Here is a 144179-nt window from a genome sequence, read left to right as displayed (position 1 = left end):
CTTCTCATTCCTCACCACTCACAAGCTTTACGTCAGTCAGTCAGCTCTTGCATGTTGTCAGGTCGTTCTGTGTCGTCCAACACCCGCCTTCACTATCTGCACGTGAATACTAATAATATCTTAATGTCTTTAGGTTTTAATTTGTGTTTCTAAATATTATTAGACAGAGTGGAGTTTTCTTTGGGTTTATTGTTATACCAGCATGACCTAAATAAAAAGATTTTTAAAAGTTATCAATGCTTTGTTAAAACAGGATTTCACTTTAATATTGTAACTGGATGTAGATAAACCATGGATTCATACACAAATGAAGCTCTCTTCATGAACCTTTCTCACACAGTTAACTTTTTTATTTTTACTGGTTTACTTTTTCTGTTGCTAAGAGATTGTTCAAATTTATTCCAAGTTATTTTGTCCTTTATTTCACAGGAAGTTCTTAGAGCAAAGATTAATTTGTGGAACGCCTCCAGACCTGTACTTGCAAAACTCTGCATGACTTTTCTATGTGCTTCAAAAACCAGCAGCTGCAGGGTGGAAGGGGTGAAGTGCTTGTCTGCTGTCACTTTATTGACATTTACTAGGATAATTAATGAGCTGAAGATGAACGGGGTTTCTTTTTCTGTTCAGGACAACAACAACACCAAGCAAGCCAAATATCCAGCTCCAGCGATGCTATAAAGTATCATGTTGTCATTAACACTGCCTCTAAATGGCTGCTTACATCTCCACTTCTGTTTTAGAAATTCAGATGGAGAAGCTGCTGCCTTGCCAGGCTACAGTCAACTGGACGGCAGGTGATCATCAGTGATGTTTCTATGTAGTGCAGTTGTTGTCATCATTTGAAAACCTCTAAAAAACTTGTAACTACTCGATTCTATAAAACGAAACTGATGTTTCTGCCTTTCCAGTTATTGATAAAAGATTAGAAATGACTCAGTGCTGGATCTGATTTTGAACAAAGTTCTTTTTAAACCCAACTTTAAGATAATAAAGCAATGTACTGCTTGGGAAAAGGGTAGAGGTTCAATATTCTGCTTATGGTCAGTTTGTCATTTTAAGATGTGTGTTGCTCTGAAGATGGTTCTGTTAGTTCTGCAGCAGGTGACAAATAAGACAGATAAGACTGAATGACAGCGTTATTATTATCTGTTCCTTCATGAAAAGGACTTGACAAAGCAAAAACTGTTTTCAGCTTCTGCCTGGAAAATAAACACAGTGGACTGGATTATTGTACCTAATAAATTGTTATCAGGAACATGTGAATAGCTGTCATTCACTCAGAGCTGGTATAATGGAACAAGTCACGCAAGACATGGAATCAAAAGTTAGTTTGAGCCATTTGATAAAAACAGCAGGATGAATTCTGACGTGCTTCAAAAGACCATTCAATCAATACAAAAGAATAAGAGCCAATCAGCTCCCAGTTATTAATTTGACTGCCGATTATGTAAACAGCATTAGCACAATTATACACAGAGGTGGATGTACGCAGCAAACACACTAATGCAGGGAAATGCACAGCCGGGTTCAAAAACGACAAAGTATAGAGAGAACTAATATTATAAAAGGACGTAAACCCCATGTTGACATGTTGGCAATGTCAGAATCAGGTTTCAGTTTGTGAATCATCTACACAATGAAATCTTTAAAAATAATTGAGCTCTGTTTGTTTGTGTTTGTTCTGTAATACATGATATATTAGGCTGAACAGGAGAGGACGTGGATCATGTTGGTGACATGTTCGAGCTCAAGACCTTCATCTTTCCTTAGCCCAGTGTCTCCCATCTGAGGGATCAAACATCAGAATTGCTCCATTCACAATCCTGATGTCGACAGGAGCACAGCAGCCCTACACAGACGCAATAAGTCTTTTTCTATTCTCCCCCCTCTATCCCAAGCTGCTCTTTCATTTCCATCTTGAAATGACTGGTCTCTCATCTGAGGGCTGCTAAGTAATTTAAAAGCTAATGAGAGAAAATTAAAATGACACAGTGTTTCGTTGGTAAGACATCGCTCTTTGACTGAGTGGCCCAATTAAAAGCAGGAAAGATAAAGAGACCCGAGGGGAGCCATTGTTCGCTTTTGTCAGGTGAATTAAGGTGCGGCTCAGATTGAGCTGAAGACCGAAACATCGTGCTGCCGTTCAGATTAGCTGCAGTTTTCAAATAAAAGGAAACACTAAGACCTGAAAGGGACGAGAACGCAAGCTGTTTGGTATCATGCAGCTGAAACTAAACATAGGGGCTTCTAAGTAAAGCATGTCTCTCTTTGTTTGTGCTATTTAAAGGTTTGATTTTTAGTATATTATACTTTATATGACCCCTTTAGCGTTAATAAATATTGATTTTTGGTGCACTCAGTTCAGGAATCTGGTGTAGTTTTATATTTGCTGTGAATAAATGTGTGCAGCCCTAAATAAATAATGAAGGTACTGTATATAGAGTGAAGACCAGATGGAGGGAGCAGGGACCTGAAAGCCTCTAGAAACACGTGAAGATTTCCAGGATCTCTTGCACCGTAGAGACCATAGGACCAGCCATTTACTTAAAAAGCACACAAAGACTTTCAGAGTAAATATGTTTTCAGTGCTTAATATAAACACAACTACTTATTCGACATTGGAGCTGTCACCAGTATCTGACTCTTGGGCTAAAACCTAATAAAACGGGGTCAAATGGACGGGGTTATATTGATTATACTGCTTTAGACTGTAGATGATCTAGTCCCTAACTAAATTGATCCAATGCATTTTGTATATACTTGTCACATTTTTATCCACAACAAACACTATCTGGCTCCCAATATTCTATAGTTTTCTCAGTCCTTTGTACAGAATCGGCATAAAGAAAGAGGTATTACACAGCATGAAGTGTGGAGTCAGCTCGTCTCCCCTGCCTTGACCAGTTTTTTCTAACACTAATGTCCTGACTAGAGTAGCTTGAATCTTACTGTGAGGGCATTTTTCCATCATGGTTATAAACAGTAGTGACATTTTCTACATTTTAAGGCCATGCTTGCAAACAGGGATCACAGTTAAGAAGCTTAACCACGGCCCAAGTATCATTCTGTAGAGTTTTATTAAGCAAACGGATCATCAGCTTATGGAGAGAAGACTTTACCAAATCTAGTGGAAAATAGTGCAGAGAGGGAGGCAGGGCTGGCATATATAGGATTAAACTCCCTGTGCCTGAGGAAATGTTGGCCCACTAAGTAAAATTATTAACTGGCTTGTCTGGGCTGAGAACGTTTGGGAAGCTTTGGGCACAGTCTGCTGCTAAATGTAAAAAACGTTGGTTCTTATCAACACCAAGAAGAAGGATATCGACTGAAACAGGCTGCACTGACTCAACCCCTGCACGCAAAGTTCCTAACTGCAAATGACTCTGATTAACAGCAATTAACAAATTAAGAAGTTTTACAAAATCTCATCAGCAACGAAAATGGATCGTTAACGTTACGACAGGAGGGAAATTTCAAATCGGATAAAAACTGACCTTCAAGATGAAGGTACAGTGGCGTGCTGCATTAAAGGCACTTCCACTTTAAACAGTGACTGGAGTTTGGTACAATGCATGTTGACAAGCCTCAGTGCTTCTGGGAGAATGTGCTTTGGACAGATGAAACTAAATTAGAGCTTTCTGGTAAATAAAGATCTCTGGCACAGAGAGAAACGTTTTGCTCCGTGTTGGAGAGCTGGGTCGTGGCTTTTCCAACAGTATAATGACCTCGAACCCACATGTAATGACGCTGAGAGTCGGGGAGAACAACACACTGGAGCATTCTGCCGTGGCTGCTGTGAGTTTTGATCTTAATCCAACTGAACATCTGTGGAAAGCCACAGTTATGTCCTTTATAATACTATATGGTGCATGTTTGTTATTTTCTTTAAAATTATACAACACTTAAAAACAAATGTTTTCCAAAAGTGGAATAGAACAAATAACAGTTTCCCTGTTTGGAGGTAGGAACATTTTTAGCTGCCTCTATAATGCACAACTTTACCTCATTGCAAAGCTTATTATAGCAGCTATTGATCTGCTAACTGGGGACAAAAGAGTTTAGTGATTAATAATTGAGTCGGATGCTCTCGTGTGTCTTGCTGTTTATCGATGTTAGCAGATCATTGACTGATCTGGAGGCAGGACGCTGCTGTAACCTTGGCGTCGTATCTCTAGACACACAAACACAAACACGTACTGTACTGTGCAGGCTCACATGAGTGATTGTGGCCTGTTGTAAAAAAGAACTATTTATTTCTTTACATTCACATTTCTTCTTTTGTCATATGTCAGAGTATGTTTATATTCGAGAACTGTTGGCCGTGCGTGATCTTTGCTCAGTCGGCCACACGTTGCTTGAGAAACCCTCATGGTGCCGTGATGAATACTTGATGAAAACCATTGTCGTGTAACACAGTCTGCATCCAGAAACTCTGTAACACAACAACATTGTTTCCCGTCGAGTCAGGGGATATTTCAGCGGGACAATGTCAGTGTGGCTTTGTAGACACAGAGTGTTTGCACTTGAATGTCCACATCGGCCTCCTATCAAGAATGTATGACGGGCTGTGAGGATGAAAATCCAACATTTGGAGACTGATCACTGTTGAGCAGCTGAAGTTAAGTTAAAGTGACACATTAGCTTAAATATTGTGCTCATAATAGAGTTTTAATTTATTACGAATATCAGCTAAGTTCTGTAGCAGAGAACATGTGACACACACTCAACACACATTTAGAAAAAGGGATCAACACTCATATGAGGGTCGTATGTTTATGAATCCATGTACTTTTGGGAATGCAGCCTTCATCACAAGGGATCTGTGCCTGCACCAAAACCAATCCCAGAAACAGTCTTGATTGTTCTAGGACTGTAACCCAGAAATGCCAAACAGCTAAACAGCACTGGAGTCTGGTGAGAAAAGACCACTTACATGTCGAGTACAGTACAGTGTGCTGATATTATTGGATGATAAAACACAGCAGAGTAATTGCTCCTAAAATTAGAACCTAGATTCAGTTCATCTTTTATCCTGTTAGATTCACATCCACTAAACACATCAAATAACAGCAATAGAACCCAGATTTGAGATTGGGGTTTTAATAAAAAAGTATTATCTCTGCCTTTTATATAGTGATATTAGGTTTAACAGGTGATGTTGATGCAAACTATTTGGTGACATTTGCATTAAATGCATGTTTTCACTTCACAACACTTCTAAAAACACACACACACACAAAGCACTCACATAATGGGACGTTAAATGAAGCTCCGCAAAGCCGTTGATCTTCCTCAGAGAATATCTGATGACCCGTGGTTTTTATTTAGACCACACAAGGACGAGGCTAAAAACAGCCGCGAACACACTAAATGTGGAGCGTCTATGAGAGGAGAGGAGGAAGAGGAGGCGAAACAACAACGGGATGAGTTTGATTAAAATGTGCGGTAACGATCTGAACCTCCAGCATCACGTTCAAGCAGCAGATTATTGGTTCTAATAACTGAAAATGTGATTGGTAACGTTTCTGGGATGAAAGAGGAAGCTGTGCGCAGAGTGAGTGTGTTCAGTGAGTCAAAATGCTGCTTTTGTTTACCTTGTTTACTGCAGCTTTAGATTGACAGCTCAGGCTGCGGGCGTCGGGGGAACAGTGCAGCAATTTCATAGCTCATTCAGCAAGACAAGCTGCAACACGGGAGGCGTTTCAAAAGTCCCATTCAACATCAAACCCATCAAAATGGTGCAACTATATTTTTACTGTTTGACATGGTTTGAAGACGGACACAGACTCCTTCCACTCATGTTTGGAGTGGTCGACATTTTCCAGAAAGGAGACAAAGCTCAGAATAAACAAGTTGAAAGATAATGTTGACTGAAATGTTTTTATAGATATTGCAATAAAACTAATGTTATTATCATATCATGAGTTATTTTGTCCATGATGATGTGCAGTGAAGATCTAATAGATTGACTGTATGCTGAAGAGTTTGTTGTTTACATCAACCCCCCAGGACCAGTGACGGACAGCGGCCACAGAAATGCTCCACTTTCTACTTTTTGTCTGAGCTCTAAGCTCATTTTTATTATATATTTTCATTAGAATTTAATTCAGCCAATCAAATTAAAGGTCTCAAATATTCATATTAGAAAGTTGTTTTCACACTAATCACATGGGTGAATGAGCAGGAGGCTGAAGGACTCTAACTATGCATGTGTTATATCAACTGGATATCTACACTCAGATATTATACTCTACACTCAGTACAGTAAAAATTCACAGAAGATTGATCTTGTTTGACCTTGTGTGACCTTGCATCTTGTCTTTATGTTTAATGGTCCAGTCTAAATGGTTGTTTACGGGGAAAGTGGAGAACTGCAGTTGTTGTTGTTTGTTTGTGCTGTAATATTACCGGTGGCTCCTGGGACACATTAAAAGAAGCTGGGTGGTGTCACCACATCCATCTCTCGAAATACAAGGATGCAAAAAGTTCATGCATGTTTCTAGAAGCTTGAATTCTGCTTTAATGCTACAACTTGCAGAGTTTACAGGAAATACACTGAAAAAACTCAGAGCATCAGAAATCTTTGAGACGAGGAGAAGGAACTTGGCAGACTGCTGCACGAGCTCTCGTGATTTTTGACACAGAAACATCTTTTGTGGCTTCGTTCTGTGAAAATGACAGATTTCACTGAGCAGCTGTGTCACTTCTGTGCTGCACAAGAAGACAAAAGAGCCGTTGGCTTTCAATTTGTTAGCTGCTTTTTCTTTTTGTCTCTGATCCACAATAGAGCAGGGCGAGCTGCTGCTGCTGCTGCAGCTGGCAGGCTGCGACGGTTTCGCTAGCATGATATAAGAATCACACACACACACGTGTGTGTGACTTCACATCAACAGTGACAGCATACAGGCATGCCTACAAAACACACACTGTGGCTTATGCACCCTAATCGTCTTTCTCATTCATTCTGTCACTAACTTGGAAAAAAATATGGAGGGGATTTGCTCAGTACTGGGCCAGATGTGATGATGCTGATCCTGGAGGGTTGGCTTCAGGGGAGTTTCTGTGTGTGCAGTCGGAGAGGAGGGAATATCACTGTGTGTAATTGTTTCCTCTTTGAAGCACAGGAGACAATCTGCTCCTCTTTGTGCGTTATTTCCTCTTTGTTGAGCATCCAGGAGAGTCACAGGGACATTAGCAGCAGCATCAGAAGTCAGTGTAACTCTGATCACTCAGTCGAGAGTGTAGAACAGTTACTTTCAACCTTTTTTGTTTGACATACCCACACAGCTCTATTGTCTTTTGTTAAAGGGTGTTTAAAATGTTTTCAGCTATAAAAACCTGTGCATGTATATGTGTGTGTGCATATGTAATAAAGTGTTTGTTTAGTGTGAGACGTCAAATATTCAATATCCTGTAATAATAACAAACATAGAATTATTTCTTAAATACAGTCATAAACACATGAGCAGAGGTTGAATTCCATCGCTTGCACAGATAATCTGACAAGCACATGCTAGAAACTCCTAAACAACATAAAACAAACATTTTTTTTTATATTCATAACAATAATGATTCATTTGAGCATCAGCTCTTTTCTGCTCATTTTAAACATCAGTAGACGGTAGATGAAGGTTTCAGCGACTTGTCCAAGGACACCTCAGCATGTGGCCAGAGAAAAAGCTTAAAGGATCAAAAAGGTCAACATGTTTAAACAATCAGCAGGAGGTGAAAACACAATGAAGCTTTAATGGATGAAATAAATGGACACATTGATGTTTACTGCACAAAGTCATTAGTGATTGATATTATAGAAAATGCTACAACTTCTAATGATCCTTTAACTCTCCGTTTTAACACAGCAGGAATCCTAATTGGATTGAAAGTAGCTTAAAAACATTTTACACCAAATGAAAGGCAGCAAAATCTCACACTTTTATTCAAGCCGTGCCAGGAAATACTTAACACTCTTTTTATATTTCACTCTCACTTAGGTTCTTGGATATGAATAGTCTTATTAATTATTGAGGCTTTGGTGAAGTCTGCAAGCAGAAGTGGGAGCTAAATGTGTAAAGTGTTCCCACCTGCTGTAAATGGTGGCACTTTTCAAATTAGCATCAGGTTCCCTCCAGCTAGTGGAAAGTGTGGGGAAGTCACGAGGTGTCAAAACAACCGTTGGACACCATATCACTGCAAAGACGATGAGTAGTACCCCGTCTGCATAATTTTAATTAGATGTAGAAATACACAATTCCTCCTTAAGAAGAGACAGCGTCTCTTCTTAAGGAGATGCATGCATGGAATGATCCATGCATTCAATCAGTGTTCATGTTAATAATCCAGATGGCATAAAACATAAGCGCCCTGCACAGACGAGCCGAACATCCAAAAACAACAACGTACATTGTTCAAAGATGCTTTGAAATAAAAGATTTGGGATTCAGCTGCTGAAGAGTCCTTTTTTTTACACATACAAAATAACGTTTTATCCTCTATATGCAATGTCCTGAACGTTTGATCAAATAAATAAAAGTACTGATCTCAAAGTGTGTTTCAATTCTGCAAGAAGTGTAGATGAAATGTTCAAATGCTTATCTAACCTCCCCACTGTTTTGATAAAAGTGAAGAATAAAGAATCCCTGATTTGCAAGTCAAAGAAATATAACACAGGAAATGTCCTTAAAGTAGCTGCAGTACTTTGTCCTTGTCCCTCCCAGCTGACTGCATGTGCTGTAGAATGGGTCGACAAATAGACTGTAAGATCAAATTCATGACTTTGCAGCGCTGCTCCTCAAACTCATTTCCCATGTATAGGATGGGTGATATGCCTTGAGGGATCTGCATTGTGCCGGGCTAATGGAGTGCATGTGCCACAAAACGGCGTCTCATCTTCAAAAGAGGGCAGACGTTCCCTTGTCAAAGGCCCTCAGAGCCTCTTATGTTCGTCTTTTTTCCCAACAAGCGGACGTCACAAAGTGCAATCAGTGGACCGATCTGTTTTAAATGGAGACTTCATGAGTCTGGGAGGCCGCCCAGCTCGTCCACACGTGCTACTGTGGCACAGATAAGGTCACAGAAAGCTGTAACTCTATCAGTTTATCTAATAATTCAGACACATTCTTATTCCTTTGTCTCTGCCAGTTTGTGTACAGGTGATTAACTCACCAGTCCTTCAGAGCCGGTCACAGGATTGATGCAGTTATTGCAAACAAAGGATTTGCAACTAAATATTGAGTCTTATTCACTGTAATATATTTAAGTCTACATGTTCCCAGACATCACACCCAGCTAAAAGCAAAAACTGGGGAGGTGCAGGGTTCGTACAAAGCCCATACAGGAGGAGAGGAGTCTGCAATCTGTGTCCACGTCTCATAGTCATGTGAATCTGCTGTCTACAAGACTGAGAGTGTGGATTGTTCCACAGGACGTCTAGTCTTAATGAAAGATTCCTTCACTCCGTGTGTGGATGTGTTGTTGAGCTTTTACTCTATGTCTGATTTTTGAATACACGTAGGCAACAAAGGCTTTGTGTCTATTTTGGTTTGGGAGCAACCAGAGCATCAGTCTAGAGACACTACTATTGTGATGAATTAACACACACAAACCACAAATCTGAAATAAACACAATACTACACGTACCTTTAATCTGACTATGGAGCCTCTCTGAAGTCAGCATGAAGGGAAGTGACATCTTAAAATGTTAGTGTGTGTAGGAAGAACATCTGGATCCATGTCCCTCCATCGCCTTTCAGATTAAAGTTCTCAAACTTGCCTGTCATATAACTTCATATCTGTCAAACCTTCACTTCACCTGTGCAGCTGTGATGGAAATTTGAGCGGACAAATTAAACACAATGAAGATGAAGAACATAAAAGGAGCAAGTGCTGTAGTTGTGAAATTCCCGGAGATTAGCATTTCTAAAGAAAGTGAACTCCGTGACACTGACAACGCTCACTGCACTTCCCTCATTTCAAAGCAATAACTCTTTAACATCTGCACATTAGCCATTCAAATTCATCACATACTGTTAACTGTTAGTATTCCTTAGCCGTGCTCTTTCTTTGTGTAATTACATGCCACAGTGAACAATCTATTGTCCTTCACTAAGGTTTATTCTCTGTCCAGTTATTCCAACCATGCATTTTAATATCACCCCTACTATTGTGTCGTGTCAGCCCGCGTATTGTGGCAGTTGTTATTTGTGTCACACTATGGTGAAACCTCTAATTAAACTCACTGCAAATAAAACCAGACATATCAGCAGAGATAAGACCGATTCAGAGACTGAGCTTTAGAACCCAGTCGCTGAAGATGCTGAGTTGGTTTTAGCGTCACCGATATGTGTGTGTAGTGTTAGTTAGGCTATGACGCACCAGTACTGTAATTAAGTACCTTACCTAACAGATGGCCTGTATTTCATCAGCTCTGCACACTGTCACAGGCTGATAATCAGATTGAGCTGCTATTCCATTTCACTTCATTATTCAGTCTGACATTACTGAAATTTCCATCCTAAAGTAATAATAATAATATTTGATATTTTATTAATCCCCCTTGGGAAATCCTTGTGGACATGGAGCTGCATCTAAGGCGCCAAAGGTTCAGGGCTTCAGTGGCTTGTTCGGAGACATTTTGGCTTTTTTGTGCTTTAACTGTGTGAATGCGTCAGGAGTCAACACATAAAGTCAAAAGTAAGTGAAATAAATAATGGAAAGACGTTTTTGTTTATGTGTTAACGTGAGGAAGGTTACAGTCTCCTCACTGCTCCGGGATTTGACGCTTTAGTGTCTTCACTTTAAAGCTTGATTGACATTTAGGTCACAGTTTCTCTGCTAAATCTGCTTCCTCTGCATTTTGTTTGCTTTTATCAGTTTGCTAATATAACAGTAAGAAAACCCATTTAGAGTTCTTTTCTGTAGGTTCCAGGTAATCCAGACAACTTTCAGAATTTAACACTGCACAGTGAGAGATAGTAAGATAGAGAGATAGATGAAGTTGTTACTATCCCAGAATGAAAGCTGACACACAGAAGAGCTTTTTGTACTTTAACTGTGTAACTGTCAAATCATTTTATTATATTTTACTTGCTTACTTGTATTCTTCCACCGAGTGTGTTTTGTGTCAAAGAGATTCTGTACAAACACGGCGTCATTGTGCACCTACACACAGGTACGTGCACCACAATGAGGCCAACGAGAGGCAACGTGACTGTGCAGCTGCTCGTGAAAAGGAGGAGATCCTGTGAGTCTCTGCTCCAGATGATGAGCTGAAATCACAGAGAGGAGAACAAACAGCCCTGGCGGCTGCCTCCAAAGCCACAATCTAAGCCTGGAGCAGGTTGGGCCTTCATCTGCATCTCAATGAGGAATTTGATCACAGCTCAGCATTCAAAGGCAACGGTACAATGTAGAGCGACTGGGGCCGCAGCTTTCAGATAGAAAAAAATACATCTGGGAAACAAATTAAAGCCTGTTCACTGTGTTTGATTTGTACTCTGCAGGTTTCTTTCTTTGTTGGTGTGTTTTTCTAAATGATAATGGTGCTATTTAAACCCTTTTTGGCTTGTGTTTCAGTGGGGGGAGTCCTGCAAGCTTCTAACGAGAAGCACGTGTCAAATTTTTTGAAATTCACTGTGAGCATGACTGTACAAAGAAAACACAATTATTTTTTTTATTAGAAATGATTATTCTAATATTTATTTGCATAAATAACGGTTACTCAGTTGGTCCTGCAGTCATCCATTAGACCTGGAGTCCTGTTCCCAGTTCCTCCTGGTAAAGTGGTGAATAAAATGTTCTCCCAAGAATCAATATGAACACATTTTTTAGAATGTAATGAATTTTGTCCATTATCATTTACAACGAAAGGCTCAAATGACCAGAACGTGACAGGAACTGTGTTCCATCTGAATCCAGTATCTAGTTCTCCCTTTTCCAACCAGAAAGAACCTCAGGATCTTCACTGCACATTTCCTGTTTGTGTTTCCACAGCAACCACCACGGTGTCTAATAATAAATGACGGCAGAATTCAAAATTCAATTTCCATCCGAATACAACACAGAGTCATCGCGTGAGTCTCTGGGCTCTGTACTGTGTTGTGTGACTGATGTTTGGGTAAGATGAGATGATTGAATGAACAGGAGCCAAGCAGACGGTCGTGCAGTGGAAACAGTAATTGTGTTACTTGAGACAGACACAAAAGTTTAGACAAGACACAAAAAGTATAAGAGATCAGATAGGAAACAGTGATTAGGTGAAATCAGTCTTTCAGACAGATGCACGTCACCTTTTAGCTCTGTTGCCACCACTGTAAGATGATAATTCTCTGTAGGTTTGTCACTGTGAGTTACCTGAGACCTTATTGTAGCAGCTTTACACTTGTGAACAAATCAAACAACCATAATTTATCATTTCTTCAGCTCTGTCTGTGTTTTTCACAGTGTTTTGACCTTGTTGTTCAGCACTATTGTCAACTTACTGTGGATTTAACTCTCAGATGACGCTGCTCACCTGACTTAGGTAACAGCTCCATCCGCTGGACAAGTGCTTGATAAGTGGTTGGTTACTGAGCAAAACCTTGGGACTCTACGAGCTTATTTAGGTGGGGGAGTGAGACATGAAAGAGGAGAAAGTGATGTGTTTCTTAAACAACGCACGGTCGCACACACTCTTTCTCACTGCGCCCTCCGTCACAGTGGGGAGTCGGTGAGTCAGCCGTGTAGCTTTTATACGGGCAGTGCATCAATCACCATCTCCTGATGGGAGCAGATGGCGTGTGACGGCTCAACCGGTGTGTAGAAGGATGGTGGTGTGTGTGTGTGTGTGTGTGTGAGCATTTGTTTGGGCGGGTTGGAGCTAGAAACATTGGATGAAGACAAAACGGCAGCATCAAGGCCACCGGAGAGGAGCCGCCCACAGAAAGGGGGTGTTCGATGTTCAAGAACCAGCTTCAGGTGCAACAACAGAAGAAAAAGAAGTAGAAGAAGAGGAAGAAGTGCTTTGATGGGATGAATGTGTGACTCATCAGTAAACCAAGAAAAAAGATGTTTATGGTGGGATTGTTAATGAGTCAGTTCACTGTCTCGTTTATTATCTACCTACTGTAGAAGGAAAACTTTTTTTAATATGGAAACACATTCCTGGTCATGTTCGGCGACGCCTGCTCACTGAAGAAATACTCCTGGAGACCAAACATCCAGTTGCACTGTTCAGTTCAAGAATACAGTAAATGATATTCACTATGTATAGTAATGAAAGACGTTATCATTCAGTGCACCTCATAGTTTAGAAACTCACTGGTTGATGATCCAAATAAAATACTTCAGGTTTTCAATATACAAACAACACTTTTTAGTAAGACACATTCATTTTATGTTGTTACAGTACAGTAAGTTTTATTCTTTACAATATTCTATTCCTTGGTAATAAACAAGCTGTTATTTATTTATATATTAGTATGTTTGCTGGTATTTCAGTGGTGATCCCTTATTCACTTATTTTGTCCATTATTTTTGTGAAAACTTATCTGATTCTTCTGTAATTTGATGTGATAATGAGCTGAATATCCCTTGAGGTTGGATTGTTGATGGGAGAAAACCAGACATTTGGTATTGTCACACATATCTTTAGAGTTTATGATTGGGAAACATTCATTTGTTTTCTCTTTATAACAAAAAAAACTAAAACTAAAAACTAAACAGGAAGTGGTTCCAGGTTGGAGCTGGCAGGGTGGATGTTGGTACTCGGAGTTTCACCAACTGATTTAAATTCTGGGAGGAGAAAAACTTTCACGAAGTAGCAGAGGAGTCTTTGCATTTTTGAGAGGCAGAACATGTACTGTGAAATGTTGGTTTGTTTTGCCCTGAGGGTAAACTGAGGGCAAAACTCTTCACTGTAATGCACTTTTGATATCAAAGAGATTATGTAACCACGCAACCATACCGCTGGGGCTAATGGGTTTTTTCCTCACATGTTCCTCTAGTGAACAGATAACGTCGGTGATGCTAAGGAGAGAGATACAGACGTACTTCCCAGTTTGAGAGAACACACTGCACAACACAGTCTTCTGCATTTTCTCACCAGGCTTTTTTGAAGTATGGACAAGAATCACTTCATAAAGCAAATATTTGTGTTTTGAAAGAATTAATTAAAGAAGACAAGACACGAGGTTTCTCTTCTTTAATTTTGCCTCATTCGCCAAATAAAAATGGAGACTTGTAACTACAACTATTGTAGTTCTATATCTCATAAGAATCTTCATGCTTTCTTTTTCACACCCATCTGTCAGTGTCATCATTCCTTTAGGTCATTAAGTCATTAATTCTGTCATCACCCTCTTCTCTGTTTCAGATTCTGTCTCACTCCATCTCCAAACCCACATTTACCTGCATCTGCAATCTGCCTCCTCACTCAAACCAGCAGCCTGCAAACACTTCTCATTGCCAGATTGTCCTCTAATTTCCCTCGTCTTGTGACTTTGCAGCGGTCCTGTTAACTCACCTGCTGGTTTCCAACCTGTTTTGCCCTCAGACTATGTCTGTGCTCACTCTCTGTGAGCTGTTTGACTTATTCGTGCATGGTCTCAGATCAGTGATCTGCTCCCCATCACTGCTGGACTATGATTAAAATATACTGCTACTAGCAACTGAAGCACTGAGTTGGCCTTTGTGCATTCCTGTGTGAAGATTCGTGTTTTTGAAGTTATTGTTTGATCAGTATTACGTTATTGCTGCCATCATCATGAGATTACTCACTTATGTCAGATCGTTATCCTGAGAAGCGTTATGCCTAAACTTTTAGTCTTGTCTCTCCAGTTAGTGCACTTGGATCCTCTGTTTTGAGCTGTCATTATACAAAGTAATAGCTCATCAAATTCTCTCACATTTCATCTTGCCACTTTAAGTTAAAACCTAATGTTTGTTAACACATGCTACATGTTGACATGTTTTTTTTAAATGTATGTAATTAAACTTCAAACACAAACACGTTATATACATACATATTTATTTGAAACCAGATGATATTTTCTATTAACAGAATGAGGGTGTTGGCAGTTGCAAGTAAGTTTACTGTGAACAAATAAGTTGTTCCCAGACAATGTTTTTTTTTATTTTTCTTATTAGATCTTGCAGTACAGCATCCAATTTGCCAGACTACAGCATTATTAAATAGCTGCATTTCAGCTCTCACTGCACTTGGTTAAGTTTTGGGAGGTATTATCTAGCTTAATATAGAAAAACACAATCTTTCACCAAAATTAAGTGAATTGTTTTTATCACCAAAGAATTACCAGATACTGTGCATTTAGTTCACAAAAAGGAAAAACAGTGACCAGACCTTCTCTTAAATGCACTTTATGTTAAACAAATGATAACAGATGACAGATTATACAGATATAAACTACAGTAGACCTTTTAGTGCCTGTTTCATTTGCTTTTCTGCGACATGGACTGAAGCATCACTTTATATTTTCAGTCTGCACTCGTCCCAGTCTCTGCTATCGACTAACAAAAACATCTGATGCTGTTAATGCAGGCATCACTTGCAAATGCAATTTATCCGACTCCCTGAGCTTTCAGGAGCACAGACCACACAGCACTCCGAGCATCGTAATGCCTTTCCTGCACGAAGAGCATCTGTTCCACTTGAACTACAATGAGGCATTTCAGGTCAGTCATTTCCCTACAAAGAAAAAGTCAAATGTTGAAACTGAGAAAAACATTTGCTGCCTGATAACAACAACAATCAGTTCTCAGAATGCAGTAGAGAAATGGTTTTCCCAGTTCTGCACCTCACCGTAGCACCATCCAGTGCCTTTAGGATGGGAGTTTTCCAGTGGTGGCGATTCGTTGGTGCCGCTGTTGACAGTAACAACATTAGTCAAAGCACTTTTTCACATTGTGTGTAGCTGTGGAACATAATACCAGCCCTGCTAAAACCCAGCTCAGATGTCACAGTCAGGATTCCTGGACTCAGCATCGGACGTTAGTCTTGCGTGATAACTCATGCTAACACTTTGCCACACTGTTTTTCTGCCTTTGTTGCATGGTTTCACAATCCTGGCTCAATTTATTAGCACTTCACCTGCCAATGTCTTTTTATCACAATCGGTAGGAGGCTACGAGAGGTGAGTAAGTCCTATTGAAACTATGTGTACCCAGACCCAGCAACCATCTGTTCTTTTAAATAAATATAATAATATATAATAAAAAAAAAGGTCCAGAGTGTGAGAAAGGACATACTGTGACTATCCTTTGCTCTACAGTGATTAAATCAGTGCCAATGCTGCACCTTATCTTGGACACTAACCCCTGCAGTCTTGTAGCTGATGTGTGCAGTGGTCATTTAATCTGTATCCATGCATGATAATTCACATGCACACTTCTGAGCAGAGAGGATATACAGAAGTCCTCCCTTTATGGGAAAGCATTCATACTAAAAATTAAACTGTTGCACACAAGACTTCGACTTTACTCAAAACCCCCTCATCATGACAAGACAACCAAAATTCCAAAATGTCTGTTATTTACTGATTTACGTATATTTAAATGTACAAGTATGTGTGTTTAAACTTCTTTTCCTTTTTCTAGCAGACACCCCGACTGCCCAGCTACTCTGTACAAAGACAAATAATGGCATAGCCCTGTGTCTGTGTGTGTCTACATACTTGTATTTCTCTTGTGGGAACATATATCAGTTTATGCAGTCACTTTGTGGAGATTTGCCTTCCTTTTGGAGACAATAACATAATTCAATTCATTTTAGGCTAAAGACGTTGGTTAAGGTTAAGGGTTAGGTTTGGGGTAGTTCTCAGAATATGAATGAAAGTCAATGTAATGTCCTCTGAAGTGATGAAAACATGGCTGTGTGTGTGTGTGTGTGTGCACAGCACTCACACAGGGAGCCCATTTCCAAATGTCAAGTGTTTGTAAAATAAATGTCAACTAGCTCAGGGATGAGAAATCAAAGGGCTTGTCTGCAGCCGATACGGCACGAATAAGAAAACGAGTGGGTCGAAATAGGAGGAAAAATACTTCATCGATTTCTGTTTCCCCATCTCCAACGTGTCTAAAATAGCTCAGATCCACATGAGGTGTGTAAAGGGAGCAGACAACCTTGTCTTCTCTTGGAGTCATTGGAAAGCAGCAGGAGAATCTTTGGTATTGATGGACTGTCGGGCTGCCCGCCTCGCTCTCATAATGTCAGCACATAATGTACAATGGGAGATGCAGGGAGACCGTTTCGACATAGTTCTGTTCTGTGGCGGCAGTCATCACAAGAATTTGTGGCTTTGTTGAGTTTGCAGACAGAGAACCTAAAGTTTTATTTAATAATTCTTCAATAAGTAAAACAAATGTTTTTTTAATAAAAACTATTAGTTCAAGACGAGTTAGCTTGAAAATATAAAACACTCACATACTTAATTAAAACATATTAGTTGATTTCAAAAAGATTCTTGTATGATGATTTACAGTGTGGTTTTTGTTAATTAAAATGGAGAGGTCTTTAACAATAAACTGTTTATGTCTCTAACTCTCCCCAGTAAAAGCTGCTGGATGAGAGTAAAACGAGAACCTACATGTGCTGGAACAATAGATGAGAAATCCTGATGCTACACTATACACGTTACTGGCTGCAATAATCTATGGAACAAACAACATATGGAAAGTTTCAGCACAGTAGATGAGTGAATAAAACACTAACAGAAGAACACAGTGTAGTGCAATGAAGTACAAGTATTCATTAGGGAAATGACCATGACTGCAGTATATCTGTTTGTAAGGATTCAGTGTCTCATTATCACAAGAACTGTGTCCACACATCTCCTAATTATCTCTGTTCAGAAGGAAACGCTTTGTGCATTTTACTACAGCTATAGTTACTTTTAACGTTTTAAAAACAAAACATAAAATCACTGATAAGTCATTTATGAGCAACAATAATCCCATGATGCAAAAGTAAAAACAACGAGCAACCCTTTTAATGCAGAGGGACCAGATGTATAGTTATACTCATACTGCTACTTACAGTAAGTATGTTGCTCAGAAGTGAAGCTTCCCTTCTTTTTCGCTGGTGAAACTTTCCCTTCATGCTTTATTTTACCACAGCAGCAACTTCTCTTAGATCTGTGTGATGTGATAGTCTGTTTGAGACAGTAGGAGAGCGAGACACACAACATTTCCCAGCAGGACAGCAGCTCAACTCTGCCCTCTAAGGTGAGAAATATGGTAACTGTAGGTCTGTTCAACTGTCTTTCTATCCAGCTGATCTCATTAGCAGTATCTATTCACAAACTCCAGGCCTGGAAATCACTGACAGATTTCCTTTTTTCTGGACGTAGTTAAATCATTGAGGGTCTCATTTTATTGAATGTCCTCCTGTTTTGAAGCTCTGTTCAATTAAATAGTGTATTCTTTGTGTCACTGGTTAACGGGGTTCTGTTATCTTGTTTTAGGACTTTTTATAATTTTATTATGTTGTATTCATGCACAATAGAAAAAGTTTGGAAGATTTCACAAACTTTCAAGGCGTCTCCTCTCACATTTTGCAGCACACAGTGTCTTACTGAATAAATAATTAAAGTAAAAGTCATTAAAATCCTGCCCATCACTGTGTGGGTGTATACCTGTGTGTCTCTGCATGTAATCAAACACCCGTCGTTCCTCCACCTGCCAGTGTCAGGACGAACTTCTTCTATCATCACGCTCTTCCATCCTCTCTTCCTCCCTCCCCTCCTTCATCTCCTCCCTCAGTGGAGGATGACTCATTGTTTTGAGAGTTTCCTCGACTCACAGACACATTGATTTGAGTCAGTTTATTTCTCACTCTGTGCTGTGGGACTCCTGCAACCTCGGCTCATCAGCTCTAATGTCACCCATCGGCTCGTCACGCCGACCTGTCAGAGCCGCCTTGGAGCCAAAGTCTGGCAGCCTAACAGCAGTCTAACAACAGTCTTCAGTAAGCCACAAATCACACACAGTGGAGACTAAAGTTTGATTTTCCAGAACAAAAAAAACAAGAAAATCTAACATGTTCAGAATCAACTGAAACCAAACTTTTGACTTTAAGACATGATACAAGGAAACTCTACACTACAATCTTTAATCCTGTCCTGATTGCTTCGACCTCCATAACTACTCATAATAACATTTAAAATCCATCAGGCTGAATTCATACATGTGACAATGTACTACTGAAGTCACAGCAGGTACAAGCTGAGATCCTTCAAGAAGTTTGGACCAGATAAACTACTTCATACACTGGAAGCTGCTGCAGTGGGACTGATGGGAACATCAAACAGGGAGAGATGCGATATATTACAGAGCCATTTATTCACCCAAGTCTACATCTGAGCTCGCAGCTCTGAGAGGCACAGGAGCTAAACGCTAACATCAGCGTACTAACATGCTGCAGGTAAATGTTTCTTTTGCTGTTTGGCACCAACGGCAACTGATGTTGGAAATTCTGATAGAGAGTCAGTGATCAACTAAATAGAGTTTAAACATGAATAAATGGCAATGCATCCAACAACTGCTGAAATATTTCAGTCTGATTTAGCCAAGCTGTTAGCAGAAAGTAAATATTATAGTGATACTGTTTATAGTATTAGTAATATGGTCACTTTTTGTTTTTGTTGTCTAAGTACATGAAGATGCAGTTTCCTAAATGTCCTTAATTATTTATAGTGGTGGAGGAAATACTCATCATTTACTTTAGTAGAAGTATTAATACTTTTACTTACACTTAAATAGTAGACCATATTACAAGTAGAAGTCCAGTGTTCAAAATATTATATCTATAAATATTAAGTAAAATAACAAAAATAACAACACAGAATTGCTCATTTCACATTAATGAATTTCATAATACTTAGAGTCCTGTGATTATATTTTATATTTATATTAGGTTCTAAAATTAACTATTAACCATAGTTATTAATCACTGCAGTGGAGTGCACATGTAATATGCAATACAATACAGTATTTTGCATACAATGCAAATATTGTATGTAGTACATAGTGAAGCATGGTGAAGCAAAGTATGTAATAACCCAAAATGGAAATTTCAAATTTAAATACCTCAGAAATATGTTTGAGTACAGTACCCAGGCAAATGTACTAAGCTTCTTTTCACCACTGTTACACCAATAGTTATATTTCTGGCAGGAATTCACTGTTGTATTTCTCTACTGAATCTATTTAAAGTGTGTGTGATGCTCTGAAGAGCAAAGTCTCCTACTGTGTTTTTTTTATATACCATACTATATACCCTGTTACTGTGAAGGGCGATGCGCCCTATGGTAAGAAGAACTGAACAGCATGTGAACACACTGCCTTGATCTTGTCTTTGTAGTAAGAATTTCAACAGCAACACATTAAAGTTGTGAAGATACAGGATCGCAAAAGATGCTGTCTGTATTTATTATTCATAGACAATTCCACAAACTATTTAAAAAACCCAAAGCACAGTATGGATACAGTTGGAGGATCCCCAGTTATTATTCACATTGCTTTCCATCAGTCTTTTCCTTGTTGTACTCTCTCTGAAAGTTTCCTTCCTGCAGAAACTCACATCTCACAGCCACACGTACACTTCCACTTTCTCTCTGGTTTGATTCCTTCAAACCTCTTGTCTCACCTTGATCTATTCCTAGCCGTCTGATGAAGAACAGGGCCCAGAGCATAGAGTCAGGTGCTCCAACACCTTTCATGTGTGACAGAAGCGAAATGACAGCATGAAAAGCGAGTGCACAACAGTGTTGTTCTCTGTCATTACTTTTTGCAGCTGAAACTTCTTACTTAATATTATCTGATAACACACTGTCCTTAATGTATTCTATCCTGCAAAATGCTGACCAAGCTGACAGAGTACAAGTTTAGAAGGATGGGAAAGTAGCTCCGCACAGCGTTTTAGCCTCTTTCAGCTTCCATTTTATACCACATTTTCCATCAGGTTGAGTGTATGCAATCTGTTGTCTTTGTTGTTAGTAAAGGACTCCACATCTTCTATTTTGACTTAATATAATATGCAAAATGTTAAATGAGGATGACCAAAAAAAAAAAGATGCTAAAGAAACCAAAACAGACATAGAATGACCAAAAGGAATCTCAGTTTTGGGTCATTCCTCCATCTGGGCTCATGTTCTCATAAATCGTCTCTGGAATGTACCTTTAAAGACTAAATTATAGATTAGTCAAATGGATTTAAGTGGGTAGTTATTGGTTCTCTCATTTTAAACGGGGCAGGTATGGAGCAGGTATTCTCAGTCAAAATAAATGATGAAAACAACAGCTGCAGCCCTGAAGTTGTTGTCACAATAAAGAGACTTAACAAATGGAAGTCAACATATACACAGACAAGTGTATGGATGATTCATCACCCATTAAAATGAAATATTCCCAGACATGCCCATCCTTTGTTTGCTCTCCACACCCACTGTCTCTTCTGTTTATTAGAACTCGCTGCAACTGATGTAATAAAAACTGATCAGTCATAGGGTAGAGCTACTGCTTTGCCAGGTCAGGTTCACAGACAGTGCTCTGCAGTGACGTCTGCTGCCTCTAAAATCCATCCAAACAAAGCTGCAGGAATACTGAATAACAGGTAGTAAGTAGGATAGAAGCTGAATGCATCATTTTGAAGGAGATCTGCACACATTAAAACTCTTTGCACTGAGAAGCTGCTAATGAAAAAGCTCTTATACTCTAATCAGATGTTACACTTGTCAAAAACATCTCAATCAGAAACAGAAAAACACATTTTGACATTAAATCGCTGTTGAATACATACATTGAATTTTTAATGCCAGTGCATTTCTTGATCTTTCTGAATTTGTATAATTTAAAACATCAAGGAAAAGCAATCAATCCTGATTACAACAATCAGAGCTTGTTACAGGTGTAAATATCCTCAGCCATATGGATGAGCAGTTTAATCTGCTGTATTATAACCACACATTCAACCAAAACGGAGGTATGAGCTCACTTATACCTCGGCTCTGCAGTAAACCCCTCCTGTGGCAACATACTGATGTTAAATAAAAACATATTGATCATTGACCTGTCTATCAACCTGCACAGCTCCTCTGGGCTTGTTGTTGAACAAGCATCACAGTTAATCTGATGTTTGTCGGATGCTGAGGACGTCTCACTGGAGGTTAAACTCCAGCAGTCCTCCTTTCATGACTCTTCCGCAGCTCACCACAGGCATCTGTCTTCCACCCACACAACCCTTTGAAGTGCAAAGTGAGGCTTTCGACAGCACTTTTCACCTTTACCTCTGGGCACTGCAGGCGGGAGAGTGTGAAAGTGTGTGTATGTGCGTGGACGGAGATGTATAAAGTGATGATTGATTGGATCTTATGTGTGAGTCTGCTAGTAAATAGTCTTGTTTTGGCTTTTATGTGAAGGATGAATCACAGGTCACGTTCAAAGTCAATATGCATGTGGGCAATGTTCAGTGTGGACTGAGCAGTGAAAACAGTGTTATATAAAATCTTTGATTTATTAAAATTAAAATGACTAAATTAGTTGTTAAAATTAGAAAGTGAAATTCGGACTGACGAATGGAAAAATATTTTTAAAAAATTTATTGTGCAAACTCAACATTTTTCAGGTTTGTTTCTGAATATACAATAATGAACTCATCAAGTGTTTAACTTAAAGGATGAATATTCCTAAACTAAACAGCAAAACAGGTAAATTATCAGAATAAACTGACGTCTCATCAGCGGGAAGAAATGTTTGGGGTTGCGTGAAAGACAGGCTCAAAACATCCTGGTAAAAAGTTGTTTGTATGTGTAGAGTTCAAGTTAACATTTACATGGAGACATTTTTATTCAAAGTAATAAAGTGAATACACACCAGCAGAAACTTCGTGTTCTGTGTGTAGCACAAGACACTTCTATGTATGGCCTGGAGGAGGCGGATTCAACTGCTGACCCTGGTTTATAGGGAAGGTAATCCACTTTTAGAGTCAGAGCATTAACAAGGGATCTTCTAATGTCCAGTGTGAATAGAAGGAATGATTATGTCTAGAAGAACCTGTTGGAAACCAGTTTGGGGTTAATATAAACCAACAGTGACTATTTGACGTTTTGGTCCTGGTCGGACACTTTGGATGACCAGGATGACCAACCCGCCACTCGAACTTCCCCACAAGAGGTTTCGTAATGATAAAACAAAATCATGCTTTTTCCACCTTTGCTTGTGAGAGACAAGAGTCATTACTCACACAACCACAAGAGGCTGCTTGTCAGCAAATAGCAAACATAAATCATGTTGTGCAACGGCAGCCAATACTGCTGTGTTTCTGTTGAGGACAGTCTGTGGATTGTGTTCGATTTCCATTGCCATTGGTAGAATAACTGGTGTAAAATGGTGGCTTTAGTTTTCTGTTGTGATATGAGCAGAAATTCATGAATAGCACTACATAAAACTAATGAGGTTTATCTAAATTGATCAGAGTAAAAGAAATAATGAAATACTGACAGTGACCACAAGTCAAAAGTCAAACATAAGATTAAATAAACCCTTGTTTTCTTTTCACCTTATGATGAATTAAACACAGAAAAGATCTAAAGCAGAATCGTTGATGGTAAATGAATCATGACCTCCTGCTGGCTTCAGTTCTGAACTGTCATAGAACGTCAGCATGACTTTGAAAGTTGACATCTGTAACATAAAGACTAACATACAATTAAAAACTAACTTCAGTGTGAGTTTAGAGATTACTGCACCCTAAATGCGAGTGGCTTTCCGAAGCCTGTACTGATCAAGAGCGTACGTGTTAAACTGGTTCTGATTCACTGCTTCAGAACATCCCAAAGCAGCCAGACAATCAGCAGCCCTCACCCAGCTAATGAGAAAACTGTGGCTGTTTTAATGTTTCATTGACTTCACCTGTTTGCCCATTACTCTCATCAATATTCTGCTGCACATGAACGCCTCCAGAACTGAAAGAATAATAAATATCAGTGAATATGTCTCCTCTCGGTGATTAAGCAGTAGCTCATCTTGACGTTGATGAAGTGACTTGACTTTCATGCAACAGGATGTGAGCTGGTATGATGCCACGTGGGAAAAGTTGGCTAGGAATGTATGCATTTGAAAAATAATGTGTCAACCAGTGGATTTACATGCATGTCTGTTTCTGAGACCACTATCATCGAATCCATTCGCTCTTAAGTTCAAGTGGATTCTTGTTGCAGATTTCAGTCTTCCTGGATATGCATTGATTGCATTAACGCAACACATCTTGTGTTAAACACATGGAGACCACACTAATCATACAACAATCCTCTCTTCCACTCCATAATGTGATAGTCCATTGGTTTGCATTTTCAAATAGCCCCTGTTCCACCAGTGAACACTTTCCCATTAGGCTGAGTAAAACACCTTCCTGGTTTAATGATATTAATGTTCCTAAAAAAGCCTCTGTGTTGCTGTCTGATGGCCGACAGTCATGTGTTGCTTGCTGCTGTCTGACTGCTAAATCTGTTGATGTTTGGTCAGTAATGACAGCATCCCCACCCCCCACCCCTCCACCAGCTTTACTTTAAGCCCATGGGCAGATCCACCTCAGTCCCACTGTACAGCTGTGACATGTGGACGTCCCTGTATTAGAGTAATTACATACAATTTATTTATTTAATTTATTCGTTCAGGCAGCCATGCCGCTAGCTGCTGTCAGTCATTTGACTTTAACACACACTTGGCATGCCATCTGTGGGGCCAAAGCCTTTAATCACCTGTGAGTCCATTGGACGGCCCAGCAAAGGTCATTAAGAGCTTAAAAAGCACAACTAACACACTTTCACACACATTTGCACATCAGCTCTCAGAGACATTTTCACTTAAATGGCTCATAATTACCGTCTGTTGGACATTTTTTTCTTAATGACAACATATTCCACTGCTCCATCATTAGTGATGGTGCAGGCTCATTTGTTTTCGTCATTAGTCTGTGTACATGTCTACAATGCCATCCAGTGAGCCTAATGAGATTAAAAACATTACCAGCGTACAGATTTAGGATGAGTGGCTTAACATAGAAATTGCACTGGTTTCATCAGCACGATGAACTACAAAAGACCAGTGTTGTGAGACGGACAGCTACAGAGAAAATGCTGTAAAAACAAGGATGGTAAATTGGCTATGACATGACCACTCCAGCTGAGACTCAGTCTGAGCACCAAGTAAGAGACAAATGTACTAAATGGCCAAAAGCATGTAGATGCCCCTCTATAGATTTTCAGTATTTGGACTTCAAAATTATTTAAAAATCACTAATAGAGCTTATTAAATAAAGGGGAAATCAATGGTCAGTTCATCTAGAGTCTTCTTTTACTTTCGGCTGTTCACTTTCAGTGGATGCCACAGCAAATCATCTTCCCCCAATTTAACCCTCTCCTCTCCATCCTCTTGTCTAACACCAACTAACTCCATGTTCTCTCTTTGGTCTTCTTCTAGACCTGCTGCCTGGCAGCTCCAACTTTACAATCTCTCCTCTGAACATGTCCAAACCACCCCAATCTCCCCTCTTACTATCTCCAAAACATCCGACATAGACTGTCCCTCTGATTTACTCATCCCTGATGCTGTCCGTCCTCGTCATACATGTCCAGCACTACTCTCACATACTGCTCTGCCACTTTAGACGTCCTCATACAATACAACAACATACCACAGCTCCACTCTTAGCACTCTGTCATATGCTTTCTCTAGATCGTTAATAAAGAAAAGATTGCATTTTTAGTCTTATTAAATTAAAAACAACATTTGAAACATGTATACCATCACATGCAGCATGATTAACTCAGGTTTGGCCAAACTTTGCATGAAAACTGCATGCAAACGTATTTGCAGTCATGCATATGCTGAAAAAACACAATAAGTAATAAGAAGTCATTCTGTTTTTACATGCATGTGAACTATCTCAGTGGGATTCTGAATTGAATCCGTGTGAAAAGGTGTAAACCATGTGATAAATTCATTTGCACGGTGTAAATGAACCTCTGAGTGTTAAAGGTTTGCAGTTAGAAGGAGGCTAATGAGAAGGGACTGCACACCTTGCAGCAGGCGGCTATAATTAGCCCCGTCCCCGCTCCTCCGGTCGCTGTGTGCAGGCAGCATATGTTGCACAGGAGCGGAGGAGTTTCTGGAGCTGCTCCACCTCAGCACACACACACACACACACACACACACACACACTTCCGTGTTGTCTGTCACCGTAAAGCAGGAAGCACTGTAGTAATGTGTGGGAGTTAATCTGTCCTGCTGCTGTTTACCTACAGGTATGTCCACCGGTTCGTCCCCTAAACGTCTCACTAAATGTCTCCGTGTGTCTCTGAACTCGTCGCAGTGTTTGGACTTTGTTAGCTACGTTAGCTTCTGCGGCTAACTCCGTCAGTGTTTACAGGCTGCTTCGTAGCGGACAGCTTTAGCCTGTTCGTGGGGGTTTTATATGTCACCGTTCGCCCTCAGATCTCTGTTAACTGTGTCGTGTGAAGTCAGTAACCGGTGCTTTGTTGTCACAGACTCGTCATTCCGATGCCAGGTGAAGTGAATCGGCAGGTGAAGCTACATGGAGGCTAACTAACCCCGGACCAATCGGTGCTCAGCGTACAGAGGAACTGCGGTACATTAGCACCAGGATGCCCGCCGGTAGGATCCGTGTGTGTGTGTGTGTGTGTGTGTGTGTGTGTGTGTGTGTGTGTGTGTGTGTGTGTGTGTGTGGACAGCATGTGGACACTTGTTGGTGTGTGTGTGTTGCGTTTGATGTCACAAGACGACACAAGAGCATGAAGTTGAAAGTGCAGGGATGCGTTCACTGACTGCTTGTGCGTGGTATTGACAAGCTACTACCTGTGCTGCTTCCAAGTTCCTGTTTGCTGTATTAAAAAAAATCTAAATAACTGTATCTTTTACATTATATTTAGTGAAGTAAAGAGGTATTTTTAGTTAATTATTAATATTATTCTTATTATTAATAATAAATGATTAATAGTCAAACTGCAGCAACTTCCTAGAGCCCGCTGTAACGTCCTGTTCTGTTGTTTATCTTGTTTTGTCCAACATTTTAAAAAGTCAAACATATAGACTTCACCATCATCGTGTACCAAAGCTGTTGTCACATGTGCAACTCCCCAACGAATGAGCAAACCAACCTCATGTAACCGTAACTTTTCAGGATCTCATCTGGGGCCTTTATCACAAAGCGAGTTCAGCTAATTCTGGCTTCACTAAACCCAACACTGTCTGTCGTGGATAACCCATATCACCATGGATCGATATTCACTTCCTACGTTTATTATTACTCTAAATTCAGTAACAGTTTAAACTGTTCATCTGACAAAACATTTCTGAAATTTTATAACATGATTAATCATCCATTCAATCCAAAAACAAATTGCATGTTTGTGATAATGTCATTAACTGTATCACCAGTAGGGTCCAAATATGCTTCATTTCCTGTTTGTGTAAGTGACCCTTGTTACATGTGCTGCACGTGATGAAAGTGCTGATACAGATGCCTTAGTATGAACTAGAGAGGCTGACGTCTGCTTCTTTTTGTATTCACGTTCACTGCGCATGTAGTAAAATGCAGTCAGAACCAAATTTGCCAGGTGGAGGAACTCGTAAGCCGGGTTATAAAACAAATTGCAGGAGCTAATATCATCATCAAGTTGTAAATAACGCTTCTTCAAATCAAAAACTTTACTGTTCTGAACCACTGCAATCAAGCAGTTTACCTCAATCTCTGCTAGTACACTGCTCTTTACAACAGCCAATCAGGCAGATACTTTACTACATGTACAGTCAGTGGTACTCCCAACAAACAGGATAATGAGAGGATATTCTCCTCTCAAGGCTCTTGAGCAACGCCTGCTGTTAGTCGGCCAGTCAGTCAGAGGATTTCTGCTTTGAGGAGTCATGAAGCAGAGAAGGAGCATCAGTGAAGTGAGGGGGGGGGGAAACTTGGCATCCTGTAGAAGTCAGAGTCCCAGAGAGAGAATGACAAATGCGTCACTTTACCAGAAGCTTTTTGAGGCATTTTGTCACTTTTTCACTGCATCAGGTGGATTTCAGCTCCACAGAGACTGACATCAGAGGGCTCACAGGATTTAAGACGACACGGGGAGGGATGGCACATTGGCAAAATGATGTCTTCAGTCCGCTACTGATAATTGTGTCTTATTTAGACCATGGTCATGCCAACTTTGTACGCAGCACCTCCTTTACAGAGATATACACGTGTCTAGCTAAAACTCTGCTTGGAAATTAGCCAATTAACTGCAGAGTTCCAGGGTAAAATCTTGTTTTCTGTCCGTTCTGACACTTAATGACACTTTACTCTCTGCAGCAATGAGCTTTAGTTTGAAGTTTTCATCTTTTTCAATTATTTATCATTTTCCCTATTGTTTTCGCTGCCTCTGACTTTGTCAGCTGTGGATGAGTCTATTATACATCCTGTTAATTTAATGCCACATAAGAAGATTATGATGATCAAACATTTTCTAACTCATCCCAATTCCCTCAGCTTCCTCCATCATTCCTTGTGCTCTGCATTGCTCTGTTCTGGCTTTAACCTCTGTAATCTGGGATGCGTTCAGTGGAGCGTAGCGGAGATGTGCAAGATATGAAACTTGAAAGAGCGTCATGTGTGACAGTTTCTATTTTTGGAAAGTTGGACTTCTGGTGGCCTCATCTTTCTTCTCCTTCAGGAGCTGCTCTGGCAGGTAACCAGCTGCTGTTTACAGGAGAACAATTTTCTCTGTGAGACTGTGGCCCACAAAGTCCCTCTCCAGGCTCATTAAGTGTTGGAGCAGCGGCTGATCGAGATGGTATTTCAGAGCGCTGATGTGCGAGAATGTTGGCATTGTGCTGCAGGCCGTGTCTGCAGCTTCAAGGACTGTGCGTCCCTGTAGGCCTTGTGTCTGCTCTGTAATTACTCCCAGTGGTAAACTGCTGATTGCATTAGAAGTAATTGTGACGCTTTCGATATCGATCCCTGACGGCACGTTGCAGCAGAAAGGGGCAGTTTGTGTCTGTGTGTGTGAATATGTTAGTGACACACTGCACACTAATGGTTACAGTTTTCAGTCTAACCGTAACGTAGATGATCGCTGGCTATGTCGATTGTCTTGCGTGAACTTGGGTTTTAGCTGTAAGCAATAACTAAACCTTACAGCAACTAAATCAGTTTCACAGTTAAGATTTAAGAATTTAGTTTGGAAGCGTTTTAGAAATATGGCAGTTTTATTCGTACTAAGTTGCTGTTCAAAGACTATGTTGACTAAGTTTGAACTGCAAATATATTTTTGATCATAGGAAACAACACTAGATATTAATCAAGGTTTTCACCAGCTAATGCTAAATATTCTTAACATGGAAGGATACTGATGCTGATTAACTGATTCACACTATGTGAGCAGGTGAAGTGGGATATTTGGCAGATACTGTTTAGTTTAATGCTGAATTAAGTGATCCAGTTTTTCAGTTAGCGTTCAGACACAGGACACACCTGCGTTGATTTTGCCTGAGTGCTGCGTTTATTGTTGGCGCTTTAATAAACGACTCTGATTTCTGAGTGTGTGTGCGCACATTTGCTGCTCCATTTCTGAGCTCTCACTCCTGGGTCTGTTGTGGTCTAGAGGCTCTCATTATCGTCCAAGTGTTAACCACCTCAATTAAGTCATTATGTAGGACAAACCCGCTGTCGCTTCCATCACTCACACACACTCTGCTGCAGCCGAATGAACAGTCAGATAAGCACATGGTTAGATATGTAGAGATAAATGGATAGATGGAAGGTTGCCTGTTGGGAAATCCTTTTTTTCCCCTTTTCCTGTTATTGTATTGAGACCTTGATGTTTTCCTTGCTTGGCAGAGAGCAAACTGCTTGCAGCGAAAAGCTATTTACACTGATGGTGGACATAATTTCCATCCTGAAACTGTCTCCTTGTTTCCTAGAGGACAATGAGTCTGAAGAAGCGTATATTGTGCAGTTAATCTCCTACTAAGAATTCTCACAAGCAATTTAACAAACCAGTTATAGAGTTGGTGTCAGCAGGAAGCACATTCGACATCAACAAAGGGCTCACCTCAGCAAACCCATGAATCATAAAGGGGTTAGGCTGGTTTTCTATGCACAGAGGAATGGTGGAGTACTGACTGTTAAAGTTCCTGTTATGCTCTGCTGTATTGACACGTCACTCTTTCTCATGTGTTGGAGGTGTCTTACATGTCTGCATGCGTCTGTGTCCCAGGTGAAGAAGGAGTATTTGGGATGCAGATGTCAGTCAAACCCAGTGGGGCTGCGTTGCTTTGATGATCAACTGGTTAATTGCATGTATGCCGTCGGTTCCTGTGGTGTTAGGACGGTTCTTCCCTCAGTTGTTGGCTGTGATTTGTATGAATAGTGGAAGACAGTGTGTTCCGTGAACGAGGATTTAGCCTAAATATAACTTCAAAGGAGTCGCATCTCCCTCTGCTTCTTCTGCCGGTCACATCTTTGCAGTGAGGGAAGCTTTTATCTTTGTCTGCTTGTTGTGTGGCACTCAGCTTGCTGGTTTTCGGCACTTTTTTTGAAGGATTTTACTCTTTTTCTCTGGTTTGTTTTGTACTCGGATGTTTGTGTGCGAGTCTGTCTCTATCAACAACAGACAGGTGTCGGTACAGAGATATTGTGCAGCAGAACAGCACCAGGATGAAATGTGTGAGCAGGAAATAACAGATTTACTTCAGTCAACACCTTCCTTCAATCGACACCTTGCTGTTTTGTTGTCACTCAGATACTGGAAATGACAGTGTTAGAATTAAAACATGTTTTATGTGATTAAACACAAAGCATTTTTATGTAAATTGATGTACTGAATTAGAAGTGAATGGAAGCTGAAACTTTGATGTTTTCTCGCTGGTAAACTAAATTAAGAGACTTTTAGAATAATTTCTCTGATCAAATAATATGCATAACTCGTATTTTCAGTGCTTTTTGAAGTCCAAACAATATTTAGTATAACAAAAAGTCTTTGTACATTAGCAATACTGGAATGTTTCAATTATAACACATTTTCCTGCAAGCCATCTTTTCTGAACACACAGTACTGGACAAGTAAAGATACTTATTTTTATGGTTTGCATTTATGGCCAAAATATGTATGTATATAATAACTGAGCTTTGAACATCAAGTCATTTTTCAGGCACTTAAAGTAATAGATTTCTCCAGCCAGATTTCTTAGAGTGGAACTCAGATGACTTATCTGCTGCTTGTCTAATAGATGCAGATTTACAGTCACAAAGTGCATGAAAACTGTGGGTTTCTGTGGGCACTTGTGCAAAATGCAGCGATCAGTTACAACAGTATTAGCACTCTTCTGCCAAAACATCTCTGACCCATTGAGGTTTGAACTCCACAAGATCTCTGAAGGTGTCCTGGTACCTGGCACCAACATGTCAGCAGCAAATTCTACATGAAATGATCACAAGACACAAAACTCTCCTCTATAAACAGCAACAGATATAGACTTGTACAGTATCCATTATCTGTCTGTATAATAACTACAGCTCCCATAATGCCCTCCTAGTACTCTGTTTTAAATTAATTTCCCTGCCTCTTGCTGATAAGGAGATATAGTTTCCATATCAGTTAGATAAAACCATAACATCATATTCATAACATGACGGTTCAGCCTTGTTCCTCTTGTTGAGCTCTCAGTATATTAGTTTTTAGTGCACATACTACTGCAGTGCAAGTGCTCACTCTGCGATTCCTCTAGCTCTACAGTCTGTCCTTTTTTGGATGTGTGATGTTGTTTGTTAAATCTGTGGAAATGCTGTCCTGACCAGAGGGTTTTCCACTGGCAGGAGGCTGATGCATAGTTTCAGAGCCTTTTTCTCATCTATTTTAAAACAACAAAAAACAGCTTACATGTATGATCTGTTGGTGATCGCATAGCTCTCTACCTGCTTCAGAGGTTTTAATGCTCCCTAGGACTGTGCAGAATAATTGATTGGGGAATGTGAGAGACGTGGTGCAGAAAAATCTGCTGGCTTTTTAACACATAACAGTGATTTGTGTTTATCCAATGTGTTTTCAGCTCCAACTGACTCTAAACTTAGTTTTTGAGCTGTCTGACTAGTGTGTGGTTTGATGGTATCTGCTGCAGTCATCTGTGACTGTTACACAAAGATACACACTTACAGACTATCATTAACAAATGTTCTCTGCCCAACCCTAAATCTAATCCTAAACATTTCCAGCAACCATTTTCCAAAATTGGTTGTACCTACTACAAATGCACCATCTCTTTACTTTCCCACTGTGTCACAGTATGTTATTGTTAATATAACCTCATTATTTATGACATTATGAGGTTCACAACCCTCATTGAAAATTTTAAAGGTCTGCTTATTTGAGGAGTGCTGGTGTTTATCCCTCAACCTTTAGCAAAATCGGTACCAGGGGGATTTTGGGTGTTTTAGCCATTTGGACTTGACTCTGCAGAGCCACAGCTTCTCTTGCAGCCCTCAGCAGATCTGCTGCCGGCACAGGAAATACAAACACTGCAAGGTCATAGATGAGAGTCGGTGTGTGAGCATGAGAGAGAAAGGGAGAGAGAGGCAGAGAGAGAGAGAGAGTCGAAACACAGAGGGACTGAGGAATCAAGGTCCACCTCGCAGGCCATCTTCCGCTTTGTCACCAACAAGATGGATTCAGAGAACAACGAGTCGGGTAGGGAGCCATTCCTTTTCATTTGTGACTTGTGTGTGTGCGTCCAGCCTTGCTGTACCCCACTTTGTGTGAGACAGTGACAGAGTAAGGGGAGACTAACGCAGTACAGGTCTGTGTCTCAGTGAACAAGCCTGCATGGCAGCGGCCATTGATCTGCTTAATGAGCTCACTCATCCTGGCTGTCCAATCAGCGTCCGGGTTCTGCTTGTGTGATGCACCTTGAGACCAATCGGTGCAGGGAGAAATATTTGACATTGTCAAAACAATTGATGGATGGTCCATTCTTATGGCTGATGATTTATAACTCTTGTTACACATATATTTAGGTCTGTAAAGTTTAACCTTATTAAAATGTCATTGTGTGTACTCATATCCTCTTAAAATATGGTTATAAAATCTATTTTATGACTTTTTTTTTTTTAGTCCCAGAAAACTCACAGGGATTAGCAAACTGATTTAATAGCCCTGTCTGCTACAGTAATTTAACACTCGTTAACTTGGTGTTTATATCTGTCCGTGTCAGATACTATGTCAATAAAAGGCATAAGTGGACAGACCAGTGTGATGTTTGTAGGACAGTTAATAATGGTGCTGTATTAATATGCCAATTATGAATACCTTTCATATTTACATGAACTTGGAGTACATATTTATATGCCAACAGAGAATTCAGTTAGTGGTTACTTAGCAGTTTACTGTTTATTCCACTGTGTGCTTTGCCGTTCAGTTCCTGTCCTCTGTGTAGACTGTACACATCTATGTACAGACTGTGTTCTCAGGTGAATCTGAGCATGAAGGACTGCGTGAGCTTGTTTGGGTATACAGTCAGTGGTATACAGTTGTCCTTGAGCTTCAGGCTGGCAGATGTTTGATTGGCGGCAGTGCTGAAACACCAGAGGTCATCTGTTGTCTTTCATGCTCAATTAAGTCCTTCCAAACCCGCTTCCTCACTGTGACACACACACAGGAAATACAGCAATGTGCAGAAATGTCTAAAATCTGAATAGGTCCTCATAGAGATAGAAGTGCAAGGGCACAAGCAGATGTACTGTATGTGCAAGCAGTCACATTTCAATGCAAAGACAAATACATTTAGGACAAACCCACACATGCCCCCCTGTCAGAATAACTGACAGACACACAAAAATGAAAACAATAGCTGACTGCAACAATCAGCTGACCGGACAGGCGGGCATGGCTTTACGTATAGACACAGACAGCTGACCACTGTAGCATGCATTCATTTTTCTTTGGGTATAAAGCACTGAGGTTAAAATTGGAGCACATATTAACAGAGATTTTTTTTTCATTGGCTCTAATGTATTTTGACAGGGATTAGCTATATATAAGTGGTGGCTCTTGTAAAACTAAACTGTGTGGCCTAATCTAAAAAAGGTACATCAGTGTGGTACTTGAATTAAAAATGGTAAACTTAGCTTAATTTAATGAATGAACAATGAATAGTGCTTTTAGGGTTACAAAAATAAAGGTAATTAGACAGAAGCAAGAACAAACGGAGAAAGAATTTAAGATTTAAGAAAGATTTTTAAATGTAATGGGCGTTTGTAGGCGTGGCAGAGAAAACGCCTACTTTACTGTCTGAGAAATACGTCATTTCACTCCACTGTGTGAAGCTGTCAAATCAGTCAGACAAATACTAATACATACTTTTTCTTGCCACTATATGTGAAGCTTCTAAAATTTCATGGATGTCAAAAAATGTGATCTGATCTTCATCTAATTCAAGAGTATTAACAAATATAATGTGCCTACAGTAATAAGTAATACATTTCATGTCTTTGTTGAGAACAACCATAAAAACATCAGTGTGAGTGGAAAACATCTGTGAAATCTCAAAAAAGCTAATCGCAGTCAGGTGTTAGCATAAGGTAAGAAAATTAGTTTGAAGCTGTGGACTAGAACTACTTTGACTGACAAAATTCTACGATCAAGAACTGATGATTTACATAAAGCTGGAAAGGGTTAGAAAGGGATGTCAAAGACTTTAGAAATTCACCAATCTACAGTTGGTTAACATCTACCAAAGGAAACACTTTGGGACACTTTTCTTTGCACTGTAAGTAAGATGAAGGAATGCAGCTATATAAAAATACATCTAATTATTATGTACTGTCCAGTAAAACTGGAAAAAACACTATTTGCAACTAGCGAATAGTTACTTGTTGTATACAGTATTAATGTTACAGCTATAATCAGACATAATCAGATGTTAAGATGATAATTTGAAATAGTAAAAGGAAGTAGTACAATGATCAGAATTTAACACACCCCATTTTTGCAGTGATATTACCTTTTAAATTTAGTAATTGCCATCTTTTGAGCAATGTCTGTCTTTTCAATGCCAAACTACCTCCATGTCAGTCAGGATGATCCGTAAATGTACTGTAAAAGTGCAGTAAGTCGCGAGGCTCATGGTGTCTGCCAAATACAGACACCAGATTGAGTAGAAAAATCTAAATTGATTAAGTAGCTTAGGTTTAATTACAAATATTCTACTTAATATGAACAAGGTGTCTACAATAAATGTTTGGCTTCAGACATTGGAACAGACCATGTCCAAACATGGAAAAGAAAATTAAAATGGGCCAAAAGTAATAAAACTATAGTTATATTATCTCAATCTGAACAGAGACATTTTGTTTGCTGAAGTGATGTTTTGTGATTCTTTTCAGAGACTAAATCCGCGTCAGAATATAAGCTACAGCAGTACAACCCTTCTTTCTCCTTTGAGTTGAGTCATTCTCCTGTTGACTCTTGATCTGAAGTCTGAAAACAGACAATAAGATTTAATTTCTGTACTTTGTGTGCAGAAATCCCACGTCTAAGCCCAGACCGCTTTCTGCTTCCTCTGATTCTTCTTCTGCTTGTTCTCTATTTTTCACCAGACCTGTATTGCACCTTAACATTTTCAGACATCTTGCTGACATTTAACTTCAGCCTCCAGGCATTTAGCTGACAATGAGCCTTGATTTGTAGGTCAGGTGACTTGCACTGATGTTGGTCACAGTTAGTGTCATATTCAAATGTTTTATATATTGTAATTTACTGATCACGACTGAGATGCTGTGGTGAACATTATTCTGCCTGGAACATCGCCAAGCATGACTGGATTGGTGGTGCCCCAGTAATAGAGAGGCTTAACCTTGGAGGGTGACGTAGACCTCCATGTCGTAGCCAACAGTACCCTGAGTGCTGTGAGGTACTGAGATGAAATCATAAGAGTAAGAGTCAGTTCTTGGTTCATGAGGACAATGCCTGACTGGCACTGACCTAAACCCAACTGAACAACTACAGTACATTGTATCCGTGCATCCAACTCCACCAAGTACCACGACAGACTGTCCACTAATGTCCTGATCCAGGTCTGTGAGGAGAACCCCAGGACAGCAATCACTGAGTCATCAGGAGCATACCCAGACATTATTTGGAGTGCCTACAGGCGGGTACACTTCTGAGTCACATTGTGAGTTGCCAGGATGAAATTCATGCAACTTGGATGAGTCTAGGATTTAAAATTTTCATTTTCAGTGGATTTTGAATATGACCCCCATGGTTTCCATTGACTCTCGTTACGCTATTGTATGTACTTTCTATTTTTGTACAGATTAAACAAACTATTTATACCAAAATACATCTGACTAGGAAAAGCGAGATGAAATTGAGGACGGTTGTAAATGTGTGCTTTATTATCTGATCTGCACTCCTGTTTCCCACTAAATTTCACACACCCATCCTCACATTGATTTATTTATAGCCATAGCTTGATGTTCTCAGATATCCAAATGAAATCAGGGTAAACTGAGACCACTGTGCTCCCCAGAACACAAAGTTCCTGGCATCTTTTTTTTTTTTTTTGGTGCAAGATTAATTGATATGCCAATGGCTGAAGACCTAACGTGATAAGTTTGATTCAGTCTCGTGGAGATCAAGAAGATTTGATTGCTAATAGAGATTCATTCAGAGGCAGTTCCAGTTAATTGGATTAGCTTCAGCTTTAAAGACACAGGACGTCTGAAAGGCTGTTTCTAACACTTCTTAGGAAGTGACTTTGTGTGTGTATTGCAGCCACTTGACTCAGTTATTACCCCCAATAGTCATTACAGGAAATATGAACCTAAAAATAATTTTCATCAAAAGACTGCTGTAAACAGATTGAATCTCATTAATTGATGTTAGATCTAAAACAATCAGTGCCTCATAGCTTTTTCCTATATTTGTTAAATTCCACCACGTGCACGGCTGATTACATTTAATTAGGTATGAATCATGTATTGATTAAGCATGCCAAGTTCCAGCAAAGCCTTGAAAAACTGCTGGGATTATTCCACCAAATATAGATTGTTAAACCCCTCATGCACAAAGGCATTATTTTGTGATTTATGATTTGTGTTTAGTTTGCAGGATTTCAAGAGTTGTGTGTTTTGGTTCTTTAAGCAGCTGTCAGTTTTTCTCTTCACTACAGATATTTCTTCAGTCAGAATCTTACTACAGTATATATTGCTTTAAACATGGGTATATGTCGGTAAATATGCATCTTTTACTTGTTGAATAGTGTGATCACTGTTCCCAGAGAATTCAGGTCTTTTCCTCAGTATTCTTGCTGAATAGTTTGGACCCAGAAAAGGAGTCTCTGTTTCTGGTCAGTCAACCAGAGCAGAGCCACAGTTTCCACTGTAGTTTGTTTCCATACACGGTCTGCAGAAGCACCGCCGGAGCTTTTGTCTATTTAATGTCACATGTTGAAGACTGGGATGGCGTTGTTTTAGTTATGTGAGAGATTGATGTTGCAAATCCCAACCAAAATCTACCTGAGCCATTTTTCAGTGTAATAACCACAGAAAATCTGCAGTAAATCCATGGTATTTCTGTTTAAATACTTTAAAAATCCTCTTGTTTCGTCAGTTTTTATTCAGTTTAACAGTACATCTGTTTAAAGGTGCTTATTTTCCACAGTGAAGAACCTAAGGGACAAAGACTTGTTTGGATTCATAAGCAACATTTTTTGACACAATACATTTACATATAGAGATAAACCCTTGTTTTTTTTGTGTGTTATTATGTTTGTTAATACTCTTGACTTAGATGAAGATCAATTCACATTTTATGACGATTGATGCAGAAAACAATGAAATTCCAAAAGGTTCACATACTAATTCTTGCCACTGTAATTATCATATTTTGATTGACACCACTTTGAAATCTTTTAGTTAGTTACCAACACTAATTACTTTTGTTTCTACGGGTTGTAAATAAAACCTTCTATCCCGCAAAGAAGAACAACCTCTAACGACCCTAAATTTAGCTCTAAATTTAACGAGCTTCCTAAAAGACTTTTTAGGAAGTAAACAATAGTCAAATTATCAGAGATTAAAATCATCTGACTGCAGTGGTCTGACCTTTAGGGCTCACTGTGGCTGAGTGTCTTTGCTCCTTGATGCTCAGACCTGAAGGCATTTCCTGTGCTCAATAAACCTGCATGACAGAGCTCCATAAATTGTATGGTATATGGTTATTACACGGTCCAGTGCATCAGCCCACTGCTGGGCATTTGCCATCACTCCTCTTCGTACTGTATGGACTGTAGGAGAGATTCCTTTAGTCACATGTCTCTGACAGCCCTCTGACTTGTATATGTATATGCTGACAATTAATGTTGCAAATATGTTAATGCAGAACATATCAGAGATATTATAAATTATTTCAGTACAACATGCTATTTTTGCAGCACTTGTTTTAGTTTAAAAAAAGATTGTTGTTTAATAGAGTAGGGTAAAAGTGTTTAATGTAAGGGACAGTTTGCTGTTGTAACAAATAGCCTACACACCCATGGTCTAGCTTGGGGTGTGTAGTCATGCTCAAAGTTTTTGTCCTGAGAACAACAAGACAAATTTTTGCTTAATGAGATAAGACCTGCAGTTGATATTTTCTCTGAATGGCTACATCTACACTGATGTGAAAAAGAGATTCCCATAGTTGTTGTGGGTCTAGTTCTGGCTCATTATCACATTGCTGAGCTGAGCAGATGTGATTTTTCAGCCTAAGTAAACCCAAGTTGTGTGGCGTAAACAGCGCCATATGCCTGTGAATGCTCTAGATCCCTTTCTGTGGTGGCATTTGGCAATCAACTGGCTGCCTCATTGAGACATTGAGACTGTCAAAAAAGGAAGCAGCATAAAAATGACCCTGTGCTAAAATTTCTAAACCTGAGCGAAGAGAACACCCAATGTCTCGGCCAGTTAGCAAAGCATTCAATTTATATCTGGAGTAATGAAACGTTTCGACTTCACTAGAAAGTTCAGTTGCTGTGATTCAACTTCTACATAACTCCACCTGGATGACTACTAATATTCACTGACATTCAACCTGTAGTTTATGCAGTGTTGATGCTTAGTTGCTGACTAGTAAAATAGATGTTTGTGTTTCAGAGCAGTTTTCCTTGTTAATATAAATTACATTTCCATCCTTTAAAAATGGTTCTGAAATAAGTGTAGCTCAATCTGTTAAAACCTCTTTTAGATATTTCTTAACTGCTAAATAGAATAAATGTCCATGGAAAATAAAAATGGCCTTGTTCCCTTATCTAACAATATGATCCAAAGGAGGAATCAGCTGCTAAAAGGATTAAGATTGAGTTTTTCCTCTGCTTCCTGTACTCTTCAACATCTCAGTTTTCCTTCTGTTACAGTAAATTCTGTTAATCAGATTCAGCTGCTGCTTGCGAATAAAAACAAACATTTTATTGGTTATATTTAATTTTGAGGTTCAGGGTGCAGAACTTAAACAAGTGAATCTGTAGAAAGAAAACCAGTTCTTCTCTCATGGACGCGTATGACAGGAAAAGGCTTTTTGATGATCACAGTTTGGTGCTGAGCCTCAGTCGCTGATCCTGAACTCCCATTGTGAGCTGACATAAAATTGAAGGCTTTACAGATAGAAAGTGAAAGACATCTTTTGATGCCTTTTTCTGTCATCAGTGAAGCAGCAGGGTCATTCCTGTTGACTTGGGTGGTCCTGGACTACCCAGATGAGATACAGAGGCACAAATAAATGTTTTGCCTTTGATATGCTGCTGGCAGTTGTACTTTGCATTTGCACTGTAAAACCATGTTTTAGCTTGTGCAAAGTTGGTGACTGCATATGACACATATACGAGAATTAGGTGATAGAGAAACTAATTATAGTAAGTGCATAAAATTGTATCAACATTAAATGGATTTCCAAATGGGAGTGTTGTTTGTTCTGAGAGAGAGCCATTTAATGTCTGACCTTGGTATGTACAGATCATACATCCCCACAGAAACAGTTTTATGGTTTCTACATTAAGATAACTAAAATGTTAAGAGTAAAATCATATTTCATAGTGTGTTTAAGGCTTTGTACATTCCTGAGGGTCATAATGGATTTGTTTAATAATGCCAAACATTTGTCAATGTGCTTTTAAATATTGCAAATAACATTTTAGAACCAACACAAACACCTACACTCTTAACACCTTTTGACAACACAGGCTCACTTCAGACCAAAGACACAGTCATACGCAGACAGACACACTCACAGTCACTCGGCTGTAGTCATGCAGCAGATAAGGTCTTCATATTAGCATTCGTGTTCATCCACAGCTGACTGGTGAATGACTCACAACATGCAGCGCCATCATAAAGCCACTGCAACCAGCTGGGAACTTGTAGATGAATATTGACCTATCCACATTGTGGAAATGTCAGAGGTCAGACACAATGCACAGGTGTGCCAGAGGGATCTAGGTGGTGTTGGGTCAAACCAGGTCTACCCTGACCATTTTATATTAGCATCTTTTTATTTAATTAAATTCAATTTAAACAAACGTAATAATTAAGCAAAGATGTATCCTATGCATTTCCACAATATAATGGTGTTATATAATAATTAAATAATACAAATTTTATTATTGCCTAATACATATCCAATGAACAAATATATGAATATCCAAATATTTGACTCCACTCGCAGTTAGTTTAAAATATTCTAAAAGCAAAAACACTAAAAATATATTGTAAATTAACACTATAAATGTAAGAAATAATGACCGGTACAGTTATAGTGCTGAATAAAAATGGTAAATCTGTAGAAAGTGGCATATAAAGGCATAACCATAATGATATACATTTTTATATTTAAATAAAATAGTAAAAACTGAAGGGCCAGAGCTAAGAGCCGTGAACAGCAATTTACTTAGGTCAAGAATCAAACGGCTGAGAATCAACCTTTTTAATCTGGGTTATCGAAGTCCCGTCAGATTTAATAACTGCAGCTCTGTGTGTTCTGCTGCCACTCCAATTATCTTTCTTTTAGAGCTGTGAAGTGCTGTCAATACAAAAATCTAAATAGACTGAATTATGGTTAACACAGATGTCACAATAAAGTATCAGGATGTCATGGTTGTGTGGCGCCCCCTATCAGAAGCCCCACTACCTGTTGTCATTAATAGGGGTTTACCACTGTAAAGATCATTAACTCCAGGTCAGACAGAAGCACCTGTCCCTTACTGTATCACCTGGCTGGGGTTACTTTGTAAATTAAAATTAAAATTGCACAAGACAAGAAAGACTGTGTCCATGGATAAAACATTAATGTTTTTAATTATTTATAATTAAAATAATTATAATTAAATTATTATAATTTAATTATTTGAATTGAGAGATCTTCACCTAAATCCTCTCTCATTCATTCAATGAAGGGATTAGGGCAGTATTTGTGTCTTCCCAGTTGTTCGTAGCTCCAGCTTGTTCCTTGGATGCCTACAGTTATATCAGCTCCTCTTTTTCTAAGCCCCAACCCTAAAGTTGAGGTTGCTTGGAGCTGGTAGAAAGTTGTTTTCTCTTCCTGGCTTAAATCTTTTGGGAACTACTAAGTAGCAGTGCTCAACTCATATTGACTCAAGGCATAAATACCTAAGGTCATCCTCATTTGAATGCTTGGTGATTATCTTTTCAGCTGTTGCATACGACATGGAAGTAGCGGAGGATTAAGGAGGTTTGGATAAATGTTGCTGTTGATAGTTGCCCTACGTTCTTTAAAGTATTTTTTAAACCAGTGTAAAAAAGTATGTTTTTATACTTCCTGGAAAAAGGATTTAGGACTTAGGACATCAAATCAGTGATTGATATCATCGTCCTCAGCCTCCTCAGAGATTCATTACGAGGATGTATAGGAAAGGATGAAGGGAAGACTGAGGAGAGAGAACACACTGAATATTGGGTTCATTTGTCACCTTGTAGCCTAACCAGCCACCTTTCTCACAGTCTGCTCCTTCCCCTCCATCCATCCATTCCTGTTTCTCCTCCTCCTCTTCCTCCTCCTCTTCCTCCTTATAGATTTTTCCATCTTTTTGTCTCTTCTTCTTTATTCCCCTGCTCAATTATTATTCACTTACTTTCATTTTCAATTTTTATTTTCTCTGCCTTTCATCCTTTTATTGGTTTCAACCGTTCATCTTCCCTTTCGATGTCCTGCTTTAATGCTTCCCATTCCTTTTCTCCCTTTCTTCTCACTCCTTTCTATCCTCCTGTCCCCCTCTTCCTCCTCTCTTCTCCAGTTGATTTCTCCCTTGTGGTGGCTGTAATTCGCTCAGAGATGGATGGGTTGGCACTGCAATCACCCCCTCCCTTTTGCTTTTGATGGATCTCCTAGCTCTGCTATTGGAGTCATTCTTTGAATTGCTTGGTGTTAGCTACCCCTCGGTGGCAGACTGATGAAACAGCTGGCTGGAGCAAAGGAAGCTTCTGTTTTAATGTGTTTCTAAAGGCTAAATGTCACTAGATGTACTCTTAGGGTCCACATTTAGAAGCTAGACCTCACTGAATAGGATCCCTGTTGAGCTGTTGCGCACTATGAATCCTGAGGACATGGTTTCAGCTTGAAACTGTAAAATGTTGGTTTTTGCTGTCTGGTAGCTCATTTTTTGTTTTTTTCAAAAATTATTTAATGGCCTATGCCTTGTTCTGATGGTTCACTGGAGGTTGTGTTGTGGTAAACTAGGATGCACTAGGCACCATGTTGATGGATGGATTTGATGGTTTTAATTTAACCATTTTAATCTGATTGTAAAGAATATTAAAGTATTTTGATCTATACATTTGGTCCTATGCTTCAGTAGCTGTCAACATACTCACATTGCGAGAAAGATCAATATGCTTAGAAATTTGGACATAATGACAATAAAGCACTATTCTACAGTGGTGGAGACAGTCACTAAATTAGAATCATCTGCTGTGGTTGATTTTTATTTAGATCCTAATTCTCTGGAAGTTTTCAATGTTTAAAGTTTATTCAGATAGTGAGTCACTTGACAAATGATGCATCCAGAAAAAAACTTTTCCAAACTGTAATGAGGAAGAACTCCGTAAGGACAAAGGAAGGAGCAGCGCCAGTGATGGTTGATCTTCTTGATGAATATTCTGAACATCTGTGTGCAGGTGTTTTATTTCTGTGCTCTTTGTGGTGGCCTTATTGTGTAATTGGTAATGGACACAATCCAACATCCTCCACTAACGCCTGGTTTCCCTTCCTTTGTCTAGGAAATGTGAACTATGGGATTTTATCTGTCTCAGTTTCCATTTCCTCCCTTTGTCTACCCCACATGAATATTTAAATGAGAGATACTGAGTTTCAACCGCCTCCGCAGCAAAACCACTGTCTACAGTTGGGCTATAATTCAATTTCAACATAACACATTGATCACAAGGCAAAGAGTGTTTTCTCTGTGGTGGTTAAATGTTTATAAGGCAGTGCCACAGGGAAGGTGACTGTGCCGTAGTTTATGAATAATGGGAAATGTCAGTAAGCAACCTCCATCTGAGATGAAAATAAAAAAAACTTGACACAATCTACAGTAATCTTAAAATTGTGAACCTGCATGGAAATTGGAAAAAATTGTTCTGGGTGTTTTAGGGAAGAATCAAATCTACATTCAGATTTATGATTCATGATTTCTTATGTGACAAAGGTCAGGTTTATTTCCATAGATCATGGAGGTCGGTACATTGTCAGGAAGGGATTCAAAAGGCTGCAACAAAGTAAAAGGGGAAGAAATTAGATTTTTGTCTCCATGGAGAACCAGCTTAGCAGTAGGAGCTGTGGGTGGAAAAAGACAATGAGATACCAGGCAAATTTATTTTTATATTTCAGTTGATGCATCAAGGGTATTTCCTGTAATGTGCTTTTCATAAGGGGAATGCTGCCACACACTAACTTAACATGTATTAAACAAGAAATAAAAAGGAAAATGTTTCTTTATTTACAAGTTTGAAAGTTTGCACAAATAATTGAAGTGAATTTTTGAGATCTGGGCACAGGAGGAGGAAAAGTACATTTTAAACCAGGATTTTAAGGTATCCTTAAGTATTTTATATAACATTAGAAGAAAGACTTGCGTAAGATAAGTCTTTTATAATAAAATTAATATCAACACACAGTCTATTAAAAAGATTTTAGGTAGTTTCCAATTATGTTAACACTGATTTCTTTCTCCAACAATACCATACCCCGATAGAGCCCTTATCATCAATACGCCTTTCGGTGATAAAGAATTTAAAGAGACCTTGAAGAGGACATTTTTCTCCTTTTTCTCTTTGAGAAATTTTGTATCTGGTCAGAATGTCCTGCTGAAAGACTGCTCGACTCAGGGCCACAGAGAAAGAGAACAAAAACGAATTTTAAGCAGTGTAAATTTAGATATCCGTCTGCCCGGGACTGAAGAAGAGCAATGGGGAGGCTGTAAATTTATGGGTGATCATCTGTTTTTGTGCATGCACTCTTCAAGGTTCAAAAGCAGGATGTGGTAATGCAAGTCAATAAGTCCACCAGCCATTCGGAGCCATTCGTAGCCATCAAAGCAAGTATATACTTTTGCCATTTGCAGAACACACAAATAGCAGTTTTTTTCTGAGTTTGACAGATATTCATGAAAATACTTGGGAATGTAGCAGACGCACAGGTGTGGATCATTATAAGAAGGCTGGTTGTTAGCCATCACCTTGACAGATTGAGATGGTGAAGATGAACTTTTTTTGATAACTCTAGAGTCATCATTATTTTACTTTTATTTACTGAGTCACTGTGGGTCTGACAGAAAGATGGTCTAGAAAGAAATGTAGAAATGGGGCTCTCATGTCGTTTGTATCCTTATAGCACAAGACCTTTGTGTATTTCGTCTAGATCTGATTGTATTTGTATGTGATGCATACCCTATACAAATGTCTAACAGCTTGTGTCTTTATTGTTTAGTGCCTCTGTCCTCATATGTCCTTTAGAAATGGGACTGTTTTTCATCTGATTACACTACTAGGTTCCTCTTCAAAATATGGAGTAGAAACATTTATTTCCATACAGTATGCTGCTCCTTATCGCTTGCCTTCAGGCCTCGCTTACAGCTCATTCACATGAAACTATCTTGTAAGTTAAGATCCTTTAGACTTAATTTATTCATATTTTTCATCTCTAAGGACAGTGATGCATCATTGAGCAGAGTCAACCCACAGGGGCATGTTAACAATCAACACACTCCTCTCCGACCCTGAGAACTTAAAATGAACAAGGACGCTGTGAGAACAATGTTGTCAGGCCACTGATTGACAGTGTGGAGTGAGAACGCTGTTGTGGCTTTCATCTGCCTGTCAAAGGCCAGGGAATTAATCAAGGGGGCTGAGGGCATGCTTTAATCTTGTAGATTACACCCCTCACTGATGGTTTAGGTGTAGATGAAAGTGCATAGTGCGAACAGAGGTAAGATTTACTGTGTGTTTGTGTTTGTATTGATATTTATGACTGCAGGAAAGATGGAAAGAAGTAGTTTTAGACACAAACGATATAACAATTTAGCTGTCAACATCTAAACTGACAATGTAAATGCTTCCTATTCTCATGCAATAAATTAATTAAAAAAATCATTAGTATACTCAAGATGTACTCCATAATTTATCTTAATGTGGTGAGGTGCCTTTAAAACCTCCTGTGATGCAAACTCACAGAACAGCACAGGCATCAGTGCAGAGATTATCGCTTATAAAGACTTTTGAGTAACTCTCTCCTTGTAACCAATGAGTTAAACCCTGTGCATCTTTGAGCATACATAAAGTTGGGCCTTGACATGGATTTGAGTATCATCATACCACTAACTTGATTCCCAAAAGCTGCAGATATTTTAACTTTTATAATTGTCAGCAATTCACACATGAATCCCAACCATAGACTTCATATAACATGTGGGTAAGTTAGAGAAGAGCAGATGGGGTTGCAGAACTGTTTTACTCTGTTTACAGCAGCCAGATAAGGGTACATCATGTTGGTGATAGTTTTCAAACAATTCTTCAAGGAAATAAGAGCAGTTTAATTCAGTATAACTAAACTAAAGCAGTTCCTGTCACACTGAAGCCGCTGTGCTGGGAGTCATATCACCTTCTGAATTACAATTGTTACTTTATTGCTCTCATTTAATACCCAAAGCTCTGTTAATATTACAGCAGCAAATTGAGACTCTTGTGCCATATGTGCTGCATGCAAGATTCTTATAAGGCTGAATGCTTGCATTCTAGTGATTTTAGCAATTTTGATTGCTTAAAACTATTTACCATTTTCAGTTTTTGGCTTTATAGCATAGGAATGATATAAAAAAGCCATGCTTCTGGGGATGTAGTAGGTCATACTCCTGATTGTCATAAGACTACTGCCTACTACATTTTTTTTTCTAATGTGATTCACATTTATTTTGACATTGCTATGACAAGGTCTGTAATTTAGAAATATCTGACAAACTGTTTTCTAGTGTGCAAATGCAGTTGAATTGTACAACTGTGCTGAATTACAAAGAAATTATTGATTTATGTGAAGTCACAAGAATTTTAAGACACTTGTGGTTCTAGTTTTTACTTCATCTCTGTGCTGGATCACATTTAGCTCTAAACTCGGAGGCCGGTAATCTGAGCTGCTGCAGACAGGCCCATAGTAGACCCAGCGGCGTCTCGTCTTCTCTGTCAGAATGAGGACTAATCCTGTGTGCTGAAAGACACGCAGCCTGAGCTGACATCTATTAGGTTGAACTTCTAGTGCTTTCAAGAAATGTTTGTGTAGAACCTGGGGCAGGTAGAGTCTTTGGAGAGGTGCAACTCGTTAGTGCTGGTGTTGTTTGCCTGGTAAGGTGTAGGGCATATACAAACTGTTTTGGGGTGATATTAATGCTGTTGATCTGATGTGAGGTGGATTTACCTTTGCAAAGAAGACATTGAAGTTCTGAAGAACCAGTCCTGTCTTTTTGGTCCAAAGACGCCTTCTCTGGCCACTGAAACACCACAACTTGGATAAGCTGAAAGCCACCGTCACTTCAATCATGCCATTGTTTTGTGCCACCCTAAGACGGGGGATCCTCAGGATGTACAGGCAGGTGCCCCAAACTGAAGCTGATGGAGGTTTTCACTACAGCCAAGCCCCAAACAGGAGAAGCACCCTGAACTGTGGTAGGTTGGACATCAGCCATCCATGCTATCACGTTCACTGCTTTATTTAAATTAATACGCTGATCAGGGTGAACTCCAAATGGTTTTCATACATACATACATGTATAAAAACTACATTAAAAGAAGAAAAATATGCGATAAACATATTTTTAAATATGTTTAGGGTTATTTCTCAACAATATTTTATGCATCCTACATTTACACTTAATTATTTGCCAGATGCTTTTATCCAAAGCAACTTACAAATGAGGTGCAAAGCAAGCAAGTATCTAAGCCAAGGAGAAGTTTATCGTCAATGATCACCCCCAAGGTTTCTGCCAGACTTGGTGGGGACAATTGCTGTGGACTCTATCTTGATGTTGATGTTGTGTTGTATTGAAGGATTGACTGGGAAGAAGAGAACTTCTGCCGTGGAGAAGTTGAGCTACAGATGCTTCTCTCTCATCCAAGCAGCATGTTGGCAAAGCATGCAGAGATGAGTAGTGAGACAGTGGAGTCAACCGATGGAAAGGACACGAAAATCTGTGTGTCGTCGGCATAACAATGATAAAAATTGAATAATGGATGATGGAACCTAGAGATGTAGTATAGTTGGGTTTGGAAAAAAAGGACCAAGAACTGTGACCTGTGACATGCCAGTGGAGAGGCAGTAAGGGTTGGAAACCTGCCCCTGCCTAGATACCTTGAATGTAAGTCCAGACAAGTAGGACTTAAGCCAGAGCTGTACCAGTGATGCCCAAATTAGAAAGTGTACATAGGAGGACCTTGTGGTCAACTGTGTCAGAAGCTGCAGATAGTAGAACAAATACAAAAAATGCTCTGTTGTTGAGGAACAGATGACTAACAACTAACCAAGCACACATCCAGTTCACCAAGGGTTTAATATTAAACCAAGTATTGAAAACCTACTTCACCATATTGATTTTCGTTTTCTTTTTCACTTTTACACCTATTTAATGATTAAGTAATATTGCATTGAAATTAATATGTTGTTAAAGAATGTGAAGCTTTTCCACAAATATTGAAGTATTAATTACATAGCAGCATGGAAAACTGTACCAAAATAAGTTGGTTATTAAAAAAAATGGAACAATGGAGTGATGTGATGCAAATTGTTAGAATTGCTATTAATTATAAGACAATCGCAGCCTTTCAAACCTTAGAGATCATATGATATAAATATATTCTAAGTCAGAATTGATTTGACACTGTATGTAATTTTTAAACATTAAAGTCAAGTTTACAGCACAGTCTCAAAATTGTCCATCTGATATGACTAAGCAATGTACTAGTACTAGTATACTGTAGGTTCATATTTTGAACATGTCATGAAACCTGGAGGTTTTCATGTGGTCATTCAATTATTGTTGACTGCAGGGAAGTGAAACTGGTAACTGATAAATTACTCATGAAGTTTCTTTTCCAGGAGCCTGAAGTAGTGTCTCACCTGTAGCCTCCAAATACAACATATGCACAGTTGTTGTTGTTGACCAATATTACACTTAGTACTGTGCTTCTGTATTTAATACAAACTGTCCAGAAAACTTGTGCACCGGCTACAAATGTAGTGTAGATTTCAGGTACACACAACAAGCTCTTGTTCGGTTTTATATGAGGTATTTGTGGTGGTTTCCCACCATTTTTCCACTGGCTCTGTGTATTCAGCATTTTGTGTGTTCAGTCATCTTCTCTGTGGGAATCAGTAAAGATTATGCTAGAGTTTAGGTGACCACCAAAGTCTCTCAATCTGAGACCCTCTCTGTGCCGTGATAATGCAGCCTTCTCTGCAGATCTATAGTTGGCAATCAAATTGATGCATTGCCTTTATTATAGTATTGAAGCCATGATGCTCTTAGCCAGAATGGGTTTTAATGTAATTTAGAGCTGCTGTCATCTATTTTCTGCCACTGGCAGAAACGACAAACAAACTGAGTGGGGCTGAATGCAGTCGGCAGTGTAGGACATGCATGTTGTGGAAAAAATTAACCTTATAAACCTTATAAAATATTCAAAAACAAGAGCAACAGCTTCAGCTCAGCATCAGAAGATTTGTTACTTATTCATCTGGTAACAATGAAGTCTGGTTAAAAATTAGCTTCTGACGGCCGAAGTGGATACCTTAAGGGTTTCTGATCCAAAACACAAAGATATTGAATTTACCATACCATGAAACTACATCAGCTGATTCTTATACATATAGAGAAAACAATCTGTAAAATTCAAAGACAACATTATTTTTACACTTTACTTACCTTAGTGAATGGGGGAGAAAAGCCCAAATCATAAAAAATAAAAAAATAACAGTAGTAGATCAATAAATAGACACAATCTTTCTTAGGAGACATTTAGTTTTTTTCTCTTAAATTGTATTCAACTTTCTAATTTTAGGAATCAAACTTGTGATAGTTTCTAATGCTTTCTGTGGCACAGTGTGGAGGCAGGGTTCACCTCAGGGGTGCAAATGATATTTTATCATAACTTTACATACAAAGTCAGACACTTCAACAAAACTCCCATTAAGACTGAATCATTTTCATCCTAAGTGTCTGCGTAGGAGCAAATCAGAGGCAGAATAATGAGGATACAAATAGAAAGCTGTCACCTCCCTCTCTGCAGCTCTGTCCTCAGGCCGATCCATCTGCTGTCCCTGAAAAAACCCAGCGTACGCGTATCTACGTCTTCAAGAGCACTAACACATCTTCACCTTCTTAAGTGCAATTGTACTGTAAATAGGCAGGTTTCCATAAAGATGCTGAGCAATTGGTAGGTTTAACTTTTCGAACCCATGTCTATGTTTCTTTAAATCAAGTGGCAACATATCTAGTATCTTTGGATTGATTCCCAACTGACTTGGCAAAGAAAAATCTTTGCCACTGATTTCCTGCTTTCCAGATTTTCCTTAACTTCATACTGTAAGATAATAATTGCAGGAAGCTGGCATTTTTAGCAACTGTGCATCTGTGTTGTGTGCTGAAGAGCAGCGTTTGACAAGTATAGATTTAAGTGCAGAAGAAAAATCTGTCACAAGGAAATTGTGTACCTAAAAGTAAAATCAGCCAGGTGGGGATTTTTTTCAGTCCTTGTGTGAGCAGAAACACACAGTAGTTACTTCAGATACGCAGTAAGAGAAGATCACCAAGATTCAATTTTTTTTAAACATCTGCCTAAATTTAGAATAAATTATTTTTACGTTTTTTTATCACGTGAAGTGAAGGAGAGATATATTAATATATAAAATAATCTTAGCTTGGAGTTCAGCTCCCCTTTGATCACTTGTGCGGAACTGGTTTGCAAAGTAATATTACTGCATATCATTGTCTGCTGATTAAAAAGCCTACTTTTAATAGTTTATTGGGATTGAAATTGATTCCCAAAGACTTTATCAGCTTTAAAAACGGTAAGCTCTCACTTTCATTGAACATGGTGCAGCTTTATTGGCAGACTGTTGGTGTAAAAAACACTGGTTAAAGGTGTATTCAGAGCTTTGAGTTGTTCGCATCATTAGGAAGACTGTAAATATATCAATATCAGTTTATAGAAATAGTAACTCTTCACTAATCAGCTCATAAACAGGTGTGTTAGCTTATCTGTTAGACTACATATTGAAATGACACAACTACAGCTAATAAAGAAATAACGTTCCTAGAGGTGGCGCTGTTTTCAAAACGGCAGCAGGCATTGCTTTCTGTCACTGTCACTTATTTAATTTGCTTCACATCAGTGGCCGCATGTTGTTCTTGTGGTTTTCATTTTAACAGACACAGCGTGGTCAGGTAAAGCTGCTGCAACCTCCTGCTGTGCCTTCTCACATTTTAGTCACTTCCTGTTAATGTTCCTTGAACTTATCGACCATGTGACAGCGCTTTACTGTACAGAAACCCGACCTGACACAAAGACAATTTGAACTCCACAATCTAGAGGCCCACTCATTACATGAAACATTAGTCTTCATTTAGCTCTTGAGTTTTCCACTGGTCTTTCCATTATCATGTCATTGGATACTGTACGTCACACATGTAACTGTAGGTAGAGAACCTGATGCAGATGTTGAACTAGTTTAACAAATAAATGAATGTGCTCTGACATTAGACATTAGATCTGTTTGTTTAAAGAGAAACAGGAACAATGGCGTCACTGCTTTCCACACAGGCACACATGTTGCCTGACAGACATCTTTCTAGATAAGCAAAGCTGAATTCCCGTTCCCATCACAGCAGTGTTTGCCCAACACAGGACAACCTGTGGGGAAGCATCATAGTTTTATCATGAATGCTATAACAATGAAGTCAACTCCTCTCAGTGGTGGACGGTGGCCGGCAGACTCTTTTCTCGCCTGTATGTGAAGTCTGTTCCTTAGATCTTCACATTCAGAGCTGAATTCCATTAAACCTTGTTACACTAATACTCTCACTGCATGATCTGTACCCTAACGCTGCAGGTAATTGCATGATCTATAATGAATGGTTGCCTTGGTGACAGGGCATTGATACGAACCATAATGAAGCTGACTAATCTCCACGCTCCTGGAAGCTGCTGCCAAACAGTGATGTGCGTTAGCTGAGAAATAAACTCTGGAGGTTAGGGTGACCTAAAAGACTTAATGTAATGTGAAAGGTGCATTGGGAGCTCTGTACACTGTCTGAGCTTAGTCTTGTAGGAAATGAAGTTGAACACCTCTGAAGTTCAGTTTTCTGAGTCTGAGGAAAACCTGCAGGTCATTGTGTAGAACGTACTGGTCTTTAAAGGCCAAGTTATATCATCTTGTATGTAAACATGCACATTCACACATTAATTCATGTACAGAATCATCATGTGTTATTTGCCATATTTAGTCCTATACAGTTTTCTATGTGCAGTAATCAGTGCTTTGCATAAAGACATGTACATATAAACTTTTTTACTCTCAGTGGAACTCAAGTAATAAATTATTTGCACAGTTTGCGTATTCGACAGTTATACTGCAGTATAAACTCAATATTCCAATTGATCTATGTGCTGGAGTCTTGCAGAGTTTATACTGTAAAACAATGATTTTTGTTTTTCTTTTAAATAACCAAACATTTTCAAACTATGTTACAATCTATGAAATCCTTTTCCCTCAGCTCAGTGTCTTAGCATTTCATTTGGCCCAGTGTGTTTATTTTGAAATGTTTGTGTTAAACTGGATGGAGTTTGGTCTCTGGAGCTAAATAACTTTCCACATTGATCTGTCTGTCAGAATCGCAGCATGCTGGTATGACCTTTCTGTTTTGGTCTGCTGCTCCTTTAGACACAAAAACACTGACATTTCACTGAAGACACCCACTTCTGACAGTCACGGTCATTGATCAGGAAGAAATGTTCAACAAATCTGTGCACACGAGGGGAAGACTGGTTAGACATGATGGTCATTACAGCTCAGGAAAATTTTAGAAATTAAAAAAATGAATATGTGAATAACGGAAAATAGCTGTGACATATCTAGGGTAGCAAATAATGAACATCACCTTAATATTACATATTTTATGCTGGCAAAAGAGTTTTCCTCTGTAGAGCTATTATTCAAATGTCAGTGAAAAGAAGGAGAAAGATTCTCTTCAGTGGCCCTGTTTCCTGATGGTTGACCAGTTGGCTGCTCTGTAATTGTTCCCACTGTGACTTTAACTTGTTCACCCGACACCTAAGACCCATGACTGTGATAACGCATCACTTATTGACTCTTAAGGTGCTGCAGGTAATACTGATTCATGCTAGTCAATAGGACCACGACTTATCACAGCCTCCTCTTGAATTTAGAGTGAATTTGGATTGTCTCAGCCGCTCTGACATGTATTGGGAGCAGCATGGCCGTAGAAGTGTGGTTTGCAACTAAATTGCACCATCTGCTTATTGGTCTGTATTCATAAATATAATGAAATTGAGCTGCTCTGTTGGAATTTTTACTGTCAAATTTCCTGGTCCTTGATGAGAATGAATCCTCTTAAGAATTGACAGCACCGTTTATTTGTGTCTGGCCTTGTTCCATCTTATACAGTACGTATTGTAAATTTTCTCCTGGAGGATTGTTAAACCTCACGACAGCTGCTACTTGTAGAATAGCAGGATATCAGGGTAACTTTACTTTTATTTACTTAATGTCTGTTGTTTGTTGCAGGAGTTTGTGGCTGCTGTGGGCCTCTAAGGCCGAGGTACAAACGCCTGGTGGACAACATCTTTCCTGAGGATCCTAAAGTAAGTAACTGTAAGCAGTACACGTACATTGTCAGGCACATTACAAATGTTGTAATTCTGCATATAACCAAGGCTGGGTTTAAAAAAATTAATGTCAAGCAGGATGGTTTTCACTGAATATATAGATGGCTATGTCTTCTATGTAGAAATATATTCATTACAGCATACACAATGAAAAGCTGTGTACGTTCTTAAGAAGAAACGGAAAATAGATGATAGCTAGTTGTATTAGCCACAGTCATGAATTGTGAGGTGAATATTTGATCATAGTGGATATTCACTATATTCCAGGGCTGTTATAACTCGTAGTTAACGTAGTTAGCTGGCTCTGGCTGTCTCAGTGTAGGACTAACCCTGGTCCTCAAGAGCCACTGTCATGCTTGCTTTCCAGCTTTCCAGCTTTCCCTCCATTCACAGCTTCTAGTTGGCTAAACACACCTGATTGGGTAGGGAAGGCATAGTTGGAGAACACGCAGGACTGTGGCCGTCGGGGACCAGGGTTAGCCATCCCTTTCTTAATGGACCTGATCTGAGCTCTGTTTGTATTTGTTGAAGAGATATTATCTGTATCTTCAAGAAGTGAGGTCCTGGGAGGCAGGTGTGAATTCTGCTTTTGTCCCTGTGAGGGAGTGAACACTCACTGATGTCAGGCGGATGTGTTGACAGCACAGCGAAGATGTTTTAATGAGCAGATTTTCAGTTTCTGTCCCGTCTGTGCTCAAAGTAATCACTAAAGTGGATTTACTGAACACGGTGAAAGCATCTGCTGTTGAGAGTTGATGTGGATCATTTATGTTTTAAAATCTCTTTTTTTTATTATTTAGCTGCTGAACTGTTTTGACTATGCATATTTAAAAGTTGCAGATGTAATGTTTTAGTTGTTTTGCACATGGAAATATCCACATTTAAATACCTGTTGGTTCCTGTTATTACATGCTAGTTTATGTTATAATGTACACTTTACACAATTTATATTCAAGAATGTACAGTAACACAAACCCATGCAAACATACATATATTACACATAATGTGGTAATGGTAAAATAAATAGTTTGAATACACTGTTAAAAGAGCATTGCCAGCACACCCTTTAAAAGCTTAAATACAGTATAAATACAGACTATCAGAACGGGATAAGCGGCGACCACCAGGTGTTTTACATGAACATTAACCACTCAGGTGAGATCACACAACTGCACGGAGAGCAGAATATTTACAGATTACACTATAATTTATATGTATTCACGTGTGCATCACTTGTATTGTATGTAAGAACTCATACACAGTATGTTACAGTAGTAAATCCAAAAAGGAAAACACTAAGAAAGCAATAATGCTACTTAATAATAAAAAGAGTTATTTAGATTTTCCAGATGTGCAGGTTTTGCCTTCACCTGACTGGCTTTTACCTTTTCTTAATGTGTTGTCAACTGGTTTGACTGTTTAAAGTAATTTTCCATTCTCAACCAAGTGTTTTCTTTGTCAGTGGACTCTGTTGGTAATGGAGCAGAATTACAAATGACATTTATAGTATAGCGTTTTACTTATAGTGGAGTATTATCACTGTTTGTTACTTGGTTGTTATCACAGTAATGAGATTCTCCATGGGATAGCTTTTCCACCACAACATAAAGAAAAAGACCACCAACCCACATGAAAGCTTCAGACTTTGATAAATATGACTATTAAATGTTACATGGCTTTAATAACAGGACTGTTTTGACATAGATTTTTCGACCCCTGTTAATTAAGTCTCCAAGTGTGTGGTTCGTCGTTTAGCTTATACACAAAGGACTATTTTTTCCTATCTCTTTTTTTTTCCTTATCTTCCCTTTGTCTCTTCTCAAGGGCCTTTGGTGTAACCAAACAAGCACACAGGGAAATTGAAATGCTCCAATGGTCAAGACCTTGTCAAATTAATTATCACTTGCTGAGAGTCTGTGGAGATGAAAACACTTGAGGATTGCGGGTCTTGAATCAACTCCCTAGTCTTTATGTATGATACCTCACGGCAATATATTTATTACCAGCTGCCTGCTGTCACATACAGTATGACGGTGAAGTTCACATTAAGTTCACTGAAAGTTTTCTAAAAAGCCATTAATCTAAAAATAACTTCCATGTCTCAGTCGGAGAAAACTACAATCTTGATCGGTTCATCGATGTTAAAAGTTCTCATTAGTTTTAATGAGGTAGAAGTGGAGTTGGAATAAAGTAAGGGCAATTTTATCGTAGGATATTCCTTCCTTTACTGAGGAGTGGCATGTGTTTGGTAAGCCTGTGAAAATGAGCAGTGATCTGTGGTGTTCAGTCATTTGTCATCAAACCAGTAGAGCTGAATAAAACACATTCACAACTCATTTAACATAAGTGTTACTTTTACTGCTGGTGTCATATCAAGGTGAGTTTGGGAAATGGAGCCAGAATGTAATGAACTTGACTTGATTTAAACCCTCACAGTGTGGAAATTTCTCCTTTATAAAGGTTATTTAACTTAACTTTATTGAAGTTGAAACTGATTTTCCCTAGAAAAGTTTGTTCTTCAGGTCTTTACACTTTAAATTGACTCTGGAGTTGTGGTTGCTGTGGTATAACTCTTTTCTGCATTTGACTGCACACTTGATTTGGGCCTTACTAGATGGCAGTGTAAAGATCAGATGCTTTGTTACCCAAACTGTGGGTCCATACTCAGTTCTGGTAGAATACATTAACTACTGAAGTGTATTAATCTTTTTTTATTTACCTCCAGGATGGCCTCAGTAAATCCGACATGGAGAAGCTGACCTTCTACGCTGTGTCGGCTCCAGAGAAATTGGACAGGATTGGAGCTTACCTTGCTGAGAGGCTGAGCAGAGATGTGGTGCGACATCGCTACGGGTGAGTGAAATTTGACTCTGACTTAATTTTTCTAATGATTTTGCTGTTGTGGAACTTGTGCCTTTTATGACTTTAAACTCTGCGGTCCACCCAAATCTAATGAATGTGATATCTCAGGAACAACTTGAGAATGTCCACTTGGGCTATGGGTGTTAGATTTTGATGGTCAAGGTCACTGTGACCTGTCATTTGTCTTGTCCATCTGTTTCTTGTTACTGTAATATCACAAGATGTCATGAGGGAATTGTTCAAATTTGGCACAAGTTGAACTAAAATATAAACTGATCATATTTTGGTTCAAGGTCATTGTGATTTGAGTTGCAAGTATAAGTGATGGGACTGTTTGCAATTTCCTGGTTTCAATCCATAAATAAAGAAATTCTGGACAGTCTGGACAGACATGCATGTGAACTGCACCTTCAGTGGTTGGTGGAGGCATACGTTCGCAATGCTGTAATATCAGTGTTCAACCACCAATTCTGCTCCTAGAAAGTAATAAGATAAGATGCATTTCCAAAAGAAGACAGCACATAAACTATGTTAATTTGGCTGTGTTTTTCCTATTCCCTAAAGCTGATAGTCGGAGAACAAACTCTCTCACTCTGTTCTATCTGTGATGGTTCATGTTTCATTAAAAAAACATTCGCCATTACCCCAAAACACTCTATCTAACTGGGTGACAGGTTCCTCCTCTCAGGTTTGTCACTCAAACCCCAAAGCTGTTGTTGTCCAAATAGAGAAAGCTGATACCAATAGTTTTTATTTATTTATTTATTTTTTTAAGGTCATGCCATTTTATAAGCATCAAATTAAGATTGTGAAGATTAATTTCAACATCTGCACCACAAACAGTAATGGAAGAATAATGTATTGGTACAACTGACAGTAAAGGCAATAATAATGATAAATCTGAATAGAAATGGAACGTATGCGACTGAGTGTAAAGTGTGCTAATGAGTTATTAATTGATCTCAGGTATGTGGTGATTGCTATGGAGGCTCTGGACCAGCTTCTCATGGCATGTCACTCTCAGAGCATCAAACCTTTCGTGGAGAGTTTCCTGCACATGGTGGCCAAGCTGCTGGAGTCCAGGGAACCAGACCTGCAGGTCCTGGGAACCAACTCGGTAAGACAGTGGATCAGTAACATTCTCCATAGCTCTGAAGGTTTGTTGCAGTGAATAGTTTAACTCTATGTAGATCATGTTTTCTGTGTTTTACCTGTATTTTATTTCGAGTGCAAAAAATGGTGAGCAATATCAAAATTTTCCTCATGCCTCATTTTGAACTGCAACATCAATTTAGTCTGTAGATGATAGATGACAGGGTAAACGGTAGCCTCACCAAATAAACATATGGCCACTGATTTTGATAAAGTGCCTCTGTGCTTTCTCCTTGAAGGTTGATTTTGCATTTATTATATGTATAATAATTTGTTATGGCAACAGCATGGATTTATTCAGTGTAATATGCTACATAAAGCTCTGACAGTGCTTTTCCATCATTGTGAGGTGTTCCTTTTATTATTGTACTTGGTAGAATATGTTTTTTTGCTGTTTATCAAGAATTATTCCTCCAAATCTGAATGCATAAACTGCATACTAGCCTTTTATATTTGAATTAATTTACATATTATTCTCAAAAAAAGCCCAAATGCTAAATAATTTCTGGTGAAGCCTCTGTATTTGTATTTGATTATTGGCTTGAAATAGGAGGGTTCCATTTTTTGTTATGCTGTATTGCTGTGAATATAAAGCAAAATTAACATAAAGCTACAATTCATATTGCTCACACACATACATGCAACAAACTGAATACAAAAGGCATCACTCAGCTGAAGCCCAGAGGTTGATGTTGATGGTTAAATACCTAATTTAACTTTTCCACTGGCAGTGGAAATGGCACTATAATATGCCCTCTGAAAGACTCTAATTATTATTAGCCTCTATAAGCCACCAGCAAATGTCAGCGCCATTTCTCCTTCCAAGTCATCTGAAGGTGAGCTCAAACTTTTTTCTTCCTGTCTTCATGCCTCCTATTCTCACCCTGTCGTCCCTGCCATTGTTGGCGGTTTATCCGAGCAGGAAACGGAGCTGAAGGTTTAGATGCGAAAGCCTTTGCATTATTTATGTGTGGTATTTAGACTCTGACAGAGGAGGAGAGTGGATGCAGAGACGGGTAGCAGAGCGGATGGGGGTTAGAGGGTGGGGTGGGACTATTGACAGTGGTACACACCACCTATAACTGGGAGCTGTGTCAGGTAAGTTTTCTTCATAGTGCCGGCTACAAGGCTGAGATGCTCTGTTTATTGTTGGTGTTTGGTTTTACATTGTTGCAGAGGAAAACAAAGCATTTACACTTGTTCTGTTGTGTAATTATCAGTTTAATGAGTTTGTTTGAGATGTCACAGAACAACACTACAGCAGAACACCAGTTCGACAAATTACAGCAATTCAGTTCAAAGAGTGTTTGTTTGAAATAGGCCGACCTCTTTCCGTGGAGCCTCAGCAATGACTAATTAGCAAGAAATATCGCAGGTATTTGTGGATACTCCTCTGCAGGGATTCTTACTGTTTGCTAAAATTTCATTCATTAATTTCTTACATTACAGGCAGCAGGAGTTACTGTCATGTTCCAAACCATCATCCCTCCACCACTATGAAGTGCTGTGTTTGGTTTTCACCAAACATGGTTCTGGGCATTAGAGCCAAATAGCTCCACTTTGGTCTCATCTGTCCATAGAACATTGTTCCTATTGAGGTCTTGATTTGTTCAGATGTGTTTTGTGAACCTCAGATGTGCTGTCATGTTCTTTTTTTGGTAGAACAAACAAAGTGTACTTGATGAGCCATTACAATTAAATGATATCATTATGTTCTAAAACAGAACATGATGGTATGCTTCTGCACTGGGCTAGGGTTATTACATTTTTGGGTTGTCCGTCTGGCTTTTTCACAATATTAGAACTTTAGGGGCTTTCCCTGTGTTCCTCCTTGGACAACCTTTGGTAGGTACTGACCATTGCACACAGGAACACCTCACAAGCCCTGCTTTTTCTCAACAGTAGCTGAAACATACCAACCCCTGATATTTTTTACCTTGAGAAGCTATAATACCATGGGTAGAGATGATAAATGGTTCTGTGAAGGATGTTTATGTCCATTAATAATAATAGTGGCATTCATTTCCCCTCTTTTATGACCTTTAATGTCACCCTTTTCCCTGTTAACACAGTTTCTATATTTACCCTGCCTGTGTGTAACTTCACTATACATTTGTGTGTTTCTCTCCTGGCTGCACTGTGAGGCACTTGCTGTTTCCAAATGTATCGGCCAGTTAACTTTATCACAAGAAATTGGCAGACTGCAATGGCTTTTCCTGCACTCCATCTCAATTTAGGAGACAGTCATCAGTCCACTCTCAGACACATAAAGCCTCTGAGTCAGACCCACAGGGGACTTTGTTTAAAAAAAAAACAAAAACAGGTATTATAGCCTGTGGCAGATTTGCCTTCCCTGCAGCAAGTAGTTTGCCAAGAAACTATGCACTGTATTTTCCTGCCCACTCTTCATCCTAGACTGAACTTTTTTTACTTCCCTGAGCAGAGTTATATATATTTATAGATAATACAAAGTTCTTGTTTCACGTTTCTGATTTGTGATGGATACTAGATGCATTTTCTCCAAGTGTATCCGCCTAGAGCATAAGCCAATTTGATGCTTCTTCAATAGTTCTTTTTAATGAAAAGTGCACTTTAATCTTACCGATCTCTAATAGTAATCTGTTTTCTCTGAATTGATTCTGTTGCTCTCACTGTGGCCTCTACAGTCATTCTTCACTTGTGTTTTCACACATAACAGACACCCAGTAATGTGTTGACTCTTTCGTTAGTAATTACTCAAGTCTTTCTTTTTTCTTTATTTATGACATCATGTTTAAATCTCAGGCTCATTAATCACCAAAAGCCAATAAATGTGCTGGAATTTGTGACAAGTACCGGAGTTCAAAGACAAAATTAAATGTCAGGTACAAAAACACAGAGCCTTTTCACCTTTTATTAAGAAAGATGAAATATCTTATACTTCACAATGGCCAGAAGAAGATGGATGCTAAAACAAACAAATAACAATCATTTCAGTATTACAATATGGTATATTTACACTATGTAAGAACAAATGTAAAATAATCATAATGCACTTTAGATAAGTAATGTTACATATACTGAATGACTGTCCAAACCTTCTAAGTTATCTTAGAAGCATACAAATGTATGCAATTGTGTACTTTGCAGGCTGATAGTAATAGCATCCACTTATGTTTTCTGATGTATTCAACTGCATCTTATTGTCCTATTATCATGTGGACTTTGCTTGGATTTGTTCTCTGGAAACTGTTTATTTGAGTAAATTCACAGTCATGATCCACAGTTTGAAGTTGGTAAAGTGTTATATTAAAATCATTTCCAGCCACAAACATGGTTACGAGTGATACAAAATGAAGGATAAAACATTAATTAGTTTTTAACGATTGTTCACCACAAATGAGAGCTGGGAAGAAACAAACACCCAGTATAACCGTTAATAGGCCTGGTCAGGTCTGTAACATCATTACCTGATTCAGGACACAGGAGGCAGCTGCTTGTTATGGCTCTGTCTCCAACACAAGGCGTTTCTGCTTCAAACTATTAGTAACTTCCTTTCTCTTGACAAACTCACAACGCAGAGGTGCAGAAATGTCACATATGATGGGGATGCAGGAAACTAAGCGGTGACGGATGGAGTCAGATTACACGTTGGAGCATGTTTTATGCTTTAATGTTTCCAGCACTTGATGATAGAAACTAAGGCCAAGGGCACACTTCAGGCAACAGCATCAACTTCTTGGTTAAACACCATATTCAGTAAGTTATTACCAGGTTACACTGTCATACACAAATCAAAGTATTACCTAAGATAAAGTTTAAAGTTACATCATCAAGTCACCTCTTGTAAGACAAAGAAGCAAAGCATCCAAGACCAACTCATATCTTAAATTATTGGTGATGCAGACAGAATTCCTCTTTTCAAACTGTGTCAGTTGCAGCAAATTCTGTTGGGAAATGGTGTCAACATGTCCCGCAGTATACTTAACATTCTCAGTATGTTACACATAGTCTTATATTCATGTTCAGGCTCTGGTAAAACTTTCAAACCTACAGAAAATAAAGGTTTTATATGGAAAAGATGGATTTTAATCAGTGCATTAATTTAAATAATATTTCATCTTAATTGGACACTAAGGTAATTGAACACATGGCTTTCACTTTAAACGATGATAATGATCACCTTAACCAAAAGTGACTCACTGATGATTGTGTAAATGGATTTTACTCTTTACTGCTTGTTATGACATCAGTATGCATAGATAAGTAAAAACAGTCTTTTTAATTGTACTTTTTCTTTTCAAATTGAGCTCTTTGAAATTGCCCAAGGGAAGCAAAGCAAATTGTGCTGCTGTTTGTATCACCCTCTCTATTTCTAACTCTTAAGCCACGATGCGTAGATGAAGCCTGTCGCTTTTTGATTAGTCGTATTTACATGATGGAACCTCGGCTCCAAACACAGTCCCTCTTCACTTAACGCAGTCTTTAGTCCTCTGTTCGATTAATCTGAAATGGAAATGCAGAAATGTCTTTGAAAATAATCAGCATACATGAATGTAAGACCACTTTAATTTTGCATTTCTTTTGTACCATTTGTTTGTATCACAGCAACATCTGTTCATTTGTCGCAGTCGTCAAAACTTACATTATAATCCGCTGTAGTGTTAATTTTCTCAGCAGCTTTAAAAACTTTTAATGACATGAACTCTGAGGAACCAAGTAAAAGAAAACAAAACATGTACAACAACCCTGCACTGCATTTTGCTGAAAATGCATTTAACAGGCTACATTACTGCTTCAGTGTACATTTTTTACATGTACTTTGAATATATAGTTGGATATCAATATTGTTTTATGATTGCATAGAACCAAGCAAACTTCATTTGGGTGCCTTCACACAACAACCACACTCAATAAAGACATGAAAGAGTAGATAATTTGTGTTGATTGAGGCACATCATTTTGGGTAATACTCCTGACTTGGATCATATTTTATGACAAATAAATGCAGAAAATCTCAAAAGGTTCACATACTTTTTCTTGCCACTGTAGTAATACATTTGGATGCTGAGGGGAAACTACTCTTGTGTGTGCCAGCTGTCAGTGCACCTCCTTCTATCTGAGCCATTACACCCAGGAGAGGTTAGGTATAAAATGGGAGGAAATTACCAGGTAGAACGGCAAAGTATTTGTCACTGAGGCTGAACTGTACTGAGGCAATTTATTGCAGTGGACAATGATAGGGTAGCAAAACGCTACTCGAGCGCAGCTGACTGTGCGGAGAGAAAGACGAGGCCTCTCCAAAGGACACTCTACGCTTGTTTGGAGGGGGGAAATTATAGGCTGGACAAAAGCGGGGTAGCTCTCTAATGGTTATTATCATTATCACCATCACTTCCAGTTCACGGCCGTGCAAGAATATGACGGTATTTTCACTGTGAGTCACTTTGAACATTGTGCCTATCATTTATTAGTGGCACCACAGCAGACCTCAGGAAAAGTGTCTGTTTTTTAGCTCTCCATTATTCAGAGGTGAAAAGTCCCACAGTTATCAGCTACATTGTCAGGTCTAATCTAAGGTTGTTGAACATTAGCGTGGCCTATTACAGGTGAATTTCTGTTTTCCGTTTCTGAAAACAAATTGAAAACACTCAGTATCCGCATTCATCAGTTTCATAATACAGTTGATACCTTCTCTTGAACTGTAAATACACGACTTTCTGTTTCCTAGAAACTCAAACTTTTTTTTTAAAGAAATGTAAATCTAACTTTTTTTTGTAATTTATTTAATTATAGAAATATGTATGTTTGCTGTTTGTACAGATCAGTTTACTGTAAATAAAAAAACATTTGAATTGGGGAAATCGCCATCTGTCATTTAAAAATTTCAACAAGTTTTACAAGTTTTTGTTTTTCTTTCAACAGCAAGTTTTTCTGCAGCATAAAATACAGTTTTTTTTCACCCTTTAATTCAACTATTTCTCCGCAGTTAATGATGACAGGCAGATGCTTGGATATGTTGATATATTGCTGTAAATTTTCTCCATCCAGTTACAGCTACAGTATGTTATATAGACCCAATAATGACTAGTTTAAGACACTTTAAAACTGAATATTGTGTATATAGTGGTAACAAATCAAAACCTGAAAAATCAAGGAGCATCTTCATCATGTGTAATCATGATGAACCTCAATAAATTTTCATCATTTCTTATATCTCTCAGAAACTGAGACAAGTAAAGCTTGTCTGTTTGCTTTTTTTTTCCTCTTTGCAGTTTGTGAAGTTTGCCAACATTGAAGAGGACACACCGTCCTACCATCGCCGCTATGACTTTTTTGTGTCCCAGTTCAGCGCCATGTGCCATTCTACTCACGAAGATCCAGAGATCAGAACAAGGTATAAAGACAGACTCTTGTCACAGAGACATGTCCCCTTTCGAATCGTATTCTAACCATTTTTAAACATTTGAATTAGCAGTTGAATAAAAAATATTATAGGTGGTTTCTTCCAACGTCTCCATGTTGCAGCATTTTAGTCCCACACATTAAAACGGGTTCATTTTATGACTGTTCTTAGGAGAGGCTTGTTCCTTTTCCTGATTGTACCGATGTTTTATGAACTAATTAACATATGGCTGCAAAACCGAGGTGTTCAACGACAAAATGATGAATTGTTTAATTTCGGTCTCTGACTCCATGAAACTGTCTCTTCAGAGTCATGCAAAAGGCTGATTGATCACTGATGCTGCAGTTAGTTTTTCTAATTAGTTCTGTTAATGTGGTACAGTTGAGCTCAGTTTGTAGAAATCAGTTCTGTAGGTATGGTTGAGTCTTTAAATGAAATGATAAACCTGCTCATTAGTTGCACTGATTCTTTTATTTATGGTATATCTACAGCAGTATACCTCACTCTTTATTATGAAGACGTTATCGTCTGCTTCCACTATCCCACCTTTGAGAAACGACCTCCTCTTTTAACGCAGTGATGGATTGTCTCAGCTGCAGGGGTGGGTTGTAGTACAGTCTCTACCATTGCACGTCTCATCCTACTTGCATCCCTTCAATATCAAATCAAATATATCTCCTTTTCATAGTTCATCGGGTTTCCACTCCCACTGATGCCAGGTGGCTCACTAACACTACTGCAGGACAGTCATACTGCACATGCACTGAAATGAGTATTTGATAGAGATGGTGATGAAATGAAGTGTTTGATACTAGCTTTTAAAAATCTTTGCTGAAATGCCAAATAATACTCATAAGAGTCAAGCTAAGGCAACACATTTACACAAAATATCAACTTTCTCTGCAGGCTTCAATATTCATATATGGGAGTGAAGCAATTTAAAATGGTTGTTTTGTTTTGAGGAAGAGAGACGAGGAAATTAGTCTGTATTGGGATCCAGATGTTGGGCAAATACAATTTCCATAGTTTCAAACATGCAGAAATGATCTCTGCCTGCCAGCCATATTGTAAACGAGATAAAAATAGCTCGGCGGCGGTGTGTCTGAGGCGAGGCTGTGTCACCGCAGAACACTTTACAAGATGCCTGCTCCCACTGAGACACCCAGCTTGTGATTCTAATACAGATCAGCAGTGTATTAAAAATACCTGAAGACCTCTCTCTTTCTCTCGTTCTTTCATTATGAAATAACTTGTCTCCACCACTATTACTGCAGTTATTTGCAAAAATGCCACTTGAGCAGCTGAGACCTGTTTGAATGCTCAGGTATGGAGCATATTTCATATTAATTTCATGGAAATGCAGTTTTATGTGTGTCTGTGTGTGCATTCAGGTGTTGGTTGATGGTGCTGGTTTTGTATGGGGACAGCAGGGTATATTGGGTTGGCTTGTTGGCACCACCATGCTGTAAACATTATGACTGAATTTCCAAATATAATTTGTGTTTCTCTGCTGGTTATTGGACACGGTAATCTGCCAGTTGTGTCCTTTCATACATTGTTCGAGTTGGAATCATAAAGGAGTGACACAAATAGTAAAATGTGAAGTCAGGCTTGTTGATGGTGGATGGTTGAATGAATAAATTATTTTTTTCATTATGTTCTCATGCATACAACCGTACACACGTGTGTTCTCATAAGACACCTCAAATCCATACAGTGCAGTAAAGCCAGAACACTGGGTGCAAAGTTTAAACTTTGTGTAGAACATTCACAATTAAATCTTCACAACTTCAATGTCTATTGTCCTTGGCAGGATCCGGGTGGCAGGGATTAAAGGTCTACAGGGCGTGGTGAGAAAGACGGTGAACGACGAGCTGCAGGCCATTATCTGGGAGCCGCAGCACATGGACAAACTGATCCCATCCATGCTGTTCAACATGCAGGACAGCGAAGACATGGACAGGTACCACACACACATACAGTACAAAGCATACAAAATACTAAAGCTGACAGAGCTCTGTCTTTCTGTGATCATTATTCTGCACACCAAACTTGAACCTTTAATAAAGGATGTCTCTGAGAGGCGGGAACCCTATTAATGGGACAAACCTGTCTGTGCATCACTTACACATGCAGCGCTACTAAACTACTTCTCCTTCAACATCAACTTTTCTCTACCTTAAAAATGTGGACATTGATATCCTAGTACTCTACTGTGTTGTTCAATATTTAACCAAACATTTCCTGATGTCTGTTGAGCCTGTGTCACTGTGTCTGAATAGGATATAACACAAAACTCAGATTAAAACATCCTGCCTACAATAAGGTGTTTCTTGATAAACCAGCTGCTGGATCCATTTTAAGTCACTCTGGATCAGAGACTTGATTAGATTTTATTCAGTTACACACATACAGCACAACACTGAAAACAGACAAAGATTAAAAAGGTTTTGCCTCATTTTATCTTCTCTCCTCGACTTGTCATTTCTCTCCTTTCTTTTTTTTTTTATCTCCCTCATAATTATCTTCTCTCACTTTGAGTCACCTCGAGATGACTTTTGTTGTGATTTGGAGCTGTATAAACTGAAATATGAACTTCTTCTCTTCTACCCTCCTCCCACTCTGATTTAATTTTATTTATCGTCATCTCTTTTTATCCCTTTTATTCTGCTCATTTTTTAATCTTTCTTTCCTCACACCGTGGCTATCTGCTCTCTGTCTCGTTCAGGTGGTTTCCATGTGAACGAAAAGCTATTTTTGGACCCAGCTTTTTTTCTGATTTGTGTCCCTCGGTGTGTTGTCGTCTAATTCTTCTTATTATTCTTCTTCTTCTTCTCCTTCTTCTTCTTCTTTTTCTTTTGCTAGCTTATCACTACCACAAATGTACAGATGATTCTTTTTTGCCACGTGATAGTTTTGGATTTTGATGCCCACAAGTGAGCTTCTTTAAAAATGTGTCATCAGCGGTCCTGAACAGAAACCCGCAGTCAGTCTGGTGGCACATGACTGGAACTTAATCTGTTATTGTTACTGCAACCGTTAATGTTTCAGCAGATGATATGAAGTGAAGGTGTTTATGTATGGACTGCGTATAGAGCCACATTGTTAGTTTGGTTAAATGTTGCAGACTTGTTAAGAAAATCTGAGTGATAATTAAAATATTAGTTCCATAAAACTTATTTTTCCTATTTTTAACTGGTGATTTTCCAACAAGTCCTCCCTTTGAAAAGTGCCACACTATGCATCAAAGAGGGCACCCAGAGAACAACCTTGACCAAATGTGAGCATTATTAGCACATGAAACATATTTTTTTTCATGCAAGTTTCCCTTTGTTCTCAGATAGGATTGAATTAGTTCAGTACAGTTCACTGAGCCCAGCAGGGTGTCTAACAATACAAGAACATGTCCTTCAGCCAGAACTAGTTTCAATGAGTCCTCTACTGACATTCAGCAACACACAGCCTATGCAAAGTGTGCAACGTGTGGATACACTTGATAATGTAAATCAGAACCGAAGTTCTTAAATTATGAATTTACTTTGTCATTATGCCTTATTATATATAGACTTGTATGCAAAGTGGCTTTTTTTCAATATCATATCTTTCACAATGCTGTAAAGTGTCCAAAAAGAAAAGTGATGTAAATACTTTCTGAAGCGGTACCAAGTGTCATTTGAGTGAGATATCATATCAATAATGTTCTGAGAAAAATGTAGTCTGTTGAAGATGTGCATCACCTCCTAATCATCAGGGTAAGGAGTCCAAGCTGCACAGTAATCATCATGATTGTCATCTGTAATCATGCAGCACATATCACATTTTGATGTCATCTGGTTCATACATTTGCAATCACATACAGCTCCGAGCAATCACAGAAAGCGGAGTCAAACTGAAAACACATCATGTACACGGTGTCATTTTCTTTTTCTGGTGAACTCACTTTTCTTCACACTTGATGTCACTGCATCCATAATGAATTTATGCCCAAATGATTTGTGGAATATCTGTGGTAACCGTAGAAAGAAACGGAGAAATCCAACCCCACACTGTTGATGATCGCTGATACATTAAAGCTTTTTGTGAAAAATCTAAACTACTTTTGAAATGACTAGCTAAGACATTTTGTACAGAATTATACAATGACCTCCTTTGACTTTTTGTCTAGCACCAAAATTGGTTCAAAGCTGTTCACTGTGTTTATAGAACAGCATCTCAGGGCGGCAATTTAAGACTCAATGTCTCTTTTACTGCTGCTCAGAAGACGGAGAGAGGGTAAATAATTAAATGCCTTTGTGCACAGTTCTGTAATTTTATGGTGAACTTAGTGAATTAGTAATTTTGGATTTTGCAGTGTTTAAAGGCAATGCATTTATATTTACTTTTCTATTTAGTAATTTGCCAGACGATGTAAAAACATAATTACTCACATTGATGGCGACAGAGCTGCTATGCAAGGTGCTGGCCTTGGTGTCTTGCCAAAGATCTTTGACTTGTATCTGGGATTTAAGCCACTAATCCTGCAATTAGTGGCTCATTCAACCTCCTGGTCCACTGCTGCCCCCAGTGCACGCTCTGTTGTTTTTGGAAATGTACACATTGTGCTATGTAATTCTTTAGCGTGTAGCGTACATAAAGTGTGTGTACTGAAAACCAAAGCTAGGAGGCACAGAAAAACAAACTGCTGCAGAGGTGGAGAGAATTATTTATCATATATCTTTCCCCCAACATGGTGTGCAGTTCTTCCATGCAGCCCTTTAAATAGAAACATCCTGTAAATGGCAGGTAGTCATTAATTCTGATGTTGTTGCCACAGTGTTGGGCCCATTTAAAGGCTGACCTCCCTCCTTTGAGTAGCTCACATCACTGCAGTCCAGCAGCGCCCTGTCAAACAAAATGTCCATCAGCAGAGTTAGGGATTGTCACGGTAATAGTGTGACTCAGCACTTGCCTCAAAAACACAGTTGGTCAGGCTGAGAGGGAATAACTGCTCTGCAGGATGAACCACACACTATTGTGTTTGGTCTTTTTTTTCCTCTCAGAAAAACACAATGTGCTTCAGATAATGTTGTTCCCAAACAGCACTGTGGTCACCCACAGCGCCGCGTTGTGAGATTTCCAATCAATTTTCTACGGACTCGACAAGAATCCGCGGTCAAGGACATTTGATTCTGTTAATTGCTTCTCGGGGAGGGAGGACGTGGACAGAGTGCACAAACGGGAGGTGGAGGCTCAGAGAATGAAGAAAAGCTTCTGTTGTTTCACAATTAGATGCATGCTTGTATTGTTCGGCAGCACATACACTCCCTGTGCTGTTTCCAGTCTGCCACCTTGAAAATGACTTTGACCTCCAAATGATTTTTTTCTTACATTTTCTTCTCTTCATGACAACAGTCACATCTCCACGCGTCTCTGCACGTTTGTTTCTTTTAACCTTGACTTTGTGATTAATAACACACATTTTGTATGTGGTTCAGGAATGCATGACTCATTTTCTTTTGATTTAGAAATGCACCCAGTCAGCATTTAAATTGATGACTAAACTTGTGATGTGATTAAAACAGAATAAGCATGAAGTGACTGCAAATTCCCTTCTGTTGATGAATTCAAGAGGATGCAGACTGGGCCTATTGATACTGTTACACATTTACATTGTTCAGATCTTATACAAATTTAAAACGACTGAACAGACCTGGATCATATCCGCTGATCAGATGTATTATATCTGGGTTTACGGACACACTTTGTGTGTACTACAAATTGTGGTACACAGTGTGTGTACTGCTCTTTACAACTATATAAATGATTTACTAAAATCTTCTTTTGGCTGCCGAGCAGCAGCTGGACTTTAAGTGTAGGCTGCTGCTTAGTGGCATCTCAGATTAGTTTAGTTCCCTTTCAGATTTACACTGTCCTGTCCTGACCATGTTGGTCCTGTCTTATTGAAAGACCAGGCTCAGGGTGAGTGCCCTTAATCGTTTGGTTTTCTTTTTTTCTGACTTTTAAGCCATATGTAACTTTATTACATATTTGAATTACCTCAAGGCAACTACAACTGGACATATAAAGCTAAGGCAGCATTTTCTGAAGCTGCAGCATTTAAGAAAATATCTAGATTATATAGATAATAATATATAGATTTCAGTTAACTCATTATTATTGTTATTGTAAGAATTCAAATTTAATGTCCTTGTGGTTACAGGGTTTTACTCTGGTGACCAATCATCAGAGAAAACATCCAGCTTTTACTAAGTTTGTTCTTGCCACTTCATTATACAAGATCAACCCACCTTCAATTACAGCAGAGATTTTCATTTTTGTCTCTCATTTCTCTGCTTCTAACAAGCAATAAGAAATTAATTTCCCCCAAACCGCCCATGTGGGCTGACAGTAATTGCATTGTTTTCCTCCTGAGACGCACTTGCCTACAAGTCCATCTGTGACCAGGCTTATTGCTGGGGAAGTGTTTCACTATTGCATTATTTTATCAATATAACACATAACTGGAGGCCAGATTGGTCTCCTGCCAGAAATGTTGATTCTTGGCAGCTCTGCAGGAAATGGCAAACGTGTACATAAGTTTTATTTTGCATTTTCAACAGTGTGGCAGTGGAACAATTGTTTTGTTTTTTTATTTTTAAGTTCATTGACACTGTCTCTAGGAAAAAATAACATGACATGTTCAATCACTTATGTGCTAATGATTCTCCTCTCAGAAATTTAGATTTGTTCCAGCAGCACTGAAACTTTACCACCAGAGACCTTTCAGCATCCCCTCTGCTAGCAAAACAATTGGTTTCTTTTATTTATACCTAACCGTGCCAAGTAGCTTTTAATGCCTCAATGTAAGCAAATCCTCTAACGTTTAAATAAGAATGCTTTTAAAGTTTTTTTTATTGGAGCAGTGTTTTACAACAAAGACTTTTATTGGGTTTTATAAGGATACATAAAAGATTTCTGTGCTTGTTAAAATGTGTATATATATACTATAGTAAAAGGCGTCTGCTGTTTCCTGGAATTTCTTAATGCAGGTTTCCAGTCTACAAAATAAATAAAAACTCCTCAGTATTTCCTTTCCAGTACATTTTCTCCTATAGTGGACTGATTTCACAGACATTCACAGATTGATGCTCTTTGATTTGATTTCTTCCTTTTTGTAGCTGCTCTGATTGAATCATCACACCTCATGGTCGCTCTTTACTCGCGGATCCTGATGGTTTCTTCTCTCTTGTTGTCCCTATAAATGTTATTTCCCTCTGCACTGTCTCACACCTCTCTGCATCCTCTATTACTTCTTTGTATATAATGTGAAGAATTGATTTTTCATGATGTCCTTCAATAAAACAGCTGCTGTGTTTGTAGATGGTATAAAGATGCTCATGTCCTTTCTATACTTTCTGAACTGTCTGATTTTTCCATGCCAGGGTGGGGCACCCCAGCACACCTTCAGTGGCAGGCCAGGATGGTGAGGAGAACCCCGCTGCGCTGGCTGAAAGCTGCTTCAGAGAGCTGCTGGGCAGGGCAGCCTATGGCAACATGAACAACGCTGTCCGACCCGTCTTAGTGTAAGTACCTGAGCGTTAACAAAGACCTCATAGATCTCAAGTGCATATATAGACCAAACAATATCATATGACAGGTTCATTTACTGTAGTTAATTAAAAATTGTGTTCACACTTGTCATTAAGATCAAATCTTTATTTGAGCTTTAATGAGTAAATGCTACAGGATGGGATTAAAACCTCATGTTTACTGCACATTCAAGGTAAACTGCACGGTCTACCTTCGTCTTCTTACTTTGAAGAAACACTGCACACTTTGGTTTGGTAATCTGCTTTATTACATGTTTAAGTCATGACACATACAGCAGGAGGTGACAGCACAGCAAGCTGTCGGCCAACTGAACGAACACACACACACACGCGCTCTGACATAAACCCACATCTAGAAGCAAACACAGTAGCTGGACACAGAAGCAGACTCGCCTTCATCTTTCACTTAGATTAATTTTCACACACACACCTTCCTCGCCGCACACTCCCAGCACACAGAGGAAATTAAATGAGCTCTCTTATTACGCAGACGGCTGCCGCGTGAATGCAGCACACTGTTGCCACCCGGTGACCATCATTCCCTCCTGGGATTTAAATATCCTTGTCGCTGCTCTTATTGGCTGCCCTGCACCGCCACTCAGCACGGTTCACATAAATTGGACAATTACCGAGTAAACGGCCGAACCCCGCTGAGATTTTCCTTGTCACAGTCTGTTTCTGCTCTGCTGAGCCGCTCTGAGTGGAGGCTTCACTTTGGTCCTTTTATGCTCAACAGCTTCAGGAGGAAATGCTCATGCAAACGTTTAAATTAGTGGGTTTTTATATTTAGTATTTTTTGCCTCACAAGCAGTGCTGCTCCAGAGAGGTTGACGTCACATGACTCGTTAGTATTCTGGTCCACACGGATAGATTGCCAGTAAATTTTGCATAGTCATTCGTGGCCTTCACATTACAGTGTAAATCCTAATGATTCCCTAATATCTTTTAAATAATTTAAAAACCCTCAAGGACATGAAGAGCATCAACATGCTAAGTGCCACCATGTTACCTACTTACTGAACTGTATGTTAATGGGTAGGTGTAGTAAACCTAAATGACATTACTGTACAATAAACTTTTATTCAAAGTGTTAAAATAGACACTGTAAATCTTTCCTATCAAATGGAAAGTTAATAAATTAATGACCCAAGCCTATGAACGGGGTAACATGCTAGCTATTAGAACTTAAACCTACTGTGTTAACAGGAAAATGCTGACATACTCAAAAGCAAAATATTAAATGATACAAAGTCAAAATGTTGGTTAACGTCAAAGTAAATGGAGAGTTTTTAAGGAAAAGTAGCATATTAGCATTTTAGCACTATGTTAGTGGTTATTAAGCTCATACAGTACAGAATATAGACGTTTGTCAGTAGGGTAGATATTAATGAATTTTATGCTGGAGTTTTCTGAATGCTTCTGAAAGCAGCAGTAGCAGTAATGTTAGTACTAACAGCAGTAATATTGAGTGTGTAATGACATGATTGTGGCCACTGGGGGCCATTTGAGCTGAGAACTGTAATCACTGTGAACTTCATGGGCTCCCAGGGGCCTTTTCCTGTTAAAGCTGGGAAGATATTGTACTCGTACACCCGGCCTTTAATGCTGTGTGCACTCATGCAGGCACAAGAACGCACACATTTAAACAATGGTTGGGTTGTTTGTCTCAGATATTATATATTGTGCATTAGTATTTGTAAGAACAGTGTTTATATATCTGTACTAACTGTAGTCATTAGTGTAGATGTGTTGTCAGGTCACCTCTTCAAAGTAAAAGAATGTATTCTCAACAACCTCGAACAAAAGGTGTAAAAACACTATTGAGAGCTGGATCATATACGTCACTACACATGTGATGTATTTTCCGTAAATCTCTGTCTAAACTTCACTAAACATCTTTGTCATTGACTGTGACCTGCGTTACTTACCACTGATTGTTTAATTCGTTTACCCCCATTATTGGAGTAATGCAGAAGTCATTTATTGCATGGTGCCTGTGTTTTAATTAATGGTCACTTAGACTTAAGGTGCCTGTTGCCAATTAATTTTTCAAAGGGCTTCCCAGAGATAACGACACTTTGACAACAACTGATGAGTTTTAACCTTTTTCTTTTTTGGGGGGAAAAAACTTAACGTGTCTTATTTGGAGTTAAAATGAAATGGTTACCAGTAGCCATATCAAAATTCTATGGTTTTATTTTAATACTCCATAAAGTCTCATGGAGATTTATAAACTGGACTTATACTAGAGTCAGAGCGACAGGTTTTAAATAAATCAAGCTATAAATAAATCCAGCTTGTATATAGTGTGTCACTATATAGTATACCCACTGCTGCTTACAAATTCAAGCAGAGACCAAACCTCTTAATGTTGCCATTAACTATTAATTACATAAAATAACTGACTTCTTGACATCTATAGAGAAGAGTTGCATTTCATCATTTTGCTGGTTTACTTTTTCCCCTCAGAGCTTTTCCTGTTAATTTCTTTGAAGCTCAATTTCTTTTTTCTTTTTTTTCTTGCTTCCTGAAAATAGACTTTGGGTTGACCTCCCAATCATATGACTCTCTCATGTCTGCATCCTTTCCCTTTTCAACAACCTTGGCTCAACACGGAATACCAGCAGCCAAGCTCTTTGAGATACACTAAATGATGTTGTTTACAGAATTTATTTGCAGGCTCCCAGTTGGAGACTATACCACCACTAATAGCCATACATGTAAATCAGTGTTGTCTACTTGATTATTTCTGATTATCCTTGTCAAAGATAAACTGGTGTATACACAGAATGTGCACTGGCTTTTAGTTTAGAGCTGGACACAGACATGAAAGTGTTGTCTGTAAAGAAAAAAATGCACTTCTTAATTATTTTTAAAAACTAGAACAGTTTAACATTTATAAAACTTCCTCCAATCCTCTTGTTTCCTGATGTATTTTTTTCTCTTTCCAACTAAGGTTTATTAAGATGTATCTGTAAATCCCTTTCCCTCTGTCTGAAAGAGAATTTCTACTTAACACCAGTAATATTAGAGGAGGTTTAATTTTACTCTTTAGATAGTTGTACTGTACAGGGAATTGATGAGCAGTTTTTAGTGATTAGATCATGTTTGGTTAACCATTTATTTTGAAAACCGAGCCAAATGGCAAATGTGCGATAAAACCAAAAAAAAATGGCTAAAAGTGGCTAAAACAATCTGCAGAGTTGGAGCATTTGTTGCTTCAAACTTCTTCACTGTAAAGATTTTCTGCTGTTTATACCTCATACTAGCTGTGTTTGTTGGATTTTCTGGTCTGTTAGATGAAATAATCAGTTTCTTACTTCAGTCTCGGTAAATGTTTGTTTGTGAAAATAATTAAATACAATGAAGAAGTGTTAATTGTAGGTTGCAGCCCTGCTCCAGTCATTGCAGCTACACTAAAGTGCTGCTTTAGACGGTCTCACAGTCCTTTGTCTCACACAGTGGTACCTCCCGTCCTCCCGCTTGACACTCCATCAACGCTCATCACAAGGTGTGACACCCGACATAGGATGTCTGCCAAACACTCATGCATGCACACACCCCATCAGCTTCCAATACACTGTGTTAGGCTGCAGTTGTACTCAGTGTGTCATCCACACACTCACACTCTCTTACAGTAGGCGCGTGTGCTTGTCTTTAAGCCACAAACAACCCCAAGTAACAGCCAAAGATTTGAAAGCATCATTGGACTTGGCTAACATCTGTGTTCATAAGTCTTCAGTAGGTAAAACATTGCACAAGCAGGGTGTCTATGACATTGCCAAATGCCTGCAGTTTGTGAAGAGAACATTGAAACTCCACAGCAGTAATGGCAAAATGTTTTGTGGACTGATGAAATTCAGATTGAACTATTTAGGAAAGAACACACAGCACTACATTTGGTGTAAAAATGTCACAGCGTACATCATCCCAATCGTAAACTATGGTGGAGGAAACATCATGATTTGGGCCTGCTTTGCTGCACGAGGGCCTGGCCGGCTTGTAGTGTAGGGAAGGAAGATGAATTCCCAAGTGTTTTTAAAAAGTCTTCAGGATAATGTGATAATGTCTGTTCGTCAGCTGAAACTCTGTAGTTGTGAGGTACACAAGTCCACATCAGAATAACTGGTTCAGCCTTTTGGAGTGGGCAAGTCAGAACCCAGACCTCAACCCAATAGAGATGCTAAGAAACGACATGAGAGAGCCACACACGAGACGTCCAAAGAATATGACAGAGCTAAAGCAGTTCTGCAGGATTAATGAGCTAAAATTCCTCCTGAAAGATTTGCAGGTCTGATCCAGGAAGCACTGGGTTAAGGTTATTGCTGCCAAAGTGGGGTCAACAAGTTCTTAATTCCAAAGGTTTACATACTTTTTACGCTTTTTTTGTGTAATTATTTTAGGCACATTATATTTGTTAATACTCTTGACTTGGGTCATCAGACCACGTTTCATGAAAAATTTATGCAGAAAACCATGAATTTCCAAAAGGTTCATATACTTTTTCTTGCCACTGTATGCATATCAGCTCTGACCAGTGACTTGCTGGCATCATGCGCCCCCTGCAGGCTAAGCACCACATCAGTTGGTCCAGTGACAGAAAAATCTTCCTAGGACATTTGTTTTCAGATTTTCTTTTCAGAAAATGGTGTCAACATGATTGAGCAAGATGTTGTGGCTAGACTATAAACAAACGTGTTGGTGAGTGTAATGGAAATGTGAATCGATGCAGTTAATGTAAGGTGTAACTTCTCTAACTGCAACTACATAGCATATGCAGTGTATTCATGACTATTTAGAGCTAATGCAAAAATGACACCATGAAGCAACAGAACTGGATTCTGTACTTTTAATAGTCAAGTCTTTAATTTTTCTTTTGTTTAAACAGCCGCCATGCCGCATGTCTGTCTGCATGTCTTTGTGTCTGTGGATGAAACCAGTTCTCCTCCTGCAGGGAGGCGGAGGAGGAGGACGGGGGAGAATCTTGAGACTATAAATAGAAAGGATTGGGGTTAAAAGGCGGGAGGAGGGTTTTGGGGGGTTTGGATTGACGTCATATTGGTGAACTGTTCTCATACAACCAGCTTCCAATCCCCTTTATCACAGTGCTCTGCTTTTTCCTTCCTCTTGTTACCATTTTTCTCTACATCTTCTATTCCACTCATTTTTATCCTTCTGTCATCTGTCCTCAAATACCAGCTTTATCTACATCACTTCTCTTTTACATAGCTTTCTCTCACTAACAAGAGATTGTGTAAAACACTCCTGAATAAACATTAAGGCTTGTTTGGACATGAGGTTGACCTCTGGAACAGGGGAGAAACTGTGAATTAGATCGACATTGAAGGTCGGCATCACCATCTGGCCAAAGATTGTGGTTTAATACAGCATATGAATAAAGTCACCTTTTGTGTGAAAGGTGAATAAAAGCTTGTCAAGGTTAGAGAGCAGGCAATTAAGATGTGGCTGTAGGTGTCTAAAATATTCCTTATTATCACCCAGGTTTCAGTAAAGCACTGAAATAGATTACATGTATGAAGAAAATCAATAGCCTTCAAGCCCTGGAGGAGTGAAATGGAAAATAAAATGCATTATGTGTAGCTATAATCCTGCTGGCATACTTGTGGAAATTTTGATCCTATAGTAAAACATTCTCAAAGCATATGCACAATCTACATTACAAATGTTAACTCTTAAGTATTTTGAGGAGTTTATCAAGTATATTGTTTAGGTTAAGAACAACAAATTTGATTTAAGCTTTAATACCCCTATATCTTATATAGAAATCTTAACAATCCCACTTGAGCAAGCACTAGTCGACAGTGGAGAGAAGGAACTCCCTTAAACTCAGAAAATTAGTTTCATAGTGGTGTGTGTGTGTGCGTGTGTGAGAAGAAATAAATAGCAGATGTATCTTGTAGATGAGTTTACCTTGAGGCTGCAGGTCAGTTCCCACATAGAGGAGTAAATCTGTCGTCTTCCATCTGCATGTCTTCAACACCCACACAATGTTTTCTTAAACCTTTAGCCTTGTTTATAACTCCAGTTCAGAGTTCAGAATGTGTTTGGCTGCATTGACCTTTAGTTTTCTCTGTTTCTGATGGTGTTCGCCATTTGAAAAATGTTTTCTGAGAGGTTCTCTTTAAGTCCTAATATACAGTAAAAGATTATTCTTTTCTGTTTTCAGTCACCTGGATAATCACCACCTGTGGGATCCAAATGAGTTTGCAGTTTCCTGCTTCAGAATCATCATGTACTCAATCCAGGTACGGTACCTGCATGTTAAGACCAACTCACTTAAACTGACATTGAAGTATGTGCATTCACTCAGTGTCTTTGTTGTGAGGTACTACAAAGCCATGGTTATTATCAGGTTCTATCCTCATCCTACTTTCGGATCCAGCTCCAGTGTCAGTCATCTTGACAAGCTGTCATGTAGTCTCAAACTTGGATGTCTGTGGCCCCAAGGCCTCTGTAGACAGAAGTAGAAGCTGATTAGACACTGTTCCTGACAGTCCCTCCACTGAATGGAGCACTGTTCAGTTATTAAAGTTGCTGCTGTGGTTGTTCGGTATCTTTGACCCTGAATTATGTATCTCTGGTAGTATTCTTTCTAAATGGTGCAGTGCTAATCTTGCATCATTCGTTAGCATTGGAAAATGCTGACCTTCCTTCCTCCCTAACCCTGACCATGTCCAAATCTATAATGAAAAAATTAAATGTATCAAGCTTGTTGGATTAAGCTAGGTGCAGGGTAAAAAAACTCTCTTCTTCTGTAAGAGAGCGAGGGGTGAACCAAATGCTTGATTTTGTTTTTTGTTTTAACTATTAATATGATATGTGTGATAATAGTGATGAAATGATTGGAAACATGGTAGAGAGAAAAAATAAATAATAAACACACAGAATAATAATAATAATAATAATAACAACAATAACACTGTCACATTTCAGCCCTGTTGACCTTTAAAACATGGGTAAAACATGGGATGCATCTTCAATCTTTTTCTTTTTATGATTCTCCAGGCTCAGCACTCCCACCACGTCATCCAACAGGTTCTGAACCACCTGGACACTAACAACAAGAACACGCCGCGCGTCAGAGCCGGCATCGTGCAGGTCCTCCTGGAGACAGTGGCCATTGCTGCTAAAGGATCAGTGGGTGAGTTTAAGAGCCAGACTGTGACTCAAGAGATGATTGAGTCAGAGGTAAATTACAAAATGTCATCGGACCTTTTGTTCCATTATGTGTTAAGAGGTGCGTTTTGAGGTGAGAGGGTGAATAAGAAGTGTGAAGTTCACAGCTCTTCAGAGCTTCTTCACAACTGAATTAGATTAATAGATATTACATAGGTTAGCACTGTTTATCACCCAGTTGACTACAGGATGTTTAATTGTTGCTGCAGGAAATAGACTTTTAATTATTTACCTAGATTAATGACACACTGACTTTCCATCTGTTGTTAAGAAATAATTATATTTTAAAATGGTGATCTAATTAATTGATGGATTGTGCTCTGCATAATGGATCAGGTCTCATTGTCTTCTGGTCTGCTTCGGTCGGGTCTGGCTCTTCTGAGGTCCCCCTTAGTAACCAGGTCTCTCTTTCTTTCTTTAATTAGCTCATGTACATTAGGTCCAGGTTGTATTTCTACAGATCCATTAGGAGTTGTGTGTCTGCAGTGTTTCTGTTTTTTATTGCAGACAAATGTATGTGCATGAATTTGCCCTCTGGTTCACTTATTGTTAAGTAGGCAATTAAAAATAATTAGCCCTCTATATTAAATTTGCTATTTTAAGCATATGGGAAAATAGCACACAGCACCAATAAAGTGTTAATATAAACACCTCCCAATGCAGAGGTGGATTCATATCGTACGTGCGTTCAGAAAAGGAGAAACTCAATTTAGGCTTATCACTTGTGACAGCCAGAAGGGAAGCCTGTTTCAAATGATGTAATCTGTGTAAGCTGCACTAGATGTTAGTTTAACATAATACCTACTTTATTAAGGTATCAAGATACACGTCTAAGCAATTAAACATAATCACAAATCCCTGAGGACTGACCTCTAATGACCCTGATCGTGTACCTGTGTCATTCTCTCAGCGTGAAGAAAATAATGGACAGAAAATAAACATGTGTGTCTGTTTTCTCCTCTCCTGCCTGCCAATTAAGAAGCATGAAATTGGACAACTGTGTGAAGATTTTAAATGTAGTGTTTAAATGGAGGTGAAAAACTCTTCTGAAAAACTTCTCTGGTGTAATTACAAATCTCATTGTCACTATTTCATTTTTGAAAAAGTACCAACTATTCTGGAAAGAGGTTTGTAAATGTTGTTAAGGATGAAAAAACTTTATTGATTCTGCTGTTTTATTCATTTGCTGTATTCCTCCTACCTGTTTTGTACGGCCTCCACATGGGGATAACAAAAAAAAAAAAACAAAACAAAACCTTCCCTTCTGGATAGGAATGATTCAAGAGTCCAAGGGAAGTGATGGGTTCGCCTATGAAAGTGAAAGCCCGACTCCTCCCAGTCTGTGGCTCGGTACAGTATTATGATGTGGTTCGATTCAGTCTGAAAATAGAGCAGTTCCAGGAGCCCCCCCCCCACACACACACTCACACACACACACTATCCTGTTGGATGCCTGGCAATAACAAGCACACTGGATAATTGCAGTGTATTTGTATTTACGTACAAAATCTAAGTGTAACTCGTAGAAATAGGCTAAAACTGCAGCACAGAAAGTGATATAGTATAAGGTTTGATATGAAATGCTTGTTAATGCCAGTCAAACTGTTGGTGAACTCCCCTGTGAACTGTGATGTAGCTGTGTATCTTCAGTTGTGACTATGATTTTATGGGGGAAGTTACCGATTCAGGTCTTGTTGTGATTCTGTAGATGAGTGATGGTGCTGTAGAAAGTGTTAATGTTACTTTAGTAATGTAGAGTATTTGTCAAAGATGCACCTCAAAATGTTTAGAAATCCAGTTGTAGTTTGGTGCTCAAGGGAACAACTGTAGGAGTTATTGAGAGTCGGTTCATCATTCACATGTTCACCCATCTAATAAAATCCCTTTTAATGTTAATGTCTTTAACCTGAGTGTCATTGTTTAACTGTATGTGTGTGTTAATGCAGGTCCCACTGTGCTGGAGGTGTTCAACACTCTGCTCAAACACCTGAGGATGAGTGTGGACTTTGAGCTTGGCGAGACCTCGAGGAGAAACTCTGGCACCAGCGTTTCATCCGGCCGCGGGAAAGAGAGCGAAGAGCGTATCGTCCAGAATGCCATCATCCAGACTATTGGTATTCAGAGTTTTACTGTATTTGTTGTCTCGTCAAACAATAGATACAATATACAGACAGGAGGATTTGTTTTAAAGCTCTAAAAGAATGTTGAGGTCTCTGTGTTTGACTGCTGACTCATATTTTGTCTCTCGTGTCCTCCTGCCAGGCTTCTTTGGTGGAAACCTGCCAGACTATCAGCGAGCTGAAGTTATGATGTTCATCATGGGCAAAGTGCCAGTATATGGAACCCCCTGTCACACCTTGGACACCGTCAAGATTGGGTGAGTCACAGATTCATTATGAAAGGACCCCACACTGCTGCAGCCAATCAGTTCACAGCTCCCAAAAGAATGTAGAGGCTGTTTGGCTCTAAATGTAGTTAAAACCACATTTAGCAATTTTTTTCACAGTAAATGAAATGATAGCCATTTACCTCATATTCTTGTTTTAGAAATAATTGGAACCCAAGAGGGGAAAAATAATAATAACTTATGTGTCATTGTCACTGAATGGGACCCCAGCCAAATGTTCAGCGCACTACGTAATGTCAGTTTGCAGGCTAGAGAGGTAATTAGCACGTCAGCTGAAGCGACACAGAACAACTAAGAAACTTACTTAACTGCACTAAACTGTTGTTGTCCTTATTCTTCATTGCTGCTGCTCCACAGAGCACAGTTAGTCTTTGGCTTGTGAGCTGCAGTTGCCAGCAGAGGTTTGTCATTTTGGTTGGACTGTACATGATCACTCCAACAGTTGTGAATATTACCTTGGTTTCAAGGTCTTAAAAAACAAAGTTGCTCCTAGTCCTCTGGCAGACTGATGTGGCACCTCTATAATTAAGAGGTTTTAAGACCATGTCCATGAGTCATCACATTGATTTTTTTTTTTTTTTTTTAGGACCACTGTTCCACGTCTCATCTTCATCCAGCCAGAAATGTTTTAAGTCGGACATGTAATAAAAGCCTCATAATACATGCTAGTAACACATGTACTTTCACACACCCATACTCACTCTTCTTCCTGACTCGACCTGTCCTCACTTCACCTCCTGGATGCCCTGCAGTGAATCCAGCTCCTGGGTCACTGAGAAGTCCTGCTGCCCCCTCCAAAAAAAAAAAAAGTGTGGAAGAGTGGAAAAACCAGCTAATCCCTTAGGCCTCAGGACGGCTTGAACAGATAATCCCAAATCAAACGAACGCTGTCCTTCTCCTCTTCCTCCTCTTAGTCAAGTAAGGCTCACTTGGCCTTTTCCTTTTCGGGTAATTGTTGGAGGAAGAAAAATTTCACTGCTCCTCAGCGACAGAGGTCTGAAAGTGCTGCTGATTTTTCTTTACCTTACTTAAATTTACCATTTGAAAACGAGAAGCGACTGCTGCTGTTTTGATTCTGACAGAATGTCAAATGTCCTCTCTTTCTCTGTTTTGTGATGTGATTTTTGTTTTTTTTGTCTCTGTATTTTTCAGGCATCAGGGCACCAAGAGGATCCAGACCATGCTTCTCAGCTCCCTTATCATGGTGAGTCCTTAACCATCTGTACTGTCTGAACGACAAACAGTCTGTCCTCTGATCAGATCCACAGATTTGTCCAATATTGCAGCAGACTTCACACGTTACCCTGGTGATTTCTCATTCTGTCCCGATCAGAGTTTATCTTTCTTGATGTGTTAACATAAGGTTTGGTAAAGTTTAAATATGGTTGTATATATTATACAACCATATTCTATTCTAACATATGGAAATAATATGGTGATAAACTGGTAAATTATCAAGAAATTAATCGTATGTGATGTCATATGAGACCTCATTTTGTTTAATTATAGAGTCATTTTCTAAATGCCTTCTTTGAAAAGTGTATTTTGATGTCACGGCGTGTGATTTAGGCCATTTTAGAGTTCTGGCTGATTAGGGCGAACACTCAGTGGAAGATGTTTCCTTCTCCTTCATTCTCTACTTCAGTGAGAGACCCTCATCTCGCTGAGACGAGGAGACACAGGTGGCACCAACACACTCAGCAGTGATGCACACAAACGCATGCATGCAAGTCATAGCAATACACACACACCCACACACTCTCTCGTTGTCCTGCAGCATCTCTGTGCACTGCAGAGATTTGAGCACATTCAAGTGGAACTTCCCTCCTCACCACCACCTGGCATCTTAGTGCAGCTGGAGGAGGGGTGAAAGGTCAAAATATTTATATCACTATGCAGCTGCAGATGGGACGAGCACAAGGTTGGGGGGAGCAGGGGGTGCAGGAGGAGTGTGTGTGTCTGTCTGTTATTGATATCAGCGTGCCGTCTCCTCTGACAGTGCCTGTGACAGTGGCAGTCTGGCATTGTGAAACCCAGATGTTTGAACGCTGCTAGCCAGGACGAAGGCCCGAGCTAGCGGCTATCTCTTTATCTGTGAGGTGTGAATACAGCTGCAGGAAATCATCATGAAATATATAGTATGTAGAGACATGGAGAGACTGTAAGATCAACCAAATGGACAAAATCTAACTACAGGAAACTCTGAAATTCCCATCAGCGGTTGTTACACATATAGCATGTGCAGGGTCCCAGCAGCCTGTCAGCCTCCTGTATGATCCTGCACTTTGGAGCTTGGTTGGATTTCTGGATTTTTGTCGACTGTCTTGCAGTGTGAGCAATTCTACAATTTTGTTTTCCACATGACTGCTTTCAAATAGAAAAAAATAGAAAGAGAGATCATTCTACAATACTACAACTATCCCTGCCACAATATCCTGATTGACTAGAGAAGTAGCTGCAGTGGACGACTCACCTCATTGCGTTGCAGGACTGAAAGAAACAAAAGATCCTTTATCCCCACAGCCATCAGGCTCTACATCAGCCCAGCCAACAGCAGATGATTACTTACTCCTTTTACCATCTTCAATGTACAAGATTACCTGAATTTCCCTTCAGGGATTAATAAAGTTTATCTTATGTGATGTTGTATCTTAAATTGTACTATAGATGAGCCAAGGTTTCTGTAAAGTAAAATGGGATTAGGATAAGATTCAGTGTTTCATAAGATAATTTACAGCATTGTGTCATCAACCTTTATCAACTGATAAAGCAAAACATGTACTGCTGCATGTGGGTGTGATCAGTGCTTGTGTCTGTTTGTCTTCCAGGCTTGACACAAACCTATAAAGACTTTGTTGTTGTTGTTTTGAGGCATTAAGAAGGTCTTAAAACTAATTAAATCTAGAGATAAAATGCCTTTGTGCAGTCCATCTGCAAGATGAGCTCATCTTTCTCTTTCACAACACTCCCAACTAACAGAACTACATGGAAGCTCAAATTTGTGTTCACGTACGAGAGAAAAGGTCGACATTTGACAGTTTCAGCTACTTGTAAACGTAACCTTTAAGCTCTGTTGATGTGAAGTTTCCCAACAACTCTCCCTGTAGATTAATTGTGATGATTGGGCCACAGTAAGACGTCTGCTCACACCTCTCTCCGCCATCTCTCCCCTATCTCAGGTAACCTCCGGCTTCAAGGCTAAGTCCATGGCAGCTGCGTTGCCTCCTCCCTTTTTGGACCCACTCTTCTCCATCTCTCTGATGGAAGACAGCGAGTTGAGGCAGCTGGTGCTTGAGATCCTGCACAACATCATTGATCGTCATGATAACCGCGCCAAGCTACGCGGCATCCGGTAAGACAGTGCATGAGTTAGCCTGTGTTCACGTTGTTCTTCTTACAGAGTAGATTGTGCACATTTGAGCTCATATTTAGCTCTGATATTGTGTGTATACATTGGTTTCTACTAACTCTTTGCAGGATTCTAACGTTGTGTTTGTCTCTTCCAGAATCATTCCTAATGTTGCAGCATTGAAGATTAAGAGAGAGAAGATTTCCAAGCAAGATGTTGCCTTCATGAAAAAGGTACAGTATCGAAGTTATTAAGGTCACGTTGTGCTCTTTCTGCAGAGGTCACGGTTATTATGTTATCAGGTGTCTTAAAGGAACAATCCACAGAAACATCTTAAACCACCACCTAACCATTATTAGTAACCTTATTTTCTACTGTTCAGTGGTTCTGTAAATTTCAACTTATGTATGTAATAGAATTTTTTTTAGGTTTTTAGTAATTTGCACCTCATAGAAACGGCTTATAATCCTTTGCCGAATGTGTTTTCTTCAAAATATATCTGAATACACAGCTCCTGTGTCTAGCTAGCTGGTTAGCTGTTTGCAGTTGTTCACCTTAAACAGAAACCTGGAAACACAGGTTACTCAGCATATTACCACCTTATCAGCATGTCTCTGCTCAACTAATGTACAGACGTGAAGAATTAACCACAATAAGAAAATGTTTGCAACATGAAGGAAATGAATTATGAAATTATATTGAATTACATTATAAATATATTATAAATTTACCCTGGCAGGAAAAGGTTTGGTCATCATCAGCACATGATGTTTCCAGAAGGGACCCACACTTTAAGTTGTTGTACCTGTAAATCCTGTAAATCACACCTGAGCTGAAAGAATACCCACATAATATAGGCCTGTAGCTATCATTAGATATTAGTCCCCCCCACTTTACCAACATCATGTCCTGCCTTGGGAGCACTCTTATATGCTGTCAGTGGTCATTAATGGGATCTAATCGCATTCATTTGTGCTGAATGAATGTCGACGGCCTTCGCGTTCCATTAGGCTGACGGTCGCTCACATTAAATGCAAGCTTTTTAAGTCATACATTGTGTTTTTATTTCTGATTCAGGGTTAATGGAGTTAGTCTTTTCAATTTAATTAGCATTGTAAAGAGTATGATTTTCATTATGTCGTGGAGTGTACGTTTTATTTTTAATTATTCTGCGTTCTGTTTCTTTTCTTCTTTCCTTTTATTTCTTTAGTCTTCTACTAAAATGATTCTTGTCTCTTTTTTTTCCTCTTCTTCCTCCAGCATGGTCAGCAGCTCTACCGTCACATCTATCTAGGCTGTAAAGAAGAGGATAATGTCCATAAAAACTTTGAGCTCCTCTTCACCACTCTGGCCGTTCTGACCATAGAACTGGCCAACGAGGAGGTGGTCATTGACCTCATCAGGCTCTCCATCGCTCTGCAGGTAAAATCTATATATTACTGATGGGTATTTTAACCTTCAGACTTTGCATCGACTCTATTGAGTTTGAAAGTTTAAACATGATCTTGGAAAACGGCAATGTGGAAAAAAGAGGAACTCACCATGAATTAAACATGTCTTTAAAACCTTGATGTTTAGAAATACTGCTCTTTGGACAGATAATGATGATGATGAACTGCAGTTGACAGGAAAACAAGCAGCGCATTGTGTCGTGAGGATCAGACTTACAGCAACAAGCTTTTAAACTCATTGAGATTCTTAACAGCACTTTAATCTCAGGAGCCATTGATGTGATGATGGCATATTTATGGTGTCAGGTGTCATATTTCTGCTGTTGATTAGTAGCTGTGCTGCCACTGTCAGCATCTCAGACCTTAATAGCATTAGACTGGAGACCTCACCCATGTCTAATAAAACCTTCTTACATGCGAAAAGGTGTGAAGAAAATCATCACATGCACTTTGACACACACACACCAGCTGCTTGTTTGTGTATCATGCCGAGATCTTATCTTTTGCAAATGTCACAGCGCCATAAACAAGAGGCCAACACACACTAACACATTTGCAGTATTGTTACCTTAACTGGAAACATCTATTCCTTATTCAGGGCGTCTCTTATCCTTTGCAGTCTTGGAGATAAAAATATAAGATCTAGCAACATGGAAGTATGATCCAGGATAGATTCATATGCAGTTCCTCTGGGAGATCCAACATGCACACATAATCATTTCACTGGTATCACAGTGGTTGGCTTAATCCATGCACAGGGTTTACAAAGCGCAGTAAGATTTCCTCTGGATCCTCGGAGGCTGCGCTGAACATCTCCTGTTTGAGTTCTTTTTACACTGTCAGTAAAGAGGTCGTTGTCAGGGTAACGACGTGGGGTGAAACTGCAAGCGCATAAGGCTGAATATGATTCAGTGCTTGTCTGAACTGCCTGTGATGTTTTTTTCTGTCTTGTAAATCAAGTTAATTGTCAGTTAATTGTAAAGATGATTCAAAGTAATGTCCCAATGTGTTAATAGTCAGATTTCAACTAGCAGCTTCAGACATTAAAGGTACTACAGTAACAACAACTGAGTCTCAACAACCAGGGGCTTCTGCTCTGATATTGAAACTTGTTAATACCTACAAATCAGGCAAGGCTATAAAAAGAAAAAAAAATGATAGATAAGATGAGATAAAAGTACGTTCAGTTTGAAATTTAAATAAAAAAAAACAGCATTAAGTTAAAGGGAAGTGGAAGCCAAGAGAACATCTGGACTACCAGGAATGGTTTCAGATAAAGCATCACTTTTGCCAGGCAAAGAGGCAAAGCGAAACTCCATATGGCTGCAAAGAGCTACTGACTGACTCCGGAGTGGTGTTACACCATTCACTGTGCAGCACTGATGCACAGATTGGATCTATATAGAAGAGATTTAACCTTGTCAATAAAGAGTCTACATCTGACAGCATGGAAAACAACATCTGGATGAGCCAGAGCTGTTTTGGAAACGGGTGCTGATGACAGAAATGAAAATTGAGCTTCTTTTGGACACAACCACTATCGGTGTGTTTGTAGGGGGGAGAAAAGGCCAGCTATTAAACACGGGGGTTGAAATTGCTTTGGGGCTGTGTGGTTGTTTGGCAGCGAGCAGCAAAGAAAACATCGTACAGACAGAGGTAAGAATGGATTCCACTAAATATCAGCTAATTATATAGAAAAAAGTCCAAAGCACTTGGCTCCTACAGCAGGGCATTAATCCAAGAACACCACCATGAACTACTAGAAATGAGCTGAAGCTTCTGAAACCCTCGCAGCCATTCTTTTTTTTTTTTTTTTTAACGGCCAGCCATGTTTGCAAGACGGCATAAAAATATCTCAGTATATACAGTATCTAAAGTTATCTGTGAGGATCAGTGGATGAAAATTAAGAATAGAGTAACTCTTAGTTGACACAAACAAGTTTTTATAATCTGTGAAAGCTGCCACATTAGTACAGACTGACTTAATGAGGTGCACAAACTTTTGCTACTGCACAGTTTTTCTTTCTATTTCAAAACTTAGACAGGGTCTCTCTCTTACTCTGTCTGTAGTTGAAATATACTGTAGATTTAAAATAAAGTAACTCCTACTGTAGACTCCCAGTAAAGCATTTAGTGTATCATTTGTCTGCACCTCGCTGCATTAGTGGTTAAAAAAGGTTTTTGTGTGAATTGACGTTAGTTTTCATCTTTGTCGTAAAGGAATATGTCACAATACTGATATTCACTGATATTCACTCTAGATTGATTCTGTTACTGTAGAGCAGTTTATTTTGGATACTCTGTTAATGCATGACCCTTTTTTTCTAGGACATGGCTTTGACCAATGAGGAGAACATGCCGATGTTCATTCGTTGTGGTATCATGGCATTGGTGGCAGCATATCTGAACTTCCTGAGCCAGATGATCGCCAACCCTCCCTTCTGTCAGCACGTCAGCAAGGTGCCTCACTCTGACTTCCCAGTCATGTCACCTCATGTGACTAAATTGTCCTTTTTGAGGATGTCGTATATTGAGGAAACTTCATGATGTTTGCTTCTCCAGGTTATCGAGCTGAGGAACATGGACGCTCCCTATCTTCTCCCAGAGCACATCTTCAGAGACAAGTGTCCGTAAGTATCCTGTGTTTGCTCCCTTTTAACATTTATTAACATTTCTAGAGACAGAAATGATCTGATCAGTTAGGTTTGTACATCAAGTGTTGAAAACCATTATTATATTACAGCTCCTGCACAATCTAGAAATCTAGAAACCAACAAACTGCAATTTACTATTTCTGTAGTTATTTCCTAATTAAATATTATTAATTATATTAATAATATTTCACTTAATTCAAGGAAAGAGGAGAGAGGAAAGCAGCAGATTTAACAGTTGGCTTCTTGGTAGGGCCAGTAACTGCACACTGTTCAATGCTCAATGAAGTATTCGAAGTAAGGTATCTAGAGGAAAACTATTGTTTTGTGCTCAATCCAAGACTCAGGCATGGTGCCATCATTAGAACTGAAAATGAGTGGTCTCAATACCACAGCTGCAGTTTGAGATATTTCAACTCCATTATGCGTCTCAGTCGGTGTACTGTATGTTCCCAGTAAGAAATATGTATAGATGTCCTCTGAAAAACACAGCAAACAAGTTATTTTCTTCTTAAACTTTCTTACGATTCTCTAAATTAACATACAATTGTATAATAATCTTGTTTCTCACATATGCATGTTATTTATATGGATGTTGTTTTTTCCAAGTGCACAGATGTTGTTTCTGGTGTTTCTCAGGGAACACTTTGAGACTTCTTTGTTAGAGCTCCTCATTACAGTTGTTATCTGGTTGAGTTAGTCATTCCATTATAAGACTGTCAGTGAAAAATAACTGATGTAAAAAAGGGATCACTGGTGTTTCTTGCCTAAAAGGTTTTTTAGATTTAGTTATTTAAAGAATAGATGACAACTGAAAGTCAAAAGTGAAAAATCCTTGTTTGAGTTTTAATCATTGTGTACAAGATACATTTTACGGTATGGTAGATATGAGGAGGTATCGCTTCATGTAATGATCTCTCCTTTTATTTATCAACTCCACAGTGCTACTTTGCTCCATTTGACAACAGAGAACATTTACTGTACTTTTCCTGTCTCCAGTGTTTTGTCATACACACGACCAATAGACTGATAAAGAAAGCCGGTTACAATGCTGTCCCTTACACTATGGAATAATTTCCTGTACTAGTTTAGATAGGAAATTAATCTCCAACCTGGGAATAGAAAGAGACCCATATGTGGGTGGGAGAGCACAGAGTGTTGATTTCTGAAATGTTAGTGTTGGTATTTGATACTTCCAGTATTATCTGGAAACTAATTGAACCAAATAGAAACGCACTCCACTGTTCAGCGTGAAGCTGAATGTAAATGTATTTTGAGTATTCTGATGGTAATAGTACCAACACCTAACTCCATTATTGTGACTGCTACCATTTTCAGAGGGCGTTATGAACATTTAGATTTATTTGGATTGGCCAGCATGAGCAGAAACCACAGTCATTGTCTGTCAAAGCTCTGACCATTATTGCCTACACATTACCATGGTGCAGTGTTGAGCTGAGCTTTTTAACATTACAAAAAAGGCACCATAAAATATGTATGAACGACACAGACACAGGGGTCCATTTTAAGTTACTTCCAGTCATTATCTTCAGCCAGATGACCAAACCGCTTTTATTTATGATCTATCTTTGTTGTATTTAGAAGTTTGTCTATTTGAGTCCAGCAAGCATCAGTGAACAGTTCATTGTCCAGGTTTTTACATTTGATTAAATTCAAGGTGAGCATGAATTGAACTATTAGAAGTTTTGGGAAAGTTTGATGTTGTGATATTTATGTTTACCATGATAGTTTTGGCAAAAACGACTCCTCCCCAATGTGAACACATACAGCGCAGTGTGACACTGTATCTGTGAACACATAGAGTCCCAAAATCACCAGCCATCTGTTGATAAAACCTGATTATGAGATTATAAGAACTAGGGTCTATTTTTGAATTTAAATCCCCCTGTAGTATCACTCTCTGCAGTGGTTTTAAAGACTAAATTTGGACATGAGTGCTCTTCAGCTCCAAGATACTTCAGTTCTGCTGTGTTTAGATTATCTGGACAAACGGAAAGCTTATCAAAATTCATCAACAAATCATCCATATGTTCCAATCTGGTAGATTTTATCCCTCCTCTTCTTAGACTTCCAGAGTCTTTGGACAAGGAGGACAAACTGCTGTACTTCCAGACATCTGACATGGCAGAGTGTCTGGCAGGACCAGGATACAACGCAGAGAGACTCTCCATCCCCTACGTTCCCCAGGTCACAGGTACGATCGACCGCATCACGCTCTGTAAACTGCAGTGGTCAATGCGTCTAAAATAATGTGCAACACATGTGATGCATTAGAGGGTGGAATTTAGTGGCTGAAAACGTCAGATTAAATGATTTACCATGTTGATGATTGTTGTTGTTTAATACACTGTTAGTTTTTCCTTCCTTTCAAACTCTGCAGCCCCAGAATGCTTCGTGTCTTGGTGAATATTTTAGTAGAAAGGTTTTGAAAGATTAACAGATTAAAGAGTTGTTCAGCAAACAAAAAATAAACTTTAGAAAGACCCGTTGTGTGATCAGCTTTATTACGCTGAAGGTTGTCGCACTCCTGGGCAATAACAAATATTTCACTTAAGAACAGCTTGAACGTCTGTATGATTTCCCTCTGGATTTAGTTTCTTTCCTGTTTCTAACCAGCCTTGGAAACAGCCTTGAAATACAACAATATCATTTCTGTTGTTCAACTAAGCTGATTAATTAAGGCTGCAGTTCCCTTGAAGTTAAGATATTAGTTTGGTTAAACTACACTTTGATTATAACTAAATCAAACAGCTAACAGCATGAGAAAAACGTTAGCTGACTCGTCTTTGGTCTAACAAACAGTTTGCTTCTGTTTCCTTCCCTCTGTTATGCTTTCATCTAACATCAGTGCTTTACACAGTAGGAAAAATCCTCCACAGGTGCAAGCAGACGTCCAGAGGTAACCAGCTAGAGTAGAATGTCAATGAGTCCACATGCACAGTAACCGGGTGCTCTCCTTCTCCTTCTGTAGTGGCTGTAGTTTGTGTTTCTCTTTGCTCAATGCAACTTGGAAGAGCAGCAAAATGATGACCGCGGTGAAACATGCAGTTTATCACGATTTAATCATTATGTAGCTCCCTGCATGCTTTTAAAGCATTCTCTAAAGAGAATACACGCCACACATAAATTCCCATAAAACCTTCAAGGCTCTATTATTGCTACAGCTAAAACACAACTCAAACCGCTCAGATGCTTTAACCACTGAACTACAGGAAAACAACCTCAGAGCCTTAGTTGACCTGACCCACCAGCATCTAGTTCTTTAGTAGTGCCTTCTTATTGTCTAGTATTAACTTTGTGTAGCTAGATATGCATACATTGAAGGCAAATGGTTTAATCATTGTTTGCTATTTTGCTCGCGTTGCATTTGGATATGTTATGGTGAGTACATGTACAGTAAAGGAGAATTGAATTTCTAATAGTAGTTTGTGTTGTTGTGCTTTGTGCTGTAAGTATAAAGGTTATTTTTCTAAGTAGAACTTGTTTATTTTTTGTTGGTGTTGTTTTTTGTTATTAGTCTAAAACAGAACAGATAATTGATGGTTTGTGCTCAGTAGGTAGTTTACACTCAGCCTGTTTGAGCTTTGTGTGCCAGTAACTACTACTGTATTTTATTAACTCTTATAGACATTGAAAAACAAACAAACATGAAACTAAAATACAGCAGGCCCCACTGAGATATAACATACAATTAAAATAAAAATTACAATAAAACATTTTCTCACAGTGGTAAATAATAGGAAATAAGTGCTCAGACATTCTGCATCTCCTGTGTCCTCAGTCAGGAATAGTAAACCGTAAATAAATCATATAAACTACTTAGTTGCAGGAGAAACCATTTGCTTTCTGATGTAATCGATAATCATTTCTTCACAAATTTACAGTCCAGTGAGGAGTAGCTAGTCTACTCTAAATAAAGACAGAAAACCGTATTATCACACCACTTAGTAAAACAAGAAGAGGTAGAAGCAGCCTCCAGAATGGAAAGTCACTCATTAACCTACAGATAGTCACTATATCACCAAGCTGTCAGCATCACGTTCCATCTTAACTAAGGACGAGGAGTAGATTGTCATTTTTTGGCATGACTTGGGTTGTTAAATCATATTCTGGAGTCGTTTCCCCTTTGTTTAGTCTCAGTTCCTAAAAAACAGAACTAATCAGTCTTCACTTTAGAACCATTATTAGGTCTTTATTGTATTTGTGGTCCTAAAATTAAAGACAATTGAGGAAGTCTGTATTCTAAATAAGACTGTTTAATAGAAATACAGACACAGCTCTTTCCCTCTCCCTTTTTCTGTGTCTGGGTCTTTCACCTTTTGTCTGTTCAGATCAGTTTCCTCATTAGTGTGAACGGACCGGCTGCTGAATCATACCTGTTCAAAGTGCACAACCAAGGTCACTGTGACTCATGCAAACAACAATTATAAAGTGCTGCTGTCTTCTCTTTCTCCTTTCTCTTGGTTTTCACACCTCGTTTGATCTGTTACCTCCCCGATCTTTGTCAGATGATGCTGTGTTGTTCCTCGAGTTGATTTATTATTTTCAACAGTTCACTGTGGATGAATAAACGCCTGAGGCAGTGGTGATAAGACAGGGCCTCTTGGTGGACTTAAATGTGTTTTGTTACTTCAGTAAAATAACAGCAGTGCAGTGTTTTGTGTTTTCTAATTAAACGTACTATATGTTGTTTTGGGCATTTGATCAAATGACTCATGTTTTACTTTATCATCCTGTAAAATCTTTCCAAAGAGACTGTTCATAATATTATTTTGGCACATTGAAAACTGATGATTGCTGAAGTGTGTTCACACAAAATCAAAATGATGTCTATACAGCAATCAGTGACTGGGTATCAAATCTTAATACATTTTGAGTACAATAAATAACTGTGATTATTTTGATCAATCCTAATCAAGGTAATATCTGAGATTTCAGTACTTACTTGATATTTCTAGCCACCACTTTATCTGCCTTGTGCTGTGCTGTTATTAGTTGTTAAACAATATGTTGTACAATATATCAGGAGGTAAAAGTGGTAAATGTTTGGTTGCACTGTCTCTGTCGTCCTGCAGATGAAGACCGTCTGACCAGGAGAAAGAGTTTTGTGGACACAATCTCAATCCAAGTGGACATAATGTCCAACAGCCTTCCAGACAAGGTTGGTCTAATTTTCCCTGAGAGAGACGATGTTGAGCCCTTTTCAACGCACAAAAAGAGACACACACGACACACACTTTCAGTTTGTAGCATTGTTCATGCTTGGGTGTGGTAAAGGGGAGAACACTGTGCTGCATACAAGGCTTTAAATCAGCAGTATAAAAGTATAACACGCAGTATACGCACCAACAAGGCATGTTTCATCTGTCAACTCCTCTGAAATTCATTCACAGCAGGCCGACATCATGGTTTTAGCAAAGTCTTTGTTTGATCCTTCTGTGCTTTTCTCTTTCTGCAGTCTCAGCTGGCTGAGGAGATCACGTTTGAGACCCTGAAGAAAGCCATTGGTAAGATCAAAGAGGTTTTGGAGACACAACTTTAACTTTAAGCCTCTGCTCACACTTCTGTGGACTCAACAGAGCTCTAACTTATTTCAGTCTGACAATATGTCCACTGGCAAAAGCTCTTATTAAAATCAAATTTCACATAGAGCACACATGTAAAGGCATGTAGCTGAGGGATCTTTACTGTTATAATACATACAGATATTACCAACAATCATTCTGTCTCCTAAATGCAATTTAAAATCTAGTGAGGACATACCTTTGTTTACACAATATTTAACTCTGTTTTCAGATACCACCGGTCTGGAGGAGCAGGAGAGAGAAAAGAGGCGTCAGGTGATGGAGAAGTTCCAGAAAGCTCCTTTTGAGGAGATCGCCGCCCACTGCGAGTCCAAGGTAAAATAAGATAATAGATGAAAGAAAGAATTTCAGTGATATTAATAAGATGAGTGAACAGAAAAGACTCTAAAAGGTTAACTCGTCTCACTGTGACTCTTATTTCCTCAGGCAAACATGTTGCATGATCGGTTGGCACAAATCTTCGAACTTACAATTCGGTAAGTCGGTGTGTTTTTTGCTTTTGTTTTGTTTTTTAACTTTTGTAGACATTACACTTACACTGTCAAATTACCTTAAATTACCTTAAATTACCCACAGCTCCATATTCTAGAAAACATTTTTACATCTCATGGTCAATATGACAATCCCAGTTCAATATCTCATCTTCCCATGCACCCTCCAAAACCCTTCTCAACCAGGCCTCCACCCAGCCCATCCGGAGTGGTTTCTATCTCTGCAGGACACACCCAGTACCAGTCTGTCCCTGTCTACGAGATGAAGTTTCCAGATCTTTGTGTCTATTGAATACACATACGCAACAACATTACACACACACACACACCTCTGCAAAACAGCTTCAACACAACATAAAAGTTTCTAAATGCTGAAAAACAAACAGCACAACAATGTCTACGCTTTTCCTCTATTCAAACCAGCAAAAAGATGTCAGGGATGCTGTCAGGCACACAAAAAGCAGCAAACCAATCATGTTAGTTTGATAAAAGAGTCGCCTAAACTAAACTTGACTTTCAGTCTCATTTAAAACTCTTCTCTCTTTAAAAACAATGCTTTGAAGCACTGGCCAAGAAGATCATCATCAAATCAAGATAAAAAAATATTTAGATTTATTATATCATAAAATCTTCATCTTAATTTTTAAAATATTTAAATCCTGAAATGATCAAATTTTGTGTTTATTCTACCAGTGTTGAATGAACTGAAACAAAACACAATTCATGAGTCACCAAGAACAAAACAAATGGCTTCCACTGCATTGAGATTTCAGTGATTTGAAACCAAATCTGTAGTAATTCCAAAATGACTCTGATCCAGTCAAGCATCTCTAGTCTAGCCAAAGCTTCATACCTTGTACATACACTATAGTGTAAAATTAAACTCTCATAAGAACAGTTGCATCCAATTTCAGGCTTAAAGTGAAGCTGGTTTTAGCTGTAATACTCCTGTCTCAGAGCCCGTTTCTGCCTTTTAACGTTTATCAGTACAGTCAGTAAATGTAAAGTATATTAGCTGCCAACTAAAATATCTTCACTGGTGAGTTAGGAGGTAGATTTTAGGCTCACTGCTGCATGGCTTTAACAACTTGTTCTTCGCTGTTCAGTCTTTATGGATAATCAAGCATCGGAAATGACTTTAACAACCAGTTTTGTTCCATATAGGGAGATGAAGTACAGAAATACTTTGTTTTTAAATAACCCGTCACAATCTGCTTGGCAAACAGAATCTTAAAAAACAAAAAAACTAAAGCCAAATCATTATTTATTAGTTATTTTCTCTGAGTGTGCTTATTGTTGGTGATTGTGTTTGGTTCAGGTGTTGTTTTACAGAGCTTCTTGAAAATCTCAGCTGTCCAGACTTGGAGAGCATCAGTGAAATGGTGTAAAACCTTCCTGAAGGTTTTTAAATAAACACAGAGCCGGGAGTTTTCATCAGATTATCAGAAAGTTTACCTGTGTGATTATTAGGCAGAGATAACAAAAATCTAATATATTTTCAAAACAATAGTACCAGCATAAAATCTTTGTTGATTTGCAGCCAGAATATCAACATTTTGCATCAAGATATATTGCAAAGGGAAGATGTGACTGGTTCATGAGCTGTGTCGTTTGTCTCCACTGAATATCTTAGAGAAGCACAAAAACTGAACTGCAAAATATCTTTATTGCATCTTTTAGGGATGCAAGCTGCATTTGAGGAGTGACTTGTTTTTATTGGCAATAATGTCATGCTCCTATTACAGCAATATGTCCAAAACAATCTTCAGTACAAGCACTTAGGCTGGACGTATTACAGCACTTCTACACTAGCTGTTAACACTGCACACTTCATATTTTCCACTACTTCTGTAAAACTGGTGGAGTTAGCATTAAGTTATTTCTGTATGTTGATTTTACAGCTGCATGTCTCTCATCCACTATCCCAAAACTGGCAAGATGATGTTCCCCTGACTTCTCAACAGCTTCTTAAAAAAGCAAAGCACATTTTGTTACCAAAAAACAGATGTTGCATCCTGATTCCTGATTTTAAAATATCTTCATCCATAAAAGCTGAATGTTATTGGTCCTGCGAGGAGCCATATGGAGAGTTTAATTCCAAAACAAGAGACCAGCAGCAGCTGACAGCTCATCAGTTACCTCCCTCATAAATTTATTAATATTAATAAGCATCTTCAGCTTCAGATATGTACAAAACAGTGACATTTTGGGAGGTTTAAACATCTGTGCTTTTTCAACAGTTACCACACTACTGCATTTGATTTCCATTAGAGGTACAGGAGGCGTTTTTGGAATCGGATTCTTTGTATCTGGCAGAGCTGCAGCTGTGATTTGTAATAACAGATGGTTATCGGTATTTCCCCTGATCGGAGGAAACATCCCTCCAGTTGGAGGCACATACCTGCCGCCTTCACTTGGTCGGTGCAGCTCTTTGCTCGGCTTCTGCTTTATTGAAAGGTTAGCGTTGCTGACTTTTGCCTTTCAACAATAGATGATTGGTTTGTCTGACTAAAGCAGCTTTAGTCCACTTGAGGTTTATTGGATCCAGATCTTGTTGCACCTTTTCTCTGCCAGAGTTGGAAGAGTTTAATTGTTGATGTTGAATGATGGACAAAGAAATTGTTCAGGTGTCTGAGCTGCTCAGCAGAATGTGATGGCTATTTCTTGCATGGTTGAGTGTTTTAGGTGGTTTTGTATGTTCAGAGTTGTTGAGTGTAGGTTGAAAAGTTGGCTAAAGTGACTTTGAAATCACCAACATAAGCCTCATGAATGAGAACTCGGTTAGTTTGTCTACGCCAAAGATCAGTTTGAGAGCCAAGCAGCTTGTGACCTAGTTCTCCACCGTATCTGTATGTGGTTGTCTTATGTAGCTCACTAAAAATATGTGTTAATGCACCAGAACAATGCAAGTTTAGCTGATGAGATCACAGCAAGGAAAAATAAGTGGAATCCTAACAGCAGCATTACCTAGGGGATCTCCAAAGACTGAAACAACGTGCAACCTCAGGGTCATGTGCTCAGTGCGAGTTGGTGCTAGCAAGCCTCACTATCATCTATAATTATCTTCGTGGAGTATAAGTAAAGTTAGCCCAGGGGGAAAGGCTTTTGAAAACGGAGACTACTGTGTCGAAGTATTTGTTGACATTTATGTGGAAACCATAGTTGGTTAGTTTCTCCTACAGAGGACCCTCGCCTTGCACGTTGTAGCGATACCTTGAGAGCATCCCACATTACTTCCCTTGACCGTAAATGCTTCACGTTTATTGAGTCCACCAGCTTGGCCTATGTCATACACATTTTAAATACAGATACAGGTTGCAGGGTAATATAAGGTGCAAATGGAGTATTTTGTTGATGTATTACTTTGTTCTAAATTCTATATTTAGCTTATAAAATACTGCAAATATCTGGCCATGGTGATTTTGGAGTAAACCAGCCAGTTTGATGATTAGTTAAAACATCAGATGACTTGCAGAACTTCTTTATGACAAAAACATAAGCTCCTCCACTGATGCATGAAACTAAAATTTACACTACGCTAACGCTTTAGATTTAAATGCAGACTATTTTTTTGCATAGCTATTAAAAACATTATGTGAACTAACTGCATGAATTCTTCATACCACGCTGTCGACTTCTGACGGCAGCTCTGGAAATACATACAGAAACTAAATCTAAACATATGATTTCATTGACTGGATCCTAAAATCACAAACTAATATAAAATGAGCCAGCACAGTGGAAATACGGTTTATTTTTTATCAAAGGTAACTTTTTTGAAAAGTAACATTCAAACAGTAGATGAATTGTTTTAGGTCTGGCTGGAATTGATCACTTGCTCTTATGAATGTGTCATTATAGCAGCATATCATATATTTTTGTACCTTTTATGCATCATTTAAGGTTATATTGTTGCCTGGTAGAGATTTAGAGATTGGTAGATGTATTCTTGTCGATCACATTTATCAAAATGAAGAAAAATGCTGAGTCCTTTTCATTCATTTAGTTTTTTTATTGTTTACCATGAAATTGACGGTTCAGGGTTTCAGTGGGATTGTGCAGTTCTCATGAATTTGAGAAATTGTCTCATTTATAAAAATATTACTTGATCCTTTCTTTTTTTTTTGTAGAATCTATTATATAATTTTAAATATAACAAAAAAAAGTATAATGCCAGCTATTTTTGCATAATAGGGAGAAATCGAGTATATCAGTGCAATCTGCTAATTTTAGCATCTAGAGTTATTATTTTTTCTAAAAAAGTTGCAGCTTTGGTGCAGAATCAGTCAGCATCATACATGCGATTGGGAAAAAATTCAACTTCTTGCAGGCAGATTAGTTTTTAGTCCATCACACCGAGAAATGCTTTTCAAAAAGTGACAGAAACAAAAATCTTCTAAAAGATCACAGGACAAACATCAGCTACATCAGCTTCATCAGCGTCATTTTATACGGGCTTCCATCTTTAATTTAGCTTCATCAACACCAGCATGCTCTTACATACTCTTTAAGTTCAAAATTGCAACGCTTGGAAGTCTGAGGCCAGGAAAGCACCTGATAATGTGCACAGTCCTATCTGAACACAGATACTGTGTGTTTATATAGTACGACTTGCACTTTCTGAGGAAATCATTCTTTGTCCAATTGAAAATTACTTGTCTTCCGTACTTAATGGAAATCCACGAGTACGTTGCAAATTCTGTGTATTTCGTGGTCCATTTCCAAATTAAGGCTAAAAACACCCTTCTAGAAAATCAATATAAACATCTTTATGCTGTAATATCAATACTTTTAAGCTGCAGAACAGTGAAACATTTTCATTTGTCTAAACATTGCACATTAATGTTAAATTCAATCGCTGCTCACCGCTTCACACATTCAGATTTTAATAAAAGTAGGTGAGTGAGTTAGTGCTGGATCTAATTCTGTCCTGTGCTGCAACTTCTAAACAGTCAAAGCTGAAAGATTTTTAAATTAAAGTCAATTATCTCAGAACAGTGTAAAACTGAGCTGGATGCAGAAATCAGTCTGTGAATGAGTCATCTCTGCTGCTTTTAATGAATCAACAGTATATCTAGTAGATTTAGTTCAGTCAGTCGTAGCAGCAGATGTATTATCACATTTTAGAATAAAATGCTGAACAGTAAGTAACCATTAAAAATGACATTGTGTTTGCACTTTGATCACTGTGCACCTGGTACTATAGCAAAATTGAATCGGCACAGATTAGTGTTTGGTACAAATGGAGCATTAGAGGTATCGAAACTCTAAAAAAATGTCCCTCATGACAAGTGATTCATGTCAGTATTGAGTCTTAAAACGAAGACAAGAGAAGAAGTCGGTGAATGTCACCGCTGACCTGCCTTACTTCAGAATGCTGGACACAAAAATGACTTTAAAAAGTATTAACACAATGACTGTTTCACTTTTCAAGATGGACCTTTGTCAGTTTAGCAGCTGAGTTCTACAGAAAAACTAAGAAAAACATGAGCTTCTGATGATGTTTTTTATGTGTCATGCAGCTGTTTTTTTGTGCCAGATTTAGAGAAGAAGAAAAAAATAAGATGTCATGTCTGTGCTCAGATTTTACTGTTTCCAAACTGCTAAAGCTTTGTTTTAGACACTGCAACCCTGAGGTTCTCCTCCAGCTGCAGGTTCAAGAAATGGGATCCGATTTAAGACGAGGGTCCACAGGCTATCTACAGATGATTGGCTTGGCTGAGCATTCATTTATTTATAGCAATCTTACTTTATTTTTTCCCTAAGAAATTTGTCAATTGGACAGAATTTCTGTCTCATCTATTGTACATGTGACACAATAAGCTTAAAAGTTTTTACCGTTTAAATTAAGATTCATTTCACTTTGTTTTCAGCTAATTAATTGATTTAGTCAGTGTAATGTCTCATTTACCCATAGTTCACATCAAAATCCTGAAATTAAATTGACAAATTTTCTTGAACCACAGTGGAAGCAGAGCCTCAGCACTTTGTTACAAAGCCTCTATTAAATAGTTAATTGTGCAGTTGAAGAATTGTGAGATTAATGTTCAGACTAAAATAAAGTGTTTCTATCAAAACTGACGAGCTGTGGCGTCATTAATATCATCAGTCCTCAGTTGAAGCGAAGATGAGAGAGAGGTAAGTTTGACTATTCTTTTATTAAATTCTGTCCTTGATGACATTTCTATAAATTATAAGTTGTTATTTGACATATTTAAACAACAATTCTTCAAAATGACTTAAAATCCCAAAGCTGCCGCAAAAAAGCAAAATTCAATACATTAACTTCTAGTTTCCATCCTCTTCTTCCTCCTCTTCCTCTCCTCCCCCCTCCTCCTCACCTTCCTCCTCCTCCTCACCTTCCTCCTCCTCCTCCTCTTCTTCTTCTTCATGTTTTTCCCCGGTTCCCTTTGGTGTTGCTGCTGGTCGGTGCCCTTGACTCTGACCTGTGTTCGGCCTGTGGTTGTGAGTATTAATCCCACTGAGTGTCGGCGGCTCTTTGCTCTCTTCACTGGAGGCAGGAGGAGGAAGAGGAGGAGTTGGACTGATGTGGGATCCAGCAGCAGGAGTGGGCTTGTCCTTATCCTTGAGGTCAGTGCTTTCATCACTGCACACAGACAGTTGAAGATGAATCTGTTCTGTCAGTGTAAAAACTTTGGAACTTCTAGATTTTGTAATAGTTCAGCATTCAAAACAAAATCTAAAGAATAAATTAACAAAAACATTACAGATGAGAATTCATTCACTTTTTCTGTTACTTCTAAAATGTAAGAGTGGTAATTATCTGAGTTAATTCAATTTAAAAATGTGACAAATGTAATGTCCATTTTTATACTCTGTATTCTTATGTCAGTGATTGTTATCACCTTCACATATTGGAGACACAGCTCTTTGCTTTAGAAAGATCCTCTCTCTTCTCATAGTCCGAACCACAGTACAGCACAGATGTACTGTTAAGTTTCTAATTGTTTTGGCTCGTCTACTGCAACTGTCGTCTCTGTAAAATGTTTTATGTTCTAGTTTGCTGATTTTTGACAGACTTCTCCTCATGAACAGGTGGTGTTCATCAGTCAGAGTCGAGCGATTTAAATCAAGTTAAAACTGTTTGTTTGTATTCAAAGAAAGATTTACCAAACTTCACCAAGAAGAAGAAAAACTAAAAATGTTCCTGCATAAAGTCCGGCATTGGTTTAATAATGTGATCTACTCATTTAAACCTTCAGGAGGTGAGTTCATGATACTCAGTTCTTGTGAGAAAAAAGCTGCGTACATGTTCTCTAATTTCAGTCTGAATTCTGTGGATTTGTTTCTGCTCATGCACAATTAACACATTGAATATCAGAACAGAGTAAAACATCCTGATCTATTGTTGTTCTAGAAAACGTCTTTTTCCCCTCACCTGTCTTGAACTTGCTGTGTCAGATGTGTGTTGGGCTCCGCTGATGCATCCTGTACACCACCTGGTTTCTGGTCGTGCAGTTTGCCAACGTCAGAGTTTCCTCCCTGTGGCTCCTCGCTCTCCTCACTGGACTGAGGGGAAAGCTTTGGTTTGGGAGGCCTGCTGGCTCGGCGGCAAGGGGGTCCAGGTCCGCGGCACAGCTGCGATGGCAGACTGTGATTAAAGTGAGCCGCCACCATGCACTCCGCAGTCGTTTTGTCACAGACACACTGCAGCTTGTCACAGATAGTGACACCTTGACCTGAGGAGGACACAAGATTTAAGACTGTTGTATCACTGTGAACAGATGGAAGTGAGGTCAAGAAAGCGATGTAAAGATAAGACCACAGATGGCTGAGATGTTGAAAAGTAGAAATAGTAGAATTATTTCTTACTGTTCTTTATTACTGTATGCTAGAGTGTAATAAACATCAATGGAACTGTTTTTACAGAAGCTCTTCTGTACTCACATTGTGGTTTCCCATTATCGCAGGAGATCTGAGCGTTCAGCTTCCTCTCAGACCTGCAGCCCATGGAGCTGATCTGCTTCAAGCAGCAGTGATGGAAGAAGCAACACCTGACGAAGAAGGGTTCAGATTGTTCAGGTACCTTTCAAGGCTCATACAGCATTGACAAATCAACGTAAAATTAAAGTAGCACAAGTTGTTCTGGTCGTCCATCTTGAAGGATGTCCCACAGCCTTTTATTTCACTCTGAGGAGTGAGAATCGATGTTTGTGGAGAGAAACAACTTTCTTTGCACACTAGAAACAGGATATTTCTCTTTAAAACCTGGTGTTTCCTACTATAAATAACATCATCATTAAGATAGGAGAGTCTGAACATGGGCAAACATAGAGCCTATGATATTTACATTTGGATATGATCAGAATCTGAATAATTAGTAGTGAATTTTAAAACGTTACCAATAAATGTAATTGAAGTAATAAAAGAAAAACATGTTTTTTTGTTTGTTAAAAGCAATCAGCATCTAAAATGTCACCACTTTCTGTGCAGTGACCGACCTGTCCAGCTGATCCAGAGGCAGACCAGCACCTTCCTGTCCACAGTAGCAGCCGTACATCTCGTACTCGTGCGGACATCGTCCTGTCAGGCAGTGAAGCATCTCCCCCAGTGCAGGCATCTCCCTCCTGACTTGCCCATCGCTGCCGTACAGGTTGAAGGAGCGACTGCATTCTGATGGAGGGTGAAGGAAACACAGGTTAGTGCATTGTCTGAAATTACACAAGTGAACATGTGCAAAACAGATTTAAAGCTTCATCAAATTCTACAGACTTAAACATTACATTTTGTAGATATCAGTTAATATCAGGCAGAACTGGGACAAAAACAAATGATCCATCTGAACTGCAGCCAAAGAGAAAGTGAGTTATGCTGTTTTACCTTTGCTGTCTGGCTGCAGCTGGATGTCCGAGAGCCCCACAGACTCCAGCAGGGACCAGGCGAAGAATGGCACTGACCTCTTCTGAGCCACGTCCCAGTCTGCCAGGACACAAACACATTTCAGACTAATTTGACCTACAGCATCTTCAGAAAGATCTGGACACACTGAGGATATGATTTACGTACTAAACATAAGCCAAAGTTAAAGGAGATCTATGGTATTTTAGCCTGTGAGCTTGCAGCTCCCAGTTCCAAACACATAATGACTTGGAGGATAATTCAATTGTAAAAATGTTGCTGAATTTATTTATCAGTTCTAAACAAACAAATTTTTACACCATCTTTATTTTGCACAAACTAGAGCTCCATCCTCCCCCTCTAAAAACTTTTTTTGATGGTGTATAACTTTGTCGCCTTTGCGGATGTTTCCGTCCTCATTAACCAGCTTATCCCTCGGTTTTGGGGAAATGTGAATGTTTTGTTAATGTCGGTTGTTGTTACTGTTTCTTCTGGCTGTCATTAAGAGGTTGTAGATTATTTAATTTAGCTTCTATAACCCTTTGAAATATAATTAACTTTACTGCGCCCCTGAGAGAAACCTGCCTAATTTATTCATTTCATTTAACCTGGCACGTTAATGAGGAGCAAAGAGGCCAAATGCTTCTGGATACGACAGAGAAACAGGATGCTGCTTGTGTTTGGGATATTTTAACAAGCTTTTGGGTTGAGTTAGACCAAACTACCATTTGTGTCTTTCTCCTGTGAGCTATCGGCCGGCTTTCCTTGCACACACGGAGGCTTGTTTGTCGTCGTTGTTGACTTTTCCTGCTGCGCCTCCTGAGATTCAGCCTCAGTCGAGGAATAGGAGGAAGCTTTCACAGCTACTGTTGTTGTTGTTGTTGTTGTGGACAGGTTGATCTCTGATCGCGGTTTGATTGAGGTGACCGCCCTTCCTCGTGTTGTCTGGGAGATGGTTCTTGTTGAAGTTGACGATGATGATGTTTGAGGATCTTGACCTGCAATAACTAAGTTAATGGAGCCTTTTAACTCATCAAGTCGTGGTTTTCCCAGAGGTGCTAGTTAGTGGCAGCTGGACGCTTGAAGTTCTAGATGTTTAAGTTTTAATTGGAGATGCTTCAGCTGTTCTGACTGATGGGGAGTCCCAGGTTGTTAACTTGTGTGGGGCTGTTAACACTTTAAGGGCTGTGGCAAAAAGCTATTATGAGTCTTACAGTCACGTTAATTTTAGAGGTCAAATATCGGAGACTTCCCCGAAACCAGTGGGAACTGAAGTGTTTTGGATGAGAAGATAAATGTCTTCAAATACTTCAAGCAAATCCAGTTTCCAGTGAACAGCACCACTGGGATCAAGTCATGCTGAGAAACCTGCATTAACCTGTTTACTAGAGTTCACATACTGTACGTAGGTGCGGTGACATGTTCAGCAAGGTGAACGCCCACAAACCTTTACACAACCTCTGGTGGTCCTTTACCACACAGGTTTGAGATGTGTGCTTCCACCCAAACATAATGGATAAATTAAAAAGAGTTGTTCAGATCGAGTTCCCTCACCGAGCTTTATGGAACTGAAAGGAGCAGCAGGTGGTGGAGTGAGGTCTTCTTCCCATGAGCTGTCAGGAGTTGTGGGTGACACAGCAGTGGTCCTGACTGGGCTGCTTTGTCTTGTTGAAGACCATGTTGTCACCCTGGTAATAATGTGTTTATCTGGCAAAGTCCCTGTTTTCAGAAAGACAGAGTGAGGAGAGTAACCAGTGTTAGTGAGCTGCATGAAGTACTGTAGATGTTTATTTGGACTGAACCACACTAGTTGTTGCCTGGTATCAATCAGCTCATCCAGTGTAACTCTCCACTCGACCGCCAATGAACGCGCTTCTCAAAATACCAAACTTGAACTCAGAGTTCAAGGTTGAGTTCACAGTTTGTTAAACCTGCTTTCTGAGATATAAAAAGGGAAAAACATTTCTGCACCGGTGAGCTGACCTTTAGTCGCCCTCAGAAAACTAGCATTCTCCACGCTGACACTCGGCCCTCCTGTCTCCTCTGAAGCAGAAGGTGTTGCAGGTGTAAATGTAAAGCTGACAGCACAAAGGCCTTCAGAAGTTTCTTTACAGGTCAACCTACATTTTCTATTTCTCCCTGGAATTAAAAATGTAATCTACAATACCAAACACGGATTAGTCCAACACTGAAAATACATTTATTAAATAATTGGATTATTTGATCACTCCTGAGGTTTTAAAGCTTTATTCTATATTATCTTATAGTTGATTGGTCACCTTATCTTCACCTTGTGAGTCCTTTTCAGACCTTCATCAGTCTTAAAGTGATGACTTTTACACTATCAATCTGTTCACCCAGATGTTTACTCGTATGTCAGCTCCATGATGCCACATGGAGGCTTTCAAAGAATTTAATGCTGTACTTGATCTGAAATTCCAAACTCACTTCATCACTTAATTTATTGCACTAAAAATGCAAAGAGCAGCTCAGAGCATCAGTATATTGGTAATGGTTTGAGTTAAACACCAGGATTGATGTTAAAAACCTGTCACTGGGTTAGTGTCCACATGTGAAGTGACCTGAAACTTAAGTAATGTTTATGGCACACTGAATGTGTGTAGCATGCTCTCCATAACTGTTATGGATACGTCTGAATGAACACCGAGAGGAACATTTACAGTATGTATCTGTATTAATGACAGAAAGTTGCAACTTTAACAGAGGTTTCTCCATAAATATCTATTATAAATTAATCTTATTTTTACATGTTTATCAGATGTACGTAGGTAACCTCATGTGCAACGATTGGGCCGCTTGAGCTTGTAAAGTGAACGCAGCAATACTGACCTGTGTGAGAAGCCGACATCGAGCTTCCTTTCACCTTGTCTGTGGTTACAGTTGGTGGTGTGGTCGTTGTCAGCGGTGTTACTGTTGTGGCAGGTAACGCAGTTGGAAACTTATCCCCGTCTGAGGAAGAGGAGCAATAATAACAATAGGAATGAGATTTCCAGACCAGAGGTGTTAATGTCACAAACTAAATGCTAAATTCAAGACGAGTGAGTTTAAAGTCTTACAAGACTGTGTCGTTTTTAGCAGCTTCTGTTTTCAGTTTTCTGCAGTATTAAAAATATTATACAGTAGATGTGTTAATGTTAAACTCACCGTGCTCAACTGAAACGTCCTGCTCCTCATCATCCTCATCCTCTTCCTCCTCTTCCTTAGATGCCTCTGAGGGCATCTTGCCATGTGTGGTGGTTAGTTTCCCCTTTTGACTGATCTGTGGTTTTGCTGAAGTCTGTGATAACGTTGTGTTGATGACTGAATCTGAACATCAGATAAAAAAACAACCAAGAATACATTTTTAAATTAATGCTCCACTAAAATCTAGATACAATTACATCTTATATTATTTTATATGATGTGTTGTAATTCAATAAATGCACGTTTTGATTTGTATATTAACTTTCTTCATCACCTTCCTCAGATGACTCCTTCATGGATGTTGGTGTCAGCTCACTGGGAGTTGTGGTCCAAGCAGAGGACGTGATGGCAGCAGGTGAGGATGTTGGTGCAGTCAGTGAAGAGAGTTCAACCTCCCCCGATTCTGTTTCATTCAGTGTTTCTCCGTCATGGACGAACAAAACCGAATCTGCAGCAGAGAATTAGTGACAGTTTTTAATTTACAGAATATTCCAGATGAATATTTCCCTTTAAATCAAGTTTTCTACGTTTGTTGTTCCTTACTGCATTGTTAAATGGCTACTAGGACATATTTTGCATTAAACATGTATTTTTCTTACTTTTGTTTTGACAAAATCAAATTTTATAACAATAAAATAATGTAAAATAACATATACCATCTGTGAAATGTTATTGGCTGCATGATTTCTGGCATTTCTTTCATTAAAATGTTATAAATCAGCACATTAGTCTGTTTCAATTCTCTACGGTTTGAAGTTGCTGTGGATGGACAAATCACACAACACCAGATACATGACCACACGAGTCTCGTGTAGTTTTTACAGTAGTTATTTTCTGTCTATATCCTTCTGAAAGTCACACAGAGCCAGTGCCGTGACCTTTCCTAACAAATCTATTTCCTGTAGTAGTCAACAGTTGCTATGAATCACTGTCCAGTTATAGCTGTCATGTGAACACGATCACTGTAATGTAATGAAGGAAAGTGCAGAACATTCTGTTATCAGTCGTGACCAACGGAGTATTATTGCTCACCCGGACTGAAGGCTGCAGGACTGTGGGTCATCGCATCTTTATTTATCTCTTCCTGCTCAAGTGCTTCCTCTGTAACGTTCTCATTCAAATCTGTAAAAGCAGCGACACATTAGAGAGCGACAGGAAACGCCTGAGCCAAGTGAGTCGTTGAGCAGCAGGAGATGAGCAGCAGGGAAAGTATTTCTGGTGTTCTGGAAGCTGCAGGGTGGTCATCTTGAGCCAAACGTAATTATGAGCAGCTTGGAAAAACACAAGTTTGCCAGAAAAGTAGAAGTATCGGAGAGGACAACAGAAAGTCTATGAAAAGGAGACTCGACAATGAAACTGTTTTACCTTTAGAGATGAAACTCAGGCGTGTCTCTTCTTCTTCAACCTCCTCTGTCCCCGCTTCACCTTGTTCAGACTTCTCTAAATCTAGTCAGAAAAAAAATCAATTAACACGAGCACGTTGCCTTCAAGATCAGAGCTAATCACACTGTACTGAACTGTACAGAAACCTCTTGGCACGTAAACTAACAATAAAAATTATACATCAGTTGAATTCATGAATCTACTGTAGTTCATCAAGTTAGCTTGCAGGGAAATAAAGACAAACCGTTGTGTTGTTTAACCCAAGATCTTAAAACATCCTGCATTTGCTTGATGTCACAATGCAGAAAACCACATGAGATTACCTGCCTAATTTTACATAAACTACATTTAATCCTAAACAGAGTCTGCAAATGTTATTATTATTATTATTAATATTATTATTGCACAAATGCCTTTGAGTGATTCTGCAGTAGTCTATACTGGTGTTGGATCTGTAGGTTTGAGTTGTTCAGTACAGTAACTAACTAATCATTAATACTGTATCCTCATACAGACCTGTTTTTGTATTTAAATCATCCTCGACTGACTGAGTCAGTAGCTTTTAGCTCTGGAGCAACAACGTTCAACTGAGAGCACAGCTCTGATTTACAGCTTCATGCTTAAAAGCACAGAAAGGACCATGATGAAATTATGTTACAGATGTGTCCTAGACTGAAAGTGACTCTGGCCGAGTCATGTATAATATTTTCTAGTATTAAAACAAGAAACGTGAAGGATTGTGTAGGCTTTGTAACAGTGTTTTATAACTGCTGCTATGAGTTTACTGAGTAGGAATAAACTAAATCATGCATCATCCACAGTAGAGATTACATTGACAGGATAATGTGTTCGGGTTCTGTCTGGCCCCTGTGTCAACTCTGTGACCTGTGGAACAATTAAAGAGAGTACCAGCAAGCGTGAGTAGGGCCGGTGGTGAGGTGATGTGGTCAGCGTCCATCCACCCAGTGTCACTCTGGTTATCTGCTCTGCTGTAGATTAGTGGCTCCACCTCTGCTGGTAAAACACAACGACACCTCAGACCGAGTCAAATCCAGGACAAACTGATCATGTTAGTGTTTTTTTTTTCCATCCACAATTAGAAGAAGCAGAATTAACCGATACCTCCTACCACAATTTAAATTTGACTTATTTTTCCCCCTCGTGAGAGTGTGGGAGCTTTACAAAGTGAAGTCGACCACATTATCAGAGCTTTTACCTGACGCCAGGAGGGAAGAGTTGAAGAGCTGGAAGTTCACAGAGTCATTTACAGCTGAGAGAACATCTGGAAAGAGAAGGACAGGTTCAATAAACAAAAGGAATTCAGTTTAGATGATGAAAAGCATCAGTTCTACCTAAAGTCTGAGGCTGTTTGTACCTGAAATAACCTTTTTCCACCAATGACCTCCTCAAATTAAGTTGCTGTCTTTTAACTCTCTTTATTTTATTATCACTATTTCTACACGCAGCAGGTGGCGCGAGTACTTGGCACCAATTCATACACAGATATATATTTAAAGTTGCTCTCAACTTCCAGCTGAGGAGGTTGCAGGGTGGTGATATCAGTAAAATCCTTTTTACTGTTCAAACTGAGAAACTCGACTTGAACTGCCTGACGGGCATCTTACAGCTTCCACACAACCAGCCCTCTGAAGTTGGCTTCTCCACTCCAATAACTCAACTTCTTGTGGTTCTCTCAGACTCCGACTCTCTGCTGGGGTTCAGCATCTATATTAGGACCTGACGGATCAAAGCAACTCTGCACAATCCTTGATTTGTTTTCCCAGCTGTGTGTGGGCAGTAAGCTGCCGGATTAAACGTCAAGAGGTTATTGTTTTAATTGGCTGAGAGGCACAGAGGTGTGACTCAGCCATCTGAGTTTCAACCCAATCAATCGCTTTTTCACATCTAACATTGCTGACTGACTTAGAAACCGACACAGGCCGAGTGACGCACGAGAAAACCGATGCTGCCGTTCTGGTGGTCGGGAGCTCAAAGAAGCCTGACTGTGCGTCATTCAATCAGCGTTTCATCTGAAGTGTGCTGACGTCACACAGACTCACCTTGAGCTCTGAAGGCCTCGTCGGTGCCACTGAGCAGATCTGAAAGACACAATGAAGCTAATGAGAAATTGACTCAGTGTTAATGATGCCAAGCACAGTACGGGCGCTTATGTAATGTAATGAACACAGTTTATAGAATATTAATTCAATTTTAATCCTCAGCTGCAGTGTTTTATGATCCAGTTTCAATGTTAATTATAAAATAACAGGAAATATTTGTATTTTGTATTATACACTGTTTCTGAGGGATGCCGTGTGGGGAGCTCAGTGAAATAAATAGTCTTTACATCTTTAGCCACTATGTTCTCCTCATTAAACGTCTATATTGTCAGTTCTGGGGATGGAGGAGACGTTTGCTTTTGTCAGGCTGCTGTCTCTCCTCTGATTAAGTTACCTGTTTGATTTGTAGCGGAGCAGGACGATTCTGCGAGGCCTCTCAGCGTCGAGTTGTACGAACTGTGACTCATGCAGTGGATGGCAGCTTGGTCACATTCACAAAACCTCTGCTGACACCAATCACCAGCATCTTCAAGTTAACAAAGAAAATAATAATTATAACTGATATCACTTTTATGAAGCTACATGCAGCAGCTAGTTAGACCAGCACCACTGAGGCTCACTAATTAACACATTAGTATGTCTTCATTTTTTTAATCCATACAGAATCCAAAGGGTAAAAAAGAAACAGCAATTTGTAGTTTGACAGTTGTAACATGTCATGTTATTGTCAAGCAGTCAAGCAACCAGTGTCGACTCATTTACTGCACAGACACAAGAGTTGCATTGATCGTCTCAGCTAAGTCTGCACATATGGGCATTAATCAATATGTCAAACTGTACATCTTACCGCAGCTGGTGTTTGCTGTAGCACAAGTGAAGTTGTTCGGGAGGAGAGGCAGCTGGAGCCTGCAGGGGGCAGCGTTCTGGTAACACAATCTGTGAGTCTCACAGCAGCTGCAACGAAGGAGACGTGAGAGAAGGCAAAAGGGAGAAAGGTCACGTCCAAAGTGCCCATTAGGACCACAAACGTAGAGCTTCCTGGATATACAAGGCTTCATGGAGCTCAGATGTAGTGTTAAAGATGACGGAAGAAAAACACACATTAGGGAGATGATCTGAACCCACTTCTTCACACACAAGTGATGATTTATCCTAAAACCAGTCTGTGAACAGCTGGACTGAACTGGCATAGCAGTGGGTAAAGAAGAATTAGAAGATTATTTTTTTCATTTTAACAATAAATTTACTGTGAATCTATAATGATCTGATGAGAACAGTGGATTTTTGTTATATAGACACTACTAAAGACCAATCATTTAAAGCAGAGAGATTTGCTTTTTGGCTCTTCATGGCTTAAAACACAGGTAGAGAGTCATTAAATGAACATATCTCTGGAGGGTGTGTTGATCAATACCAATGATTTTCTCATTTCAAAACATTACGCTCCAGCTGGCATTAAGAAAATCTTTGTGCCCATCTGAGTTTCAGGACTCCACCGCCTGCTATACACACGCTGCCTCCAGCCTGTGAATTCAATTAAGCCACCAGGGTTTAAAGTCAGCTGCATCCGGTTGCTCCTCTAGTCATACTTACATGTCCAGAGCATCCACAGGGTTTCCAGCTGCCACATATCTGCAGGAGCAGCCGTAATCTTCCAGGTCTCGTGGACAAAGCCCCGTCTCGCAGCGAAGCTTCAGAGCGAAATTCAGCAGAGAGGGGAAATTATTGAAGACTGAGTGCAGCCAGGTGAAGCTCTGGCCCAGACAATCTGCATAAAGAGAGGTAACACAAGATGGAACCAAACGAGATAAACACACACGGCCTGTAAGAACAACAAACCTAAACTATTTGACTCCTTCTCCAGTTCGATTTTCTCCATCTGGTAGGTGGAGAGCAGAGTGATTTAATCAGAGATAATCCTGTTGGCAGGAACTCGATTCCAGAGAAGCATGCAGGGCAAAATAAAAAAAAATTTAGGCCACAGCTCTCCACATGTCAGATGTACCCAAAGTGCTGATTAGGACTATAGGTGTCCCACAGCACCATCAACCCTGCTGACGGCAACAGCAGAAACTGTGAGGCAGTAATGCAGCGGGATTAGACGGTGCTGTTTTCTGCTGCCTATCAACACACTGACCCAAACAGAAGTGCATGATTTACTGTACGTGATTAAGTGTTAAGACTTAAACGTAAAATACAATCGACCAGGTGTCCAACATTTGCAGATTCACATAGATGAAGCTGGTGTGTGCTGTGATCTTTAGCAGTGTGTGACAGCAGCACTCCGACCTTTCTGCAGAAACTGTTTATTCCCCACAGGCGTCTTTAAAGCATCATAAAAATACTGTGTTGACTCATCTGTGCTGAACTCTGTGAACCATGTGAATCACTAACTTTGATAAGTTGACTCATTAATCAATGTTAAGCTGGCTGCATGTCTCACAGTTTATTACATGATGTTTTGTTCTCACCAATCATGGGATCTGTGTTTTGGTCACTGGCCTCTGGGTCCAGGCAGAAGATGGAGCTCGTACAAAGTGCTGAGAATAAAGATAAAGAAAGTAAGTAAGGAAGGAAGCTGCTGTTGTGAAGCTAATTCTATTACCGTGACATTTACTGACTGCTCAGCTGGTATGATTACACAAGACACGTAAAAACAACATGGAAAAGACTGTCGGCCTCTGCTTTGTGTATTTCTGTAAGAGGCTGACCCACTTCTGGAGATTCATGTTCCACTTTCTGTAGAAAAATAAGTACTCACCATTCGGAGCAGCAGACAGCAGGAGGATCCACATCAGAAACATGACTCTTACCTGCATTCAGAGAGAGAGAGATGTTTCATAATGAATTATCAGTTCGTTGCAAAAGCAGAAAGCGTCTCAACTCCTGTGAGATCAGATGAGAGTAAAGAAGAACAGATGGGACAGCACATCATTTCTACAGGATCAAATTATTTCATAGTCAGATTCTCGGAGTATTCGGCTTCTCATTGTTTTTCACCAGCAGCACCAAAGAATCCAAACAAAGCTTGGACCAAATAAACTAATATTATATTAATATATGCATGTGAATGTTAACAGTGCTGAATTTTCTACTGTAAAATTAAAGTTTCTACAATTTCATTCTCAGTACTGAGGTTGGCAGAATAAATGGTTGTTTTGAACATGTTGTTGTAATTTTCTGTGCAGCCACTGGAGGCGCTGGTCACTCAGAACTCATGCATCTGCAGCTTAATCCTCATTAAACTGCACCGACTGCGAGTGAAGAATATTTGTTAAATAACATACCAGTTCAGTTACAAATGAGCTCCACGCTGTCATTACTGCAAAGACTTTGTCAGCGACCTTAATCCCCTCCAGGTGATGTGGGAACCTTACACCAAATCAAAGAAACAATATCAGAGGGGAGCAGAAATGTGATGCGTTTTTTTTTTTCCCCTCATGTGTAACAGAAACCCGACGTTGTGCCTCCATAAATGACCCCGTCACTGCAGCACTGATTGCTGCCACACTATACAAGATGGATGACCTTCTCCACTCGCTGTGTCAGCGTCTTTAATGGCTTTAAACAGCTCGGCCCACCTGTGGCTCGGCTCAGCTTGGCACATTTCACTAAAAAGTGGGGAACTTATTAGTGGTTCTGAGCACTGCAATGCAGTAGAAGTCACTGGTTTTATTCAAGAGTTTAATTATTTAATCTGATGCAGAAATGATCAATGTTGCACATTAATCTACAGCACTGTCTCCCCCTTTACTCCCAAATCATGCACAGTACCCATGATACCCCCAGCTGGAAAACACTGCACCACAACTGCCAAAATGATAAAAATGCATCTTAGAGATGCCCAAGCTGGTGTAACATCTTTTGTTCTGAGCTTAATTAAACATCTATACACTGTATGTGCATGTTTCAGGTTAGTTTGTTCTTTAAGCTGCCATCTTAGCCACATTTTTTTTTAAACTACCTGTTAAAATAAATCTGAATATTCAAATTTAGCTGCTGTAGTACAGAGACAAACATGCACAGCTGCAGTTATTCACGCCCCTGGTCGTCCTCCCTAAACCTCATGCCCACCCCATGTACAATTTTGTACATTTACCACTGGAGAATAGATTTCGGTCAATAACTATTCAAACTCAGAACATGACTGTGAGGGCACAGACAGTTGTTTATGCATCAATACACTCCCATGTTCTTGTGAGTTTTATACGAAGCTTCAGAAGTTTCCATAATTAAATCAGTCTCTGTGTCCGAGTTACAATCTATTTAAACTTCCATCCTTTTGTTTTTCTGGATAGTCGCTCCCTGCAGTGTAGGAGCAGTGGGATACTTTCTACAAGCTGTTTGTGGGTTTGCTGTTTTTAATCAGCCATTAATTCTCAAGTTGTGCTCTAAGCTAACTTCTAAGTGCACTGCTGATTTGAATTTTGTCAGTTTTATCCCATAATTATTTTTGAATAAAAGCACTCTGACTTTGTTTAGATTATACAACATACATGCATTAGACACTGATCAACATTTTTAAAATGTTTGTCCTCGATTTGTCTCCGTCTCTGCACCATGTAAAGAGCTAGAATAAGTGATCTGGAAAAAAAAAAGCACTGGACAAAAAACAGAGGCATCCTCAAAGGACCAGGCTGCTGCTCTGATATACAGTAAACAGCCACACTGGTCAGAAATGGACAGAAATAAGCCATTTGCAAAACTAAGAGTCTGCATGTGCTGCATGTGGAGCCCATTTCTCAAAGGACGATTATCACAGTAGGAGAGTTGCTGTAAGAAAAAGTCTGAAGAGCACAGCTGCGCCTTCACCAGCTGAGCTAACAGCAGCTAACAAGGGGGTAAGTGCATATAAATGCATAGTGTGTGTTGTTATTTATCAATCACCCAAACTAAAGTTCAGTAGAAAGTGAGATTGTGGCTAAAAAGATGATCACGTTACAGCTATGATGACATCAGCCATGATCACGTTACAGCTATGATGACGTTACACTCATGACCACGTTACACTCATGACCACGTTACACTCATGATCACGTTACACTCATGATCACGTTACACTCATGATCACGTTACACTCATGATCACGTTACAGCCATGATCACGTTACAGCAACACTACAGGATGATTGTGTCAATATTTACCCAGCTTGGCAAGAAACTAATGTGAATGTAAAGATGTGTCTCATTGATTCATGTTTCCATCCATAGAAAGTTAATTCCTGCTCAAATTCAAACCCAACATGTGTTTGTACTGCGTTTCTGATTCACTGTGTAACATGCTGGTAAAGAACTGACTTCTAAAGGTACCATGTTTCATGCACTTTAAGTCTCAGCTGAACTCTAGATGAGCATCTAACGAGGACTGTGCAGGTTTACAGCATAGTTGCTGATGAGAAGTTGGCTGCTGTGGAGAGTAGAGCTACTCACACACACACACACACACACACACACACACACACACACACACACACACACACACACACACACACAACATCAATATTGTTTTAAGACAGACTTTAAATTGCCTGAATCCATCCTTTAAACCCTCTGACTGCAGCTTTAGTGGGCAAACTACTGTAACTTGCAATCTGACTGCTAACAATCTGGCAAAGTGGGATCTTACTGGCACCTCTCCCAGCTAGTTAACAAGTAGTTTACACTGTGTGTGTGTGTGTGTGTGTGTGTGTGGGGGGGGGGGGGGGGGGGGGGGGGGGGGGGTCATTTTCATGTGTGTGAAATTTAAATAATGTTTTAAACCATGCACCACTGAACTGGGCACCAACCTGCAGTCAGGTATCTGTTCTCCCTAATGGTTCTCCTATGGTTTATACACAGCAGAACAGCAAAACACTGCATCAATTATGCAGACTTGCAGGTCTCAGACGGGGCTTATTGGATTTTCATGCTAGCTACAAACTTTACTGGTTTAAAGTTAGTGTTTGAGTCAGTTATTGTTGGACTAAATCTCACTTGAGTTTCACTAAGAAAACTTAACGAGCAGCACGTCTCTGCCTTCTACTACTGGAAACACTGATACTGAACCAGACAGGAAATAAACCAAGAAAGCAAAAATGGTTAAAATGGTACAAATAGAAATCAGTGAGGAGAATCTTACCTTATTTGTTGGGTGGTGGCTGTAGAAGTTGCTGGTTGAGTCATTGAACGTAGGTTCGTGTGAAACTCTGTGTCGATGTAATAAATTAGACACAACTGATGCACATTAGCAGCCAATATAGAGCGGAGAAGCCTTTTTAGTGTTTGAAGTCGAGTTTCCCAATAGAATAAACTCTCAGCTTCACTACTCGTGCTTATCAAACCTACCTGAGGGGCGGGGGGGTCCTTCAGTTCAGGTCTTATTGGCTATCAGGTGACACCTGAGCAGGAGCTTATCATAGTTTGGTTCCTGTGCAAGTATTTAAGGCTTTAACAGAGGTGGGGTTCTGATAGGGGGACCCACAGAGTGGTCTTTGTCCCACTGGGGGCTGGATCTATGACCCAGGATTTGACCTGGTCTTATCTGATCTTCCCAAGAGTTCAGATCAATGACTACCCACTGAAGCAGGGGAGATGCTTCAGTGAACAGGGGGACTGAGAGTGGGGCATTGTGTTGGACAGGTGCGTCTGTTGGGGAGGATGGTGCAGAGGTTTGTGTTAAATGATACACAACAGACATAAATACACTTTTATAGTTGTCACGTGTGTTGATTTGACTGTTTTCCTGGGGATAGGTGAAGATACATATCATACTGTACATTTCATTTAAGCTAAATATCGTTCATCTATAAACTAAAAACAGGATCTAAGCTTCATAAAATACACCCACTGGTCTCTGGAGTTTTACGCTGCATCGTACAACATTCACTTTTAATTTAGTGAGAAACAATATCACCATTTGAACATGTGATACCTTTAATGTCCTTATACTTATCCTCAATGTGGGAAAACTCTACATCCTCCATATGGAACTACAGCCAATCAAATGTATCTTGAAACTAATTGTAATCTTTGCTTGTTGACTTGAATGTTGACCATGAATAATCTTTTGTTGACTAAATTGCTTCAAAGGACCTTTTTAAAAGCAGCAGTGTTTTAACTTTACAATTCAAACAGTTGCCAATTAAAGAGAAGTCGTGTGAACATTTCACATCTGTGTAACTCACTGAACTGTAGCCTCAGAGCTCTGCCAGATTTTTATTAAACAGATGAAAGAAAAAACTAAAATTGGTTTCTTTATACAAAGACAAACTCCTAATCTTTTTTCCAAACAGAACACGACGTTTCTTAAATAGTCCTGGACGGCAGTGTTGTCGGCCCTAAAAGCTAAAACAAACACTGTGTAGATTATAGTGATGAATATCAACATATGATGTGTAGACGTTGTACTGTTGAGTCAAATATTTTCATTTTAAGCAATTTTCAAATCCATCCAGGTTAGAAAGAAATCACCAGATTCTCCAGATGCTCCACAACTACACTGTAGTTTGTATTTTCAGTCGCGCTCTGTAATAATGAACAGCTCTTTGTTTCTCTCTGCCTCCACTCAGGTCACAGTTTGCTGCACATCTTTGTCAGGCACCTCTGTTTTAGATCTGTGGACGGAGGAGAGAGAAGGTTTACAGCCAGGTAACTTGCACTGGAGGCAGATTCTTTTGTAAATATATGAATCTAATAACACTGCACACTAACACAGGCGGTAGGATCAGCGCTAATCTAAGTTTTCAAATGGTTTTATTCAGATTTCTTAGTTTCATTTTCAGTAAAACTCTTTCATTAATCAGGTTTAACTTTTAATAACCACCTGCTGCACATTAGTGCCTCCAAATTGCATTAGTCACTGCTAAAACCCAGCAGCTGTTACCTCACATGGTCCAAGTTATCTGAAGTTTTTCCCAGAAATAAACACCTGCTGGATCATTTATATACTCAAGGTGCAGGTAACCATAGTAACTGATGCTTCTTGCTCTTTTGGCAGGAAAATGATTTGTGAAACTAACCCGACATCATGTTCAACTGACTAAAAACAAACTTTAAAACGAATTCCTTTAGCCAGGAGGCTCAGAGAAAACGCAATGAGATTTCTCTTCACCTCTACATTTGTCTGCTTCTTTCTCCCCTCTGTGCACTTTGACATATTCCTGTAATGTTTGCATGCTTTAATTCCACCAAAGCCCAAATATCAATACTTCATCATACACAACGTATAATTATTTTTACTCATATAGATTTGTTTATGCTTTTGCTGGTCAGATTCTTGCAGAAATAATCTTTTCTTGAGGTTTTATACTGTTGCTCAACAACCACATTTAACCTTAGGCTCATTAGGCTTTTTCACAATATCAACCTAACCTAAGTATTTTATGTTGTTCATGTTATGTTTTATATTTTAATGCAGACGTGCAGCAGATCCACCACAGAAAACATTTATGGTGTTCAAATATTATACAGCTGTGCAGCTCATTGCATGTGATCTCGCACTTCAGTCACTGCCGTTATATATCAAACCCTAAAACCGAGTCTAAAATTACACACTGAGGTCTAATTACAACTAGGGGGAGGATTGATATGACACCATGTGAGTCCTCTGTCTGGCCTGGTGGTGAGATCAGCACTGGGTGTTCGCCGTGTCAAAAGCTGTGAAATAGTCGGCTCTCTCTCCAACCTCTCGAGCCCATTAACTCTGAGGATTCATGACCGCACAGCTCTGAGGCTCCTGCAGAGCTGCTACACTAATGAGCTCTGATAGGACTCCCAGCAACATGTCTGATGTGTCCCCATCAGTACAGATGAAGTGTGCCCCCCAATTATTTCTGATTCACATTCTCACAACTCTGTAGTTGACTGTGTTTTAAAAGCATCAACATGAATTCCACCAAAAACAGACATGTTTCAAAGCCTTGTTGATAAGTTTTAAAGCACTGGACAACAATCAAACCTGTGTGTTGAATGGTTCCATCACCAGCTCCCTAATTACTCAATCTGTTAGATTTCACCCCTCATACATTTGTATAATAAAGCCCATTTCCACTGCAGGAACCTTTTCAGGAGACAGAACTTAGGACCTCATTCACACATCAACACGCTACTTTGCCTAATCTTTCATTCATTTTTATACTAGAGTTACAGCAGTGGGTGAAGTCTAGTCATAATAAGTTTTGTGTTAATAAAAGTCATGTTTTTTTTATTTTATTTATATAATTCTTATATTTCTCATATCATCACACAGATAACATATTTTTTATACTTCTTTGCCTTTTAATAGGCTCATTTCACCTTCCATAACTATTGAACCAACAGCTTTCTATGACATTTGAACAACAAAAAAAGATAGTTTAGCTATAGGTTTATGTAGTAAACTTACCACTGAATTTACTGTAAATGAAAACACTGTAATCATAAAAAACTGAGAACTCTTTATAGATACAATATCTGATAGTCTGGGCAGCACTGATGCTAGATTTTTATCTGAAGCTCTGAACGATTTCTTTCATCTTTCATCTGTGAGTTTGATTAAAGTCTGTCAGGACACAGAGGTTCCAGCAGTATAATAATAATAATAATAATAATAATAATAATAATAATAATAATAATACATTTCACTTACTTCTGGAGAAGGAGATTCTCCTGACCCGCCGACAGACTTCAGACGTGTGTTTTTCATACCAGAGGTGGCTGTCATCACAGTATCTGTCAAGACAAGAATATGACTAAACAGCTGACCTCCCATCAACCCAGTAAGTATTAGCTGCGTGTAAACATTAGGTTTACATGTGGGCTCCAATTTACATTGCACCATCAGTCCTCAGTGTGTTCTCACCATGAGCTGCTGTGTGTAAAACAATCAATGTGTGAAATGGTGATTTGTGGATTGAAATTCATTATTTAGGACAAAACTGGATCAAATGTGAAGTTCTTTAAGCCGGTATTTAAACTTTTCCAACATCCATTATCATTTTTACTTTCACTTCCTCTTTTCTCACTCAGCTTGTCAGATTCTGCATCACATAATTCAAACTCCAATCTGCAGCAGCCTAATCTTAAGGCAGAAAGTGTAATTTGATGGTGTGAAAACCTTTTCAGACGCGTCTTGTGGCTAAATGGTCTGCACAGGCACTGAGAGAAGAACTTGCAGAGCTCCAGCACACAGGGCTGCAGCTTGTGAGCGCTGACCGTCGTCGTGCTGCTCGACGCCCATTCACTGGTCAGCTCCGGCCTCCTCCAAGGACAACCTCTCAACAGACAGAGCGAGAGCTCACGTGAGTCATAAACAAGCTGTGACCAGCTCTGTTCAAACCTCAGCCGAGCTGATCTAGTTTCAGAAGCTGTTTAATTACTTCATCTGTTCTGCAAAACAAAACCCAAGTAATTAAGAAGTTAATTACAAAGATAAAAGATGATCGCACAGATACATTTGCACATGTAATAATAAAGACATTATAATTAACCTCTGAAACCCATAGCGACAATTTCACATGGAGAATAAATCATCCTCACCTCCATCCTTCACATTCTCTCGTTGCATTCATTTTGTATAATGTTTCACTACTTAAATTCCCATTAATGCTGCTGATGCATTCTAATCATAATTAATGCATTGCAGATACACTGGCTCATAATTACCATAAAAATACATATTCAACTGTGAATTTTAATTAGATGCTTCTGAGTTATTCTGCAGGAATTTGTTCATTTTGTGATGCCAAGTATGGCGACATCCAGGGCAGGAACCTTTCTAAAATCAAATGTAAAGAAAGGAAAAAGGATTCAACTGATGTATTTTACATAAACTCATTTTATAAACTGATTCTAATGACACACGTGAGACACACTGGACACAGGCAAATGAACTGATCAACTCACAGCAGTAAGAGCTAAGCTGTGCTAATTAGGGGACACATGTTGAGCACTGAGGCCGTCAGAAGGACAGCAGTGTCTCATGACAAATTGACACGTCAGCTGATGATGATGTTTATCATGATGGCTACGCTTTGCAGGCGCATATTTAATACAATACAATAATACAATATAATCTGGTGTTTTGACCGTAAACAAGATATAACACCTTCATTTCATCACAGAATGATCATAAATACCTTTTTCTTCTAATGTTTATTTTGTCTGAAGAAGCTAGGCAGAAGCTGAATAACATCTGAAAACTTGTGTCACATTTGACATTTGAAGCTTCAAAAAGCCGCATTCGCCAACATGTATGTGACCATATGTTGTTCAGAGTTTCATTCATGGACACTTTGATCCAGAGATTCTGCAGCTACACTGTGAAACTACAACATGAAATGCTCTGCAGTGTTCACAGCGGCAGCACAGATCAGCCACTCTCACCAGGGGCGTGTGACAAACATCAAGGTCTATCTACGAGACATCCACAGACTCCACACGGAAAGTGCAGAGACGTGCAGCTGGGTGTCAATGTTCATTTTATTACACACTAATGACTCAGTGACAAATTGCACAGGATGCTTTGGCCTTCTGTTTGTTGCTAGGCAGAACTCAGTGGGGGAGCAACGGGTGTTTCCACAGTGTAATGTTACCGTCACCTAGTGGTTAAACTGGGAACTGTGGTCAGACAGTGACAGTATGTGCCTGACTGGTGACCTTTTAATGTTTAATGATGACTTAAAGCAAAAAGGGAATGAAATACCCGCTGTGTTTCACATCTTAATCTTTTCACAGAGTACTTTTTAAATTTAACATAATAAACTTATCAAACCAGTTGCATTTCACCCACTGTTTGCTCTCTAAATTGAATAAATATGAGTTAACTTGATAAATAATGCATATTTTATGATTGAACCGCTCGAGTGACAAATTCTAATTTAATGATTTAACCTTCACTTGGGTTCATTTGGATTTGGGAAATATACAAAAGATGACTTGTTACATTGAACAGTTATTCAGCAACAATGATTAACCTTAAATTTACTTATCTAAAGAAAGAATAGTGCTATGTTAGAATAAAAAACACGTTTTTTTTGACCTGCCACTGAACATGTAACCTAGTGATATTATAATTTGATCCTTGATTTTGTGGATAGCTTTTTGTAGTTTGGTTTGTATCTCCTCCACTCTGAACAGATTACCGATCATCATCAAACAGACAAACGCTGAATGTTTGGCCTAAATTTGCTTTAAATTATTGCAGCTTAAATAAAATCTTTCACATAAAAGGGCTGCACCTTGGTTTCCATGGTTACTACCTCAGCCTCCTACATGGCTTTCTCTCCATCCTTCCCATAATCTAGCATGCAGACATAATGCACACATTTCGCTGGGCTAAAATTGAATCAGTCGCTGTTGGTGTCTCCTGAAATGACAGTGAATGGATCTGATGCGATTACAGTTGTTTCCTGAGAGCAGGTCAGCCGTCAGAGTCAAACTGTTACAGCAGCGCAGACTCATGACTGCAGATAACAAGCTGTTCACAGTAATAGCTACAAATTATCCATCAAGCGCACTCGTCATTTTTATATATTTAAACTCTATTATTTTGCTTTATATTCACTAGAGAATAAAAAACATCACTGTCACAAGGTCCACCGCAGAACACAAACAACACGTTATCCACGCAAAATATTACAGGACAAGTACCCAAGACAATCAGAGGGAAAGAGGTTCTGAACAGGCATTTAGTAAGGTGGTCTGAGAGGGTAGGGACCATACAAGGCCACATTTACACCTAAAGCTAGCACACAATAGGTGTCTTTGTACGTTCTCTAGTCCAGACATGAGCATAAAGATATGTGTTTCCTTAACTAGAGAACATATTTAGACACATATTATACCTTAATGCCAGGTATAAATGAATCTATTTCAAAGCTAATGCACAAGCAACATCTGCAACCTCATTCAAAAATAAGATCTAACAACTGAGCAGGAGACAGTTTTGATTGTGATGATATGTCCAACAAAACCGTTGACAGTGTGGTAGTTAACCTGTCTGCTGGAGACTTTTCAGAAGTAAACCATCTATTCTTCAGCAACATCTGATTCCAAGTCATAGCCTGTCCCCATCGGGACCTGATGAACATCTGACAGACTTCTAAATGTTGAGGTTTGTGAGTCAGTGTGCAGGTGTTACCTTTTGCATTTACTGTTTTTTATAAAGACTTGCAACTACAGGCAATTTGCATATAATTACATCCCAAGAGTTGGTTTGCTGACTTTTTTTTCAGCTTTAGAGCGGATTTAAAACACAGTTGCAGCTCATTTAAAATCACTATGGTAGCAAACTTTGTACCTAGAAACATACAAGAAAAACTAAGACTAAGTCTAACAAATGCAAATTTCATTACATAATAATTTAATGCACCTTTCAGTAAGAAAATACACAGATATAATCAAATACAACAATCATTCCTCCCTTTGTGAAGGGTGGTGTTCAGTTTTCTGAATTCCACTAAACAAAAACACACACTGTAAAAGGCAACACCCTTCTACAGTAGTTATGAAAAAACTTATAAACTGAAATCTTTACCTGGTTTCTCTGTTTGCACAGGCGTGCTGGGTGTTGTAGTTCTCCTGCTCAGAGGGCCTGTAGTCCTTCGAGTATTTGTAGATCCCACTGTGGGATGGACAGGGGAGAGTCTTGTTGGATGAACTGCAGACGTCATGTGTTGATTTGTTGTTTCCGGCAGGTGTGAATCTGTGGTCAGCCTGGTCAGACTAGTACTCAGCGAGAGTGTTGAAGGTTCGGATGTTGTGGGCAGTTGGGTTCTACTTGCTGGTGACTGACTATTAACAACAGTCACAGCTGCAGCAGCTGTTACCAGCACAGTGGTGAGTGGTGTGGAGGTGGTTGGGGAGCTCGATGTGGTGGATAGCTGCAGAAATGCCGTTGTTTTTTCTGTATCTGGTGTCCGTCTGGTTGTCATCACCAGTTGTGTTGTTACTGTCTGTGTAGTTGTTTGTTGTGGTGTCGATGTTTGTCCCATTGTTTGTTTCGTCTCTGCTGTACTTTGACCTGGTGGACTGACAGTTGCACGTTGCTGTGCTGTTGTCAGCGTCTGTGCAGCTGTGATTGTTGCCGTTGGAGCAGCCGTTTCATCCATTATGGTTGGTGATACTGAAACCAAACACATTATTATGATCTGCACACACAAGCAGGTCAGCAGCAGATTTGTCTAATTATGGGGCTTTAAAATGATTGAAAAATATTAACGAATGATGTCAGTGGAGACTTTATTGGTCTTATGTTCTCTTGAGTCTACCCTACTGCTCCATGAGCACAACAAAGACAACTCATAACATCTGGCTTAATGGCACTAAGCCAACCTAATTCAGCTCAGTGTTTTTTCCTGACTGGTTATAAATGATCTAAATTACCAATTGGTGCAAAAACCTATGGGCTAGAATCATTTTAGATTGATTTATCATGCTACTTTTTAGTAGAGCTTTAGAGCTCCTGGTGACTATTGATGTGAGATCAATAATAACTATTTCATCCCAATTAACCAGCAGCTTATTACTGTTATGATTGTTAAGTAATGTAGTAATGGATAATATTAGATGTAGATTACCCCATTTGGTCTTAAATAAAATAAACCTGCTGCAACATTCACCAGCCTGCAGAAACTCACCATTTGCCGTAGAGTGAACTCTGCTCGTTAACATGGAGCTCATCCCAGGCGGAGAGATGTGACTCAGATTTATGGGCAGTTGGTGCCATTCTGAGGTTTAAAATAGAGATTTGCAAACATGAATTAAAGCAGCTCTCCAGTGTCTTATCAGTGACAAGAGATGGTTGAACGAGCTTGTTAAGTGTTCACAGACTCACCAACAGGCAGTCTGAAGGCAGAGATGTTACCTACTGGAAAAGGAAGAAGAAAAGTTTAGTTAAATAAAAAAGGAGGTAATATAAGACGGAGAGGACGGTATTTGTTATGAACAATTAGAAGAAGGGGTGAAACTACTATAATAACACCTGACCAGGACACTAACTGCTTCTCGTCAGGGCTTTGTCCTGTGGTGATGCTGCCACCTGCTGGTTTGTTTTCACTTTCATTGAAAGTGTGACGTTTGCTCTAACGTACATATAATCACACACCATAATAACACCTGCGATGTGATGGAATATCTGAACCAGTTTACAGTAGGTTTCACTGCTGTATGTATTTTTAACCAACCTCTGTGAGGTCCTTCGACGATGGTCTGATTGAAGAGTGGAGTGATGGATTCAACCTCCCAGAGCTCCGGCACCTCCCTGCCTGGACAAAACACAGACAGACACTTCATCATCACCTCAATTAATGTAATGATTCACTTACATGACATTGTGAAGTGTGCATAGAGTGATTCATTAATATGTCACTCTGTATACAGCTGCAGATTCCGGTTTCATTATAACTGTAATTTGTGAAGTAGATTAAGATACATTAAATACACCAAATGGACAGCAGCAGTTAAGAGAACTTACCCATCTTACCTGCCATCACACAGATGTAAATGCAGTTCGAGTTGTTCCTCTGACTCACTGACAGAAACAGAAAACACACTTTAAATGCAGCACATGTGGAACACTGGAGGTTTCTTCATGGTAAATCTGTATACCTGATAATATAGAGGAGGATTTGAAGAGTTCATGCAGATAGCTTGTCGAGTTTCCCATCACATCCAACAGAATGGCTGTGAAGTCTGTGGAACAACCAAGTCAAAGATGTGGGACTTAGATATTTAAAAAGGCAACGAATACTTCATGTTTAAGATGAGATTGATTCTTTAAATGGTCCCACCTGTTAAATCGTTGGTCTCGTTCGTGACACAGTAACAGAATCTTCTTCTGAACATGTTGTTTTCTATATTTTTGATACTGGAAACTGAAAAAAACAAAACAAAACCCACATCAATTCAGTTTGAACCTTCCTGTCGGGGACAGAACAGCCCATCTGACAGATTACATTTAGACCTGAAACTGCTTTTATTCTGCACTGTAATTCACACTGTCGTGCTCAAACCACAAGATGGCGCTACTCGCAAAGGTATTCAATTCTAGGAACATACTGACATCCAGTAAAAGCATGGGTTATGTTTTAACTCTTTCACTTCTAGCAGCTGCTACACAGAGCAGCAGAAGGGCACGATGTTTGTATGGAGGGAATATTTACTATTGTAGACCAACAGGGTGAGTTTGTGGAGAGCCAGAGAGCTGTAAGACGTCACGCTGAGGAGGGAGAAGAGCTGACGAGAGCCTGTAGGGAAGGAGGAGATGCAGGATGAGTCAGTTAAAACAGTGAGATCATATGATTAGTTCAAGTTTGAGACAGACATTTAAATATTTTAAAAGCTGCATGAAAAACTAGCTTCCACCTTTCCACTGAGTTTTACATTAACTCACCCCCTGGATTTAACTGAGCAAATAGGTAAGAACATCTTTCCTTTCAGCCTTTTGGCTGACAAGTTATTTAACTCTAACTGGTGCAGTGAGCAGCTTCTCATTTCTTAAACAACCATGTCAGAAGACACATCCTGTGGTCGTGGAAAAGATGTTAATCTGTTTCAGAAGAGTTATTAATTATTGACATCAAGCAGAGAAAAAATCTGAGGAGATTGATGAACTACTGAAACTGGGTTAAGAACTGAACAATGGAAGAAGTTCATGTGGTCTGATGAGTCCAGATTTAACCTGTTCCTGAGTGATGGAGCATCAGGGTAAGAAGAGAGGAGGGTCGTGCCTAGTGCCTACTGTATCCTGTGGGGGCAGTGCTATGATCTGGGGTTGCTGGAGTTGGTCAGGCCTAGGTTCAGCAACGTTATGGGTCCACATAATGAGGTCAGCTGACTACCTGAACATACTGAATCACCAGGTTATTCCATCAATGGACATCTTCCAAGACGACAATGTCAGAATTCATTGGGCTCAAATAATGAAAGAGTGGTTTGGGAATAAATGTTGTGACATTACAGAAGCTTATTGAAATGACGCCACGGTGAATGCATGCAGCAATCAAAGCTAAAGGTGGTCCAATGAAATATTACTGTGAGGGACTGATCCAGTCTATCCTGTCATTATTAGCACAACTTATTAACAAAACCTCCACAAAAGTTAGAACGCTTCGGTCCTATTTGAGTGAACTGTCCCTTTAACTTGACATTTAGTGAATCTAAGCAGCCCTGACTGCAGTTCGACCTCTGCAGAAGAAGAAGAATAACCAGACGTAAGCTGCGGTTTAATCACTATACATCAAAGATTTACAGCTCAGAATTGATCTCCTCATGAATGATATTATAACGACGTACCCGACTGGCTTGAATTTATTAAGGTATTGACCAGGGGAGTGAGGTCAATGGCAGCTGGATCGATGTGCTCTGCAGAGATTTCTGAGAAATAAAAGCAGACAGTAAAGTCACTGGGAGCTTATTCTGGTTTTAATCTCCATTAGGGAATTTGCAGCATCAGCAGAATGTGGCTGTATCCATATGAGAATGAACCCCTGGGTGGTCGTTATTTGAATAACAGGAGAGCAAGATTAGGATTAGTGTCATATATTGAGTGATACGTGCATTTTGTTTAAATTATTCTAGACATCGTTCACTGCTGATGTCTAAGCGCAGTTGTACAAATTGTGTGATCGTTACAGTTTGTAGTTACAGATCTTTTATCTCTAAAAAAAAATCCATCATTCAGTGCATTTAATACACACACATGTTCATAATGTATTATTCAAATAACATATTTAGTCCAGGTTCTAAGATACAGCATCAGCTTTTGTCCACATTGGGACAGTTGTTGTTTCAGATGATATAATATCCTGACAAGTTGTTTTATCTTTAGTTCTGCAACATCAGAGTTCACCTTAAATCACAAATAAATTTATCACTTACTGAACAATTTATTCCAACAACAGTAAAATTACAGTTGGTGATGATGGAGGTAATCCTGAGAAAGTATTAAAGTAGTAAATTATGAATGACTCTACATTTTACCAAAGGACATGTTGTGTATAAATAAATTGTAATGCTAAATACTAATGCATAAACACGCTAACACATAAGAAAGAAGAGATGAGAACTACCTGTGGAGTCCAGGATCTCTCTTTTGTGCCTGTAATCCTGCCAACTGTGTTTGAATGCTGGAGAAAAATGAAACAAATATGATTTGATGAATGATTGCAGCTCAACTTTTTTCAGATCATTCCTCCTGTAGTTGACCGACGAGTTTCATGTCTTTACTAAAACTCCTGTATCTGACACTTTTTAATTAGAATTAATTTCAGTAAACGGACACTCGTTCGTTTTTGTTCCTGAACCAATATAATATAACTTTAACAAAACAACACATGTAAGAAACAAATGCAGATCTTTGGACATCCATTTTTCTTTTTTAAAAACGTGACATATTCAGACGTACCCTGGCTGAAGAGGAGGAGTAAAATGGTAGAAATGCAGATTACAAAACAGAGGCGTCGATGCTGTGCAGCTCTCTGGAAACCCGCCATGGCCCCGCTGAAGCCCTGGTGCAAATTTTGTTATTAGTCAGTGGAGAACAGTGTTGTGCTCACAGGAAACTCTGGACCTTAGTCAAATGGTTTCAAAAGGATGCTGAGTTTGTGATTATCTGTGTGAAAAAGATTTTCTCATTTTTGCACAGTGATGCCATGATGGTGCATCACCAATATTCAAATCAGTGGATCTTTGCTCCCCAGTCGTCTGAAACACGATAATGTGCTAATATAAGGGTACAAATGTATTAAATTGATTGAATAAAATTAAATAATAAATAAGTAAACTGAGCCCATCAAAGACTAAAATTTATAGTTTTGAAATCAGAAACTATTTTTTGTACAAACAGAACAAAATTAAGGTAAAGAGTGATACATTCTGAATTTAGTTTTTCTGATACTTTGATTTATGCAGATTCTGTATTTATAAACCTTCTAATCTACTGAAAGACAATAAGCAAACACAGGTTACCTGCTGCTCGAATTCTTCTGTAAAGTTTGCAGCACTTTTGATCCTCGAGCAGCATCAAACCTCACCCAACGTATCACACACCTAAAGTCAGATACAGATTAAATCAAGCCTGTTTTCTCCTCTGAACAGCAGAGGTTGGCAGCAGTCTGGCAGGTTACAGAGTTCTGCGATGTCGACTGGGCACTGATCCCTAACCCACTCCACAAGCTCCACTGCAAAAAATATGCAACTCCAAGTACCGATTAAAATTACAACTCTCCACTCAGAAACCTTCTCCAGCTTTAGAGTTTGTCTCGTTTCTAATTTTTTATGTGAGAAATCACCTGTAGATCCAACACTGTGCACAGTACCAAGGCATCTTTGGTGGTTTAAACTCAACAGCTCAACTTCCCCTGCAGCAAACATGAAACTGTCATTTCAATTTGTACTTTTCTTTACTCTTACCTGGTGGAGAATTTGTCATCGTTTTCATGTTCACAGCAGCCAACTTTCACCTCTGAGTGGGTTCTTCTTACACAAACTGCATGTGTAGTGTGTGACTGTCTGTTTAGTTCCTTGTTTCATAAGGCTGTGGTCCAATCAGGCCCACGACTGACATCTGACCAGAGTCCAAAGGCCCACCCACCATACCCCCAATCAGTCGACATCAGTACAGAGTCTTCTTACTGTAACCTTGTGCTTATTGCTTTGGTAATTTTCTCTAAACCACGATGCATCAGTGTGATATAAGAACCTCACAGCCTCAAACATTCAAAATTTTCACATTAATATATTTTTACTGATGCTTTTCAATATTTACTGTATACTCGGCACGAAAAATAGCCGTATACATAAACAAATAAGAAAAACATCTTATCCCCGATTATAATGGTTATAAGTTCAGAATTTAGTACTTTCTGTTGTGAAGGATATTTTTTGCAGTGTAGGTAAACTGGCTTTAAAAAAAAAAGACGCTGGAGTGACACATGAGCCGGCGGGAAGATGAATGAGAGGAGTGAATGCAGGTTTTTAATGACTGGGGATCGGTGGGCACTTTGGTCGCCTTGGCAGTCACATTCAGACACACAGTAGTGATTAGCAGGGGAGGAAACAGGGCTGCTGAGGGCCTGGGAACAGCTGCCCCCTGAGAAAAGACACAGAATGAAATAAAATGAACTAATAATTAATGAAAAAACTGGTACAAACAAAACCCGTCCCTTATAGTTTGAAGCTTCAATTAAGGGGTCTTATCTCAGAGTAAATTACCTCTGTTAAAATGTACATTTCAGCCATTTGTGATGGAGTTCATGTGATGTTCACACCATTCACCACTCCCATCATTTTCAATTCAGTACTTTATTAATAACTGGTGCAATTGAAAAGACAAAAAATAAAAAAATCAAGTAAGAATACATTTGCATATTATATCTTCCAAACAAAGTTTTCAAAGTGGTCTAATACAGAATAGAAATGGCAAGTTTATCTTTTTCAATCTGGAATGATGAAAATGATGCACAGCTCTGAAGGCCACTAGTGTAAAGTTGTCCAAACCTCCTCTAAATGAAACTTAAGAACAAAAAAGAAATTAATCATTCTGACCAAAAGAAGCTGCTGTGACTTAACTCACAAACCAGTCCGTAACATCTATGTTTAAAGACATCGTCTCCTGTTCAACCTGCCGGCTGCAGTTACACCAAATATGATTTCCTCTCCTTTCATATCCCTCTATGAAATCAATTTTCTCTGTGAAGCCTCAGTCGAGGTCCACACGTCCCAAACTGACTTAACAGATACTTTTGTGCTATTTTTGATGTTGCGTGGGTTTTTATTTTAGCTAGCCTTCAAAGAACCAGGCTATTTACACTTACATTTACAGTCTTTTGGCACATTTTCAAACTTTCTCAGAGCAAGCTGCCTTCAGAGACTATTAAGATGATTTGCATATAGCCAAGCTGTAGCACCAGCTGCATTTGCTGCAACATTTGTGATCCAACCAAAGCCTGTTTAGAGAGGACTTTATGTGCGTTTCCTGTGCAGAGATAAGATTAGGTCCAGGAGGATGGGGGGGTATCTTAGCATCAAGTAATATGAGTGTATGTGCAAATGCAGCCTTCACATGGATGTTACCAACTGTTTTGTGTGATGTGTGTCGACAGCCATAGCGAGAAAAGCATGGTCAAAATAAAAACATATACACTGTAAAGAACTGTACTGTAAAAGGCCAAGGCACAAATAATCTGTAGCAATCAAAATGTCCATAAAATTACAGGTTATGTAGAACGTGTCAGTCAGTGCATTGCTTGGTAAGTTACAGTGAGTACAACCATACTTAACAGATAATCACAGCAAGCACTATTGCCCTCTTGACTACACAGATGCCATAAAGTGCTCCTTTTCTTTCATGTACATACAGACAAGTTCACACACATAGAGTTGAGGAAAATAAATGACACAGTACACGTGTACACACATGTGAGTACACATGTAAGAGGGCAGATATGTGGAGAAAATGCTTCATTTAAGGATCAAATTATGGCTTTGAAGGATCGAAGGAGAAAGATTTAGATTTAAGTCATCAAGAGAAATCTGAATGATCAAAAGGCCATATAGTGCCTTACAGTAAATTGCTGTACTAGAAAGATTGTGTGTCCAGTTTTAATGGATACCATAGCACCTGGTAGACACTATTAAAATGCGAAAACATACTGTACTATATTCAAAAGTGGAAACTAAATTATAAATTAGAAGGGCAGAGTGTTGTCTTTGTCATTGTCTGACCGGAACACTTGTTATACACATGAATTCCTCAATTTGTACATAATGATCATGAAGACATTTGAACTCGACATCCCACTCACTTTTCATTGTATTAGACAGACATGACTCAGTAAAGTAATTAAGCAGGATGAGAAACTTAGCAATCCTGGGAAAGATCATACTGATGCACAAGGCAAAGTGGGTGGAATAAGTGAGTAATCAAGTCCAAAAATCAATTAGAGTGGAGGGGGGGGTCAGTGTCAGACAATGTGGTGTAAACAGCTACACTGAACCTCGGTCCTTAAACATCTTTACTGAATATGTGAACAGAAGTTTTGGCACCAAAAAAGTTTTCTCCAAGCAGGATTTTGACAACAAAGCAAATCTGATTCAAATTTTAATTAAAAATGTCCATTCTGCTTGTTCTGGGTTTGTTTTATCTAAGAATGTCAATGGATTTTATTATGTAATTTATTCCACACAACCCATGTGGACAGGAAATAAAATTAAAAGTATTTTTCCACTGTTGAAAAGTAATCAGTGAGTTTTATATTAAGTTTTCAAGAACATGGGTAAGTACCAGTTTTTAGTAAGTGGTGTTTCTTTTGTTGTTCTTTCCCAGTGTAATTTTTTGTGTTGGAAGACCTTTATAAAAAATTAGTGAAAAGTCATTAATTTGCTGCGTAACTATAAATTTATCAGTGTTTTTATGTTGTTATTCTGGCGATATTATCAATTAATACATGCTTGTAAATTTAAAGGAATGAAGCATGTAAATTCTGACTGGAAGCGATGTAACTGCACCTGTTTCTGTACGAGTCGATGGACAAGGCAACAAAAACACTGGTGTATATGAATTTGGAGAGTGATTAAACTTCAACAAAACCAGAATGTTAATAGCAGAAAATCGACAGAACAGTTGATGTAAACAAATAAACAAGTAGTAAAACATTACAACTTTTACATTTCTGCGCAGCTGATATCATGGTGAGTCTGAATTTAGTGAATGAGCCAAAAGCATTGTAAAGCTACAAAGCAGCATTTTACAAAAGCAAGACTGTGCCGTGTGTTTGTTTACTAAAATAAACAAATAAATAAATAAAAGTTCACACTGATAAATCTTGTGAAGTGTTTGTTTTGTTGTGAGATGAAGTGACACTGAAACACTAAATACAGAACGACAAAGTGGAATCATTCTGAATTCTTACTTCAGAGGCACGATGAACAAATGTCAACAGGGATATATCGTTATGTTTATCCATTTTAAATATATATATATATATATATATATGATTGAGTGAGTTTTAGTAGCAGAAGATACTTTAAGTAATAATAGTAACTGTAATACAATTAGTTAAATATGATAATTTGTGTTTGGTTCACCTTGCTAATTTCACAGATTGCTCCTTCCACCCCAGGCTTCACTCAGATCTAGGTGCAGTTTACTAGTTTAATTCAGTTTTGATAACTTACATAGATCTAGTTAAACTCAACAAATGGCCTCTTAAAATGCAAAATACATCAGCTGCTTCACATACTATTTAACTGACAGAGCTGTAAACACACAAATTTTGGCTCTGAGCTGAAGAACATCACCTTAGTTAGCAAGTGGAACTTTATTCAGTTAAGTTTATCCAATTCAATAATTAGTTTAACCCGAATATTTTAAGTTGACCTTATTAGTAAGATAAACTTAACTGAAATTTTACTTAAGTGCCTTAATTTAAACGTACTTATCTCAGTTACCTGTTTTATTAAATGATTAAATGATTAAAACTGACGTCTAAGGTTTTTATTTAAGCGTCCTGTTGAGGCCTGGTGTGGAATCCCTTCTATAACATTTACCCGACTCTAAAGGTGCTTGAACATGCTATAACAGAGTAATAATTCACGTGTGTCGATATAGTTGGATGTCAGATATTACATTCAGTATCAGTGGCGCCCTAAATCTAAAGTAGTAAATGCTGTTCAGGCCTATATGTGATCTTGTGTGAAGCTGTTTTTTTTGTCGCAGTAGGTGGTACTCAGGCTTCTTCTTTCTTTTTTTAAAAAACGTTTTACTATTTCAGTCACTTATTGTGTCTCTATGTCACTCCAGCGTTTCCAATATGTCGCGTTGTTGCTTTCACGTGTGTGAATTTGTGTTCGTAACTGGACATTCAAGTCGCTTACAATGCAACTGTGGAATATGCTCATTTGTGTGTGATGAGAAGAAATTAAGATAAAAAAAGAACATTATTAAATATAGAAATGTGTTGTTGGACTGTAAGAACATGTAATCCCTATTTGTGAGCTCTAGGATACATTACATTTGCGTTTTTGTCTTTTACAAACAGGTCACCTATAAAGAGATTGGTGGATTGATATTAGCGTGCTACATCCTACTGGCTCATAGCCATGTTTACTGCAACAATAAAATCATTCTTATTTCATTTGTCTGTACTTTATCAGGAGTCACATTACCTGGAGTGATTAATTATCTCTTCCGATAGGAGGATTATACACTGGAAATTAAAATACTGCAGAGTAACTGGACAAGCTACTCGGAATAAAAGAAAACTTTCATTCATAAAAATTTCATTGCAGCTGTCGGAATTTTCTACTCTGAGAAAAATCAAAAATAGTCGTAAACAGAACTCTGTGTCAAAATTTGTGTTTTACAGATTTCTAACATGGTGTTGGGGATTAAAACAGGACCTCAGGTAGTCAAGATATATCAACCAGTGCAAATAGGGCAAGAGGTCAAAAGGCCATGGCTTGTCTTTGAATGTGACTTACATAGTACATATCCAGAATGAAGGCAGCTCTGTGCAGAATTTATAGTTTTAAACATTAGATCTGTGAAAAAATGGAAACTAGAAGGCTTAGGGCTGCAGTATACAGTGTACCTGTTTACTTTCCCACATACTATATTAAATTTAGGTTGGATTTTCTGGTTATTTGTATTTGTTATTTGACATTTAAAATCTGATGAGCTGTGTTATCATCAGGATTACAATTAATCAGTCACGACACAGATTTATCACAATATTTCCAACTGTTTTGAGCAAAGTTTGAATTTGACTCTGAAACAGAGCATTGTGAGAGTAGAAATATACTGTACAGTCTAATTTAAAACGATTTCTTTTATTTAACTAGTGTTAGGAATTTTAGGCAGATAATATAAATCATTAGGTAAAAACCTATTTAAGCAGTGATAAACTGAATTCAGCAGTCAAGACACTCGGAAGCCTTTGTTATTTAAAAACATACAGGTGGTTTATATCCCTGAATTCATGTGCCAACAAAGCAGCAGAGATTTAGTGTTTCGAATTCTAGTGTTTGTGCATGTGGCAAGTTAGTATGAACAAAGTGGTGACATACTATAAAACTCAAGAGCACAGTGGTGTGAAAACAAAGTGACAGGGTCAGAAATTCTGATGCTGGACAAAGCTGAGTCTAGAAAATATACAGCACAATGTGAAGAAAAGCATAAATGGTGACACGCTACTGCTCGCAACTTACCAGTGTTTTGTGATGCCTTTTCTCTCTTGCATTCACAAGCTCTCTCACACACATTCACACACACACACACACACACACACACACACAGACCCAGAAACATACAAAACAAAGAGACAGGAGACTTTTGGTTCTAATATCACCTTCTATCCGTCGCCCCTAGAATGGTGCATTATCATGCAAACCATGCAAAAAGCAATGAAAATGTATTCATATAAAAAATAAGTGTTACAAAATGGCATAGCAAGTATATGTATCCGTTCGATCTATTTTTCCGTTTCCTGATGTCCTGAACTTTGCAGTGTCTACACTAAAAATCGCATGCGTTACATGCAGTGCGGTTGGCTTTGCAGCGATAAAGCTTTTGGGTGTATATAATATGTATATTAATGTTCTTTTTTTATTTTAGCTAAATTTTTGCGAAGAGTGCGCTGTACAGAGTTTTACTTTACAAACGGTCTGGTTTCCCTTTTTTTCCGATGCCTACTCGATGCCACGGCTCTCTGGCAGTCATTAGTGAGATCCACAGTGGCCTCTGAAGGTCGATGACCTGTTTCGCGACCTTGCAGCATCAAGGCGGATTGGACGCACTTGTCCTCCGAGTGGTTCTTTCCAGAGGTGTGGCTTTGACCCAAAATGATCTGGGCTTAGAGGCATGGGTTGGAGAAGTCCTAACTAGTATCTAGTTGTGGATTACTGTGTGGTAACATGAACACCTCTCAAGGTGGCGTGTTCCACACTGCATCACCAAATCCCTCCCCTGTGGAGGAGAGTGGCAGGGGACCCCCACTGGGTGTGAAAGGGTCCGTGTCTGTGTCCGTCTCCCCCTCCGCCAAGTAGCTTGGTCTGGGTCTTGTCCAGCTGGCATCCCCAGTCGCCATCCCGGCCCCCATTGACAAGCCCACCCCTTCCTCCCCCTCACGTTCCACAGATATGCTGAAACCGCTGGGTGACCGCTCCAGCTCCTCGTGGTTCACCGACAGCATGGAGAGAGGCGAGTCGCCCCCCCGCCCCCCTGTGGTCCTACCCTGCCCTGCGGATAAGTCTTGCAGGGAGCTGATGGGCAACACTGTAGGGCGCTCTGTGTAGGTGGGGATGGCAGCTGGAGGGTGGCATTGGTTCGATGGCATTGGTCGATGATCTGGGGCTACATGGCCTACACCTCCCACCCCCCCCACTTCTCCATCCACTCTTCCACTCCTGCCATAATAGGTATTCACCTTGCTGACAGGAACCTGGTAAGACATGTGCGGAAATGCTTCACTGTAGTTCAAGAAAACTCGTCTGATCTCACTGTTCCCCGTCGGATCGCAGGTCTCCAGGGTCATTTGTGCACCACCCGCAGAGTCCACCTGCAGGTGCTCAGTGTGCTGGATGTGCATGTCCACCAGGAAGTCCAACTTCTTCTCCATGTCCTCCACCTGACATAGAAACACATTCACAATAGTAGACTGATGGTCTAAACCAGCCACCGACCTTAATGGTGGACAGGGGGTTTATTTCAGGTACAAATGTTTCGGCTTAATTAACACATCTTGAAGTTTCTCACAAGGTTCTTCGAGATTCTAATGCTCACCTGTCTCTCCACCCTGACAAATCTACCCATCATGCTTTGGTCTTCGGCATCTGGCATGGAGGCAGCTTTGGCTAAATAGGACTCATGTCTGAAACACAGGGACACTGGGAATACATGGACTGCACAGACATGTATTAGATTGAACAACACTTTAACAAAGGAAGGTAACTTTTCAGAATAAAATCAAAGATCTTTAATATTTGTAGATTCCTTTAAAACATCACATGATGAAACCAGAAATACTGAGTTAGCTTATTTTAGCACTTTGTGTCCAATATCACAGTATAATCTTCTAACATGGTGCCGTCTACTGGTTATGAAAAGTGTGACAGTACCTGGGGGACTGATTGGGGGGGTAGGCAAAGGGCGTTTTCTGAGTTTTCTTGTGTTTTGGGGTGAGGGGGGGTCCAGGAGCAAGAATCATGTCGATCCTTAAAGGAAGAGAAACAAGATGAGCCTAAGGGAGAGGAGATTCACTTCACTTCAAACATCTGTACTGTAGCTGCTGACCTTGTCTGGAGGTATTTAATTCTGCAGAGCATGTCCAGGTGTCCAGCAGAGTACTGCTCGATCACGTCTTTGACATCGTAAGGCCTCAGAGTTTCCTTAAATCGCTTCTTGTTCAAGAGGAATTGCATGATCCTGTGAGAGAACATTTAAATTCAACAGGTAGGTTATTGAAGTCTCAGAATGTACCCAAGTTACAGTACAACTGTTATCATGTATCCCAAAATAAACATGCAGTAAAACTATATGAGCTCAACAATAAACAAAATACCAACCATTTATTTATTTTTCAACTGTGTTCACCACTCTGTTATAAACCATGCCAATGTGTGTGAAACCCATTTATTAAAGCCTTACATTTAGACCCAGCACTTACTGATCTATTGCATGTTGGAAAACAGGAATTATTTCATACATAGAAACTTTCCATTTTTGTGTCTGTAATCAAACAAAGTCGTTCAAATCTTTGAAATCCTCTAGACCTCGAGGCCACTGGCTCAATCAGCGGCTGCTGGTTGAGCTTCAGTCTCTGGTAAAATGTCTTGGGTCCTGTAACTAAAACCTTCCAGGTCTGACCATCCCATTCAGAGATTCATTCAGCTCGGAAATAATAGTGTGGAAGGAAGCAGCACTTTCACAGGGTTTATCACTCATCTCACAGACCATGGTGCTAGATTAAATTCCTGCATTATGTCAGTACTGTGTCCTATAGGTTTACCACCTCTTTGTGAGTATGTGTGTGTTCTGCCTGCACCTTCTGGTGTCTGAAACTCCCACACTGTCCTGACCTGCACTGTGCTGCAATAACTGGGACTGAGCATCCTTATGTTTTGATTAATCTTTGCAGGTATTTACCAGGATGAGAGGCACAAAGAGTGTACATAATATGTTCTGTAACAGTTGTCTCAAGTGACTTTGAAGGATCACCGTGAAATTGAACGGTGAATATTTCAAGTTCCTGACCTGACTGCTCTGATGACCAGTTTCAGTGTGGGGATCATCTCCTCCAGGAGGATGTCTGGAGGAAAGCCCCGCTCCTCTAAGGCTGGATCTGCAAGTGCTCCGGCATCTGACAAGGAAAACACACGACATATGAAATGTCCATTAGCAAAACAGTGTAGGGTTTAGGCTCAAAGCCTATTTATATACATATAAATAAAATAATGTATAACTTTCATGGAGTACCTTCAGAACTCTGCCGGAGTGTGTTGGCCTTCATGCGGAAGGCAGTGCGGAAACGTTCCCGGTTACTGAAACCGGCAGGTTTGGGCTCCTTGGAGGGACTTTCCTCAATGGAGTCAGCGTTACCCGTCAGCTTCCTGCCTGTCCCAACGGACAGTCGTGCATTGGGAAGGCGAACACGCTCTAGTAAACTCAATTTTTGGCTAAAGTGGAAGAGAATTACAGTTTGCAATGAGCCTCGGTTTCACAAATGTTTAAAAAATATAAAAATGTATTAGAAATATAAAGATGACGTTGACAAAATAGTGTCAGCTCACTGCCCTGCTAAATATCTATGTGATTATGTCATCTGCTCATGTAGGAAACACCAGTGATGGTCGTGGGGTTCAGAGAACTCACTGGTGTGCAGGTTGCATTTCTGGATGCAGTGGTTTTCCAAAGTAATCAGTAGTCCACGTATATATTTCTCACAGTAGAAGGCAGTTTCTCACGCAATGCCGCCTGAGGTCTTGCACATTCAACCTTGGTGTTTGACCTTGGCCTTGTGCTGACCTGTGTGATTGCTCACATACATTATGAGAATTCCTTTGGGTATTTTTCAGCAATACGTTACCAGATTCTTCAAAAGGAACCCCTCCACCTCTATTTTCAGATACAACCTTCCTTAAGCCTTTGCACACAGACATTAGTCTTTATGGTCTGCTGCTTCAATCCAACAATGCTGCTCCTCTGGCAGAAGGAAGCCTCAAAGAGCTGCAAGGAGATTGGTCTCCTTTACTGTACAATGACTGACAATATTTCGCAGCACAAAGACAAGAGTTCCCCAAGTAAAATAAGACTCCTGTGTGCCTTGCAATAGGCAGAGAGGTGGGGTAACCAGAGCCGACAACAGGCTCTGAAACGTGGAGCGTTCTCAGTGACTTTGCTCCCACAGCAGAGACACAATATGAGCCTCTATGTGGCCTTGGAGCAGAATAGGGACAGCAGATTACAGCGCTGAGAGGCTGCAGAATAGGAAGCTGTAAAGGAGGAGACAATCTCTTTCTGACTACTCCTCAGCAGAATAAAAGGCAGAAAATTAGAGGTGATTATCCTGTGCCATTCTGTAAATGAGGCAACACAACAGGAAAAAAATAATAATTCTCCTCATCTTGCACAGCTCTGTTTTTGATTATCTGTACCTGCACAAACAAACTGAAAGTGAGTGTGACTGCATCCCAGATAGACCAACAGTAAGTTGAAGCAGTAAGGTGTTTAAAGAAAGGATTTATAGGAATGAGTGGACTGGAGCTGAGAGACAGAGTCATCATCTGTCTGCACTGGAAAAAAAGAAAACTAAACTAAGAAGAGAGGGCTGACAGTGGCCTGAAAGGTGTTCTCACAAACATACAGATGAACAGACTCTCAGACGGGATATAATTTTCTCTCAGTGTTGCGTTGAATAGGCCACACAGCATCACTGGATAACTCAGATAAAAGATCTAATAATCACTCAGTGCAGTGAAACACACACACATACAGAGACTAAGTGGCTTATCGCCCTCTTGTTGGACATGGCAGTGCTGTTGTAGTTTCTGGCTGCAGTCCACCCCTTCGCTCAGCGGAACAAGATAATGTCAGACTGCTAATTTCCCAGCCACTGATCCTACAAAGTCTTTAGAACTTGTTCTCCCCCTCTGTCGTTATTCTCTCAGTTTATATCTCCCACATTTAGTTATATTCTTTTTCTTTCTTTAGTCTCTTTCTTCCTCCCTCTTTGTCTCAATGTTTCTCTCCATGCTAAATAGCACAAGTAACTAGATATGTTGCATTTTGCAGTTTTGTCAAACCACATTTCATTTCCTGTCTTTGTAATGTGTCAGGGTAGAAGTAGGCTTCTCAGATGACAGGCAACTGGAAACCTGGCCATATAAAACCAAATGATAGAGACATGTATATCATTTATGGTAATTTGGGTGAACTAACCCTTTAAGTTCAACTGAACTGAACTCCCCCGCTCGCTATCGTTATTACTGTTCAGTAGCTTTTAGGAGCAGTAATCTGATCATGCTTGTTAATCATGTCGGGTCAGGCACAGCCAGGAGGCGTCGAAGCAGAACACTCTGCTGTAATAAGCCTGTAACGCTACCTGCTTCAGCTGCCCTGAAAGAACAGCTTGTTCAGCAAGTTTACAAAATACCATGTGTACCAACAGTGTAAATAACACGGATCCATACATACATATTTCACTTGGACGGTCATGACTGTGTCAGAAAGGTTTAGCAGACTGGAACATCTCTTGTTAAGTGGAAAAGTTTAACAATTCATCCAAGAAGCACCTTCAGTCAGCAGGAAACTTAATTCTAGTGCTGGAGTTTTTGAAATTACTAATAAATAAAAGAGTATCAGCAAATATTTTGTGCTCCTAAAACTTCTAAATATCCAACTAGAAGTAAAGTCACGTAGTTTCTCTGAGGTCACCGGTTAAAGTTAAATCTTTCTCCGATCAAACATCCTGTGAGAGATCGTCACATAGAGAACAGAACTATTATTATCACTCCACATGATGGGGAAAAAGGAAAAAGACCTCATCTCAGGCCCCAATTACTCATCAAACCGTCATTGATAACTGAAAGATTACCAACGGACTCACTAATAGGTTTCTAAAAAAATATTTCAGCCTAAATGTGATTGAAGCTGCTGATGTGGAAGGAAAGGCAGCGCCATTAAAAAGCAGGTCATGAGTTTTACATCACGATTCACATATTTACCACAGCTATTAGGACAGATTTATTTGAGTGGTGAATTAATATAGGAGGCTATTTAAAGGCGAATGGGAGGGGGATATTCTAAGAAAGCTTTCAGTCTTTACAGCACGCAGGGCTAATTAAACCACCATCAGAGGTCGTCTGCTCAGGCCACAGCTCTGTGCGATTTACAGGATCTACTACACATCAAACAACGGTGACGTACCTCGCGATGGCCTCCAAGTGATCCTTCCTTTGGATGCGGAAAAGAGAGAAAAGTAACTTAGCAAGAGCTGCTGACATCTTTCTAAAAGTCACAGGACAAACATGAAATCTTGATTCAAGGACTACTGGATATTTTTTAAGGTCCATTTTAAAAAGCTGCATGTCACTTAATCACTTGTCAGTTAATCAGAATTACTCAATAGGTATCAAACTTTACACATTTTAACCTTCACCTGCTAGACACAGATTCAACAAGCCAATGATTAACTGTTGATTCCCTGTTGTGTTTTGTGACTTCTTTATAAAAATTATGATTTCCTACCTACAGTACAGATTCGGCAGTTTAAACACGACAGAGATTGTATAAGAACCATCTGCACTAAACTGAACAATGAGAAGTAGATCCACATATGATCTGAGACTTCTGTTGTACCTGATGTATTCACTGTTCAGCCTCCAGCTTTCCAGACTTCAGTTCACATTAATGACAAACATGCAAACTAAGGAAAATAAAAAGTTTGAACAGAAATCACGACACAAATGAATAATGGAACAAAACAATAAACACAAAACACAACATGTTTAAGGAATTTAATGAAAATGCACGCTAGTTCAGTGGAATATGAAACACACACACTAGTTTAGTACTTTTTAAATTTGTTTTTTAGATTTTGTGTCACTTACCTGAAACATGGAAGAGAAATGATGGTTTCATAAAACCTCCACGTGGCAATAAGGTCTTCCCTGATTGGATTGGTGGAATAATATCGCCAGGCAGACTCGAAATAAGAAGACAGAGAATAATATCACAGACTGAATTTGAATTTTAACTTCACAGCTTTAATCTATAGATCAAACTAATGACAGGAAGGTTGTTGATGATGTCATAGTGTCTCACCTGGATGAGCCCAGCAGCCGGATGCCTGCGTTTCTCAAAGTGCTTCTGTCTGTGCTGCTCCTGGACTTTCAGAGCCAAGCCTGAGCCCAGAATACCCTGCAATCAGCAAAACACAGTAAGCAACAGCACAAAATGCGTACACACACCACATAGGGTGGTTCATTTTAAAAAGACTTAACCTTTTGGGTTCCAGGCATCTTAAATTGAGTTTCTTATGTCTTATCTGTTCAAGATATGCCAGACTTGCCCTAAACTAGCTAATACTGATTATTTAATAAAACTTTTTGTTCTGTGACATAAGTATGATTCACTACTAAACAAGTGAACCCCAACAGTTACACAGTGAACAACACAATAATAATTGGAGATAACCTGATTAGTTACGTATTCATTTGCAATTTAAAGATTGAAAGTGTGTGTACGCACGGCAGGCAAAGCGAAGAAAGACACTCCAATCAGAGCAAAAGTGCCAGCTAACAGTCTCCCAGCCCAGGTTTTGGGGGTTTTGTCCCCATAACCGATGGTGGTCAGAGTAATCTGCAAAGACACAAACAGGAAAAAAGACACGTTTTTAAATGTTTCCAGGTGTTGACCAAAATAAATAGTTTAAATTTAGTTTGTTGTCTTTGCTAAAAACAAGTGCTGCAGTGTCAGTGTCGGTCCAGTGACGTGCAGTAGTTCTGTTGAGAAACTCGGCAGCGGGCCGTGCTCAGCGACCTCCACATTGATCCATTGAAGGGCAGGTCAGCGTTTCACAGGGTCACAACATTGTGTACAATAAGCAGCCGCCGACAATTGAGCATCTTGCTGGAGGACACATCAGTGAGGCAGATGCTCGCAGTCATAGAACTTGAACTCTGACCTTTCTGGTTGAAGGACGGTCTCTCTAATGAGGCCACCCTGCTGTAAAATACACTTCAGTGCTTCTCTTCCTAGAAGGCATCATTAGCACATGAAGTTCTGCCAACACTGAACCGTGCAACAAGCTACGAACAATTTTTGTCTTTCACTTTGCATACAACAACTAAACTTCACATTTTCAGCAGCCGACTTTGAAGTGGTGGATTTTACAGCTTTCCTGCACCTGCACACAAACGCAGCAGGTTATTGTGGCTAATATAACTTCAAATTACAGTACATAATATTTCACACGTACCAGCCCCCACCACAAAGCGTCGGCGTAGGTGTCAAAATCCTGTGGTTTGGGCTGAGCCATAGGGTTTTCATGGTTGGACATGTCCATGGAGACGTCATCCTTCTCCACCAGGTAGACCAGGAAGGACGCCAGGATTAGTGACAGGAAGCCGATGTACCAGGCTGTGATCAGCTCCTGCAGAAACCCACACATCACCTCCACTTCACATAAGGTTCAGATGTTACACGCTCTGTGCACAATAGTCTGATTCACCTCCCAGAAATGACACAGCTTTTCAGGACAGATGTTTTGTGAGTAGTTAAAAGCAGTTGTATTAAGTTGTATCTTGACCTACCTTACTGTGTGCGTAGATGGCAGAGCCCAGCAGTTTCCAGGTCCCTCCTCTCCGGTCCATGCGCAGCATCCGCAGGATCTGCAGGAAGCGCAGGCTGCGCAGAGACGTGGCCAACACATTACCCTGGTTACGCACCGCTACCACCGGCACCGAGGCAATCAGCACAAAGATGTCTGAGCGAGGACGAGCAGACAGCAGAGAAAATCACTCATAACAGATTCTTAATGTGACGCTTTCATCAAATCTTTAATGAGTCTGACCCAAGACAGTTATGAAGTCCTCTTTATGAGAGA

At 39.3% G+C, this 144179-nt stretch overlaps 3 protein-coding genes across 4 annotated transcripts in view; 1 reads left to right on the top strand and 2 right to left on the bottom strand.

The window, feature by feature from the left end:
* Positions 1-26148: 26148 nt before the first annotated feature.
* Positions 26149-100697, top strand: efr3a (EFR3 homolog A (S. cerevisiae)). 2 transcript variants are annotated; one of them, XM_026374805.1, is made up of 24 exons: positions 26149-26291; positions 26535-26661; positions 53376-53452; positions 56202-56329; positions 57305-57455; positions 63745-63866; positions 65689-65838; positions 71297-71437; positions 77652-77730; positions 78491-78626; positions 80608-80775; positions 80924-81038; positions 82221-82272; positions 84248-84420; positions 84575-84650; positions 85678-85839; positions 88197-88328; positions 88431-88498; positions 90607-90734; positions 93616-93701; positions 93999-94047; positions 94337-94440; positions 94552-94601; positions 94803-100697. In XM_026374805.1, exons 2-24 carry the CDS (start codon positions 26652-26654, stop codon positions 94906-94908), a joined length of 2463 nt encoding a protein of 820 aa, XP_026230590.1. In that variant the 5' UTR covers positions 26149-26291; positions 26535-26651; the 3' UTR covers positions 94909-100697. The 2 variants fall into 2 exon arrangements, with proteins under 2 accessions (XP_026230590.1, XP_026230589.1); XM_026374804.1 differs by lacking the exons at positions 26149-26291; positions 26535-26661 and adding an exon at positions 32645-32732.
* Positions 100698-117669: 16972 nt separating this feature from the next.
* LOC113171909 (HERV-H LTR-associating protein 1) lies at positions 117670-128570 on the bottom strand. Its single transcript, XM_026374646.1, has 14 exons — positions 128483-128570; positions 128148-128204; positions 127372-127452; positions 126240-126323; positions 125868-125951; positions 125686-125769; positions 125552-125608; positions 125262-125342; positions 124913-124942; positions 124716-124805; positions 123614-124201; positions 120194-120350; positions 119726-119808; positions 117670-117713 (listed from the first exon to the last, which is right to left on the bottom strand). The coding sequence occupies exons 1-14, from the start codon at positions 128568-128570 to the stop codon at positions 117670-117672; spliced, it is 1608 nt and encodes a 535-aa protein (XP_026230431.1).
* Positions 128571-134942: 6372 nt separating this feature from the next.
* Positions 134943-144179, bottom strand: part of kcnq3 (potassium voltage-gated channel, KQT-like subfamily, member 3) — a 60751-nt gene continuing 51514 nt past the window's right edge. The window contains exons 5-16 of the mRNA XM_026374801.1: positions 143887-144059; positions 143553-143726; positions 142823-142933; positions 142397-142492; positions 142183-142277; positions 141500-141526; positions 138551-138750; positions 138329-138434; positions 137369-137500; positions 137194-137289; positions 136859-136946; positions 134943-136703 (exon numbers count right to left, since the gene is read on the bottom strand). Of these exons, the coding sequence (XP_026230586.1) occupies positions 136002-136703; positions 136859-136946; positions 137194-137289; positions 137369-137500; positions 138329-138434; positions 138551-138750; positions 141500-141526; positions 142183-142277; positions 142397-142492; positions 142823-142933; positions 143553-143726; positions 143887-144059 (2000 nt within the window). The 3' untranslated portion in view covers positions 134943-136001. The remainder of the gene's footprint in view (positions 136704-136858; positions 136947-137193; positions 137290-137368; positions 137501-138328; positions 138435-138550; positions 138751-141499; positions 141527-142182; positions 142278-142396; positions 142493-142822; positions 142934-143552; positions 143727-143886; positions 144060-144179) is intronic.

Source organism: Anabas testudineus, chromosome 17 (genome assembly GCF_900324465.2).
Source record: "Anabas testudineus chromosome 17, fAnaTes1.2, whole genome shotgun sequence".
NCBI lineage: Eukaryota > Metazoa > Chordata > Actinopteri > Anabantiformes > Anabantidae > Anabas > Anabas testudineus.
This window is presented reverse-complemented; position numbering and strand designations above follow the sequence as displayed.

What these genes read in the sequence shown, in the direction of transcription:
- LOC113171909 (XM_026374646.1), bottom strand. Translation starts at nt 128,570, where the DNA reads ATGGCGGGTTTCCAGAGAGCTGCACAGCATCGACGCCTCTGTTTTGTA. An exon ending in ATCCTCCTCTATATTATCAG is followed by an intron (nt 125,609 to 125,685) that starts GTATACAGATTT and finishes TGTTTCTGTCAG; the next exon opens with TGAGTCAGAGGAACAACTCG. An exon ending in GAGAATCTCCTTCTCCAGAA is followed by an intron (nt 117,714 to 119,725) that starts GTAAGTGAAATG and finishes CTCCGTCCACAG; the next exon opens with ATCTAAAACAGAGGTGCCTG.
- efr3a (XM_026374804.1), top strand. Translation starts at nt 32,708, where the DNA reads ATGGATTCAGAGAACAACGAGTCGG. An exon ending in GACAGCGAAGACATGGACAG is followed by an intron (nt 65,839 to 71,296) that starts GTACCACACACA and finishes TTTCCATGCCAG; the next exon opens with GGTGGGGCACCCCAGCACAC. An exon ending in TGCCATCATCCAGACTATTG is followed by an intron (nt 80,776 to 80,923) that starts GTATTCAGAGTT and finishes TCCTCCTGCCAG; the next exon opens with GCTTCTTTGGTGGAAACCTG.